Source organism: Arachis stenosperma, chromosome 3 (assembly GCF_014773155.1).
Source record: "Arachis stenosperma cultivar V10309 chromosome 3, arast.V10309.gnm1.PFL2, whole genome shotgun sequence".
NCBI lineage: Eukaryota > Viridiplantae > Streptophyta > Magnoliopsida > Fabales > Fabaceae > Arachis > Arachis stenosperma.
In genome coordinates, this window is record NC_080379.1 from 2,842,642 (window position 1) to 2,981,439 (window position 138,798).

The window sequence follows — 138,798 nt, forward strand, 5'->3', positions numbered from 1 at the left end:
AATTCAGTCAAAGTAGTCTTAACACGTTTGTGGGTTTAGCCGTCTCGAATATTATTGAATTTGAATCTGACTTAGTAGTTTGTGGCAAATGATGTTGTATGTTTAAAATGGAAACAAGAGCAACATAGGGTACTACTGTGCAGGCTGGTAGATGAGAAGAAGACTATATCTTTGCATAGTTTGTGTCAACATGCTACAATATAATTAATTAATTATTTAGTACAACATACAAATACAAATTAATTAATTCTTAAACATTCTACTAAACGTCTTCCACGTGGAAACTAATTAACTATGGACTAAAGCCCTCACTAGGCTAAGTTGGACATATCGAGAATTCATACAATGTCGATGCAAAATGGGGCTTCAATTCTCCTTCCAACCTTCAATAAGTGAATAAACAATAATATACTATTATTGTTACAGTATGCATGCATGCATTTATCGTAAAGTAAGGTTATGGTATATATATATATATATATATATATATATATATATATATATATATATACGGCCAACATCAGTGCTTCTGGTCAAGGACATAATATGTGTGTGTGAAAATAATTTTGCATTATTTTTTAATTTTTACGCATATCTCTTTTGTATTTTTTTATGGTATAAAATATTTTTTTGTTTTTTACGAATAAATTTTAATATCAAAAATAAAAATTACAATAAAAATATATAAAAAATAGTGTAAAATTACTATTATACTTGATAGAGAAAGGATAGAGGAATAATGTTTTTTTTGAATAATTTAAATAATAAATTAAAAAAAGAAAGTTAATTTTAATTTTAAAATTTAAATTTTAAATTAATTAAGTTTATTTATATTTAGTAGACCTAAAATGTAGTCTATTATTTATATTGTTTATAATTTTTATTGTCTACCTAGCGAGATTGTGATAGCTATCACATATCTTTAAGAAATATGAGATTTGAGATTTGTGATATATATTATTTAGATAAAACTTATTAAAACTATGTGAATGTTAAGATTTATATTTGATTTCATTATTGGCCACATACAAAAAAATAGATTTTTTTTTATTTCCATCTTAAAATTAAGCGTTTAACTTGGTAATATCATTATAGAAAATGATACTTGAGATTAGAATAAGTATAGAAAATTAATTTTTAATTAGTTAATATTAATTAATTTTTTATTATAAAATTATATTTTAAATTTTTTGAGGATTTAGAGTTAACTAATTTACTATTTATAATTGATAATTTATTATTTATAATTTAAAATTTAGAATTTAAATTTAAGTTTTAGAATTTAAAATTAAAAAAAATTACTAGTATTGATTGAAAAAAAATTAAAGGTCTAAACTCTAGTTAAACTCTTGATATTATTATACCAATCTTGTATTGGTTTTAAATATTGTATGTTAAGGTAAAAATCTATAAACAGTTGCTATGAAAATTGATAGTTAAAAATGATTAGATAATAATTTAATTAAATATATTAAATTATTACAACTTAATATGAATGTCTATTGTATATTAAATTCATTCGTTAATATTATTAGAAAAAGTTATAGGAAAATAATGAGTTTAGTGAACAATACAGTTATGTATATAATAACCTCTCTTTTTTATTTATGATTTTCATAGAAATATTAGGGTGTAGTATGTTTTTATCATATTGGACTAATTTTAAAGTTTATTATTTACATGGTTTACTAAAGTAATTGTCTACCTAACAAAATTGAAATAATAGTATATTAAAAATGTAATTTATGATATCCATTATCTATAAATAATACATTTTTTAACTTTATAAAAAGCAGAAAAGCTCTGTATACAAGCCATTAGGGCTTGTATATTTTACAAGTTCATTAAGCAATAAAACAAAAAAGTGCGCTGCTCCATATACGTTGTATACACGCGCTATATAAGATCCCGCGTATATCTAACTACCAAATTTAAAAGATTTGTTTCCTTCTTTGTTTTCGTTATTTTGAGATTTAGTTGTTCTTCTTCTCGCGCGTCTTCCCTCCTTCTTCTCCATCGTTCTTTTCCTCTCCTTTTCTCACTGGTATGTTCTTCGTTTACGTTACTTTCCTCTCTCTGTGCAACTCGAGCTTCGTTTTTTATTTTGATTTGTTGTTTTCTGAAATCAAAGTTTGATCTCGTTTTGAAGATAATGGATCATTCAACCTCGGATTGTCAGCTGAATCCAGGCGAGGTGGATTATGAATTTGAATCTAACGAAGTTCCCGAGGTTTGATTTACATAGGATTAGTATGAATTTTCTTGCAGTAATTTGTATAGCATTGTGTAGTTGAAAAATTGCTGAACATTAACTGTGAAACTAACACGTTAACATGAATCTGTCGATTCAATGTATTAGTTGTGATTAATTATCTGGAATTTATAGCAGACGCTCGGGTGTAGATCAGGTCTTTTTTGGGTGTATTTTTGCTAGAAGTGTAGGTGTATTTACACTTTACTGGTTTTTTGTTATTTTAATTGAGTTGTTGTTGTTCAGGTGTATTATATCAGACATGATTGGGTGTATTTTTGCTAGAAGTGTGGGTGTATTTACACTTTACTGGTTTTTTGTTATTTTAATTGAGTTGTTGTTCAGGTGTATTATATTAGACATGATTGGGTGTATTTTTTCTAGAAGTATGGGTGTATTTACACTTTACTGGTTTTTTGTTATTTTAATTGAGTTGTTGTTGTTCAGGTGTATTATATCAGACATGATTAGGTGTGTTTTTAGTTTTTGACATGGTGTATTCTGCAGCCTGTGTATTTACAGTTTATGGCTTTTATTGTCATTTTAGTTGAGTTGTTGCGGTTCGGGTGTATCATATTAGACATAATTGGGTGTATTTGAATCATATCTATGGGTGTATTCATAGTTTTTGACATGGTGTATTGTGCAGCCTCTCTCGGTTGTTGATGACGAGCTTGTTCCAAAGGTTGGAATGACCTTTACCACCCTTGAAGATGCTGGAAAATTTTACAGAAACTACGCCAAGGCTGCAGGTTTCTCTACAAGAGTTCGGTGCACAAATAGGAAGGGAAACGAGATTAAGAATCAACTGATTACATGTAGCAGAGAGGAAAAATGGAAATCTAAAATATCTCCGACCGAGAAGACCAATCCGACAGCCGGTCTAAACTGTCCTGCAAGAATTTATATACACACATTGAAGGATGTCGGTGCTTGGATCATTTCAAAGGTTGTGCTGGATCATTCACACCCCTACTGTCCAAGTAAAGCAGAGATGCTCAAACAGCATAGGAAACTAAGCATGTCCATTCGTCGTACAATAGAGAATAACGAGGAGGCCGGTATCAGACCAAGCAAAACCTACCAATCATTTGTTGCGGCTGCCGGGGGTCACCGCGAGTTAAAATTTATCGAAAAGAACGTGAGGAATTACATTACTAGGGAAGTGCGGAATGTTTCCGAACAAGAAGATGCAAAGGAATTCGGAAAATATTTGTTAAGGATGAAAGAGAAGAATCCGAATTTCTTTTTTGAGCTCGAACTCGAGGAGGATCAATTGATTAAGCTGGCTTTTTGGGCCGATGCAAGAAGCAGAGCTGCCTTTGAGTATTTTGGAGATGTCATTTCATTCGACACCACCTACAATACAAACAGGTAACAAACTGCCCCTGTTTATGATGCTAAATTAATGTATTTTTATGAATCCGCAGCAGAGGTGTATATTGGCTGTTTCTTTGGGTGTATATGAAGCTTTTGTTGGGGTGTACCTAATGAGTTTGCATACTGCACTATGGTAATTTGTTTCAGGTATAATTTGGTCTGTGGTTCTTTTGTCGGGGTGAATCACCACGGTCAGTCAACACTTCTCGGATGCTCTTTGATGAAGAACGAAGAAATTGAATCATTCAAATGGTTATTTCAATGCTGGCTTCGTTGCATGGGAGGAAACGCTCCGAAAGGGTTTCTCACCGATCAGTACGCATCAATGAAAAGGGCTTTAGAGGCCTGTATGCCAACAACAATTCACCGTTGGTGTATTTGGCACATCATGAAGAAGATTCCAAGCAAATTAAACGGGTACAAGGGACATGCCGATATGGAACAAGAAATGAGCCAAGTTGTTTGGAACTCTCATAGCAAAGACTCATTCGATAGGAATTGGAATGATTGTCTGCTGAATTTTGGTCTTGCGGACAACAAGTGGCTTTCAGGTAATGTTTGTTTAAAATCTGCAGCAGAGGTGTAAATTGCATGTGTTTATCGGGTGTATTCACAGTCTGTGTTTGGGTGTATTCCGCAGATCTGTATGAAGACCGTCATATATGGGTTCCTATCTATCTGGATCACCACTTTTGGGCAGGGATGAGAAGCACAAAAAGGAGCCAGAGTATGCATTCATTTTTTAACAAGTTTATCACCCGAAACAGCTCGCTTATTCAGTTCGTCAAACAATACGATAATTGCCTCGGAAGCAGGGAGCAAGCAGAGAGAGAATCAGATGCTGTAGATTTTCATACGGTCATACCGTGTGCAACCAAATCCTCCATTAAAGCTTAGTTTCAAGATGCGTACACTCATGCAAAGTTTAGGGAAGTCCAAGCGCAATTCAAAGGAAAGGCGAATTGCATCACCAGATTAAAGAATTCCGCTCTAGGCTATTCAGTATACGAAGTCGGAGAACAAGTTTCCAGCTCAATATTCAACAAGTTCATGGTTACTTACGATTCAGTTGCAGCCGAGGTAAAATGCCAATGCTTATTATTCGAGTCGAGAGGGATACTGTGCTATGACGCACTAAGCGTGTTAAGCTTCGAACAAGTAAGCCAAGTGTCACCTAGATATATACTAGAACGATGGAGTAAGAAGGTAAAGAGGCGACACACACACATCAAGAGCAGCCATGACGAGCCACTGATGGAGCCAAGAAGCAAGAGGTTCGACCAATTGATTTTTTGTTCGCAAAATATTTGCAAATTTGCATCCGAATTGGAGGAGCTGACTGCAATTATGCACCGTGCGTACGATAACGTCATGGCCGAGATGGAATCATTAAAAGCCAAAAGGAAGGAGACATCTTCTTTATCCCACGAAGACGCCAACTTGGAATCCGTTAACGAGCTTCAAAGCCCGCCAAGGATTCGAACAAGAGGACGTCCAAAAAATAGGCTAGGTTCAAAGTTGGACAAACAGATTGCAAATGCCACAAAGAAGAAGAAAACGAAAGTTTTAAGCGAGGTAAAAGTAATGTTCTTTAAATTTGTGGCGATTGAGTTTATTTTTCTCGTTAATAGTTTAGCTAATGTGTGAGTGTTATATTCAGATAAACCTGTTTGATGCTGCATCAGCGGTGCATTCAAATTCCACCAAATATCAAGGACACGTTATGAATAATCAGTTTAGGATACTAGCAGCAGGGGATAACTCTTTGGGTGTATAGTTTTATAGAATATGGGTGTAAAAGCACTGTTCTTTTGGGTGTATTTTTGTTAATTCACAATTTACATATAGATACATATATAGATACATATAGAACAAAAGCTGTAAAAATTCGCAGGTTATGGGTGTATATTTGATTTAATGTTTTTCTTCATATTTTAGTACTTGTAATTCATACATTTTGAATACAGCACAGACAGCTTGGGTGTATATTTTATGCAATCTTGGGTGTATTATTAGACTTGCGTTGGGTGTAACAGTTTATAATTTGCGTTTATATATGCCTTGATTTTTTCCTTCATATTTTACCACTTGTAATACAGCTTTTGAATACAGCCCAGACAGTTTAATAGCACAGATAATTTAACTATAAAAAAAATATACATGGAATAGAAGTTGTTGATAAATGGCAAATATTTACAGCATTTGTTCAATTTACAAACTACCCAACAGTTGGATTACGCAGTTTCTATATCAGCAGAATTTATCTGACAAAACGGACTCAATAATACAGAGGATGGCTTCGACAGCTTTATAGCATTACTCTCTCTAATTGCCTGATCTCTTTCTTTATTCATCTCACTCAATAGTATCCGTGAAGCATACTCCACTCTATAGTGGTCCACCTCCTCCTACAATTAAAAAGTATATTCTGTTTAAACAGCAATATTAATTCAGTAAAGTAGCACAGAGTTATATAGTTCTAAAGACAGTTACCTGTGGCCAATTATCCCATTCATACTTCCCCTTTTTAATGTTTTCCGGCTCAATTAACTCAAGCCACTTCATTACGTAGATAGCGCAGTCATAGTTGAAAACGAAGAAAATAAATTACAAATCTCATTTACGAAAGTTTAATGTTCAGAGTCACAAATTTATACCTTGTTTTTTGGCTTGATATTTTAACATATGATGCTTTAATTTCCTTCTCCTTCTCGCCTTTCTTCGGAGGTTCCCCGTCGGCATATGTTATCAATTTTGAAAATACATATCCCTTAAATACCAAAACAAATCAGTAATACACCCGAATGAATGCACAAGATACACCCAACTGAATGGACAATATACACCAAACACAACTAACGAAATAGACCTATCTATTAAAGTAATGAAGACAGAGGCAACTTACAGTGAATTTATTAAGCTGCTTTCTCTCTTCGCTTGGAGCTTTTTTATGTAGCGGGTCAAGCATATGACATCTCCGCTTCGTTGTATCTATTAGCCATAACCACCAATGGCCCGAGTAGCAAACAGGTGCAAAAATCTGAAGGATTGCCACATTTCAACAGTGTGTTATTTTATTTGGCATATAAGTAAAGAAGCGTACTAACAAATTTAGCAAATGAAAACTTACATATGGATGCGAAGTTAATTTTTTTGCATCTATGAAGGGAATAAAACTCGGGTAGTTTTCCACCCTGAATTCTTTATTTGTTTTCGGTGATATGAATTCCCCGTTTGGGTGATCTGAAAGGGCCATGTTCTGCAACAATTGCGAAACAAGAAATGAAATACTGAAAATACACCCAAGTGAATACTTTAAATACACCCAAATGACTACACAACTTACACCCAATCGAACGTAAAAAATACACCCAAGTCAATACAGAAAATACACCCAAAGTTCGTAGAAGTAACACTTACCACAATATCGGGGGGGAGACAGTATATTTATTCTTGAAACCTTTTTTCATTTTTCTGGTTGAGGATCAGGGAGATGACAGATACAATCTAGAAATATATGCCAAAATCAATTTTACATTAATAAATATTGCAGTTGACTTTGGTGTAAAAACATTAATGTTATTCTAATATTACCTCAGATTCTATATAACTTTCTGCCTGGAGGGATGCAAGGTGCATTCTAATCAAAATATATTTATGTTGGGCAATCAGAGTGCACATGTGCTCATACTCGTTAGTATTGCCACGTGCGTCTGTCTTCAGTCGCGTCCCCCAGATGTAGCACTTTTGTTTCATATCATCCGTAATCTGATTTATTCCCTCAGGAGTTTCAAACTTCCCAGAACTTTCTCCCCCAGTCTCCCTTTGAATTTGTGGACTTTCATTTTTTCCCTTCGCCGCACTGCTTGCTAATTTTTGGACCAAATTGTCTAATTGTTCTAGCAAATTTGCAATTTCTGGAGATTTTGCCCTTTCTGTCTCCTGCGTTGACGCTCCCTCCTGGCTTGAATCAGTCAACCCAAGGCTGAATGATGGCACTGGATCTGTTTTAGGAACATAGGATGCTGTCCGTGCCATCATCATAAGGGCAGCAACGTCTTCTGCGGCTGGATGACTGCGTCATCATGTATAACATATTATAAGAATAAGAATATACGGATGATAAGCAAAGATTGATTTTAGTCCGATGAACTTACATTTTAGTTGGAGCTGGGGGAAGCGTGGGTATGGTTTCTTGAAGTTGTTAGGGGGGGTTCAGGAGTGCTGTACAGTTACACAAAATTAATCACGGCGTAAAAAAAAATCAGGAACAATATACACCCAAACTGTTACCAACTATACACCCGAACTTTAACCCAATATACACCCAATACTATTTCTTACGTTTCTGTAGTTCCTTCTATCTGAGGCGGGGTTGGTTCAAAATCTGACTCAGGTGTTTCTTGAAGTTCTGGCACAGTGGTTGTTTGGGACGCCGGCACAAAAACTTGAATCGGGACTCTAAAGAAGAAGAAAAATGAAAGGTTAACAATGCCTTTGAAAATAATAAGGTTATAAGGTTGAAATATTCTTGAAAAACTCACATTGCAAGTGCATCCGACGGTGTTTGTTCCTTCACAACCATCATATTCGAATCAGCCGGACTCAACCTAAAATACACCCAAAGAAAGTCAAAAAATACACCCGAACAATTCAAAAAGAAGACAGGCTTTGTTTTTTGAGAACTTACATACTTGCAGTTTTTGCTTTTTTTTCTTGCCTTTTTTTTCTTGAATAAAATAATAAAGGGCTTTTTTTTCTAAAAAAAAATATATACAAAATTAGAAGTAGAAGGTAATAGAAGAACAAAAGTAACGGTTATTTGAAAGAGAAATTACATGCTCTCTAACGGCTGGTTTACACTACTCTGTTCTGTGCGTCCTTGAGAGGAAGGATCATCACTTCCCAAGTTCACAGTCGGTATTCTAAACAGATTTCATGTTATTCAGACAAAATAAGAGACAGGTATTAAATACACCCAAATGAATGAACAAGATACAACGAACTGAATGGACAATATACACCCAAGACAACAAACGAAATATCCCAACTTAATAAACAACATACACCCAACTTGATCAGCAAAATACACCCAAATGGTTCCACAAAATACACCCAAACCATGATAACAAGATTTTATTAAATAAAGCTTCTTACGTTTCAGAGGAGACATAGCGACCTTCTGTCGATCGCAGGTCAGCTTGGTTCTCCCTGTGAAACAAGAAAAAATTATTAGGAAAGAAAACACACCAAAATCTGAAATAGACAGCCCAGCAAGACATACCCCTCTACAGCAGATTTATCAACGTTTTCCCTTAGCAATTCATCTAGTTCTTCACTTGATATTTCATATCTCTCACTACATTCATAAAACAAGATTTTAACAAATATAATTACGATGATAGATGGTAATATAGCTTACGAGGTACTGTACCCATCAAAGTATTGATCTTCTTTAGGAAGTGAATCCTCCACAATAACTTTTTTTTTTTGGTTGTGTTCTGGGTGGAAAAAAAAGAGTACCAATTAGAAATAAAAAATTAATTTTATCACAGAATATTATCTAAAGAAGTGCTTACTTTTTTGGTGTTGTTTTTGTCTTTTTCTTTTTCTTTTTCTTCTCCACCGGTGATGATTCTTCGCTCCTATAAGTTAATAATAGACACTTCAGTTAATATACGAAATCTTTATAATGAAGCCAAAAGAAAGGAGTAATAATTTTAGGACATTACTCATCACTTGATTCAGATTCAGATTCTGAATCATAATCTGACTCCTCTTGACTCTTCTTTCTTTTTCTGGAGTCCATTCTGGAAGGCAAAAAAATCATTATTTAGAACATACTAAAAATACACCCAAATGAATGCACAAGATACACCCAACTGAATATACAATATACACCCAACGCAGCAAATGAAACACACCCAGCTTAATAAACTACATACACCCAACGTGATCAACAAAATACACCCAACTCGAAAAAGAAATTACACCCAAGTATGGTACTTACTTTTCCCCCTTTTTGCTGGGGTGTTTTCTTCCTGAATCCTCTGAGTCTTCTTGAGTCTCAGACTCAGAGGTAGTACTGTCACTGTCAGTAGTTGTTTCTGTCTCCGAAGACGATGTTGAACTCGCCTTCCTTTTTTTTGTTTTTTTGATTTCTTGTTTTTTTTTTCTTTTTTTCTTTTTTTTTTTCATTTTTTCTCTTGTCTCCGCCATCTTCACAATCCCCTGAAACATTAGATATTTTAGTTAGCAGCATTCAGGTAAATAAAATACATCCAACATATTATGTTTACTTACCAAAATTTCCTCTCTTTCTGCATTCATTCTTTCCACCAACTGCTCCTTACTCCAGTTGACAATCCATGGTTTTGGTGGTCTCTCATCCCTCTTCTTCCCTTTGTTTTTTGAAGATGAAAGTAAATTATCATCAGGGCAAAGAGGCAGCCATCAATTGCCTTATTCTTTTTCTCCTTGTAGTCTGTGATGCCTTTGACGATAAAGGTCAAAACATGCCCCCCCAGTTTCGCTCCGTGATGCTGTCCATCTGAAAAATTGGGGGCAGATGGACAGGCGAGATCTTGTTTATCGTCGTTGGCAAAAGGAACGCCATCTGTATATAGAGGATGAATATCCTCTTGAATATCAGGTGTTCCTCTCCGTTACCAATGCCGATTTCCATCATCTCATCGGTAAGACTTTTGAGGGTCTTACCCTGGAATCTTCTAAAAATTATTTTGTCATCCTCAGAAAGTTTCTTATATTCAACTTTCTCAGGAAATAGATCTCCTACAAAAAGGAAAACAACAAAGTATCAAAGTCAGTTCAAATACACCCAAGCATCAACTTAAATACACCCAAGCATCAACTTAATATACACCTATAATTTTGAGCTAGTTACCTGTTGCATTGATGCCAAGCGCATGACCTATCTTTCTTGGTGTTATTTTGAAAGAACCATATCCTGTTTCCAGTCTGTTCTTCCCAAGTTTAAAGTTGTTTGCCAGCTCCCTTAACAGTTGGTGATGCACCCTTAGTGGTGGGATGTGCATCAACCCACCGAATCCGAGATCCCTCACAATCGCCTTCTTCTCCTCACTCATGTTTCTGAATTTATCACTTAGGAGATGTGTGGCACACTTAAGGTCTTTTGTTTGGTTTCTTGCTGCCATTTTATCTGAAACGAAAAATACACCCAAAGATATCAGTAAGATACACCCATTAATAATAGTAAGATACACCCATATATATGAGTCAGATACACCCATTAATAACAGTAAGATACACCCATTGATAACAGTGAGATACACCCATAGATATGATTCAGATACATCCATATATATCAGTCAGATATCACTCAAACATGCTTCAATATCAAGCAACATTACAAGGTCAAGCAGTATACACCCCCCAATATACGGAATATACCCCCAATAATCAGTTACCAGAAGATCTAGAACAACAAGAATAACAGGAGAATTTAGAACAACAACGTAGAAGAACAGTGTAGCAAAGAAGCAAGAATAACAATAAACCCTAGAACAACGATGTAGAAGAAAAGTAAAACCTATTTCGTAATCTCGAAAATATACAGGAATCTTAATGAACTTAGCTTGAGTATTGTTGCTTTGTTTTCTCTTCAAATTTTTGACAGAGAGTTTGATGGTGTGTTGATGGAGGTTTCGAAGGTTAGTAATGACTTGTATATTTTGAACTTCGATTTTCGCTCGAAAATGGAAGGGTTGTTTTGTTTTCGAATCGCTTTGGGAAGTGGAAAAAGTGGAAGAGTCTGCCATTACTCGTAGAGTACGTAACCGTTTGAGTGGCGAGCGCGTGAAGTGACGCTCCATTCAATCTCTCTTCATGCGCGTGAGTTGTATTTGGGCTGGGCCAACTTGTAAACTTGTAAGCTTGTATGTGTAGCAGGCCCGTATAAAAAGGTGGGTCTCATCTTTCAACGCTCATATTTAGACAATTTAAGTAAAAAAAATATTGTAGGTATCCTACACTAAAAGCCTGAAAACTGAGTTTTTATTAAACATGTTAGTTCTTAATTTGAATGAATGTGTTGACTGAGTTTACAGTAATTCAATGCAAGGTTCCTTAAAATGGAGAAAGAAGACATAGTGGCACGTTTAGACAATAATCATTAGAAAGAGTCAAAGAGACAAGAGAAGAGTAATGATGCATCAACCTCAATGTGTAGTTGCTCTCCATACTCCATCACTCTCACTCTCACTCTCCAAACTCAGAACAACAACACCACATTCACATTCACATTCACATTCAAATTCGATCACCATGTTGCACGCGCCGCCGACACATCCCAAGTGGTCTCTCCAAGGAATGACAGCCCTTGTCACCGGTGGAACCCGCGGAATCGGGTACCTAATCAAAATCTCATCTTTCAAACTCCTCATTCATTCATTCATTCATCACAATGACCCCTTTACTTTCTCTGCAAAAAAAGGCACGCCATTGTGGAGGAACTGGTTGGGTTTGGAGCAAGAGTGCACACGTGTGCAAGGAACGAAGCTGAGCTCACCAAGTCTCTCATCCAATGGAATGATTCTGGTTTTGATGTTACTGGCTCTGTTTGCGATGTCTCCGTCCCTCATCAGAGGGAGAAGCTGATGGACTCTGTGTGTTCTCAATTCCAAGGGAAACTCAACATCCTTGTAAGCTCTCTTCTTTCTTTGCATATCATGTGTTTGATATTATTCCCCAACTAACACTGTTGTGTATGTTTTGAATTCACATTAACTGTTACTTTAATACCGGTATAGATAAACAATGTAGGGACAAACATTAGGAAACCAATGACAGAACTCACTACTGCAGAGATTTCCAGACTCATGGATACCAATTTAGGGTCCACCTTTCATATATGCCAACTTGCATATCCACTTCTGAAAGCATCTGGAATTGCAAGTGTTGTGTTTGTCTCGTCGGTTTCTGGTTTCGTCTCCCTGAAGTCCATGTCGGTTCAAGGAGCAACAAAAGGTAACTAATGCAGTAATGTCGATAAGTTAGTATAGAGTAATAAAATTTAAATGTCCGTCTCGTTTTCTGGTTTATAGGAGCAATTAATCAACTTACAAGGAATCTAGCTTGTGAGTGGGCAAAGGACAATATAAGGAGTAATGCAGTTGCACCCTGGTACATCAAAACCTCGATGGTTGAAAAAGTAATTGTCTTCCTCCTTATCCTGTAACCACAAATTAGGATGAGCTAAACTACCTATAACATTGATTTGAGCAAAAAGGGTTCACCGTGGCATGGTAACTTTTTTTAGGTGCTGAGCAACAAGGAGTATGTGGAAGAGGTGTACTCGAGAACCCCACTTGGGCGACTAGGAAATCCAGCAGAAGTGTCTTCTGTTGTTGCTTTTCTGTGCTTACCAGCATCATCATACATCACTGGCCAGATTATTTGTGTTGATGGAGGGATGACCGTAAATGGATTCTACCCAACTCATACATAGGAATGTGTCTTCTCTACCATTCATGGATTGCATTATTGTGCATAGACCCAAATGGCACATGTTCAAATTTTGTAATTATTAACAAATGGTTTTGGCCTGTCGTTTAGGTAAACGGGTCGAAATCTGTCGATTGACTCGGTTAACTTGCCATAAAAAAGGATTTGGATTAGAGTTTTGACTGTCATGTGCAAAAACCTTCTAATATGCGGGCTTATGTGGGACGGGCTTGCCCAGCAGATTTGTTTTTTTTTTTTAAGGTTTATGTAATGTTTGTTTGATTAAAAACTTAAATAATGTTTAATTAGATTTTTTGGACAATGTTATTTGGTTTTTTTGTTTTAAAAAATTTGATTAAAGATTATGTTTATTAAGAATTTAAATTATAAACCAAGTTGATTTGGTCTAGTGGTTAGCTCACTAGTCCGATTAACCAAGTGTCGGGGGTTCGAATCCCGCCTTGTGCATGCAGCAATCCATTGGCCAGCGGCGACGGATTAGTCCTTGACCTGTCGGGTTGGGAGATACCGTGGGAAACAAAAAAAAAAGTCTGTGAAGCATCAAGGATGAACTAGAGTCCCAAGTGTTGTTGGTGGCTAGGTCGCGTAAAGCCAGTAGGGGGTGATTTATCATCACAATATACGATATCATGATGAGTGTCCTTATGCGTTTTAGATATTTGTGTAGTGTAGCCACTTTGTTGTCTTATATGATTTAATTTGGATGGATGAAATTGATAATCACAATATACGATATCATGATGAGTGTCCTTATGCGTTTTAGATATTTGTGTAGTGTAGCCACTTTGTTGTCTTATATGATTTAATTTGGATGGATGAAATTGATAATCACAATATACGTTAGTAATTTTCCTAATAAGAAACAGTGTTAGTGTGTTATGATATGTAGTTTAGCTATGTATGAGCATTGGTTGTTAATACTTGACCCACCCAATGGTGAGCAGAAAAGCGTTTGAAACAAATAGTAATAGGCACTTTTGAAAGTTTTATCAAATGCCGTAGCGAAACCAAATTGAATTATCCAGTGTACTGAACCAAGTTACGCATGCAATTACGATATAGTATACGAATAGCATCTTTTTCTTCTCCACGTCTCAAAAGTAAAAGCAAAGTGCTGATTGAATTTAGTGTTAGTTAGAGTAAAACCGTTGGAGTAGCTTTGTTCTCTCCTCAAATTAAGTAATAATAATAATAATAACAATAATTAGGTGCTTGATGGAAAGTTTCCCAAGAAAAATATAAGTAAAAGCCGCTCCAAATATAACAAGTACATATAGGACAAGGTTATTTATTAGAATTTTCTTCACTGGCTAATCATAATTCATAAATTTAAGTGTCACATTCATGTAACTACTATATATACCCCATTCGGGAAGATGGAAGAAAAGGCTATTTTGTAATTAAAAAACAGAGAGAGAGAAATAATTAATTAAGGAGAGATGGCTGAAGCATCAAACATTGGTAGCAAAAGCAGTAGATGGTCCCTTCAAGGGTTGACAGCCCTCGTTACTGGTGGATCCAAAGGAATCGGGTTCCTCTCTAGTCCTCTCATCTTTCATTTTTTTCCCCTTCTTATTTATTGTTTAATAAGCTTATTAACATTGTGTGCAACAATGAACAAATATTAGGTATGCTATTGTGGAAGAGTTAGCAGGGCTAGGGGCCAGGGTACACACTTGTTCTAGGAACGAAGCTCAACTTAATGAGTCCTTACATGAATGGAGTGCAAAGGGATACCATGTCACAGGTTCTGTATGTGACATGGCGTCTCGTCCGCAGAGAGAAGACCTCATTGCTAAAGTCTCTGGTTTGTTTAACGGCAAACTTGACATCCTTGTGAACAATGTTGGAACCAACTTTCAAAAGGAGACCACTGAGATCACAGAGGAAGACTTCAGATTCCTTGTGAGCACGAATCTTGAATCTGCTTTCCACATAAGCCAGCTTGCATATCCACTCCTCAAATCATCAGAGGCTGCAAGCGTAGTCTTCATATCCTCCATTGCAGGCGTGGTCTCATTAGACATGAAAGGAACCATATACAGTGCAGCAAAAGGTAAATAACACACATATTTATACACAAATACTTAGTGACCGATTTGTTGTCTTTTGATTATGAAATTCTAAGAGGGATTAATAACTGGTTGCAGGAGCAATCAACCAACTGACAAGGAATTTGGCATGTGAATGGGCAAAACATAACATAAGGAGTAATTGCATTGCACCGGGGCCAATCAAAACCAGTCTGGCTGAAAGGGTATTAAACTTAGACGGAGAGGCGAAACTGGTGGATGCTTTTGTTTCGCGAACTCCTCTTGGACGGATGGGAGAGGCAGGGGAGGTGTCTTCCATTGTAGCATTTCTTTGCATGCCTTCGGCTTCTTACATAACTGGACAGACCATTTGTGTTGATGGCGGCTTAACTGTCAACGCTGTCTAAATAGCTTTGTATGATTTAATTGTTAGAAAATAAGGATCTATCATCATAGAACCATAGGCTGAATTTTGCATTAATAATATCATGTATGTGATGATTGTAGTGTTCAAATATATCCTTGTAATGTGTTAGAAAACATAATTTGATCATCCATGAATAATATGGGTTAAGTTTCATAATTTAATATAGGTACTTATTCAGTCCAAACCCTACAGGGATAACTGATTTATTCATATATAAATATAAATAGTTAAATACTAATACATGCAATATTAATATTGAGGAGTGAGTTCAGAGCTTGTCTTCATATTCAGAGAGAGGTGTGATCTGCTCCTTCAAGCCTTTTCTCTTACGAATATCAATAACAAGCTGAGAAGCTTGGGACCCAGGATCCAACGGATCGGAAGACATCATATCCCAATGATCAAACACGCACTGAGGGAATGCCTGACCGGAAGTGGCAGCTCTGAGAGTGCTCGAGAATCCAAAAGACTCAATCACCGGCAAATAAGCTTTGATATTATACAACGGTGTTCCGGGTCTCTGCATTTCCTCGAACACATGGCCTCTCTTCTGGTTCAGCACACTGTATATCCCACCCAGTGCATGTTCAGGTGCTTGGATTTCAACAAGGTAAACCGGTTCCAGAAGCCTCGGTTTCGCGGTTAACTGCGACGCGTAGAATACTCTCCTTGCGGTTGGAATGATCTGGCCACCACCTCTGTGGATTGCGTCGGCGTGGAGAACCACATCACAGACTTCAAAGCAGATTCCTCTCATGTTTTCTTCGGCGAGTGCTCCTTCCTTTGAAGCCCATTGGAATCCAGCCACAATGGAGTCTTTGATTTCGTTCAGGTACTGAACACCCTTACACATGTCAACCACAATGTTAGGCCCAATGGTTTCCGGTCCGAAGCACCAGATTTTCTTGGCCAGATCCTTGTCCCATCCGAATTCTTCTGAGAGGATCTTAGACCGGTTTTTGGGGTCGTCTTTTGGACCGATTCGGCCCTCGTCGATGGCCTCCGCGAGACCTTCCTCCATTGGCCTTGCTTCCATGTAGAGACGGTTATGTTTGTTGGGTGACTTGCTCATCACGGTACGGCAAGAACGTTCTAGAACAGTCTCGCGGAACGACACCACAGGGTCGGATTTTATTATCTCAGCTCCTCCCATGAAATCTTCCTGCAAGTCCTTCAGACAGATCTCAAGATGGAGCTCGCCGGCGCCGGCGATGATGTGCTCCCCTGACTCCTCTATGGTGCACATTACCATGGGATCCGATTTCGATAACCGTTTTAGGCCTTCAACAAGTTTGGGAAGGTCTGAAGCTACCTTGCACTGCACGGCAACTCGCACCACCGGCGAAACGGAGAACTTCATGGCGCGAATCGGGTGTGCGTCGGCCTCCTTCTCGTTTGTCAAGGTTGCATTCTTGGTAATGAATTGGTCCAACCCAACCATGGCTACTGTGTTACCACATGGAACATCCTCAACAGTTTCCTGCTTCTTCCCCATCCAAATCACAGTTCTCTGCACATTCTTCACATACAAGTCTTTCTTCTGTCCCGGAACATAATTCGGACCCATGATTCTTACTTTCAAACCGGTCGAGACCTTGCCGGAGAACACTCGGCCGAAGGCGAAAAACCTTCCCTTATCAGAAGCAGGAATCATTTTGGATACATATAGCATCAACGGTCCATCAGGATCGCAGTTTCTGATGGCGGTTGCGTAAGGATCATCGAGAGGACCCTCATAGAGATTCTCCACACGGTACCTTTGTGCCTTTGAAGGGGAAGGAAGATGGAACACCATCATTTCAAGAAGTGCACTACTTGCTGGAAGCCAATTCTGCATTACACGCTTCATCAATTGTTTCCCCATGAGTTCTTTCTCTTCCGATTTCATGGTGACACCAAGCTTCTGCAGCATAGGCCAGAGCTTGTCCTTCTCATCATTCATACAAGTTGCGATCATCTGTTTGATTGGCTCATAACAAAACTGAACAAAACCTCGCTTACAAGTTGGAGAGCCTGTGTTCTTGGTTGTCCATTTCTTAGTTGCTGGATCAAAGAAATTCTCACCCCACAGCCTCTCCATCATCTTGGACTCATCAACTCCAAACTTAGAAGCATACATTTTAGCAAAGTTGGTCAGAGTGAACGCCCAGCCGTGTAAACCGGCGGAGAACGCCACGGTCCCTTTCTCCGGGTAGACCTGAACATCACCAAGAAGGGGATCTTCATATGTAGCCATGATAACATTAGCATTCTCAATAACCTTTTGGAATGTCTGGTATGCTTCTTCTCCCTCCACTTGAAGCTCAAGGAAGCATCTGTCATCAACTATTCAATTAATCTAACTGAATTCTAACCAATTCACAAACTGAAAGCTAATAATAAGAATCCTGCTAGGTATAATGTGTCCAACGAGCTATTTATTTAACTCGATATAAGTTAAAAAATAAATATTCAGAGTAAAATATTATTAATTTCTCAAATACGATACACTCATATTATCCAGAATAACCATTCAGGTATTAGGATAATAAACATCTGATATCCTACTGAATCGAACATTCCTAAATTCCCGTTGTACGTACAGATACTCCATTGGCTCCCTATACTTTCTCATAATTGATACCTGTCCATCTTGTTAATGGTGAGAACAGGTCTGATCCTTTCGCCGAGGGCTTGCCGGAGAACAGTTTCGGTTTGGACACAGACACCTTCAATACAATCCACCACCACGAGTGCGCCGTCGGTGATGCGCAATGCGGCTGTAACCTCAGATGAGAAATCCACATGGCCAGGGGAATCAATGAGGTTGATGAGATACTCATTACCCTGCCTCTCTCCCTTGAAGTTCTTGAGAGCTTCATCAGTCATCTCATAATAGAGGGATATTCCGGTAGACTTGATTGTGATGCCGCGCTCTGCTTCGTCCTGCCGTGTGTCCGTCATCCGGACGTCCCCGGCGGCTTCCTTTGCAATGATACCAGCAGCAGCCACCAGAGAATCAGTGAGAGTGGATTTTCCTGCAACAGGGAACTATTAAACATCAACACAAGAATGTTATAGATTCACATTTGCAATTTGTTCTGCCACATCGATGCATACCGTGATCAACGTGTGCAATAACAGACATATTGCGAATGTTGTGCTTCAAGTTCATAATACGCCGAAGCTCTTCTGCTGTAAACTTCACCTGCAAAAATTAACAGAAATTCATAATTGTTGATAAAGATTCATCCAATAAAAATTCATAAATAACCTTAATTCATTAACTTACCATCTTGACTGAGTGTTATTTTCCACCGAAAGGACTTGAAATGATGTAAGACTGCCAGAGAAAAAATTGAGAAAGATTACAAGATCAATATAATCTTCTTGAATACAAGATACACCCTCATAAATAAGCAACAGAAAATAACTAGCTGCTAAATACAAACAAGGGGAAACATCTAAGCTTCTATATTGGCAGTGGTAGTAGTGCATGGATCTAGCAGCTTATGAAACTGGAATTAAAAAAAAAAACGAGCTTATTATGCAGAGTAAAGAACAAAGAAGAAAGGAAAAATATGATCAGATTCTGGCACTATAAGCAACCATCGATTCATACATGAAACAGCAAGAGGAAACAACATATATATGAAGAAAAAGCAATAGATCATCAAAAAGCTGTGAAGACACTACAAACCTGGTTGCACGAAGATGATGGAAGACATGCTGGATAATATTTTTTTCTTAACAAACAAAAAAACAAGAAACAACAAAAACGGTCATCAAATGTGTCAATAAGCAAGAAACTAGCATGTAATTAACATCTGACAACATGATTCATTGAAACATGAATTAGATGAAATTAAGAGTAACACAGAACAACTGTTGTGAAGTAAAAACGGACCTGGAAAGAGAGAAAGAGCGAGAAGTTACGTGCAGCCTCTTTACTTTTAATGTATGGTTGACTACTTGACTTATATAATGTGTTCGTTGATTAGTTCACTTAGTTGGATAGTGACTCAATTCTGATGAGTCATTAGCGCCAGAAGTTTCTGGTCTTGTTCAGTTATAACTTATAATAATAATGAGATTGGGCTTCACACTTTTCAAACCCTCTTTTACGACCAAAAAATAAGGTTGGCCCAAGAAAGATATTGTATCCATGCATTTGACATTGATATCGACATATTGATTTATTAAGCAGAAAGAGAAATTATGTTTTATTTGAAAATAGAAAAAGTCTAAGAGCCAGCAATTTTATCAAATTCTAGCCAGCATGTAACCATAAAAAAAGAATGAGCTATTGGATGAAATCTCACACCATTAAAAACTTTATTAATGACTATTTGATAACTATAAATCCCAAATATTGCTGTTCCTAACATTCCTCTTGAAAATATTAGGCTTGTGTGTTTAGTTTCAATTAATTTGCATTTCATTTGGTATGAAATATTATGATGAGCTTCAAATTGATTCATTTTTAAGTGGTTGAAAAGCCACATTTAGATCGACCAATCATTGGGAAATACCTCATGATTATTATTCAAGCGGTAATATTTTAGATAAATGGCTATTGATCTTGTTTCAACAGTACAGTAGAGTTAAGTAAATTAAACAACTAACTATACTACTTTTACATACAACTATTAGCCGCCGAATCATTTACTATTATAAAATATAAAAAAATTATTTACACATTAAAATTAATAATTAAAATTAATTATTATATATATTTTAATTTATTTTTAATATATATTTTATATTTTATTTTAAAAATTAATTTTAATATATATCTAATATAATTATATAAAATATATTTAAAATAAATAAAAAAATAAATTAAAAAAATATAAATACATAATAACTAATTTTTTATATAAAATGATATACATAATATATACTTATTAATAATTTAATATTAGTATATTTTATCATTCGCAATGAATTGAATTGAACGTTAAAAATATTTTAATATAATATATAATTATATTAAATATATATTAAAATTAATTACTAAAATTAATTATTAACATAAAATATATATTAAAAATAAATTAAATTATATATATTTTGGTGATTAATTTTAATAATTTATTTAATGTACAAATAGTATTTTTTGTATAATATATAGTATATGGAATGAAATCAGACCAATTATTATTTTTTTTTTTTTAAAGCTCTGTTTTTCCGCTCTATACATTCCTTGCAGTTTTTACTGTCAATCCCTCTTTCTCTCGCTGGGAGCTAAACGCTCGTTGGGGCTTCCGTCGGAACACTTCCAAACGACGTTTAGCCCCTTTCAATCCAAACACACGCCTTTAACTCTCCGCCGATGACGCTCACACACTTTTTGAGTTGATCTGATCGCTTCATACCTCTTCCTTCTCATATTTCCCCGGACACAATTCCCATTTTCCAATTCAGGCTTTCCACTTCTCCACAGATTCTAACATCATACTCTGGTAATGTTTTAAATTTTTCTTGTTTTCTCTATGCAAATTTGTTCTTATAACAACATCTTTTACTTTCTATGATTACATTTGTTTGTTCTGATTGATCACTCAAAAGACGTGTTTACATTTTTTAATGTGTGGAATTGGGGCTCTTAGCTTTGTCTCTTTCTCTGATTTTCTCAAATTCTCAACGACTCTCGAATTATAAACTTCTTTCTTCAATTTGAAGTTGTCAAATTAGTCATTAATCCTCATTAATAAGTATTACTACTCATATGTCATTTTTTTCTTCTTATTTTATGGCAATGACCTCTTCTTTCTTCCGTTTGAAGTTGTCAAATTGTTATTGATCCTCCACTAGTGCTAATAACTAGCATGTTTTTATTGTTCTTATTTTATGTTAATTACTGACCCTTAAAGTTGGAAATTGTCAAACTTTCTATGAACCCAACAAACACGGCCTTTACCCAATCTAAAGCTTTGTTTTTGACGGATGTTGATTTTAGCAATCATACAATATAAATGTGGTAAGTCCTGGGAGATGACTTTTGGTGACTGATTCATTTGTTTTGTTGGTAGAACCAGTTTGTTGAAGCGAATGGAGCTAGAAGAAGCTCCAGTCTTGGAAGAAGAGTCCAAGCTGGAAATTGAGATACACAGTGTCTCTAAGGAATCCGATGTTCCTCCAATAATTGTCAAGTCAGTATGCGATTCTGTTTGCCCTTTTTCCAGGGACGAGAACAGTTTGGTGGCGTCCAAGGAGTCATCGAAATCAGCAAAGAAACTCTGTGGACTCATAGCTTTTTATGCCATTGTTATGCTTGTGGAAGCATTTGGTGGAATAAAGGCCAACAGCCTAGCTGTTATCAGCGATGCGGCACACGTGCTTTCTGATATCGGAGGATTCTGCATCTCTCTCTTTGCAGTATGGGCTTCTGGCTGGGATGCAACACCGCATCAGTCTTTTGGATACAATAGACTTGAGGTTTTGGCTGCACTTTTATCTGTGCAGATAATTTGGGGGATATCTGGTTTTTTAGTATACGAAGCAATAGGTCGACTTGTGCATCGCAGCGCCAGGGTGAATGGAACGCTCATGTTTGCAATTGCAGCATTTGGTTTTGTGTTTAACTTTATCATGGTTGTGTGGCTTGGTCATGATCATAGTCATAGTCATGACCATCATCATGGTCACAATCATAGTCATCATCATCATCATCATGATTGTGGACACTCGGATCATGATCATGGGAAGGAGGAACTAGCTAAAGTAACTGATGAAGAGGACCTTAACCTGCTTTCAAGTAGTCAGAGAAATCTTAATGCCTTGAACATAAATCTGCAGGGTGCCTATTTGCATGTGATTACAGATATGATTCAATCTATCGGAGTGATGATTGCTGGAGCCATAATATGGGCTAAACCAGAATGGTTGGTGGTTGATCTTATATGTACACTCATATTCTCTGTTATATCTTTGGGAACTACCATGCCTATGCTTAGGAGTATTTGTGGCATTCTTATGGAAAGGACACCAAGTGAGATCAATGTCATGAAACTAGAAAATGACCTCAGAAGTTTGAGGGGGGTGCAAGGTATTCATGACCTGCACGTTTGGGCCATAACAGTTGGAAAAACTGTTCTTTCTTGTCATGTAGTAGCTGAGTCTGGCATAAATTCCATTGATTTACTTGGCAGGATTAGATATCATTGTGAGAAAACGTATAAAATACAACATGTAACCGTACAAATTGAGTGAGATTACATACTTTTTCCTCTGATTGTTTCTCCTTTAACGTATTTACATATGCATAGTTGTCAAGCTTCACAAGATGTGTCTTGTTCGTTTTACTTGCAGCCTTTTAAGTACACTAAAAAACAGAGACATCCTTTCCCTTTGATAAACAAGTGTAAGTGTATATAACCTCTGATAAATAATGCCGCGTTATTTGCTTCCTTAATATAAACATCAAAATGATTAGTGTATGTGCACAGAAGCTAGCCGATTCTAACTAATATACAAGGTTAGTTGGTTGGTTGCTATACTTTAGGCAAGTGAGTTGATCTATGGGGGGAAAAGGAGATTGAGAAAGACGGGATCATATATTCTATCAAGCAGGCTGGTCCAAAAGTAGCCTTCATAAAAACAACGAACTAACAAAAACCAAAGAAAGAACCAGCTAAGTATAATCTTACATGGCTTCTGAGATGTCACATTCTGATTGACCACGCTATATCATCAATATCTGTCAGTTCCAAATATTACATCGATTCATGAGAAACTATCAAATAACAGAGGAGATAATCCAAAGACACTATCGTTTATAGAATTTCACAAGCTTCCTCGTTGCAACTCAATGAAGTAAAATGTACTCTACATGTTTCTCTCTCACCCATAAAAGAAAGGGGAAAAAAAGGGGGCGCAAAAAACAGAATTGGAAGAGGGGGAAAAAATAATATCTGCCAGCAACGTTTCATCCTCAAATGTCACATTAGGTAGAACAGCAGCCTCTCTTTGTGTTCCCAGATGTATCAGCAACATTGATTGTGGTTCCTTGACCGGGAACTGTACTACCAGCAGCTTCCTGGGCTGCCAGTGCCTTTTTGCTTACAATATGATAAATCTCGGTCAAAATAGTTTGGAATGCCTTCTCAATGTTGGTAGCTTCCAGTGCGGATGTCTCGAGAAATGATAGACCTTCCTTCTCTGCCAACGATTGACCATCATCCCCTGAAACTGCCCTAAGATGGTTTAAATCAGATTTATTCCCAGCCATCATGATAACTATGTTAGAATCTGCATGGTCCCTCAATTCACGGAGCCACCTTTGCACATTGTCAAAGGTTTGCCTCTTAGTTATGTCATACACAAGGAGAGCACCAACGGCTCCTCTATAATAAGCACTGGTGATGGCTCGGTACCGCTCCTGACCTGCCGTGTCCCAGATTTGTGCCTTAACAGTCTTTCCCTCTACCTGTGGTGGTCGGACAAAAAATTGATCATTATCGGTAAATTCATAAATCATCTCCAGATAACATCATATTGAAAACAACTGTTTAGAATAAGAAAACAGTTTACTCTCAAGTCTCAACAATCAGCATGTAGTAACAAACATAAACGCTCCAGGACCAATACATTCATTGTCATTTAGTTACCGACTGAGTTCTTGTCCATGAACAGGACCAGACATAAACCTGGAGAATTTTTTCATAAAACCTGAAGCACCCAAGTTAGAAGCATAAGACCAATCACTGGTTTACAAAATCTTAATGGCCAATTAACAATTGGGAAAATGCATATAACTTGTATAAGAATTTTCTCGTACTATCATGAAAATATATAGTACGAGTGAAAAATATCCAATGTTTATGCTTGTTGAAGTATGGCACATCACATTATGATTTATATTGATCTACCAATACCACTTTATTTTATATTGAATCCCAGCTAATGAGACAAGGCTTAGTTGTATCTAACTTGAGCGCACCAATTCTATGCAAGAAATTTTCTTATAAATCATAGTTCTCTACTCCTCTCCACTTCATTCGGAGCACATAAAGCTAAAACCATTCCACCAAAACTATCTCAGAAGAGGATCTGCTTTAGAAATTCTTGAATCCTTAAGCAATCAGTGCTTTGGAGCAAAAACATTAAAATAAATTATCATACTCCAATGCTACAAATGCAAAATACCACGTAGAAATCCAATCAGAAGCAAAAATGGCAATATTAAATAAAAAATAAGCCATAAACATAAGAAAACAACAAAGGATCAAGAAAAAACAAACAACGGCATGCGAACGCATTTAGAATTTCACATAACACAAACAGATAGAAGCAGCAAAGAACTGCAGAAAAGAGAAAGTTAAGTACCTGAAGAGTTCTGGTGGCGAATTCAACGCCGATGGTGGATTTGGACTCCAAGCAAAACTCGTTGCGCGTGAACCTCGAGAGAATGTTGGATTTGCCAACGCCAGAGTCACCGATCAACACGATCTTGAAGAGGTAATCGTACTCGTGGTCCACCCTGTGAGCCATGAGATCCTTCTTCTCCTTCTCCGATCTCTCGAACCTAAAACCAGAAGATCAGATCCAGCGACGAAAAACAAAAAACAAAAAAACACGAAACCGAACGTTCATTCAGATCCAAAGTCGCACCACGGCGGCGCGTAGCTACACACTCAGAAAAACCGAAACAAAACAAAAAGCGAAGCCACGGATGAACAGATCTATGTATGAAATGAATTTGGAATAGAGAGAGAGAACTAACCGTCAGCGCAAAGCCGATTGATGGATGAGGGAAAAATGAGAATGAAATGCGTTTTGAAGTTTGAAGTGGTTAGTTGTTGAGCTCAGATAAGGAAGTTGAGAGTCGGAGACAGTGAGTAGGGTAAGGTAGAGTTCGGGTAATGGCACGAAGCGGAGGGAAATTGAGTGGAGAAGATGATGAAGGAGGTGCTTGTGGCCGAACTGGCCAATGGGGAACAAAACGGAATTATCGATGAGTGAGAAACCAATTCGAAACCCAAAATAAATAAATATAAATATAAGTTCCGTATTTCTCCTTTTTTTAAAATGATAATCGTTATTCGTTAATAATAATAATTGAGTAATGTTAGGGGCAGCAATTTTTGTGATTATTAATCATTAACTAGTCATCAATGATGATTTGATGGTGTGAGATTGGTGTGAGATTTCATCCAATGGCTCACCTTTCTCTGCTGATTACATGCTGGCCAAAATTCAATAGGATTATTGGCCCCTTAGACTTTCCCATAATAATTAGTGGTATTGTTGTTGATTATTTTTTATAGTGGACTCTAGAAATAGAAGAAGAAAATATTTATGATATATGATACTAATCTCCTTTATGAATATAATTGAGGGTACATAACATCCCATAAACTAAAAAATCTAATATATTAAATTTAATTTTAATGTAGTGATATTATAAAATATTTTATATAATTATACGGTTGAATTTGTTTTTTTATGATTATTTAATAGTTGTCTAAACTCTAAACTCTAACAACTAACAACTCAAACTGAATATAATTTATTGAGAATTGGGATATAAAAATTATTTTTTGTTACCCTTAATTTAAATTGTTGGAAGTATCATATATGTAAATCTTAGTATAAGGTAGAATGGGACAAAGTCCGTGTGCACGTAGGGCAGTGAGGTGGAAGTATAGGCTGTGGCAGGCTGGCTTCAGGGTGGACGACGTTGGCAGTTGCCACCACTGTTTTTCAATCTTTTTCTTTCTTGCATTGTTTTCTTCCTCTTTTTGGTTATATTGTATATAATGGATTTGATCTCATTACTGTAAACTATGATTAATCATTTTTAGCTGTGTGACTATGAATCCTCTAAATAGTTTAAAAGTAATTAATTCTTTGTTTTTTGTTTTACAAATTTATTTACTTCAGAAAATGTTAGTCACCTTATATCAATATCATTTTATTATTTGTGTGTGTGTCAGCTGCATATTATACATAGAGCGAGTAAAACAAAAATATAAGTTTCAATTCATAGTTGAATGTAAAATAACTCAGACCAGGTCAAAAAAAACCTCGAAGTCATGTTTTAATTTGGTCCATTAGAGACTTGGAGCAATTTATGTAAAATTTTTAAATAATTATTGAGCAAGAAGCAGCCAAACTTCAAGAGATTAACTATTGTATTGTAAACACAACAAAAACACCAACACTTTTTTCTCACCTTCGGGACAACCACTTCCAGCTAAAACAAATTATGTCGCTGGACTTGTGTTTTAATTTAGGAAAATAAATTATGCTGCGGAATCAAACTCGGGACATTATGCTATTTTTCTTTTTATATTAACAAGCCAAACATTCACCAGTTGTATCATCTGTCCTCACATGAACATATTATAATTTCACGGTTATATAATTATTAGTTAGTTAATTACACAATAACTCATCAACCTAGACTAAGTCTCAATTAAATATAGCAATTGTCTAAGTCTCAATTACGAACGATTCCTTTAATTTCTTTTGCATTGTCTGAATCATGCCAAGCAATTGGACTTTTATTTGGTTCTGGTGGGCAACATTATATTCAAGAATGACTGTGACTAGCCATAATTAATTTTCTTTATTTTTTTTTTGTTCAAATTTATGAAAAAAGACAAATGATGATAACATGCACAAACTTGGAGAAATAAAATTATGAAACTTAATCAAGACCCAGAGAAAATGGAAAAGAAATAACACTCTTAGAAAGATAGTTACCTAAAGAGAGAGACAAATGTTTTGGATGATTTTCTTCCCAAGTATGATTTGGATGCGAACCCGATCATATCTTTCTAATAATAATGTCAATAAAGCATGGACCAGAGTGGCGTTACCTCTAGATCTTAATTTGCAAGCCAAGTCACAATCTTAATAATTAACTTATACAAAATGATATGATGTTAATTAGTTTCATTCCTTAATTAATTATTTCAAAGCCTACTAGCTAATCTACATTGCTTTTTTTTTTTCATGACAGACTCGTGCATTGAAAATGGACACTCGTTGAAAATTAAAGGATGTTACGCAATTATACAAGCAAATTGCTGTGCAGTCACAACCACCATATCAAAGCCTTCCTCTACCCTTCACAGCTAAGGTTCGTAATTTTAAGTTATTCTTGTTCCAATTATTTTATTTTAAGTTATTCTATGCTAATAGGCTATCCAGTTTTGATTTGGTACAGAGAGATGGTATATATGTTATATAGTAGGTCTTTGTAGTTTATAGACCCTTCAATAATTGAAATCAAAGTTGTTTATTATTAGGTTTCTTTCATATCATGTATCCTTATGGACCTTATCTTATCTTAATTGCTTCTTTTTACACATTCTTTTTAGTTTGTTGCATGATTGTTATGCGCGCATTCAAAAAGGATGCATTGGTGTTTGTATTCACGGAGAGGATATTTTCTTAATTTATTTTTTTATTTAAACGTAAATCACAGTAAACTTCTCTTAAGAGTTGCCAATATAGTACATGTAGATTTTCTTAGATTTTCAACCCAGAGACAACAATTAAATCACTCCATGCAAAACCAAATCAGAAAAATTCAACGTTATTATTTCTTAATCGCTTTCCAACCATTGAAGAAATAATGAAGGGAACTTACCTTTCAATATATTGAATTGTAATGTTTCAAATTTTACTAATAAATGCATATACAAAAGCGAGGTATTTAAGTATTTGAGAGAATCTTTTTTTTTTTTTTTGGACGTGAAGTATTTGAGAGAATCTGACTCTCCTAATTGCTAAATTTGTAATGGGCTTGTAAATAACTAAATATGTAGCAGTGAGAATTTTTTTTTTCGGTCAAGGTGGGATGGTTATTTCTGGGTTTGGTCTTGCCTGTTATGGGCCTTGGCCCAAATGGCCAGGACAAGAAAAAGTAGACCCACCCCGCAGGCACTCACTCTCAATTTCTCCCGCTTTCGCGTGTGTCGCCTTCATTTTCTTTCATCTGTCAGAACGTCTCTGTCTCGCCTTCATTTTTTGAGTCTCTCTCAATCTCACTCCAGTCTCATCTCAGTCACACTCGCCGGCGTCTCGTGGTTCGTCTCGCCGACGTCTCGTCGTCACGCGGCCTTCCTCGTCATCTCACTCGAGTCTCGTCCCTGGGCTCCTCGTCGCCAGCGGCAGAGGCAACTCGTGGGGTCGTGGCTTGCTTCGTCGCTTTCCGTGGGGTCGTCGTCTTCTGGTTTCTTTTCGTCGTCTTCGCGTGGACCGTGGATCATTGGTGAGTCCCCTGTTTTCTCTTTTCCGGACTTTCCTTCTCCCTGTATGTTGAGATGTTGCTGAATTGCTAAAATCAATTCATTTGTCTTGTCGTTGATCTAAATGTTGCTGTAAATTATGACTGAACTAGGAATTATTGAATTTTCTGTGATAAGTTGAATTTGTTACTGAATTTGTTGTTGTTGGTTGAATTTGTTGCTGAAAATATCACTGGGCTAATTTTTTGGTTGATGAATATTATCTCTAAGTTGAATTTGTTGCTGATAATCACTGAATCTTGAATTTGTTATAGTCTTGCTGAAATAATCACTTGGCTAAATTTTTTGCTGCTGTAAATTATCTTTGGAGTTAAATTTTTTGTTGCTAGAAATTATCATAATTGAATTTTTTGCTGAAAATTATCAATGAGCTGATTTTTTTTGCTGGAAGAATAGATTTTATTCTTAGTATTGATTGAGTTGATTCTTAGTATTACATAGTTAGTGTTTAGTATAATTAGTTGAATTTAGTTTTTAATTAATTTATAATAATGTTATAAAAGATATAGATGCAAATCAAAATAAAGGTAATATTAGTCCAATTTTAAATTTGTTCAATAAAAATATAAATATTAATTTTAAAATTTTTTTTGGACTTAATTTACTTATTTTATTATATTTTGTTCTTTTTATCTAAATTAAAAAAATATTTTATATTAATAATTAATATATTTTTTATTTATACTTTTAAATTTTAAGATATTAATTATGTTTAAGAATTGATATTGGATTATTATTAATATGTTTGTGAATTCATATTTTTAAATTTTAAATTATATTTTTTATAATTTTATATTTTATTATGACCGGATTAATTACAATAATTTACGCAGTTGGACGAGTGATCCAGTTATGTATCTGGGTCGATTACGGGTTCAAATAAGTAATAACTATAATTCATGACGATGAAGTGAAGCGTGATACTGATCATGGCGTCTCGTCGTTGCTTCACAATGTTGAGACGGGCTCGTTTGGCTTCGGTATTCCTTCGACACTTCACCACAACTCCCAACACCATTACCCACCACTCTTCTTCTTCATTGTTGTTGCCACCATTACTGAGAGTCTTTGACTCTGCCAAAATGGCGTCGTGTTTCCGGCACTACCACGACGGAAGGCCCAGAGGCCCACTTTGGAGAGGAAAGAAGCTCATTGGCAAAGAGGCGCTCTTTGTCATTCAAGGTTTGAAGCGCTTCAAGGATGACCACGACAAACTTCACAAGTTCATCAAAAACCATGTCTTGAGGCTCTTGAAGCTCGACTTGATCGCTGTTCTCACTGAGCTTGAGCGCCAGGAAGAAGTTTCTCTCGCCCTCACGGTTTCTTTCTCATTCTCTATCTTCTCTTCTATTCACTCTTTCATTGTTTTGTTGGTTGCCCGTAACCTGTTTGTTAGAATGTCTGTTAAGTGATATTGCTACTAAGTACTAACATGCTTTGTTCTAAGGTTTGGTTGAAGGATACTATTTAGTTTAATCAACTCTCACTAATAGTGCCTCTAATGACATTTTAAGCTGAATAGTAAATCAAAGTTAATATCAAGAGAGTATTGATACAGTTATTGGATTTGGGGGCATGCCCTTTTTGCTGAAATTTATTTCTATATTGATACTTGTAAGTGGTGTTTGCTCTGTTGGTCTTACAAGTATGTTAGCGAATTTTCAGGTTTTTAAGGTGATGCAAAAGCAAGATTGGTACATTCCGGATAAATACTTGTATAAGGACTTGATTATTGCACTGGCAAGGGCTAAAAAGATGGACGAAGTAATGGAAATGTGGGAAAGCATGAAAAAGGAGAATCTCTACCCTGATTCTCAGACCTATACTGAGGTTATAAGAGGCTTCTTGAAGTATGGGTCTCCTGCAGATGCGATGAATGTGTATGAGGACATGAAGAATTCTCCAGATCCACCAGAGGAGCTACCATTCAGGATTCTGTTGAAAGGGCTCTTGCCTCATCCACTTCTGAGAAACAAAGTGAAACAAGATTTTGAGGAGATTTTTCCTGATTCAAGTATATATGATCCACCACAAGAGATATTTGGTGTACGCTGAGGTAGTTGCTTCCTTCTCACTCTGTTGTCTTATGTTCATAAGCTTGCATTCACATAAACTTTTTTCCTCTTGGTACCCGTGAACACATTTATGTTCAAAGTCTATCGTTAATGAACTTGATTTAGAGGTTTCTCAATAGCTATTGGGGATTGGTTTTGTATGCCAAATGCCTTTGGTAATTTTAGTATCCTATTAACGCCTTCCCTTTTTGATAGGAGCTCCAGGCCTTATGAAGCATTCTGGAAGGAGCTGAGTTGTGGAACAACCAGGGTAGGAGTTGAGGGCCAAGGCTGTTATGGATGGTGCTTCTTGTTTGAGCTTCATTTTGTAGGTTGAGGGTTTACATTTACTGATTAGTCTTTGTATATAGTGTTGAGGTGGATTGAACTTAGATCGGTTTGAAAGATGTTGATGCTCTTTTTCAATTTCATCGTCCATAACTCCGTATCAGCAATGTGCAATTTGTTATCAAAGAAAAATAAATTTTTAGTATTTGCTGAACAGCATGATGGATATTAAACTTTTAAGCAATGGGTAATTTTTCCTGTTTCAATATGTCCAACAATCCATCTCCCTCTTCTTTTATTTCTTTTATTTTATTTTTTTTTCACTACCTTTATACTATCAATTGATAATTTAGAGAACATCTTGAAGGCAGGAATAATGGAGTTTGATGAAAAATCTTGTTGAGTGGCACTACCATGTCTCCAATCTATATTCCAAACTGGTCTCAACTTAAAACATGTTAAGGGTAATAAGCAAGTGCTGATTCGGAGAGGTGGAAAACATAAGTTGCTAATTGGATAAGGAAAGAAGAATTTGTCTTAGAAGTGGTGAATCTGTGAATGTGACTTCTGGGAAAGGTGGAGATGAGACCAGAGGAATAACCTCTCTAGGAGACTCAGTGGTAAGCAAGATTTGCATAAATTTCACATGTTGAAACACCATAGGAGTAAGTAATTGCACATTATAATATTCAAAAAAGAAAAACCATAGTTTATTAAATTTGAGTGCTACACCATTACCGGGTCTCTTCTTTAAGCCTTTGTTTGACTCATATTATTCAAAATTCAAAACAATGTTCCTTCAATAAATAATAAGCTTAACTAACGAGTGAAGGCATAGAGCACGAGAGAAACATAGATGAGAAGCGCAGTGGGAACAAGAACAAGCAAAGGTGCCACAGCAGCAATACTGTAACGGCTACTTCCACAACCAAAAGTCCCCAACTTGATCTGCACCAAATCCACCAGAGCCATCACCAAGAACCCGCACCCGAATACCGACCCAAAAGCCGAAACAAGTGTCCCCACCCTCAATGACACCGCGTTAACCTCCCCGATGAAGCTAGCTGCAAAGTGCGCCACCTTGCCATTACTACCACCACCAAGAGCATCAATGTTATCCCCATCTTCAACGGTTTTTCTTATGTTGATGATGTTTTTGAGGGCCAACGCTATGAGGCTGGAGAAGAGGAAGCAGCTGAAGGAGTGCACGTGGCTTGATATGAGGCCTTCTGCCACCGAGGGCCCGGCAGCACAGGCGGTGTCTACGCCGCCACTACCACCAACAAGGGCAGTGTCAGGGCTGGTGATTGTGAGGCCAACGAAAAGCGCTAAGGTGAAGAGGGAATTCACGTTCACGATGCCATCTAAGGCCATAATGTGAATGCTGGTCGTGGAAGCTGACATTTCCTGCGCCGCTGCGTTGGAGGAACAAAGAGAAGAACCCAAAAGCATGATACTAAGCTTGAAGCTTTTGTAAAATGCATGATGTTATTAGGTAATGTAATTAATGCTTGTGGGATCTTTCGTTACTTGCAAGCAACCATTGTGTGTGTATGTAAAGGAGGGTGGCGTGGAAGCTTAAGTTTAGAACCCATGTTAGCTTGTTTCATTAGCCAAATCGGTAAGCATCAAAAAGTGAATATCAATTCGCCGTTTCCGGGAATCAAACCCGGGTCACCCGCGTGACAGGCGGGAATACTCACCACTATACTACAACGACTTGTTGATTTTAGGATCCTTTAAAATTTTACAACTATGATAAAATGATGTGATGCTCTTACTGATCTTCTGCAATATAAAGTTGGTAATCCCACTTTTGTCATAAGCATCCCTAAACGTAATTCCATACGAAATGTGTGAACAAAGCCAACATCGTCACAAGCTTGTAACATTGAATCATCTATGAGTCAAAGGAATAGAAAAATGTTATCAACAAAAAAGTTACTTTGCATATATGATGAACCCAGGGTCAGCGTGGATAGTGAGTGCTAAAGGTTCGCATTATCAGAATTTAAGTTTGTTAGTAGCTCATGAAAAAGACAAGACAATGGAGTTAAGCAAAAGGAATAGCTTATGAGCTGAGACAATTGAAAAAGCATTGAATACACAGGGTTATATGAAGCCTATTGAAAGAGAGGGTAGTAAGTAGTAACTAGTAACATGTAGGGTTGCTTGAGGAAGAGAAAAATTCAGTTCTCTTTTTGGATGGATTCATTGACAAGCATTGATGTATAAACAAGACAAGAGAATGTCCTAAAACCAAAAAGTTATAATAACTTTAATAAGGAGATAATTGAGAACTTTAGATCCTAAACAAATTCATGTGAATAGTAGTCACTTTATAATAATAAACTAAAGACATTGCACATCATTCTAGCAACAAAATTCTGGTTCCAAGAAGACACTGAATCATGTATGTCCAGTTCAGCACAAAGCTTATTTATTTATAGAAACTAAAAACACTATCAGCAGAGGACAACAGCATGATCAAGCAGTAGAAGGGGCAGAGTCTTTGACAATTGTTACAGGACAAGTTGCATTTGTAGTTACATAATTTGTAACACTCCCCAGTAATACCCTGCAATCAACATGTTTATCAGTAACTTATTCTCATTGAAAACAAAACAGTGTTAAGCATGAAGGTTTTCAATAAATAGTAAAGTTAGTACCTTTGAATGGCACCCAAGCCTCTGCTACCCATTACCAAAGAGTCAAGCTTCAAGTCCTCAACAGCTTCACAAACTTTATCTCTTGGATCACCCCAGTATATCTTTGCTACCACCTTCACCTACAAAGTAACAACACTAACCTTGAACAACCAAATCAAACTATAGAACAAAAACGTAGCTAATCCGAGAGATTAAAGAACCTGTTTCTGCCTAGTAGCAGTGTCAAGCATGTCCAAGACCTCAGGATCAGTTTGGACCTCATAGTTGTTCATGACCTCCTGCTCACGAAACTCCACCAAAGGGATCAGAGCTTCAAGCCCCAAATTCAAACACCATAATCAGAATCCATTCCAAATAAAACATGAGATGTATTGTCAAGTATCAAGGAACTTACGAGAACCAGTTGTAGACCACAGAAGATTCCTAGATTCACTAGATTGAGGGGGCTTGATGTGGATCACATAAAGGGTGTCTTCGTTTCGGATGAGATTCTCAATAGCCCATTTCAGAGCAAGTTTGCTTCCATGAGAGAAGTCCAAGGCCACCCCAATTGATCTACCACTCGACATATCTATCTTTCTGCTTCAATCTCAATTTGTGTCTGCTCTTCTTGTTCCTCAAATTCAACTATGCTAAGTGCGTAATCTTTGTTGTTTTAGATATTTTAACTTTAACATGCATACGTGTCCTCATATTATAAATTTTGGTACCTACCTTTTCTTTTTTCCTTTTTAATGTCAAGCTTTTTCTGACCGACAAATTTGTTGGGAAATTTACATTTGTGAATTTTAATTGGCAAGTGACAACGTTAGTCAAAATTATCCCTAGTTTGAATTTGTTTTTTGGTGTTAAATAATTCAATAATATCTCATTTCTCTGCATGAGTTAATGTGATGGAAAAATATAAATATACAAATTGGTTTATGATACAATTGTTGGTAATCATATTTAACTCTAAACCAGTTGTGGAAGTTTATAGCAGCAGCGGGAACTCATGAATCAATGATCTGATAATGGTGATTAGGATATACGCGTCAAAACTGAACAACTACCTGCTCTCTATCTTTTGGCATTTTCTTCAGCGGTTTTGTTTTGTTTTATCACACTATTCAATCACAAGAAATTTTTAGTTACTAGGAAAATAAGTCAATATTTTATTTCAATTAATTATTTGTTTTTTATTATTATTCTTAAAAATATTAATAAAATAAATAACAAAATAAAAGCATTCATTCATTCTCAGAGGCACACAAGAAATTTTGATTCAATCACTGCAAAAGCGAAATATAAGTGCTATTTTCACATTCATTAAATTTTGTTAGGAAATCCTTCTATAAAGACATGTAAAATGTGACGTATATATATCGTATTATTATTGGACGTATTAATAAAGTAGTTATTTTTTAATTTCATAATAAATTAGAATAAAATCGATTTTTTATAACAATAATAATAAATTTATTTTTTTTTGGTTAGAGATCTAATTGTATTTTTAAATTTTTAGGGATTTAAATATCTACAAAATAAAAATTCAAAGATATATTTATCTTTTTATCAAAAAATTAAAGATATTCGATTTAAATTGTGCAATTTGATCGGATCAAATCGGGTCTAATAATTATAATACAGAAAATTGAATTTATTATTACTACTATAATAAACTGATTTTATTCTGGTTTATTAAAAAATAAATTATTAATCGATTTAATGAAGATGTCCAATAATAATATGATACATATAAATATCTTTATAAAAAGATATTTTTAGTGTCTTTATTAAAGTGGTATTCATTTTGTTATGTGTTCATGGAAGAGGAAACCAGGATAAATATAAGGTACGTCAAAAATGTTATTGATGTACTAAAATTAGTCATTAAAATTAATTATCAATGTATTTATGTATAAATATATAATTTATTTTATTTTTTATATATATATTTATATTTAAATATATATTTTATACTAATAACTGATTTTGGTGAATTGATTTTAGTGTATATTTAACGTATTCGAAATTATCACATAAAAAAAAATATTCAAAATTACATTCACATAACTTCGCGTGGTACGGTCTTGTTTTATTCGATACATGATAAGTGGCAAAGGGTAGATAAATCCAACCTAATCTAATCATAAGCTTTAATAAGGCTCAGCTTGTAAACGCTAATGGTAGGACCCGACAAAATGCAAAATGTAATTGTGTTCAAACAAGATCATATGAATATGTCTCACTAGTGCAGTGAGTGTGACCCACGCGATTGCGTGTGGACTCGTGATTTCGCCATTCAAACAAGTTCTTTTCATGAAATGTGAACGGTTAGATTTCATGCTTTTCCAGCATTACATGCATGATTCAGTCTCTATTGCACATCTATTGTGTTTTGCTTCCAAACTAAACCAACCATAATTCGTGGCAAAAACATGCATCTGAATTATGCAAGTGTTTTACTAATTAGGAAGGTTTCAAGGAAATCATTGCATTAAAATAAAACTTTAAGTAAAATTTTAAAATCCTAAGAACTACCTTATAATAAGATCTTTGCAATCAAGGAGAAACAAGTTAAATAAATATTTAATAACCTACATGGCCTTTGGCATGGATTCATATTTTATATATGTGATTCATTAATATTATATGGATATTGTGTGTTAAAGGGATTCTCGCATGGTGTGGTTACAACTTCATCCAACAAATGGCAGGTGAGATGCACAGCTGGTTAAATGTACGGTCCAACTAACAAAGCTGACCCTTGAACTCCATCAAAACCCTTCATAACACTCCCTCATGGACCAACCCTTTCGCCATTATACATCTCTTATTTGAATTTCAATATTCCTACAATAAAAATATCAAAAATATCATAATTTATTATTTTTATCATTATTTAATCTACTTTTAAATATTAATAATTAACTAATAACTAAAAATAATAATAATAACTGTATGGCTATGGACCTCAAATTTTATATATTTGATGTTAGTTAGATTCCGTTTAATTTAATTAATCAACTAGGCATAAATTATTTTATTATATTTGTTATTGAGAGGCAATTATAAAACAAATAATAATAAAAAAAAGAAACAAATTGTTGGGCATTAACGTTGGTGTCCCTTTGTCTAGTTTGTGGGATAATGTGTGAGATATATATAGCATTACCAAGAAAGCAAATCTCTAAGCTAAGTCTCGGTAGTAATATTTGATTCCTTAAAACACACACACTCACTCTGTTTTCCATAAAACCCTTGCTCCTAAGCATTAGCAAAAGGGTATAATGATAATCCTGATTTGAAATTGATGATAACTACTTTAGTTAAAGATGGGCGTTGACCTACACACATCATCAGTATCATCATCATCATCATCACTGCTACCTTACCGGTTCCTTCCTGAAAAGCAGGGGAAGGGCAATGAACAACCTCTTACTCTCTCATCACGTGATCACCACTACTTCCATTCATCTCTACAAATACCCAAACAAGTCCCAATTCCTCTGCCTAACATGGCACACCCCATTGACTCTTGGATTCTCGATTCGGTATTATTCTTCTACTCTCTACTACTAAACTCTTGTTGATTTCTTCTTTTTTATGAATGCTGAATATTATTATTATTGCAGCAGCAGCAGATGTGGGACTTAATGGGTTCATCATCTTCTTTGGAGAGCCCTACAGCCTCCTCTGGTGGGATCAGCCATGATTCTTCTTCCTTCGAAACAACAACCTACGACGTTCTCTCAATTCCCGACAACACCATCAAACTCTACCACCATCCCACTCATCATGCTGGATTAATCCAGGAACAAATTCGAGCTATTCAGGTAATTATATTCTATTCCATTGCAATAAAAAATGATGCATGTACATACATCTATTATTACTAATGAAAAATATTAGGTAACATATTTATTTATTAAGTTATATGAATGGTTGGGTTGGTGCAGTTGGGATTTGGTGAAGAAAAGAAGAAAATGATGCAAAAAGAGAAGAAGGTAGGGGCTATCGGAGTTGAAATTGGTAACGGAGTTAGAACGCGTCTAACAGGGGCAGCTCCGGAGGTATCAACGTTTGGGTCTGTTTCCGGTTCAAGAGGAGGTGGTTCTTCAGGGACCGGTGTTTTCTTGCCACGTCCCGCAACTACTCATTTATCACGGACCACACCTGGTATATTCATCTAACTAACTCTCAGATTTTTTAGTACTACTATACCCTTTTTTTAGCATCTATCACATTTTAGTTTTTATTTTTTCACAATAATATCATGGGCTTCTGTGATCTCCTAACTTACACTTAACCCAAATGTCAACATTTAACAACATGAATGACACCAAAGGGAGATTGAATAAATTAGAGGCGAGTTCTACGGTGCCTTTGATATAATGCTTAAATTGTTTAACTTTTTTTTAAAGTAAAAAATAAAATATTTAAAATAAAAAATAAATTATGCAAAATTTATTAAATATTATTTATTTACATTTTTTAGTAACTTAAGATACAGAATGATAGGCATCATAGCATTCACCTATTAACACAACTTTTGTTTTTTATTCTAAAGGCATTTAAGTATTTGTATTTCCCATGTGATAGGCCGATTTCGGTTCCTTAAAGATTTGTTGGCAGTATTTTCCTGTTTTTGTTTTTGGTTTGGGATCTTTTCTTAATGTTGATCCAATAATATTCTAATATTCTGGACAATGGTTTAAATTTTAAGCTACATAATCTTCTCTAATCCTATTATTCTATATAAAGCATATATATTTGTGTATATTGGGTTACACATTCTTTAGTTAACAGGATAATCAAACTTAGACAAATAATCAAATTTCTCTATTATAATATAAAATATCAAACATAAATTTCTATAGGCAAGTGTAATTGATGACTAATTATGTTATATGATTGATTCTATAATAGCATTTCTTTAGGCTAAAGTAAAACAACAACATCAATTGAAAAAGGAGGGAAAAACAATGAATGTATGAGCAAATTTTGATATTATAGTATTATATACAGCATGACTTAATAAAAACAGGATTGTGATATTATTTTTGGTCAGGTAAAGGTTGCTCCAATATTCTTATACCAGCTAGAGTGGTACAAGCTTTGCAACATCACTTTGAACAAATGGCTGTCACCTCTGGACCTAAAGCAGCTGCTGGCTTCCCTCCCCTGCATGGTAACACTTTTCATATCAATTAAATTATGAGAATAATACTAAATGACAGACAATATCCAATGTAATTTGATTTTGTATGTGTTTGTACTTTGTAGATGTTTTGGTGAGTAACAGGGACGGCATGTACTCGCTGCAGAAGCGGCAATCACGGAAATCACAGCCAAATATGCAGCAGGGTGATATGATTCTGCCTCAAGAGTGGACCTATTGATATGATTCTGCATCCATTTCTCTCTGCTATGAGATTTTACATGTTCATAGTAATGATAATAATTATGATGGTGATCTTGGCGGTTTCTTGAAAAGGAATAAAGAACAAAATTATCTCCAGGGTCCCTACTATACCGATCTCATCACATGGAGAATAGTGAAGGATGATCAATACTAGTACTATCTAGCTAGCTAGCAATAATTATGGCTCAATTTGTTTTGGAATTAAGGGTGAATCAATAATAATATCTTGTATAATATGAGCCAGACGAGTCTCTTAGCTTATAGCTTAGAACTAAGCCTTAGCTTGATCAGAATTCAAAATTAATAATAAGGATGTTTTTTTATAATCCTTTGCAATAATAATTCAGCTCTAGTTATGCCTTAATTACTTTGCTCTCTCTTGTATGTATTTTATGTTCAACGAAATTGCTATATGTATATAAAAATTCAGACTTTAAATCTGTTATTGATATATGTAAGCATTCAATAATATTTTTATATTTCAAAATATATACAGGTAGAAGATTTAATGGTTAATGTTTAGCGTATAGGTAATAATATGGTTGTATTTACAATCAAATGCGTGTCTATGATAGAATGCAAGGCACGTCAACCAAAAATGACAAACTAACTTGTCTTTTGTTTGACTAACTCCATATAGGACAAGAGAAGAAACGATCTAATAGACTATTTGAGCATTAGTATAAGGATAACTGTAACAAGAACAATTTGCAGTGCAAGTCACGAGTTTTGTCCCGTAGTAAGAAGAAATGTAGAATATTTTGTAATGGATGGCTCTATTTACGTAGAAAATAAGTAGGATTCTTTGCTGTTTGTGGTACAAAATAAAAGGATTTAGATTCCCTGACTTTTTCTTTCAAGCTGCATCCATGGCGAAATAAAGTAAAGATCATCTCTTAGTCCAACTCTTGATATGTCTCTTCTGTTGTTTCACACTTTCTTTCCTTCCTTGGCAATCCTATCTTACTCCCACTCTAGGTACCTTTGCCATTAGCAAGTTATTAATTATATGCATATTTATAGAAGTCTCATGAGTATGTAACCAGCAACAAAAAAAAGTGAATAATCTCACACCATTAAAATTATCATTAATGGCTACTTGATGATTACAAATCACACAAGTTACTAACTCCCTAGCACTCCTCTTTATAAAATTCATGGCTAATAAATTTCACATTGTTCAGCAATATTATTATCTAGTTATACTTTTTCTTAGTATGGTATGCACTATACTCTAGACAGCCATTACTATATCCTCTTATGTGAATTTATTCTTTCAAAACCCACTTAGGTGTGTTTGTTTGGGGTAAAAATGAGAGGAAAGAAAAGGGAGGAAAATAGGAGAAAAATAGGAGAGTAAGAAAAATGGATGAAAGAATATTGATCGGACCGTGGGACTCGCCAATTTTTTTCCTCTGACAATGGAAAGAAAATGGAGAGAAAATTAATTTTCTCTCTACTTCCAATATTACTTATTTACTTTTTTTAATATATTTTATAATATAAAGATAAAATTATTTTTTTATAAAATTTTTTTCTTTCTTATTTTTTTTTATCCAAACACATCTAAAAAAAATAAAAATCCACTCAAATTTTTTACTTTTCTTTCTTTTCTTTCTATTTTTTTCTCTTTATTTATTTCTTTTCAACTAAATATAATCTTAAAAAAAAGCCCAAAAGAAGGCACTGAAAATACTCATCACATTTTTTGGTGGGCTTGTGAGCCCATATTCCATTAGCCCTGCCCAAAAAAATGTGCAGCACATGTGGAGGAGGGCATATAAAGTTATAAGTCAATGAAGGATAGGATGCGATTCTGATTTCTGAGTTCTGAGTTCTGACTTCTGAGCATATATTATTTCTTAGTATGTGAATCATATAATTAAAAGGCAACCCGGATATAAATTAATAGTAAAAATATGATTAACTATTATTATGGCATAGCTAGGGTTATCATTCTATGATTAAATAAAAGTGACCATAGTCATCACCCATCATCATCGATCATATGAAAGATGATGCCTTATTGGCCACCTCGTAGCTAGTCATGGAGAAGGTCTTGACCCGAATCATTGTGCAATATGCTCTCCATAATTGGAGTCGGGACATCTGAGGCTGCCGCTATTTATTAGCTAGTACACTATTACTTTTGTAATGTTTCCTGTCATATATATCTAATAGATTTTATAATAAAGAGAATCCACTAACTAATCTGTTCGCTCCTTTTTTTTTCTTTTTCTTAACCATAATTAAGATTATTGTCCATTATTAAGTTATTTTGTAATGTCATATATATCTAATGAATTTTATAATAAACACAATCTATAATCATTTTATTTGTTTCTTCCTTTTTTCTGAACTATAATTTAGATTAATAATTAAATTTATCTCTAAAAAATTACTTATTCTTTAAATTAATCCTTAAAAAATTAAATTAGTTATATTAGTCATTGAAAAATAAAATATAAGTTAAATTATTGAGGTATGTTACATATACACTAAAATTAGTTATCAAAGTCAGCTACTAGTATAAAATATATGTTCAAATACAAATACATATTGAAAATAAATTAAACGACATATATATTTATACACAAATACATTAGTGACTGATTTTAGTGGTTGATTTTAGTGTATAAATAACATTTTTGTAAAGGAAAAGTCTAGGGACCAGCACTTTTATAACAATCTGGCCAGTACTTAACCATCAAAAGAAAAGTGAATGATCTCTCACCATTGAATGTAATCTCATATCATTAAAAATATTATTAATGGCTAATTGATGATTACAAAATACAAAACTTGCTGTCCCTCCTCTTTTGTAAATTATTAGTTATTTCATTAGTTAAATGATGACATGTCACAAAATAATTGGCTCACCTATAAATACTAATCACTTTTTTTCCTTTTTACTAAAAATACTAATCAATTAAAAACACCTCTTGGCAGCTTTTGTTTAAGCAATTTGTAGAATATGGTCCATAAAAAAAGCAATGCAGAGAGAGCCAACAGGGTATACTGTGTAAATATTTTATTTTAGAAGGAAAAATACGAGGATGAAAACAAATCATTGCTGAAATACTTTTTGTACTGAAAATCGGTAAATCATTAGTTAGAGACCAAATATATGTTAGGATGAACGACCAAATTAAATAATGTATAGCTTGATGTGTTTATCATGTTTGGTGTATTAATACCTGTTTTTTTATCAATTAAAATGACATACAATGTTTCATCATTTGTTATTTTTGAAAATGTGAAGAAGATCGAACTTGTAATAATTATTTGATGAAGAAAAAAGAAAAGAAAAGAGCAGCATAGACCCTGACTAGTTAACAAGACATTGGAGGAAGATCATCATTTGGCGGTTTAGAAAAAGCCCTGCTACGGAACAAGAAGAAGCCAAGAGCGTGACCGAGCACAGCGACCAAGAACACACCACCATTAAAAGACATGAGCGCCAGCATAACAAGGTAGGCCAAACCAACTCTAAGGAGGTACAGCAAGGTCTGAACCAGACCAGCAACAATGTTTCTGGAACCGGGTTTGGTGAAGCGTGTGTGGGAGAGCCACTCGACGAGGAAGGACATGATGAAGACAAAGAGCAGAGCGAGTGTGTACATCCAATACTGGCTGTCTCCAGGCCATTGGGCGAACAGAACCTCGGACTTTGTCCCCCAGAAGAATGTCATGTGCATGAAATGCTGCCGCTTGCCATCATGCATTTCCTCATGATCCATGATTATTTTGGATATTGCAATTCATAAGAAGCATGTAAGGAATTAATTAAATGAACCCTTTTATGGTTTTAGATTTGCTTTATGGGAGATTTGAAGGGGTATGCTAAGTTTACACGTTTTTTTGTTATGTGACAAATTATGTATATATATAGTAGTAGTAGTAGTAGTACTGACCTACTAAGAAATTAGTTTTGTTACGCAATGCAAATTACTTGTTTCATCTTTGATTAAAACCATGCAACAAGTAATTTTATAGATAAGGGCCAAATATTAAGTAATTAATTGTGACCCCTTTTTCAATTCAGTTGGTTTTTATTAAATGGGAATATATATTATTGTGTGTTGCATTGCATGAAGCTCACCGTTTATCATGTCTTTTCAAGAAACCCAAAGGCTGATACAAAGGTAAAAAACTATGAAAGGAGAAAAATGATAATGTTAAGAAATTAGTGATAAAATAAATATTAATGGACCATTGTCAATCCAACAAAATACTTGACTTATTAAAGAGTGTAAGTAAAATACCCACACTATATTGGTCCTAGGATCACTCACTCATATAAATAACGCTATCATATTTTTCATCTCTCAACTTCACCAACACTCATATGAAATAATAGAACAAAGAAGGACTTCACATAATCATATCTTTTTTCATTTCATGGAACACACATACAATACACAAGGCATATGTGCCTTTATATAGGCAATGCTTCCTACTAAAATAATAATTTATGAATCACAAATCAATTTTGTAATGACTACCATTTCACGAGTTGGCTTCATTAATCATCTTTCAACTTGTATTAATGTAGTTTCTATAATCTTCTAATTTCAATTCAATTTGATTTTGAATTCTTCAATGTTGTAGAATGTTGTAGTTATACTACTCTATTGAATGTTCTTCAAAAATCTTCAAGCTTCCAACATTAGCTTCTAGTAATATCTAGCCAATTGATGATTATTGTATTCAACTCAAACTTTGCTTCTTCTTTGACCATTTTGACTTCAAAAACTCTTCATGAAAATTCTAGTGATGCAAGTTGATTTATAATGAATTAACATTGCCTCCCTTAAATCAAACTTGCAGAATTAATCATTCCAAGCATCTTCTTCAATTTGTAAAATAACTCTATCTTCAATGGCTTTGTAAAGATATCTGCAACTTGTTCTTCAGTTGGACAATACTCGATCACAACTTCTTTTTCATTCACCAACTCTCTGATTTTGTGAAATCGAATATTAATATGCTTCGATCTTCCATGGAATATTGGATTTTTGCAAAGTGCAATAGCTGACTTGTTATCGCAAAATATTGTTGTTGGAGTATTTTGTTTCTCGTTCAATTCCTCAAGAATTCTTCTTAGCCAAACTGCTTGTGTTGCACAACTTGCTGCTGCTATATATTCTGCTTCTGCTGTAGATAGTGTTACTACTGGTTGTTTCTTTGACGACCATGAAATTGCACCAGAACCAAGATGAAATACAAACCCTGAAGTATTTTTTCTTGTTTCTATATCTCCGGCCCAATCACTATCAGTGTAGCCAACAAGGTTTACTTCATTAGTATTCTCATAATAAATTCCATCATTTAAAGTACCTTTGATATATCGAAAAATTCTCTTTGCCGCTTGCAAATGGTTGATACAAGGCTCCTCCATAAATCTGCTAAGCAAACCAACTCCAAACACAATATCTGGTCTAGTCGCAGTCAAGTATCTCAGACTTCCAATCAAGCTTTTGTAGTATGTGGGATTTACTGCTCTTCCTTTATCTTCTCTCAGCAACTTGAACTTCTCTTCGACTGGAGTAGAAACTGGCTTTGAATGCTCCATCTGAAATTTCTTCAAAATATCATTTGCATATTTCTTCTGAGAAATGAAAATTCCATCATCTCTTTGAACCACTTCAATGCCAAGAAAGTAAGACATCAAGCCCATATCTGTCATTTCAAAGTGCTTTATCATAGCCTCCCTGAATTCTGCAATTACCTTCAAATTGTTCCCAGTAAAGATCAAATCATCAACATAAAGACACACGATCAAGATATCTCCAGGTTCAACGAACTTGATATAAAGAGTATGCTCAAACGGACATCTTCTAAAACCATTCTCAATGAAATAAGAATCAATCTTCTTGTACCATGCTCTTGGTGCTTGCTTTAAGCCGTACAAAGCTTTCTTCAATTTATAAACTTTATCTTCTTTTCCAAGTACTTCATATCCTGCAGGTTGCTCAACATACACTTCTTCTTCTAAAGTGCCATTTAGAAATGCAGACTTAACATCCATTTGATGTATCTTCCACTTATTTTGAGCCGAGAGTGAAATAATCATACGAATAGTGTCTAATCTAGCAACAAGAGCAAATACTTCAAAGTAGTCGATACCTGGTTTTTGTTTGTATCCCTTTGCAACTAATCTTGCTTTGAAACGATCAACTTCACCATTGGGTTTGTACTTAGTCTTGTAAACCCACTTTACTCCAATCGGCTTCTTATCTGTTGGTAAATCTGTCAGCTCCCATGTGTCATTCTTCTCAATGGCATGAATCTCCTCATCCATTGCTTTCTTCCAATTGTTGTCTTTAAAGGCTTCTTCAAAGTTCAACGGCTCACAATCTGAAAATAGAGCAAAATTTATGATTTCTTCATCTGACGGATCGTTGTCATTGCCAACTTCATAATCTGCTAATCTAGCAGGTAGTCTCCGCTCTCTTTGAGGTCTTCTAGATGATTTTAGTTGTTCGGTTGCGTCCGGTTGTCTTTCTTCTTCATCATCACATGTATTTGAAATTACAATCGGATGCTTTTCTGTCTTTGTGTTCCAATCCCATATGTCTTTCTCGTCAAACGTCACGTCTCTGCTGATGATCACTTTCTTTGATACTGGATTGTACAACTTGTATGCTTTTGAGTCTGTGCTATAGCCAATAAAGATACTCTTCTCGCCTTTGTCATCTAACTTCTTCCTTAATTGATCTGGTATGTGGGCATAAGCAATACACCAAAAGACTCTGAAATGATGAATGGAAGGCCGCTTTCCACTCCAAGCTTCCTCTGGTGTTTTATCACGAACACTCTTTGTTGGACATCTGTTTAAAATATGAACTGCTGTTGCAACTGCTTCTGCCCAAAACTCTTTAGGCATTTATTTTGACTTGAGCATGCATCTGACCATATCTATGATGGTTCTATTCTTTCTTTCAGCAACTTCATTTTGTTGAGGAGTATATCTAGTTGTTAGTTGGTGTTGAATTCCGTGTTGCTTAAAGTATTCTGAACACGCAAGATATTCTGTTCCTCTGTCTATTCTGAGAATTTTGATTTTACAGCCACTTTGTTTTTCGACAAACGCCTTGAATATCTTAAAGACATCACATGCTTATGATTTCTGCTTCAGAAAGTATACCCATGTATATCTACTAAAATCATCAATAAAAGTGATAAAGTACCTGCTACCACCATTACTTGGAACTTCTACAGAACAGAGATCTGAATGCACAATTTCAAGTAATCTTCCAGCTCTCCAAGACTTTCCTGTAGGGAATGGATCTCTGTGCTTCTTTCCCAGTTGACAAATCTCACAAATACAATTGGGAATATGAATCCGTGGTAGACCAGAAATAAGTCCTTTTCTTGATAGGTAGTTTAGGCCAGAAAAATGAAAGTGCCCAAACCGCATATGCCACAACCAGTTATCATCAAGTATCACAGAACTCATGCAAGAGGGATTAGCATGTTGAATTTTTAACGGAAACATTCTGTTTGAGGTCATCTTTGCTTTATCTATGAACCTTCCGTTGTTGTCAAATACAGTGCAATATCCATGATAAGTTATCATCTTATATCCCTTCTCAGATAATTGCCCCATACTCAGTAAATTGTAATCAAGTTCAGGAGCATAGAAAACATCAGAAATATAACTCAGAGAACTATCTTTCAATCTAATTGGTATGTGCCCTTTTCCTTCAATAGGGATCTTTGTACTATTACCAAACTTCAATAATAGTTTAACTGAATCATCTAATGAAAAAAATAACTCCTTTCTACCAGACATATGATTACTGCAAGCATTATCCAAGTACCATATATTTTCATCTTTGGCACATGAATTACTTGTAAAAAATAAAGTTTGAGTACCCGGATTATTATCAGTATTTTGATGCTGATTTTCTGCAACGTGTGCTTGATTATTATTCATCACTTTAAATCTGCAATCTGCTGCTTTATGTCCATACTTTTTACAATGAAAGCAATTGAAATTGGTTCTTTCTTGATAAAAATTGCCTCGACCTCTTCCTCGGTTGACAAGTCTGAAATTCGTTCAACCTCTTCCTTAATTAGGTGGTGTAAAATTATTGTAACTTCCTTGGTTGTAATTGCCACGACCTCTACCTCTAAAACTTCCTCTGCTTCTACTTTGAAAATTGAAACCACGACCTCGTCCTTCTTGTGTACGGTTTGATTCTGCAACGTTGTTGAAATTCACTCGGCTTTTCAGGGCTTCCTCGGTTGATTTTTCTGACTTCTCCAGTATTCTACTGATGTGGCTTTCCATAGTTTCTTGCAACTCTGCAATCGTCATAGTATCCATATCGTGGGACTCTAGTATCGTAGTCACCACATGGTCATACTTCATCGGCATGGTGCGAAGAATTTTCTCCACCACTTTGCTATCGGGCATATCTTCTCCATAGACTCTCATCTTATTGACTAGATCTGTAACACGAGTAAAATATTGCTCAACGATTTCTGAGCTAGACATCTCGTACCTTTCATATTCTCTTCTTAAAGACTGTAGCTTTGCTTTCTGAACTTTATCTACGCCTTTGTATGACAGCTTCAACGTGTTCCATGCTTCCTTTGCACTTTTGGCATTTGCTATTTTGCCAAACACCGTATAATCTACTCCTTGATGAATTTGAGATAGCGCCAATTGATCTCTCCTTTGTTGGACAGCATCTGCTCCTTCTTGCAAATCTGATTCAATGAAATTCCACAGGTTCTGGGCCTTCAAATGGGTGGACATCAAAGTCTCCCAATAACTATAATCAAGTTTCTCATCTAACTTGGGACCGGACCACACAATATTGAAAGTGTTTGCCATACTGACTCTATGAATAAACAACTATGTGAGAACTCTCTCACACCTCACAAACTCTCAAACACCAGGCGCTGGATTAACCAGCTCTGATACCAAATGTAAGTAAAATACCCACACTATATTGGCTCTAAGATCACTCACTCATATAAATGACGCTATCATATTTTTCATCTCTCAACTTCACCAACACTCATATGAAATAATAGAACAAAGAAGGACTTCACATAATCATATCTTTTTTCATTTCATGGAACACACATACAATACACAAGGCATATGTGCCTTTATATAGGCAATGCTTCCTACTAAAATAATAATTTATGAATCACAAATCAATTTTGTAATGACTACCATTTCATGAGTTGGCTTCATGAATCATCTTTCAACTTGTATTAATGTAGTTTCTATAATCTTCTAATTTCAATTCAATTTGATTTTGAATTCTTCAATGTTGTAGAATGTTGTAGTTATACTACTCTCTTGAATGTTCTTCAAAAATCTTCAAGCTTCCAACATTAGCTTCTAGCAATATCTAACCAATTGATGATTATTGTATTCAACTCAAACTTTGCTTCTTCTTTGACCATTTTGACTTCAAAAACTCTTTATGAAAATTCTAGTGATGCAAGTTGATTTATAATGAATTAACAAAGAGAAAATCGTAGAACAACGGTAGATTTTTGGCTAGGTGGGTTGAGCCCATTAGAGTTGAGCATGCAGTGTGCACATACAGTGAATGACATTTGAGGGAAATTTGTTTTAAGGACGATGGGTCCAAAGTCCAAACCGTAGACATTACATAACAATAAGAGTTTCTATCCATTATTACAACTATAAGACTGTACTATATGAGTGACCATGGGTAACCAAGTATACGTGAAATTTGATCTGGATCTGGATCTTAATCCCCACCTACAATTCCATCTACCCAACACACAATTAAAATCACAAAAATAGTTCCAAGTTAATAATAATAAATGCTCTAATTATAGTTATTTCAACTAGGGAAATAAAAAAAAAACTAGGAGAAAAAAAAAAGTAATCAACAAGACATTGGCGGAAGATCATCATATCTCTTATCACTGTGTGGTTTAGCGAAAGCCCTGCTACCAAAGAAGAAGAAGCCGAGAGCGTGACCCAACACAGCCATCAAGAAGACACCGGCGTTGAACGACATGAGAGCAAGCATAACGAGGTATGCCAAACCAACTCTAAGGAGGTGTAACACGGTCTGACACAAACCGGCGCTGAGCTTGTTGGAACCGGGTTTCATAAAGCGGGTGTGGGACAGCCACTCCACGAGGAAGGACATGACGAAAACAAAGAGCAGAGCGAGCGCGTACATGCCACGGCTGTCCCCGGGCCATTGGTCGAACAGAACCTCAGACTTTGTCCCCCAGAAGAATGTCATGTGCATGAAATGGCGGCGCTTCATCATCACCATGGTGGATGGCGGTGGTGCTGCCATGCCCATGTCATGATCCATGTCCATGTTGTGGGTGTGTTGGGTGCTGTGAAGGGTTTCTTAATAAGGTGGGGTGTAGTACAGTACTGTGTGGACCTATAAGGAAGGTGATTTGTTATATTGTACTGCGTTACCGTTACAATGATAAATGACACGATTTTAATTCAATTGGGCCAAGCTGCGGTCCAATACAATCAATTATTTATTCCCCAAAACGAACATATATGGAAAATGAATAATAAAGCAAGTCATAATTTGGTATAGCCACAAGCTCTAGTATTATTCATATTTGTATATACGTGTGAAGTTGGGATTTGATGCAACTAACAATGACAACAAAAAGCCACAATTGGAGCGAATCTGGCGTCATGGATATAATATAAATATATATGCATCAGCTATCTTTCCATATAGTATAAACTATAAATGCAGTTTTGATCTGGCGAGTAATTTTAGTAAGGATACATATGCCAATATGTAATAAGCTTTGCAATTTTGGCTTTTTATTCTATTTTCTCACTCTACCATTATTGCACTCTTATGTCATGGATTGATGGTTTTGCACTAGTATATATAGTACATGAGTATAGGATTTTTTATTTTAATAAATAAATTAATTATAATAATTATCGAAATAAATAATTTAAAATATATTTATCGAAATAAATATCTCTTATCAAGATAATTTTATGGGCAAATTGAATGATTTATAGGCAAATTGAATGATTCTACACCATTAAAAATATCATTGATAGTTAATTAATGACTAAAAACCACAAAATTTACTGGTTTTCTAAACTTTCTCAATAAATAAAACTAATTATTATATTTATTATTAATTAAATTGTTCTATTTTTAACTAATTTAGATTTAGTTCCATATATTTTTCTTTAATTTAAAGGATATATTAATATTAACGAATATATAATATATTTTTATCACAATAAATTATTTTTCCAGATGATATAGTCATTAGCCTACATGTTAATTTATCATTAAACAATATATGTATTAAATATTTAAATCAATACGTATTATTTATTAACGTATTATAGTAATTAGTATTTATTTTTTAGGATTAATATAGGTGTATACTAAAAGAAATTATCAGTATAAAATATATGTTGAAATATAAATACACATTAAAAATAAATTAAACCACATATATATTTATACATAGATACATTGGTGACAGATTTTAGTGGCTGATTTTAATGTACAAATAATATTTTTCCTATTTTTTTTAACTTATCGTAAGTTTGTAACAATCATTTTAAAAAGGTTATTTTAGGTGTACAATAAAATCAGTCAACAAAGTCAATTACAATATAAAATACATATTAAAATATAAATATACATTAAAAATAATTTAATTATACGCATATTTATAAATAAATACATTAATAATTAATTTTAGTGGCTAATTTTGATATCCATATAACATTTTTCTTTTATAAAAGACTTTGTTGTAAGAAATTTACATGTGCCAAACACATTCAAATAAACCCAAAACTACAGCGACCTCCGCCCTGACTTGTCCATTGATAGGCTCCCATAATAACAGCTTGCTAGCTTCCACGCTAACCATCAAACCACAGGAGCGCAAAGCTGATATTATAAACCTGGATTGCTGGGTGAAGACTGAAGAGAGCAACATGTCTAGTCTCCACAGTGTTCTACATAGAAAGACTTCCATATGAAAAACTACCCTGTCAATCTGAACCTAATGTTTATCTTATTAAAAAATCAAACTCTTAATAGACAAGGTAAGTGCAATGGCGCATTACTTTTTCTGTTCCCTCCTTTTGATGTGTAGCGCATTATTTTCTTCTTTTTAAGTCCTCCCATAGCGCCATCTCCTCTCATCCCATCACAGTCTCGAAACTCCTCCCTCTTCTCCGCCTCCGGACACCACCATCGCGGAGGCGCAGCCCTTTCCTCTCCCTCTACAGCAGCAAGCCATCTCCTCCACGCACAGCAGCAGCACGCACCAGACGCCTTCGTCCTCCACTCACAGCAAGACCTCCCTGCACTCAGCCACGCAGTGGCACAGCAGCAGGGTCGTCGTCCACGTATCAGCAGCCCCGTGTCGCCCTCCGTGCAGCGCAGTCCAGCCGCCGTGCCGTCCGCCACGCAGGTTTGTTCTTGATTTCCTTTCTTACTTTTCATTCTCTGTTCTTGTTATAAATTTGTTCTTGATTTTAATTATTGATTGTTGAACTTAATTTTAATTTTTTTTTCTTTGTTCACTGCTATTATTAATTTTTAATTTGTTCTTCATTGTTGATTTTAGGGTTCACTGCTGCTATTATTGATAATTTGATGACGTAATTCTGAATTGAATATCTCATATCATTATTTTTCGTGACGAATGTAGTATTTGAAATCTGGGTATTATTTAGGATAATGTTTATTTTAATCTTTTGGGAAATTCTATTCATATCAAAATGTAATTAACTTTTAATGTAGTACTGTTTTTGCATTTTCACCGGATCACTTGAGTTAAAGAAAGAGCCATTAATGTAGGTATTTGCACTCTGAAGTATGGTGTTAATAACAGATTTTGTTCTAAAGTGGGTAGTCAATTCATAATGTCAATGGAAGATATAAATGTATAAAGTTGATAAGTGTATAATTTGTGCACTGCTAGAATAAGAAATGTTTAAGTGTTTTTATTTGTCATAGTTTGTTGTTATGATTCTAATTTTTAAATTTTTTTGACCTTTCGGATCTAGAACTCTAATACCATGCCCACTCATCCCAAAAGCATAACCTTACAGGACAATGTAACACTAACGGTCATATCTCTAATACTTCCTAAACCTCCATTATACACATTGTACGCTTAGGCCATTTGCTCCCTATACTTTCTCTTTTTTAATTATGTTTTTAAATTCAGTTTATTGGTCACAATTTGTTGTCTTAATTCTGATTTTAATCGTCACCAAAAAAAAAATTCTGATTTTAATCTGATTATTTGTTATTGCTGATTTTTGTTAGGATTATTTGCTCTTGGCTAGGGTTGTTTAATTTCATTGTTTTTGTTCTTGCTGACTTTTAATCTGATTATTTATTCCGTGCTTAGTTATTGTTATGATTTTTTGTTCTTGCTTCTGTTTTTTCAATCTGATTTATATTTTTTCAACTAACTAACTAAAAATAATTGAACATAATCTGTTTATATTTATGAGTTTCACTTATTTGAAAGCAGCAAAACTCTGGATTGTGGTTTTTTCTGTCTCACACTTTGTTATTTTAGGTGGTCAATATTATTGTCCTTCATCTCTTTTTGACCCTGATCTTGGAGAATTGAAAGTTTTTGTCCTTGTCTCAAAGATTCCAAATTTATTTTTGGGTGTAGTTGAAGTGGAAAGAAGAATTAAAAGGTAATATATCTGTTGGGGGTCTCATTTCTCACCAGTCGTTACGTTGAAGTAAAATATCTTATTAGAATTTTAATTATTCTTCATTTAAACATTAGTATATTTCCTTTCCTCAATTACAAATATTATAATGTTTGTTCTCTTTGCTTAATAAGCATAACGATCAAGTGCATCAGCAATGAGTTTTAATAACAATCATTGAATACCATGCTTTGTAATTGTCTTTTTTGGTGATGCTTGATTCACTCACAGGTGAGAGTTTGACGAATCCAATGGATAGCAATAGTATAAACAGTGAAGATCTGACAGAAATTGAGAATTCCAACAGAGAGGACCCTGAACAGCCTCAGATTGAGGGTGAGGAGCTGAATAGGATAGCTCCATGGGAAAAGCAAATCACAGTCCGGGGAATAATAGCTAGCTTACTGATCAAAACAATTTACAGTGTCATAGCGATGAAGCTGGGTCTTACAACTGGTCTAGTACCTAATCTCAACTAGGGAAATAAAAGACTCCAAAAAAAGCCTAAGAATAAAAAGTAATCAACAAGACATTGGCGGAAGATCATCATATCTCTTATCGTTGTGTGGTTTAGCGAAAGCCCTGCTACCAAAGAAGAAGAAGCCGAGAGCGTGACCCAACACAGCCATCAAGAAGACACCGGCGTTGAACGACATGAGAGCAAGCATAACGAGGTATGCCAAACCAACTCTAAGGAGGTGTAACACGGTCTGACACAAACCGGCGCTGAGCTTGTTGGAACCGGGTTTCATAAAGCGGGTGTGGGACAGCCACTCCACGAGGAAGGACATGACGAAAACAAAGAGCAGAGCGAGCGCGTACATGCCACGGCTGTCCCCGGGCCATTGGTCGAACAGAACCTCAGACTTTGTTCCCCAGAAGAATGTCATGTGCATGAAATGGCGGCGCTTCATCATCACCATGGTGGATGGCGGTGGTGCTGCCATGCCCATGTCATGATCCATGTTGTGGATGTGTTGGGTGCTGTGAAGGGTTTCTTTGTTGTAATAAGGTGGGGTGGCGTGGGGTGTAGTACAGTACTGTGTGGACCTATAATGAAGGTGATTTGTTACTATTGTACTGAACAGGATAGCTCCATGGGAAAAGCAAATCACAGTTCGGGAATAATAGCTAGCTTACTGATCGAAACAATTTACAGTGTCATAGCGATGAAGCTGGGTCTTACAACTGGTCTAGTACCTAATCTCAATGTGTGCGCTGCACTTCTTGCCTTTGTGTTCATTAGGACTTGAACTAAGCTCCTTTCCAAAGCTAATATTGCTTCAATACCGTTCCTTTGGCAAGAGAATACCGTAAACTATACTTGTGCAGTGGCTTGCTGAGAATGGCCATGTTTCTATAAATGAGGGCATATGGAGCCTTGTAATTACCATCTGGGTTCCCAACCTCAAAGGCCTCGTAGAAAAGGAAGAATGTGAAAGGAGCCACAACACAGCCTATCCCTGTGGCGATTGCTTGGCTTAGAAGCATGGAACACGAGAGGATGTGAAAGTGAGATGGCCGGTCTTGAAATTATGCATCAAATCAGAAGAAATAGAAACAATTAATTTGATCAAGCCACACCCCACAAGTCCTGCAACTATACCGTCAGTTTTTCTGGCCAAGGATGCAAGTACAAAGAGACACGAGGTTTAATCAATGACAATGAACAAGTACTCCATGGTTGATGCTTGATGAAGAGACACGAGGCTTTCCAGGCTTTCAATCCAAAAGTTGGAAACTGAACAAACCCACACTGATCTCCACCTGTATAGCCATTGAAAGAATGCCCAAAGGAAACTGAATGAGAAGTACTTCATGAAACCATGAACCTGCTTCCTGCAAAAGCAGTTGAGTTAGTTTTACCTTTCATACATAAATATTTACTTTGTTGGACAAAATAAGATAAACCAGAAATCAACAAAAAACAAAACAGATTTGTACTTGGTCATGGCGTCTCCTTTAGGAGTATGGAATCCATTAATAAGAACTGCAGTAGCTGTTCCACTGGGCTAAGTCGATTTGTAGTCTGTTTCACAGCAATTAATATCTATGCAAGCATGCAAAAGAAGAATCCTAATACATGTAATCATTCTAGTCCCCGTGTCTCTTTGCATAGAGCTATTTTTTGGTGAATTTGTCTATGATCTCAGCCATTTTCATATTTCTTTGTCACTGCAGATTTAGAGAACCAGAGGCAGCTGTCTCACGAAGAATTTAGACGGAATGAAGTGTTTTTAAAAGATAGCATTCCGTTATGGTTGGCGGTTGCAGCGTACATATTGTTCTTCCCATCATTGTGATACCTTTGATGTTCCCCCAAGTGAAGTGGTTTTGTGGTGATTGCCTATATTCTTGCATTCTCACTTGGATTTTGCAATGCTTACGATTAACTGACATAAACATGGCTTATAACTACGTCAAAGTGACTCTCATTGTACATTTGTACTTGCATCCTTTCCAGAAAAACTGGGGGTGTAGTTGAAGGACTTGTGAGATGTGGCTTGATCAAATCAATTGTTTCCATTTCTTCTGATTTAATGCATGATTTTAAGACCGGCCATCTCACTTTCACATCCCCTCGTTCAATGCTTCTAAGCCAAGCAATCGCCACAGGGATAAACTGTGTTGTGGCTCCTCTCACATTCTTCCTATTCTACAAGGCCTTTGAGGTTGGGAACCCATATGGTAATTTCAAGGCACCATATGCCCTCATTTATAGATACATGGCCATTCTTAGAAAGCCACTGCACAAATATGGATTACGGTATTCTCTTGCCAACTGAATGGTATTGAAGCAATATTGGCTTTGGAAAGGAGCTTAGTCCAAGTCCTAATGAACACAAAGGCAAGAAGTGCAGCCGATATATTGAGATTAGATACTAGACCAGTTGCAAGGCCCGGCTTCATCGCTATGACACTGTAAATTGTTTCAATCAGTAAGCTAGCAATTATTCCCCGGACTGTGATTTGTTTTTCCCATGGAGCTATCCTATTCAGCTCCTCACCCTCAATCTGAGGCTGTTCAGGGTCCTCTCTGTTGGAATTCTCAATTTCTGTCAGATCTTCACTGTTTATACTATTGCTATCCATTGGATTCATCAAATTCTCACCTGTGAGTGAATCAAGCTTCACCAAAAAAGACAATTATGAAGCATAGTATTCAATGATTGTTATTAAAACTCGTTGCTGATGCCCTTGATCGTTATACTTATTAAGCAAAGAGAACAAACATCATAGTATTTGTAATTGAGGAAAGGAAATACACTAATATTTAAATGAATAATAATTAAAATTCTAAATTGTGAAATCTTTTTTATGTGATTCAACAAAAACGGATTTATATATCCATGTACCATTTTACAAAGCAGATATGTTATATGATCAACATACATTTTGTTTATATTTATTTTGTCTTTGAATTAATAATAAACTTTTTTTCTTCACTAAAAATATTGGTCTTTTAGCATTCTCATTTGCAAAAAAAACTTTAAAAATGCCTTGTCCAGTTGTCCTATCTCCGGAGAATTCACTGTACGAGAGGTTTGCAATTTTGGAAAAGTTCAAAACAAATTAAATAGAATTGGAAAAATAATTCTCTTCGCAGATCTTGCATAGTTGCATATTGTGTGCTTTGTATAGTCAATCAAAGACAGTCTTTCACCTGTTCAAGAATACATCTAATTAATTACACATGTCTTTATGTATATAGATGACAGCTAAATATTATTAAATAATATTAAATCATATAACATTTTTAATTTTTTATTGTCAACTTATCATAAATTCACTTTTTATTTCTAACGTCTCTCTTTATCCAAAGTCTTATGTAATTTTTTTTATAGACTTTTTCTTATTTTTTATTTGCTTTATATTAAAATTGTTTCTTTTAAATTTATCAAAAATTAAATTTTAGACTTTAAATTATAAAATTTTAATATTATACCTTAAAACAACATTTCTCAAAAACTTAACTTAATAAAAAAAGACATAAATAAACATATCTCTAACTATTATTTTTATGTGAATGGTGTTGAACAAATTATACTTGAAATTGTAACATAAAAATCCATGAATCAAAACCAGTTCATATGCATTATAATTGGTTACAGAAATTTTGCGAGTCACGAAATGAGTTGAATTAAATTAAGGTGCCGTAATGATGATAATAATACATGCATATGATACATGATGTATCGAAAGTGAAGTCAGGTGTACGTCTATTCCTAATTACTGTCTCTAATATTTAAACCATGGTTTCTGCAGATTGTTGTAAGTAATGGAAGAGACATTTTGAAACTTATCTACATCATTTGGGTTCCTTTCATTATCTCCCTCCTCATTTTCCATTGACTAATTAATTGCCTTTCTTAATTGATTGGTTCATACTTATCACGGATGATGATGTTACAATTGCATAGTCCTAGCAATACAATGCTGGCCCATTAGCATAACTGGCTTATTACACTGCCATTTTTCATGATACATTGTACAAGCATGCCGGTGATCCATGATACGAATATTCCACCTTCTAACCACATATATATTGACTTCATTATTCTTTTCCTAATTGTCATTAATTAGGTTTAGCTAAATCATACCAGTTCTCTAAAAATACTGTTTTGATTAACAGCTAAGGTTATTGATCGTTAAACACTTATAAAAAATGATATAGTAATGCATGAATCTTGATCCAACACAGAATAATACGACACAAGATAAATGAATACATAAATTTTAAATTTTTATAAGTATTTTTTAAATGAAAAAATACTTTATATTTTAAATAAATTATAATGATATTTTATAATTACAAGATAATATTTTTTTATTACAAAATATTTAAAATATTTTTTATTTTATTTAAAAATAATATATACTGAAAAAAAAATTTTTTTTATTAAGGCACAGAAAATACACGTGTCAGATAAATGACAATATCTAATACGATAACTCGGTGAAATATTCGTGCTTTATAGGTAGTGTAATTAATTTCTTTTAAAAAATTCTATTTATATACCAAATCAGTAACTATATATTTATATATAAATATATACATTATTTAGTTCATTTTTAATGTATATTTATATTTAAATATATTTTATAAAATAAATAATTTAATAATTATTTTTTATATACATATAACATTATTATTGATAACAGTACAAAAAATAACATAAGAATAATAATTTCTTTTTGTTTTCCTATTCTTTGGATGTTCTATTGATCTATACAATACTTTTATGATAAACTTATAATAAAAACACTGAGAAATATAATTATTTATATTCCTCTTCTTATCCACTTAAGTTAGTGGAAGTCTCAGACAATTAAAATCTTTTCTTGAAATATGCTTTCATTTTTATGACAATTGCGTCAACATTTTTTAGACTTGGTCGTAACTCAGCTCGTAACCTTCTAAGTTGTATAGAACCTTAGTTTTATTTATTTTAATTTGCCTGCTTATTAGGTAGTTAGGTTTACAAAATAAAACTTAAAATTGTGATTGTTAGGATGCCTAAAGTCCTAAAAGCATTTATTTTTCGTGCCGACCAAAATAAAACCCTTTTCGTATTGCAGTATGAAAAAAAATAAAGAAAGAAAATTTCAACCCTGCGCATAGTAGCAAAACTGAAATCAAAGTGCCCTAGTTGAGTTCGGTCTTGGCTGTCTCATATATATGTCTTGGCCTTCACAGGGAATCAGCTCGTCGAATTAAAATATACAATATAGGAACGTATTGTCGCACTCTCATAATTTTAAAAAAATATCACAAAATTCAATAACGGAGGGTTATATTAAAATCTTTTTTATATTAAAAAAAATGAACTATAACACATGACACACAATATGTCATATATTGCTAATTTAAAAGGTTAACCAATCATTTTATAATACATAATATTATTTATAATTAATATCATTATGATATATAATATTTAATGTAATATATTATTATTTAATTAACAAAAAATTAATTTAATTTATATTTTATATTATAAGATTAATATAATTAATTTAATTTATCAAAAATCAATTTAAAAATAATAAATCTTTAAGAACGAGAATTATTTGACGATTAATTATTATTATTATTATTATTATTATTATTATTATTATGTGTACGTGTATGTGTTATGTTATGTGCAAATTGAATAGAAAATCAATTATTTGAGATAAGATCGGAAAGAGATTGATGGGCAAAACAATGAAAATTTTATGAAAGTGAGTGATGATTATATAATTGTTTAGGAAGCACTTTAAGTGCAATGAGAGTATCAGTACATCAATTATTTTAACCGTTGATCTAAATCATAAAAAATATATATAATATATATTAATTAAAATCAACGGTTAAAATAATTAGTACACCAATACTCTCAGTGTACTTAAAATGTTTCCAATTGTTTATAGATGGAGGAAAATTTTGGGTCTCTAACTTGATATGACTATTAATTAATAAATCTTTTGATGAATAGCCATCACAGTTCACAACAATCGCGATAAGTAAAAGCATGAAAGGCAAATTTTTTTTTTTTTTTTTAGGTTTTAAGGCAAGAAAAATCAGCCAGAAAAATCTATTATTTTAATAAATTTATTTTGATAAAAAATAGAATAATATTTTTATATTCATTAAATTAATTTTATTTATTTAAAAATATTAATTATTTGTAATTGAAATTATCATAGAATAAAAAATATTTGACACCACTCTCTTAAATTTAGTCCCGTCTTTTATTTTTTTTCTTTTTAAATAAAAGTGGAGATATTAAATTTATTTATTTTTCCAAAAAAAAAAGAAAAAGAAGAAAATTGGTTTAAGTCTCTCAATTTTTTCTCTTTTTTTTTAGCCTCATATCCCTATTATTTATCTCATTCTCTTTGATATTATACTTTATTTGATAGGAACATGATTTTGAATTATTTATATCTTAATCGGATTATTTAACCATTTTTGTTCCAATAAAAATTATATTCATATATTTGAAATCAGTTTTACATTTGATTTTAATTTACTTATAAATTTTAATTATAAAAAGTTAATTTGCGATAACATATCTTAAGAATAAAATAATTATAAATATTTTTATAATCTGATAACAAAATTCAACTCAACTACATACTTCAAATTTTTTGAGATACAAATAATAATTATATTATATTTAATATAAATTTTATTATTATTTTTTATTGTATTTCTTAATCTAACATATTAAAAACTAATCTGTTTCATATTTGAGAATAATTTGTATAGAATATGACACTAAATATTTTTATAAACATAATGTTAATTATGTTAAATAGTAACCATATGAGAATTATTTTTCAAAAAAAATGGAGACTTTCAATCAGCTTACAATTTTTGAATTTGACAAAAAAGTGGTACTTACAAGGAACCCAAACATTTAAATCAATCAAAATTTAAAATGCATATGATTAAGATAAGGTAATATATCTCAGTAGAATAGAAGTTCCACTTAATATTTGGTGAAAGATATCTTATAATTCAATAATGCTCTCAGAAAAAATGTGATTAGTCTGACGAATTGTAGTACTTGAGACTCAATTGGAAGCAATGAATGTCCGAACCGTAACAAAAAAAAAAAAAATGAATTGATGATGAATTTTACTAAACTTGAATAAAAGACTAAAATTATTAGTGTATCATGTTAATTAAACGATGAATTCAATGCACTCTAACTTATGAGCGCTGTAAATTATTGACTATATGATGATGAGTCCAATAATGTCAAAGGCACATGCCTTATGCCTAGCATCTTGGGATTAACAAAGATGAGACTTCTTTTTAAGGAGACTCTAGAAATTAACAACAAAAAAAATAAAACCACGTCAATCTCAAAGAAAAAAGCTATAATGGCATCAAAGCACCCCTTATAAGTTTTGCACATACCTTATGCCTTATGCCTTGTGCTTACTGAATTTCTTTGAATGAATCTTCACTTCAATATAATTTCCACTACAACCTTATACATCTATATAATCTCCACTACAACCTTATACATCTGTCAATTAAAGATTCATGATAATGGCATCAAATCATCGCTTAATTATTATTTTACCACCTCTTCAAGGCCACATGACACCTATGCTTCAATTAGCCACTATTCTTTATTCCAAAGGCTTCTCCATCACTGTACTACACACCAAATTCAATTCTCCTGACCCAACTAACCATCCTGATTTTATTTTTGTACCCTTTCATGACGGTTTATCCGATTCATACACTGTTTCTTCCAAGAACTTTATTCATATTTCTTCACACCTCAATACCAATTGTGTCACACCGCTTAAGAAGGTTTTGGTTAAGATCATCAAGGAAGAGAAGATTTCATGTGTTATCTATGATGGTTTAATGCACTTTATTGATTCTGTGGCTAGAGAACTCAACCTTCCTACCATACTCTTCAGAACCACATGTGCTACTAATTATCTCTCTTATCATTGGTTATCTATGCTACAAAGAAACGGATATCTTCCCTTACAAGGTATGCAATTTATATATTATGTGCATGCATGCTTCAATGATAATTAAATTAAAGCTAGAGTTTGTTTATATGTGTTCTATATAATTAATTGTGTTAAGAGTATATATCATCTTAATTAGCTCTTTGCTCTAACGAAAAATTCTTTCAAATTTTTGGAGTAAATTTAATGAGTGTTTTAAAGCTATTAATTCTTATTTTCAATAGTTGAAAATTAATTATATATATCAAACAAAGATGAATAATTGTGTTATTTAATATTTTACATGTTCTAACATACGAAATAAAGACATATTTTACATGTTAATTCAAACTTAAATAAAGGCTATGTCATAGTATTGTTTTATGAGTTTTGCTATATTGTTTATTTAATATATGAATATTTTATTCAAAATTAAAAAATTAAAAATTTTATTTCAATTAACTTCAACAATAATTCTATTTAAGTGGACAATAAAAAAGTAGCAAATTTAATATAAAGCTTGAAATTGTAATTTTTTAAATTTTAAATATGTAAAGTTGTTAGTTTATTTTTGTTGTGCTTTTTAGCAAAATTGAATACTAATAAGCTATATGGCAAAGTCAATATTGTACAACCGAAAGTAGAAAGTATGAGATTACAGCTATTCACACAAAGTGATAGTTATCGAAAAGAAAAACAAAATAAAAACATGTATCTATTTTTAGAGTAATAATATGTGCATAATTTTAGAAATATATAATATAATTGCTTCTTTAATATAGTTTTTAAATAATAAAATATAATCACTTGTAAATATTTTTGAAATATGTATTAGGAATGAAATTATAAGCAACTAGTAATAAGTGTATATTTATGAATTAAACATGTTTATATAAATGTGTTGATTTCAAGTTGAACAAAAAATTTTAACTGGTTAGAAATTTTATTGGCAGATTCTAACTATAGGTGCATGGAGATGGTGGAAGGACTTGAACCTCTACGATTCAAAGATCTACCAATTTTTAATTTGGGAGAATCTGCAACGGATATCATGGTGAAACAAGCAACTGAATCACTCTTAGTGAAACCATCATTAGGTGTCATCTTTAATACCATTGAATTCCTCGAATCTTCATCCCTCCAAAAACTCCGAAAACTCTACAAAGTTGGTGTGTTTCCCATAGGACCCTTACATATGTGCATGGCGTCATCAGAAACACAAGAGAAGAATAATAATTGTTCAACAAGCCTCATGAAAGCAGACTATAGCTGCATAACATGGCTGAACGAACAAGAGCCATGTTCAGTTCTGTATGTGAGTTTAGGAAGCATAGCGAGTTGGGAAGAAAAGGAACTAATTGAAGTGGCGTACGGCTTAAGAAACAGCGAACAAAGATTTCTATGGGTGATAAGACCAGAAACGATAGAGTCAATTCCGGAAGAAGTGAAAAGTGCGACAAGAAAGAAGGGTAGAATAGTAACATGGGCACCGCAGAGAGAAGTTCTGGCACATAGAGCAGTGGGAGGGTTCTGGAGCCACTGTGGATGGAATTCTACGCTGGAGAGCGTGTGCTTCGGAGTTCCGATGATGTGTCAGCCGTGCTTCGGAGACCAGAGGGTGAACGCAAGGTTGGTGAGTAATGTGTGGAAGGTGGGAATAGAATGCTCGGAGATGAGAATAAGGAGGGATGAGGTGGAAGGTGCGGTGAGGAGAATGATGGTGAGTGAGGAAGGAAAGTTGATGAGGGAGAGAGCGGTGTTGATGAAGAATAAGATTAAAATAGGTGTTAGAGATAATGATGTTTTAAATGGAATTGTTCATGCTATCGTCATGTCTTCTTCTAATTCTTCTGCACCACGTAATAATCATAACTCGTCATAGTCATGGCCTCACTCTACAGTACACTATCTCTTCTTTTCCACGGTGTAGCTCATGATAATGTATAACATTGTTTTGCATACTAGAATGTTCTTTTGTTGGTTCTTTGGACACAGTCGTGTTTTTAACGTTTTAAAAAAGGAAAAGTATAGGTGAATAATGAAAATATTAAACAATGTAAATAATAGATATATCGAATGTTCATTTTACTAGTATACGAATAGATATTTTAATATTAAAATTTAGAAGATTAATTTAGAGATATAATGTATTTTTATTTGATTGGTGATTATTCATATTGTTCAATAAAATCATTATCCCCTAACATTCTCCATTAAAAAAACATATTTCTTGTACAAACTTTTGGGTCTATAGCCACGGTTTTTTTTGTCACGGTAAAAAACCGTGACCATAGACCCAAAGAAAAAAAACTATGGTCATGATTTTTATAAAAAGGGTGACCATAAGGTACCTATGGTCACGGTTTTCTAAAAAATGGTGGCCTAAAAGGGTCTATAGTCACGGTTTTGGGGAGTGACCTAAAGGGGTTTATGGTCACGGTTTTTTACAGTGACAAAAAAGGGTCTATGGTCACGGTTTTTACAAAAAGGGTGACCATAGGGTACCTATGGTCACGGTTTTGGGGGGTGACCTAAAGTGGTCTATGGCCACGGTTTTAGGGGTGACCTAAAGGGGTCTATGGCCACGGTTTTTTACGGTGACCAAAAAGGGGTCTATGGTCACGATTTTTCAAAAAAAGGTGACCTAAAAGGGTCTATGGCCACGGTTTTGGGGGGTGACCTAAAGTGGTCTATAGTCACGATTTTGGTGGATGGCCTAAAAGGGTCTATGGTCACGGTTTTAGGAGTGACCTAAAGGGGTCTATAGTCACGATTTTTTACAGTGACCAAAAAAGGTCTATAGTCACAGTTTTTCGAAAGGGTGACCTAAAAGGGTCTATGGTCACGGTTTTAGAAGGTTACCATAGATACTCTATGGTCACGGTTTTTAGGGGTGGCCTAAAGTGGTCTATAATCAAGATTTTTTTTTAAATTCATTTTTTTTATTTTTTTAATTATCCCTCCCCTTAAACGCTGTCGTCCCCCCCCCCCCCCCCCCCCCCCCCCCCCTTCTCTCTTCCAAATCCCAAAATTTCCCCCTCTCTCCTAGCAAAATCCCCATTCCCTCCTAACTTAGAACAAAAAAAACCCCAATCACTTTGCGTCACAGCCCCATTCTCACCCCAATCACTTCGAGCTCCTCCCAACCCCCTCCATAGTACGTCATTTCCCTTCCTCCCAGCCCCTACCATTGTCGTTCACCTTCCTCCCAGCCCCTACTTCGTCACAGCCCCCAAGATCGACGAAGGCAGAAACCCTAGCGTCGCCGAGCTCCTCTGTCGCGTCTCACCGCGAGCTTCCTGTCACCGCGAGGAAGAAGAGTAGGCATCGCGCTCCTCCGCTATCCAGCCACCGTCGAACTTCGAAGAGAGAGAGAAAGCTCATGAAGATGAGAGAGAGAGGGGTCAAAAGCTGAGCTGGTGTCTGTCACCGCCTCCACTGCCTTCACCGCCGCTGTTGAAGCTCTGCTGCTGCCGTCTGAGCTGCCGCCAGGGGAAGCTGCTGCCGCCGTTACCACCACAGCACAAGAGAATCCACCACAGCAAGGAAAGGAACGTGAGTTAATCTTTCTTTTCTTTTTCTCTCTTCTATTGATTCCTTTTGCTATTTATTTATGATTATTTTGTGGTGAATTGGTGATCTTAATATATAAGAACACTTTTTTAGGCCTGAACCAAAATCAGACGAAATTTAGGTTAAAATGGCCTAATTTTTCATATTTTGTTAGGTGGAGGTTAATTAACGGTTTCTGTAAAATATGTGTGCTTGTTTGGGTAAAGAATAAGCTGAGTGTTAGGTTAAATGGAAAACTTTTTGTACTGATTCATGGTTTCATGAATTTGTTACTCTGTTTTATGTGGGATGGATTCAATGTTGTATTTTTTGAGTAATGTGGTTTACATAATATAGCTTCAGTGATGAGCATGGTGTGTTTATCTGTTGCAGGTGTTTTGTATTCCACTGATGAGCAAAGTTTGAGGGAGGTTTTTGGGAAATATGGTGATGTTGTTGATGGTAAATAGTTGGATTCTCTTATTGCTATTTTTTTTGTTGGTTTGGGATTAGTTTCAAGTTAGTGATTCAATGTTAATTTCTGTTTTATCTTGTGATTTTTGTAGCAAGGATAATTGTGTACCGTGATTTTGGCAGATCCAGAGGATTTGGGTTTATTACTTACAGTTCAGTGAAAGAGGCGTCAAGTGCCCTTCAGGCCTTAGATGGGCAGGTATGCAGATTTGCTGCTTCTATGGTGTTAGTAATCATGTCAATTGATACATTTCTGGAGCTACATAGTTTCATGTTTAAATCTGTTGAAGTATGGATGCTATACTTGTCAAGCAAATTTTGTGTAATTATATGTAGGTAATTTTTTTAAACATTATTTTTTGAATTTGTGCCATAGATATTTCATGTGATCTTCAATTAAATGTTTCCCTTTCAGGAATGTAGAACACTTCTACTTCTTGTGTTTTATGTGTAAATTTCTCAACTTATCTTTGATCCTAGCAAGACATCTTCCAAGTGAAGAAACAGACATGATCCAAGTGAGAAAGAGAGTAAAAACCACAAATTGTTCCCTAAACTTTTTTTTTCCCAGTGGCAACTTTATTCTTTGGTTTTGGTTTATTAGCTTTTAGTTCCTAGATGTTCACATTGTGAGACAGATGAGTACTATTTTGTAAAATTTGATTGGGGACTAAAATTTCCCTTTTGCATGTTTAATTGCTAATCTTTATAATAATTTGAAATTTAGGGAATAATGGTTGAAAAACAACAATGAAAGACTAAAGTCGCCACTCAGAAAACGTTTCTAAACCAATTGGGGGTTTTACTCGGTGAATAGACTAGTGTATGAATTATTTAATTAGTGTATCATCTTGGTGAATTTTCTTAACTGTTATTGTGATTAGTTTATCAACTGTTGTGATTTTTCCTTATTGCTATGTTTATATGGTTTTTCAATGTAAACAAAGGAACCTTGTTCATTAGCTTAATCCGATAAAGACCAAGGTCATTAAGTATTGAAGTGGATGTCATTACTCATAATAATTTATTTGTGTGTTGTTTTCTGATGAATCAATATAATAATATTAACTTATGTACCATAGAAGTTTTAAATTAACCTTAATCAACAACAAATTCTTTATTCAATAGCATGATAACAACAAAGAACCGAGAATTATTTAAAAAACTCTAAATTAAAGAGTAATCAATAATGGTATTTGATCTTGTTGAGCCTGAAATTTGTCTTGATCACTTTCACAGCGGTAACATAAGATAGTACTCCATATATGAGTTATTTTTCTAGTCTTTAGTTTAAATTTAAAATCTGATATTAGAAAGTCAATTTTGGATTTTCATATTTGTGTTTTTTATTACTCATGAAGCTCTTTTGAATCTATCCTTTATGAATTTGTTGTATTTTATTTTTTTTAATAATTGTTTCTAAGCTTGTGATTGTATTTGATTTTTTTTATAATTGATTCTAAGCTTATGATTGTTTTACATGTAGACAGTAGACACTTGTTCCATGTTATTTTTCTAAGAGATTTTTTAGTTGGTCATAATAGGGTCAATATACTCTATAATATTGTTTTTTTAATGCTAAAAAGTTTTATATATGGCTGAAGTGAATTCTTCTGATTAATCTATGAGGAGAAAATTTCAGGAAGAAGTAGATAGATAAATTGATATGCTTCCAGTAACATTCATTTTTTAACTCTTATAGCTTCTTGTTGTGCTATTGATCCATCTTAAGAACACTGTCAGCCGGCTCTAATGCTGTTCTCTCTATCTCTCTCTCTCTTGTAGAAATTTTTGCATATCGTGTTGTATCTTTGTTTTTTACTCGTGATGTCTCAATTGTTTGTCACTTGGTATTTTTTTTTGAGAACTTAATTGTCGGTTATTATAACAACTCTCTATATATGAATATTTGCCAAGGTTTACTTGTTGGTGATTTGTAACGTTATTTAAAAATAATCCCACCTTTAATGTGCCAACTAATTATTAAAATAATAGTATTTAGTGAATAATGGTTGTGAATAATTCTTGAGTGTTGCTGTGGATGAATGTTTCTCTTCTTTTGCTGTATATGTATTGCATCATCAAAAGTATTTTTGCAAGATATCTAACATGTTTGTTTCTTTTACGTGCAGGAAGACATGATGTGATGAAGAAAATATGTTCCATACAAATATCACATGGGATGGGTCTTACAATGACCTTAGTTATGTAAATGTAATATTTTGATATGTTATGTACTTTTTGAGGTATTACATGTAATTGGAAAAATTTCACTCTTTTTAATTTGTGTTGTTTAGACTAAAAATTAAACATATATATCTTATAATGAAACTTTTATGATTTAGATTTCTTGAATTTCTTATTTTTAGATTTATTTTGTGATTATTATCATTTTGGGATGTGATTATAATTTAAAGAAATTGAATCTCATAAACAACAACAGGCTATAGTCACCATTTTAAAAAACCGTAACCATAGATAGGGTTATGGTCACGGTTTTAAGGAGGGGTGAGCATAGAGATTATGGTCACGGTGAAAAACCGTGACCATAGATAAGGCTATGGTCACAGTTTTAAGGAGGGGTTACCATAGAGTCTATGGCCACGGTAAAAAACCGGGATCATAGATAGGCTATGGTCACGGTTTTAAGGAGGGTGACTATAGAGTCTATGGCCACGGTGAAAAAACCGTGACCATAGATAGGGCTATGGTCACGGTTTTAAGGAAGGGTGACCATAGAGGCTATGGCCACGGTGTAAAATCGTGACCATAGATAGGCTATGGTCACGGTTTTAGGTGGGGGTGACCATAGAGTCTATGGCCACGGTGAAAACGGTGACCATAGATAGGGCTATGGTCACGGTTTTAAGGAGGGGTGACCATAGAGGCTATGGCCACGGTAAAAACCGTGACCATAGCCTTATCTATAGTCACGGTTTTAAAGAGGGGTGACCATAGAGGCTATGGTCACGGTGAAAACTGTGACCATAGATAAGGCTATGGTCACGGTAAAAAAACGTGGCCTAAAGTGTTAGATTTTGAAAATTGAAACCGTGACCATAGATCAAAAAACCGTGACCATAGACCTATGACCACGAGAGAATAGGCCACGGTAAAAAACCGTGATCATAGATCCAAAACCGTGACCATAGATCTATGATCACCCTTTTTACTAGCTATGGTCACGGTTTTTTATCGTGACCATAGGCCTTTTTTTTTTGTAGTAATACTTATCTTTATGTAAAGTTACAAGCTTCAAATAAATGCATGGTTTATTATCAAGGCTTACTTCTTAAATATTTTTTGCATTGATAATAAAACAGTGCAAGACTTTTTCATTATGAAAAACTTTTCTTCATTAGTAATATATATATGTGCGTGTTTTTATATTTTAAATTAATTAAACACGTTTCATGATTCAAAAATGGTAAAAACTCACGTATAGTCAACTTCATGTGAAATTAATATCTGAGAGCCGTTAGCTAATTTGACTAATTTGACTAAATTTTTATTTAAAAGCTCTTAGATATCAACTTCACATGAAGTCGATTTCACGTGAGTTTTTACTTTAAAAAATATGTAATTCGATATCATGTAGAAGTTTATAACCGATTTTTTTCCTCACCCAATGTAATTAAGACATTTCTTGTGTTTATTATATGCAATGGACTAGCGGACTAAGATTACGAGAATCGTAATGATATGATTTCCTAATTCCTAAACATTGTATGATATGCCTATTTGTGATTTCCTAATTCCTAATTCCTATTTAATTTGACCAAACGTATATGAGAAAATAGTGTAACATTAATAATGGGCACGGCCCACCTATACCATAGCATGTGTAAGTAAAGTATATAGGGGTAGGCAGATTCATTCGAATTATGTTGTTCCAGATATAATCATTTGTGTGTAATTTTTTTTTCATTTATATTTAAATTCTAATATTATATTATAAAATCACTAATTTAAAAAAATTTAACTGATAGAATGAGACAACATAAGTAGTTAGAACTTCCTTTTCCTTCTTCCCTCACCTCACTAGATATGTAGCTACTTCACCGTCCTCCAAGTCTGATCTCCACTATATCCTTTAATTTGACACACTTTTTCCACTGGTAGGTTCAATGAAGTTCTAGTTTTGTGGTTTTTTTTTAATCTAATGTTGTAAAGTCTTGGTTGATTATTGAAATTATTGTTAGTTGTTTGAATGATACTTGGTACAAAAACAACGTAACAAAACTAGCCCAACAACTCAACAAGTTGCCATATAGTTTACTTGAAATGTATAGGAAGCAGTTAAATACTCAATTGTTGCATGCTGAGAGCACTGGCGAACTTGTATAACACAATTAATAGGGTTGAAAACGTTGAAGGAATCGCTACATTCATTCTTCCCAACAAGAACGGCAGGCGATGGAGCTGTTAGGAACTATTTCTCTAGGCCAGGAACAAGGCTCAAATACTCCCAAAGATTCGGATTCATGGTTAAGAAGAATTATTTCAGATTCTAAGGGTAATAATAATTAGTTGACCTTATGAGTTTAGTTGCTTTTAATAACCAATCATTTTCCTCTTAATGTTACAATATCTACTATAAATAACCGTAAGGAGATCAAACCCAAAATCTCATAATTCACTCATACCCTAATATATAACCTCTAATAAGCTAATACCTCTTGCAACTCACTGAATAGTAACTAACTGGTAAACACTAACATTTCATACATACATTAGTTAAACCGCACACATATGGTATACATTCTTAACATACAGTGATAACACGACCATTGCATTAGTGAAACAGAGACAATATAGTAATAGGGTAAGCAAGCAAACAGGGAATCAATCAGAGCCTTCAATCTCAACGACCCTAATGTTGGAGGCTTGTTGATACTTGGGAACAGTGATAAGCAGAACCCCGTTGTGCATTTTGGCCTTGAGTTGCTCAAGGTTAGCGTCATCAGGTACCTTGAATCTGCTCATGAACTTGCCGCTCTCCACGCTCACCTGAAGCACCCTCTCGTCTTGGAGCTCAACCAGAACGTCCTCATCGGTGAATCCAGGTAGCACCACCTTCCACACGTGTGCCTTGGAATTCTCCCTCCAGTCCAAGCGGGTGTTCACCGATGACCCCAATCCCAAACCCGACAACATGTTGGAGAACGGGGCGGGCATGAAGTGGAAGGGGTCCCACAGCTCCATACGGGAACCCAAGAATGCATCAACCAAAGAGTTAGACCCCTCGCCCTCACCATCCTGCTTCATTGGCACTATCGACATCCTCAACCCACTCTGTTAACTCATCACTCTTCACACTTTCACAGCCTTTAATCTCTCCTCACTCACCGACTCAGAATGTTCCAGAATGCACCCCCTTTACCATTGGATACGGAAGGGCAATTTTGTCATTTCATGGATCTAGAACCTACTGCTGCTTCATTTTTTTATTTGCTTTGTTGGATTAGGCCCATTGGAACATTTGGTTTTTTACTCAAGTGCACCTTGTTGGGCTTGTGAGCCCATATTCTATTAACCCTGTCCAAAAAGAAAAAATAATTATGACGGGAGAATAATGCAGCACATGTGGAGGAGGGCAATAAGTCAATGAAGGGTAGGATGCGATTCTGATTTCTGAGTTCTGAGCATATATTATTTCTTAGTATGTGAATCATATAATTAAAAGGCAACCCGGATATAAATTAATAGTAAAAATATGATTAACTATTATTATGGCATAGCTAGGGTTATCATTCTATGATTAAATAAAAGTGACCATAGTCATCACTCATCATCATCGATCATATGAAAGATGATGCCTTATTGGCCACCTCGTAGCTAGTCATGGAGAAGTTCTTGACCTGAATCATTGTGCAATATGCTCTCAATAATTGGAGTCCAGACCAGACATCTGAGGCTGCCGCTACCCACTGGCTAGTACACTTTTATTATGTCATATCTATTAGATTTTATAGTAAAGTAGAATCTACTAGCCATTATTATATTTACCTGTTCTTTTTTTTCTTTTTTCATTTTCTTAACTATAATTCAGATTAATTTGGATTTTTCAAAGTGAAAAAATAGTAGAGTATAATTATCATTAATTTTATAATTTTTATAAAATATATATTCTATTATCTTAATTTAAGAGTGATTAATTTTTCGTTTTAGAGAATATTGATCTATTCAAAGATTATTATTCATTATTATGTTACTTAACTCCTTTTAGAAGATCTTAATTCGTTCAGATTATTGTCTATTATTTTGCTACTTAACAACTTTTTTTTTCGAATAATATAGAGGTTTGGTGTACAGCATGCATGTGCCACAGACAAGGAGTCAAATTTCAGACATTGTTAACTCTTGTTAATATGGTAATGACAACTGTCAACAAAGAAATTAATAATTAGAATTAGGGATTAAGGATAACAATTAGCATTACCTTGTGTCTTGAATTAAATACAAATACATCTTTGATCTGGAGACGAGTCACTACCACAAAAACGGAGTCTAGCCACTAAATTTTAACCACGAACACTGAAACGTGATAAAAATAAATGAATGTGTCTTGTATTTAGCACAAAACATTGTCACAGTGGCTAAAATTTAATATTTTGCCACAAACAATATTTATCATAGCCTTTTAATTTAAAGTTTATACTCCTTATTATTTTAGTAAAAGTATTTTTTCTCTTCTCCTAAAAATAAAAATCAAATTATAACTTCTTCCCTTACTTCTTTCTGTTTGTTTTTCATGATCATCCTATCTTAAATGAATGTAATTATGTTAAAATTATGCCTTAATATCAGTATTACTATTATGCACATCTCCCATGTTCAAATTTCAGTAACCTTTTATTGCCAAACATTCCATGTATAATTGTATGAGCCAAAGAGGGACGAATTTGTATTAGTTAGACAAAAATAATTAATATGTTATAATATGCGAAGAGTTGGTGAGAAGCATGGTCACAACAATTGGCATCAAAAGTGGCTGATTAAGCAAGTGCAAGTACCATCATTACAGCGTTTGGATCTTATTGGTAATAATGATGTCCGGCTTTAAACCCTCACCTTTTATTCATCGTATAATTAAACCCTTCAATAATCTTATCATCCATTGCTTTTCTTTAAGTATCTCCTCTGTTTCATATGGCCCTAGCTATATGTATATATGTTATACTCTTATTCACTTTCGGTTTCGATTTTGTGCTCCTTAGTAGCATAATAATGACAACATTGATCTCAATTGTCAAGCGCTCCCTCGATAGGCGAATATACTTTTCTTCCCTTTAATTATTTAATTAACAGTACTTTAGATGATTTTACTTCGCAGCAACAAAAGTGCAAGTTTGGTCCTATTCTATATTTTTACTTACTTACTTACTTTCCATTATCTAATATATATTTTTACTTAGTAGGTTTGAGCTAAGTGTTCAGGAGATAGCGACATTAAGACTATTTGTTAGTTTGTGTTTTTAGGGTTTTATTAACTAGAATAATATTATATATTCAAATCTTTTTATTAACTAATTTTAGCTAAGTTGATTTAATATAATAAAAATCAGTTATAATTAATATTATTCCAAATTTTATTATTTAATTTGGTTGAACTTGATTCATAAAAAATTTTTAATATATAATATTACTAATATAAAATTAAAATATATTTGTCCTATACTAAGAAATACGTATAAAAACACTAAATAGTCAATCATAAAATTATATAATTATTATTTAATATCTATTAACACTTCATAAAGGTGCAATATCATTACGAGGATAAAGATGTCTTCATAATGGTATATTAGTATTTTTTTTTAGTGACTCGGTATATTAGCATATTATTGTTATTTAAGTGAATTTTAATTGTTGATCTTAATTATATATTTTTTATGATTAAAATTAACAGTTAAAAATTACTAAAATACTAATGTATCACTACAATTAAAAGTTTTTTCTATCCTATAAATAAAGAATAAATTTTCAATTATTATAATAAAATAATATTTTACTCATTGAATCATCAGAATGTTTTTATTGATATCAACTCTAGTTCATTCATTTAGAAAAAATGAGATTTCGAATTACTTACTTAGTAAGTTTGCTAAATATACGAACAATATCTTATTTTTTTTTATTGTTTTAGTAAATTCTAAGATTAAAAATATAAAAATAAAAAATATTTTATTAAATAAAACAAATTCTAATTAAATTTAACACGGTTTATGACGATTATACAGCATGGAAGAACCTCGTAATATGCTAAAACATAAGTAGTACACATCACAAGTGAATAGTTTTGTGTCGTGTTTCTCTTCGGATAATATATATTTTTAGAATTATTAAACTCAATTGGGAGTTGTGTACCTACAAATAAAAAATAGAAAAGATAATAGAGGTTATTTACGTCCAAATATGAAAATGGAAGCCAGCACCACCTCTGCCATTGCCTATGCCGAACGTCAAAGAACAGAAGAATCCAAATCGGAAGGAAGAAAAGGCAAATACGAAATTATCAAAACCGGAGAAAAAATGAAAATGGAAAATAAAGAGATAAAAAGGAACATAATTGAATTGAATAATTCATCTGAATAAGGACACTTATAAACGACGATTTATCCCTTGTGGGCCAACTGCAGTCCAATCGAACGGCCCATACATAGGATGGAATACTTAAGTGGGTCCCATTTAAGCCCATCTTTGGCAGAACGGGCCCACCATTATTTTAAATACCACTTTCCACAAAGGCAACCCAATAAAATGTGGGTTCAAGTGGGGCCCGAAGTACATACTCTCTCTCTTTCTCTCTGTTTACTCTCGGCGCCTGTCTCTCTCATCTCCATCACCGTATGAGTTCCGAAATGAATTTTCTGATTTTGTTTTGTCAATTATTTAGTAAAATATGTTTTTTTAACTTATATTTTTTAGATGGGATAAAAAATATGAAAAAATAGTAAATAATAAAAAATCATACTGTAAAAATTTTCACTTTTTTTACATAAAGAAATAAGAATTAAACATAAAAATTTATGTTTGAATAAAATATCTAAAAAAATTAAGATATAATGTAATAAATTTGTGCTTTAAACACAACAAATTTAGATTGTCTTAAATGAAAAATTTAAGAAAATGATAAAGTAATAATTTATTTATTATTAAATTTGTAATTTTTATAAAATATGTATTTATTATTTTAATTTAAAAATAATTAACTTTTTATTTTATTATTGTATAATTTTTTATTTTAAATAATCTTAGTCCACAAGTAGCGTGGATTCTAATTTTAAGATATTTTATTTCTTATCTCACATGTATCATTGATATTAACAAAGTAAATATATTTTGGGATATTGAGACATAAATATAAAAATACAGATATAAATTTTTATATCTTTTATTTGAAATGACAAAATTTTGTAGATTTATGTGTTTAAAACAGAATCAATTATTTGTATTTTATCCTTATTCAAAATATCCTTTTTTTCAGTTTTTTATTTATTTTTCTATTTCTATTAGAAAAAAGAAACTGAAAAAACCCTTTGAGTTTATCTTTACGTTATATATTTTGTATTTATAACTAACAAAAATTATTATTTAAAATAAAAGCATAAATCAAAGATATGTTTTTGAAAAATTCTAGAAAATGAATTATAATAAATCAATTCAGTTAATTTTTTTATTTTAATTTTAAAATATTAAAAAATAGGAATAGTGGAAAGTTTTATTCTTTTTTATGTAACTAGCATATTTTTTTATTAGTTAGTTATAATTGACTATACTCTAAGTTAATTTTCTAACGGAATCTTATATTTTTTTTTATTATGTATTATGTATAAATTATATGAATTATTTTACATCTTTTTATATAATTAACTGATTTTTAATATATATGTAATGTAATGGTGTATTTTTAAAATATTGGTAAAAGCTAGTAAAAAGAAAAACAAAAATAAAAAAAAATATTGACCATTAATTTCACAAAGGTACGTAAATAAATTAAAAAACAGAAACAATAAATGTAATTTAGAAAGCAAACCACCCTTTTGTTTCAACCTTGGGATTGATCTGAAGCCATCTGACCCCACTTCCCTCTTCTCAGTCTCACACATGTTACATTACAGGCTTACAGCTACTTCTCTAGTACATTTTCAGTGCATTTGTATTACCAGATACACACTCACATGTTCATTGCTTCTTTCTTTTTCTTCTATGGACTTAAAAGACAAATAAAAATAGCAAAAACACTTCTCTGTCTTCTCTCTCATTGTTTATTTATGATGAGTGTGTGAACGCGTCTGAAAGCTCAGTGTCTTGTAGCAAGTGATATTCTCTGAAAGCCCCCTTTTTTGTGGTCTATAAACTTAACACTCTGAACCCTCTGAGTGAGTGTGAAGAAGAAGAAGAAGGAAAAAAGAGAAAAGGGTTGAGTCCTTTCACTTTGGTATATGCATTCTCATTATTAGCATTCTCTATTATTACTCTTTTGTTGGATGCTATGTCCTTTTGCAACACCGACACTACTCCTTCCTTCTCCTCCAAAGCTCTCACCTTCTCTCCATTCTCCATACTCACTCCCTCTCTGGTACGCATTCTCTCCTTCAAAATCTCAACTTGCTTCTTTTCTATGTTCCTATGCCTTCAAAAGAAAGGCACCGTTTTTTGTTCTTATTTTTTATTGTTGTTAGTATTAGTTAGTTTATTATTAGTAGTATTGTGGAAATGTTTTTATGGGCATGTGCAATTCTGTCCTTTGAGAATAATGAGGGCCTAGTAGTGTTGTGTAATATGATTTTGAACTTTGAAGTGTGTAATAGCTAGCTCTAGCTGTGGATCTTTGTCTCTTGCAGAGTTGTGGCAGGGGAATTTGATTTGGATCAAGACGGGTCCTTTTGCCTTATCTCTGATTTTTCTTTATATTTTCAACATTGTGATTTGCCTTGTTTGATTTATATGGACCACTTCTCTTACCACTTGGTTGTGGCTTTGTGATTTCACTTTCCTCCATACCATACTTAAACTTACCTATTATCTTAGTGCAATTCATTTCTTTTACTCTTGCATCTGGCTTTTCTCTCATCTTAAGCTATGTTAAGTCCACTTCAGTCACGTGTTATCATATTATCATCATCAATTCAAAGACCAAAGACTTATGTAGTGTATGCATCAATTCAGTGCAGATGGCTATAGTTGAGACATTATCTTTACTCCTTGGTTTCAACAGTTGTCAGGAAAAGGATTTTTCTTGGACATTTATTATGCTTTCTTAGCTCATAGATTCTCTGTCTCAGGCATTGTGCTTTCATGTTTTAGATCTACTTTAATGCCATGAATCTAAGTTGATGCTGTTATGACAAATGGCATTAATTATTGGTTTTGCTCTTGGTTCATGTTAGAGTTAGACACTCTTGATGTATTGTTCCCATTCTTAGCATGCAATAATTGAGTTAGCTTGATATATTTGTTACTATTAGAAGTTTGATTCTTCAAGTATAATACAGTTGTGATGCAGAGTGTTCAGCTGATGGATTGTTGTCAAATCTGAAGACAAATTTCAGAAACTATCTACTACAGCCATGAGTAGAAAGCTTTTTGACCAGTTGAAGTCAGAGGAGTCTCGATATCATCCTCGTCATGAAGTTATCAGAAATGAGGAAGACAGCACATGGAGTCACCTCAAGCATGGGAACTGTGGAAGGGAAAGCGATGATGATGAGCTGGTTAAGTACATGTCGAATTTGCCAGGTTATCTGGAGAGGGGGAAGAAGAATAGGGAGAAAGTGTTGAATGTTGGCGTTCTTGATTGGACCCGTCTAGAACAATGGCAGTACAGCCATAAATATGTGTCTCATAAAAGTGGCAGCAGAACTTCTACATCTAGTAATGCATCCTCTTCTGTTTCGACAGATCGGTTATCTTGTTCTTCTAACAGAGGTAACAGTCATTGTGCTTCTGGTCAAAGAAAAAACAACCCTTCACTACAAGCTCATTTCATGGCATCTCCAATGCAAAGCCACTCTGAAGCCATCAAATCCTCTAGACAAAGTGTCGGAAAACGTCAGAATTTTACAGGTTGCCATGGCAATCCAGATGCACAGAGCAGATATGTTAACACAGATGGTTATCTTGCTTGGAACAAGCCTAGTAACAGACTGAAAGGTTGTGACAGGAAATACTTGGGTCAGTTTGTTAGTAAAGAAAGTGACATCTTTCCGAATGATCGAATGTATGAGGCAGCATTGTGTGGGGGTAGGATGGGAGTAAGCATTCAAGATGGTGGATTGGAGAAAAGATCAGAAACTTTGAGAAGACCAAACATTGATGCTGTTGTACAAGGTGCACTCAGGAAAAGTGAGCCAGTTCCTCATTTTCCTAGAGAAGTTGCTCGAAAGAGTCATTGTGCTGTCCCTGATATGCATACATCCTTGTCTGAAAAGTTTAGTCGAATGAGCTTTTCAGAAAAGCCTAGGGAATTTTACCACAAAGAATTTGATTATGATGTTCCGCACTCCTGTCCTTTACCAGATGAACTTAGCTATGACAATAATTCTCAGTATCAAGGATCAGGTTTCAGTTCGACAGATCTGGAAAGTATCAAAGTTCCTGCTTCAACTTTCTCATCACCCTTATCTACTTTCTCATCACCCATGTCGGTCAAGATGAGCATAAGTCCATCCAGAGTTAGTAAGACCGAAGAAAAGAAGCCAACCATAGGCTCCACTTCATCTGCAAATGAGCCTTGCCAGGGATCAGACCCGAAAGTAATGCCTGAAAAGTCGAGAAGCTCTTCACCTTTTCGTCGATTAAGCCTCAACATTGGCCATACAAGCAAAGGTTCTACCTCTAAAGAGGCTGGGCACATGTCGCATTTGAGCTCCACACCAGCTCTTAAATCAAACATGCAAAATGTGAGGGGCTATGTTAGATCAAACACTTTAGGCGATGATAAAGGTTCTGATGCAGGCAGAAGAAAATCAAGCCCATTGAGGAGGTTACTGGATCCATTGCTGAAACCAAAGACAGCTAAAAGCCGTCCTTCGATGGATTTAGCTCAGAAGGATTCGGTATCAATGAACAAGAATTATATCTCGGTTAATGGGAATCTTTCCAGTCAAAAGGCAGACAAAGCATTAGACAGGGATTATAGCTCAGCTAATGCCATTGATTCCTCAAAGGACAAGCATCACGTCGCATCAGCAACTCAAGCTTTTCTTAGAATTGCTGTGAGGAATGGCATGCCTCTTTTCACATTTGGTGTGGACAACACTGACAGAAACATTCTTGCAGCGACAGTGAAGAACTTAAGCTCCTCAGGAGAAGATGAATGCAACTGTATCTATACTTTTTACACCTTTAGGGAGGCTAAGAAGAAGAATGGAAGTTGGATGATTCAAGCAGGAAAAAACAAAGGCTCTGACTACATTTCTCATGCTGTTGCCCAAATGAAGGTATCTGACAAACATGGAGACAATTTGGACTCCTATAACATGAAAGAGTTTGTTCTGGTTTCAGTGAAGTTAGTGCAGGGAGATGATCAAGTCACCGATTATCAGCCGAATGACGAGCTTGCTGCCATTGTTCTCAAAACACCTAAATCTATCAGTTTCATCAATGATGCACATCAGGATCCTGTCCATGCAACAGTTTTGCTTCCAAGTGGGGTTCATAGTCTTCCTAGTAAAGGTGGGCCTTCATCTTTGATCGAGCGCTGGAGATCAGGCGGATCATGTGACTGTGGTGGCTGGGATTTGGCCTGCCAACTTAAAATCCTTTCTAATGAAAATCAAGCCAGAAAAAAACCAAGATCATCCAAGGCTTATTTTGCAGATAAACTTGAACTCTTCCTCCAGGTACTTAATAAGCTTATCAAATTCTCAAGTTCACTTGTTATGAGTTAAGTTGAGTTTATGAGCTAAGCTTTATGATTTAAGTTTGTCTTTCTACAACGTTTTCAATGTCTTTTTCTTGCTAACCACAGGGGAATGAACAAGAGCACCGGTCTGCATTCAGTTTGACCCCCTTGAAGCATGGAATGTATTCAGTGGCATTTGATTCATCACTCTCACTTTTGCAAGCATTCTCCATCTGCATAGCATTGATGAAGAGTAAGATGCCAGTGCCATATGAGCTTTCAGGATCAAGAAGCTCCATTGAAGGTAAAATTCCAAGGGAAACAACACTATTGGTGCAAAATGAGGAACTTAAGGCTTTTGGTAAATTGGAGGACATTCCTGCAAGTTATGTCTCTTATCCACCACACTCCCCTGTTGGTAGGGTCTAAAATTAGCATGAAGCATAGCAATCTCTCCCTTGTAGGAATCCCCTTAATAAGTTTTCATAAGATTATCATTGCAAGGTAGAGTTATAACTTATAAATTATAATAGTCTTATAGATATTATGAGATTGAAGCAGCATCATAGTAATTTTTATGCTTTTTTTGTATTTACTATTTAGAATGTACCAGTTACCATGTGAGTTAGAAAATATCAATCAATTGAAGTGTGAATAGTATGAGTAAATTGGTTTTTGTTTTATGGTGAAAGGTTACATATTTCATTATTTTGTTGTCTTGTTATCTTTAAAGTCAAATACGGTTTGCAAGTAAATCTGGATTCTTTTGATTAAAAGTGTAACTTGCATTTTCTGTATCTTTTCTTTTGTCAGCAATGTCATAAATGATAAATGTGACAAATTCAAATCAAACGTACTCTAAGATACGTGACATGAAATTTTAAATTTGCGATTAATGATTTGGTTGAAGCATGGCTTAAAACGTGAGCAACTGACAATAATGTTGAATGCAAACAGGTTAAGTATCAATGAGAGCTACCAAACAATAATCTCCAGCTAAATGACCAACAAGACAAAGGGACAAACGCATAATCTACACTTGTGTCTCGTGTACCAAATTGTCCAAATTGCCCTTGTGTTTGTTCACAGTTATTTTTAGTTCAGTTAGAATAGATCAATAAAATATATAACAAATTGATCCTGATTTTTTTATTCACATTTAAGTCTTTGAGAATTTGACCATTTTAAAATTTGGACACATTTATTTCTGAGTCTAATTTATTCTATTCAAAAATTTTTGTACGTGTGTATCTATATCAACCAAGTCAGTACAATAAAAGTCACGTTTGATTTTTTTGTTAGGTTTGACAGACCTAAATGAATATGAGAATTCAAAGTGTCCAAATTAAAAAAAAAAAAAAAAACCAAAAACTTAAATATATCTTCAAATTTTTTAGAACTTAAATGTTTATCAACCAAAAGTGAAAGACCTATTTGACATTTTCTCCTATTTTTATTAGTAACAATATTTTTGGGTTAAGTTTGCGGTTGTGGCATGAAATTTGGTTTTGGGCTTGTAACTTGAAAATTTTGGTTTAGGTCAATAATGTACTACTCCATTAAGGAATTGGTTATTAGTCATTTACTATTAAAAAGAAAAATTTTGTTAAGAAGTGTCTTTCCATTCTGGTGAATACATGAGCTCACCATGAAAAAAGGCTTTCAAGAGAGGGAGAGAGAGACTAAAACCAAAATCTAAAAAATAAAAACTAGTTAGGTAATATATCAAATCAATCCTAAAAGAATTGTTAGTTACACAATTTAATTATTAAATTAATTTTTTATTCTATTAGATATATTAATTTTTATATCAAATTTTGATTTAAAAAAATAGACAAATCCATGTCTATTATTATTTAATAAAAAAATTAATAATCTTTAGGACAACATCTTTATCTGTGGGTATTTAATCCGGTCAAATAGGATTACCAATCTAATTCGTTGCGAACTAAAAATCTTTCGTTCATATAAAAAGTCTTTAACTATTAAATTAAAATATTCAGTTGCAGATTTAACATTTTTGTTTATATAAAAGTCAAATCTGTTTAGTAATATATAAATACCAAATTATAACTCTAAGATTTTATCATATTATTAAATATTACATTTTTTATGATCTGCAAATAAGGTTGGATACCCACAAATTGAGGATACATAGAGTTAGGATTGAATTTTAGTGAAAAAATAAACCCACGGATAAGATTATAGTTAGATCGAAATTTTATCCTATCCTACTAATTGTCATCTCTAATAATCCTTAAAAATTTTGTAAATTTTTATATCAATTTTTTATATAAATAAACAATTTAATGTGAAAAATAATTTGACTAACAAAATAAAAATTTAAAGACTGATTTGCCTTTTAAAATTTATTAAGGAAAAAAGTATTGGACTTAAAATGTTATTTCTCAAACTAGTTTAACAATTATTATTCTTATCTGATGTCCACGCCCGGGTACTTCTGCAAAAGTCTTATTACTTTTTAGTTTCGGAAAGCTTTTCCCCCTCTCCTTCCATTAAAAATCTCTTCATGTTGTGTAGCTCTAGGCCTGCTAGGATGGGGAAGCATGCATGCTATTGGAAATAATTGTTGTCACATCACATGACTTTCTCTATGATCTCAATTTTTTTTTTACAAGTAATATTATCAAATATTATTTTTTATTATATACTTTTTAAATGAGATTAAGAAAAAGTTATATGTAAAAAGATGTTATATAATTAAAAATTATACTTAATAATATTATTGAAAAAAAATAAAACAAAATCATTTTCAATACACCTAACAAATATTCAATCAATTAATTAAATGAAGTTTTGACCTAAAATTTTAAGACAATAATTTATAAATTATTTTATAATATATATTTTATTTAATCAATTTTCACCAGATAGAAATTAATTTGATATGTTTTTATTAAGGCATTGATGCTACTATCTTCAAAAGGCACTGCTGTTTTGCCCTTTTTTTCTATTATTCATAAACATGACATTTCCTCTGTTTACTTTCAATTCCATGCAAAACTCAAAAAGGCACCGAAAAGGATTATCACACATGCGTGTGCGCCTTTCTTTTCAGACGCTGTTTCGCTAAACCCAATACATATCTAAAAATTATTGCTTCCTTCTACAGCAAATCAAAATGAAAAGTATTTTTTAAAGAGGAAATTATATTTTTTAATATTTAATTATTTATCATGTTTTAAAATATTTTTATTAAAACAATTTACATAAATAAAATGCGTGAAAAAAATCTTTATGCAAATACAATATTGAAAAATTGCAAATAAAAATGCAACAATCTCAATTATATGTAATCCATGATTCGTGACACTTTAAAGCAGATTCTAAATACACGTAATCTGCTACACTCTATTGCGGATTACGCTGAGAACCTGACATCACATAAACCGCTACACTGGTTTATGACTAAATATGTAGAAAGCATAATCTGCTACACCCTGTAGCGAATTATGAGGAGAGTGACTCACTATAAAAAAAAAACAGGAATACCTTTGTGATAATAACCACACATGATGCAAAATGCACGAATTGATACAAAATGTAATCGTCATAAGCAATAAGTCGTACAAAAATAATAGTCACCGGGCATTAACACTAACACAAAATAAGTTAACTACATAAATCATACAAAGATAACTATCACAAGTCGTTAAAACTAACAGAAAATAAATAAGCCATAATTGATACAATGATAACAGTCGGAACTAACACAATAGGCGCTACTGCTGGTCACCATCATCATCATGGTCGGCCTCGAATGGAGCAAGTAGGTGCGAGCCTGTGCCACATCGAGTCGGACACCTCACTCTGGTCGCTCGCCGATCTCCGGGTGGAGCATTCTGTAACCCAACTCCAAATGCAGATGGCGGCATCCCCCCATGCCGAACCAAGGGTCGTACGGGCTGCCTGCGGGCTCATTCAGGTCGACCGGGAGCTGGGACTCAGGAACCTGGGACGGCACATCTGCTGGCTGTGGCCTGGAATCGGACTCTGGTACTGATGAACGTTGTCACCTCGTATGATCTCTGGCGAAATCCATATAGAACTGTGGTCCAGCCAGCTGATCATCCAAATAACTCCTGGAAGCTCACCAAATAACTCCTGGAACCACTCCCATGCTGGTCTCCTCGATGTGCAGGTGGAAGTCAGTCATGCACCCAGAAACAGCCTAGCCATCCATGGGTAGCCCCAGCTGATATGCCACATCCTGGAGCGTGATAGTACACTCTCCAAATGGCATATGAAAAATGTGGGTCTCAAGCCGCCACCTCTCGATAAATGCACTGACCAGAGGCTCATCCAACCAGAACCAATGCGTGTTCAACCTAGCCAGGTGGTACAACCCAGCCCTCTCCAAGTAAAGTATGATCCTATCATGTAACGGCATATTCTATTGTCCACGGACACTATAAATACATCAGGTTGGCTGCATATTCATAAATAAAGAACATCGGCTTAATTTCTAACAATGACATCACCAAACCATAACTTATGTTTCAAGTCTTAAACTACCTAGGTTTTAAAATTACTAATTTACCATCCACAACTTAAATTCCAAATTCTCTACATTTAATTTTAAATTTTAAATTTCAAATTTTAATTTTTAAACCCAAACTTAAACTAAGTCTCTATCTTTCTAATTAATAAATAACTTCCTTAATATTAAATAAAACATACATTTATTATCTAATTGAAAGAAAATAAAGAGACTTACCTCTTCATTGATGGTTCCGGCTACGTGAGCAACGCTGTCGAACTGGTACAACTGCCGTTCATCTTCCATTGTTCCACTGCTCTAATAATATCCTCTCCCTTTTCTCTATTGTCTCTCTCTAAGTTTCTTTCCCACTATGCTCAAATGAAATCCACTACAGCCTCACGCAGTTTTTATAGTGAGTCACTCTCCGCATAATCCACTACAAGGTGTAGTGGATTATGCTTTCTGCACATTTGGTCATAAACTGTGATGTCAGGTTCTCAGCGTAATCCGCGACAGGGTTTAGCGAATTACGTGTATTTGGAATTCGCGTTAGGGTGTTGCGGATTATATATAATCGGAATTATTGCATTTTCGTCTGCAGTTTCTCAATATTGTATTTGCATAAAGGTTTTTTTTCATTCATTTTATTTATGTAAATTGCCATTTTATTATTAAAAATTTTTAAAAGTAATTTTGTCAATTATTTGATAATTTAGACTGCCTTTATTTATAATAACAAAATATTTAATCAGGCAGAGACACAAAATTATATTTAATAAATGAACATAAATAAAAATATTATATTTTAAAATATTGAATTAATATATTTTATATTGTCGGAACATTGAGTAGAGATATAATTTTTTTTATTTTCTTTTATTATCACTATTAATCTTTTATCATTTAATTTTTTTATTTTGTATGAAAAAATAAAATAAATTTAAACTTTTTATTGTGTGTTTTATTTTATATTATAAAAACTCATATAGAATTATTTTTATATGAAATTGATACTTGAAAATCATTAGATGATAATTAAATCAAATATACTAAATTATTTAATAATTTTTAACTTTCAATTTATATAACATGCGAATTTTTCTCATCTTATATTCAGTTTATTATTAAATAAAATATAAAAATACTAATTTTGTATTTCTATCTTTTATATTCTATTCTCAATTTTTCAGTATCTTATCTTATTCTATTATCAAAATTAAACACAATCTCACAAGTCACGTACATTTTTGGTCATTTCTTTCCCTTTTAAACAGGAAATGCTATTAGTCACGGAAAAAAATGCTATTATCTTTAATATATAGTGACAAAATTTAGTAATTTTATTTCAAATAGTAATTGATAACTTTAATTTAATTTTTTTTCAAGGATGTATGCATTTATACTTTTTAGTGTGTGTACACTGTACAGTACTGTCTATTGAATTTAATATCTATACTTTTTATGCTCGATTTGATCCAATTTGTATATTACAGATCGAATTAGATATCAAATATGTCTTCAAAATAAAAAATATATTAAAAATATTATTTCTAAAAAAAAAGTCAATAAAATCTTATTTTCACTCTCATAAAACTTTTTTTCACTTTTTTAAACTTTTAAAATATTATTAAACTAATTTCTTTTAAATAATATAATAAAATAAAATAATATATATAAATAATAATTATTAATTTAAATAAAATATAAATACAATATATATTATTTATTTATTTATTATTTGTTATAAATATGTGGATATACAGATTAAATTTACAAATACAAATATTCGGATCATCTTACGAATCAGACTAAATTATAAATTAAATACAAATAAATATAGCGGTATATATGATCCGATTCACATCTATATCGAAGTATTGCGGATAGCATCAGTGATGGAAAAAGTGCAACAAGTGAATCTAATATGATATTCTACATACTTAAAAAGGAACTTGTATATATGTTTTTGTAAAAAGTTATTGGATTTTATATATAAATAATATATTAATGAATATAGAATACCTAACTATATTTTAGTGTATTACCAATTCTTTTTTGTACAATTATGAAATATCTATTCATGCATTGCCAAATTAGCAAATGCATTAGACTCTTGCGTTATCATTATCCCGAAAATGGCATATATAATTAGAATATAAAACTAAAAAAGTTATCTATTATTTTGTAATAGGCAATGCTTTGAATATATATATACACGAACATGTCTAAAAGTGCAAGTTGATTAGCTAGCACTAATAATATATTTCAAATTATTACTATCATAAAATGGATTCTCTGTTTATTAATCCCCCAAAGAACCCCCAACCTCTCTGTTATTGATTTTTGTGTATTATAATGTTATTAAGATACAAAATTTTATAATTGCGAAACTCGTACTTTGTTAATTATGAGAAAGAAAAGAGAGGGTCCCTTGTTTCTAATGTATACCCGAAATCAAAAAAATTTGTTGAGTGTGATGTTGGAGATTTCCGTAGCAGATCCCCGAGGGCATCCTCAATGTCTGCTAAAATCTTGGGAAAATTTATATTACCACTATATAAATCATCCAACCTTGTCCATTGTCATAACTCGCAAGGTGCATTAGACTATTAATGCATGCATTCTGATAATTAAATTAAAGGAGAAGAAAGAACTGTGTATATGTATGGAAGATATAGTTCTTATTTATACGTGGAAACAGTGAATGGCAAATAGGGCCACTAAGGAAAAACAGTGAGCAACTGAGAGTCTCAGAGCTGGAAAGTTATGAGTATGATCATCAAGAAAAATAAATAAATGAATAAGAGAAATAAATAAAACACTTTACAAAAAGATTAGTTCCTTAACCAAAGAGGGCATGTATCTCCCGGTGATCTCTATTATTATTTTTATGGTCACACTCAAATAAAAAAATCTGAAACGTCTTTTTTTTAAATATTTTTTATTAATTAAAATTTAACACATAAAATCGATTAAATTGTGTGTTATTTTTATTAAAATTAACTCAGATAAATTAATTTGACCAGAAAAATAGTGAATCAAATTTTGAACGGTCTAAATTAATATTATTTTTTATAAAAGATAACTACAATATCCTTATAAAAAATGACTAAAATATTCCTATTATATATATATATATATATATATATATATATATATATATATAGAAGTAAAAGATTAGAATTTGAGATTATTAAAATTAATATATATAATAGGAATATTTTAGTTATTTTCTATAGTAATAATATTATAATCATTTTTTATGAAAAATAATATTAATTTAAACTAGTTTAAGATTTGATTTATTATTTTTTTGGTCAAATTAATTTGTCTGGCCTAATTATAACAAAAATAGCACCATCTAATCAATTATATGTATTAAATTTTAATTATTAAAAAATATTTTTTAAAAAAATATTTTTTTAACAATAAAGCTCGACACAATAAGTGGAGCAAAGAACAACAACAAGCAAATAGAAAAGTTAAAAAAGAAAAAAAAATTGCAAAGAAACTCATCAACTATTTTTTGTGCTCCTCCTTCTTATAGTGTACTCCTAATTTTGTACTCTGTGAAAACATCTTCAATCACTCTAATCTTATTAAAATTCTGTCAATCCAACTGTAAAATCGCTAATCGAAAGTCTATCAATTGCATATCTTCTTTTATCAATTCTTACTAAAATTCTGTTAATCTGACAGTATCTTTCCTCCCTTCCACCTGCACAATCTCTCCCACGCAATAAATTTCTCTTCTCTTGTATGAACTTCATACACCACAGAAAACATAATTGAAATTATTTTTAGTAAGACCTCTAATGACTCATTTTAAACATTATTTCATCCCAAATTAATAGTAAACCCCTTGAGGTACCCTCCGACTCAATATATTCTCATCTCGCAACGTCACTCTCCCGAATTCTTATTACATCAAATTTCGTCACTATCCGCCACTTAATCTCAAATAAGCCCAAAGTATTCAACTTAATTTTTTCTTGAGATTTTTGACCATACTCAATTTTCTTCACCCATTAACCCCCTATTATTTCAAGAATAAATTATTTTAATAAATTATTACACACATTTTTTTTATTTTTGGGTCTGCAGCGTCTTGCTTTCTCTTTCTATTTTGTCAATCTTCTTTTTTGAGCAATTTCTTTCTTTATTCTGTGCTTGGAGAATAGCCATAATATCATCTTTTTCATTGTATAAAATTGCACCTGATTCCAACGCTAGGTCCAAAATTTTTCTATTTTCAAGCATCTGCTCCTCCAAAATATTATTTCTGTTTCCTGACTACCTTCATTCTTGTCCGAACCACCATCATCAACCATCCTCTTCCCAACAACTTTTTCATCATAGCTCTCCCTATCTCTTTGTCAATGTTGTTCCTTTTGTGCCGAAACCCATACCACTATTATTCACAATGTCATCCCTATCACGCGTTTCTTCGTCAACGTCTTCTGCACCATCATCATCAACATACACACCCAACTCACCAGTCCCTCCATTCAATGTTACCGCCAGGAGAGTAGTGGCTTGGTTCTCCGCCACCGACTCTTCCTCGATCTCATGACCCAACATAGGTGGCGTCAGGGTTATGCATTTTTCTTGCCACATTGAACCTCCTTTGCCGTGGCCAGTTTTTAGCTTTCCTCCTTCAACACTGATTCGGTCTCCTTCGATCTAATCCACGCCGGTTTCTAGCACAAATTTTGCGGATGCAGCTTCCTGCACACTTGTCGTATACCCTTTTCTAGCGTGCCCATCCCTATCGTAAAAACCATGCTCTATTTCCATCAAACCTGACTCAGATTCTAGACCCAACCAAATATCACCGAACCGGTTGATTGAAGAAGTCGAGTCCAAAGATCATTTTCTATCTTTTTTGGACATCTTTAAATTATTGGACCTAGTACCAAGCCTACAAAAAACCTTCTTTTTCTTATTCCTTTTGCCCCTCATTTCTAATCTATTAAAGTTACCTTCATAAATCCATGTTACTGTATCTTTAAAATTAGCTTCATAATTAATATGATCACATCTCATACAATCCGCTCTCCCTTCAAAAACTCACAAAAAAAGAAGTCCAGGTGTCTTTATAGTTCCTATTTATTTATTAGTGTTAAAAGAAGAAAATAAACTTTTAGATTATATTTGTTTATAACTATAAATCCCTGATATATATAATAATTTGGTATTTACCTGATTTTAAAGATTTGTTGGCCAATAAATTACTGTATATATACTACAAAATTTAATTTTTTATATTGATATTTGTTTAAGTGAATTGAGTCTAATCCAATTTTGTTTACCAATTTTATCCTCATTTAATATAATATCATTTTCATGGTGATACCACTCCTAATTCAGCCTTCTCCTTCCATCATCAATACACTGCAACCACCACCCCCATCCATCGGCATCACCATCATGATTTTTTTATTCTTCTAATCACCATTACTGACGTTGATCAAAATCACGCAACCCAAAATTGGGCAACTCAAGCTCGCACCTTGAAGCACGTTGAGGCTCCCGCGTTTCCTTCTATCGAAAACCAAACTCGAATTGAGGTCGCAGGAGGTACTGCCGGAGGCTGAGGTGGCACCGGGAGACTGTAATCCCCGTGGAGCTAGTCAACAATGGAGAAATCATGGTGTAAGGAAGAAGACAAGGTAAAGTATAGTATGAAAGTGATGAGCGTGAGCCATTAAAAAGGAGCTAAACTCATCACAAATGTACTCATTTTATGGATCAACTGAATTGTCTAGGGTTTTTGTGAAATTGGTTTCCATTTGGTGAATTCAATTGAGGAATCAGAAGAAAGAAAACAGTGTATGTGTCTCTGTATATTAGGGATGGGAAGGTTTAATTGGTGGTGGTGATAATGGTAATGGTGATTAAAAGAAGAAAAAAATAATGATGGTGGTGCTGGTGGCTGGCAGTCGTGGCTGTAGTGTTGATGATCACGGAAGGAGAAGGTGGTGTAATCATGAAGACGATATTATGTTATATAGGAATAAAATTGGTAAAATAGTTCACTATTGTAAAATTAATATTAGGAATAAAATTAAAATTTACTTTAAATATTGTGTGGCAGAGATGAAGATGTTGAGATGGATGAGTGAACATACGCAATTGTATAAAATAAGGAACGAATATATAAGAGAAAGAGTTGGAGTAGCACCAATTGTGGAAAAGATGGTTGAATCAAGTCTCAAGTGGTTTGGATAGGTAAAAAGAAAACCGAAAGAATATCTAATCAGAGCGTGTATGAGATGAAAGATGAACAAGAGATGAAAGGCAGAGAAAGACCTAAGAAAACCATTCATGAGATGACTAAACGAGATTTATATATAAACGGTTAGACATGATACATGATAGAATACAATGACATCGTTTGATTTATGTAGCCGATCCTACCTAATGGGACAAGACTTTGTTGTTGTTGTAAACTAAATTAAACGTTAAAAATATTAGACACAAGAAATATTTTATTTGAGTTTTGTTATTATGTCTCAAAAAGTATAAATTAACCATATTATAAAAGAAATATTTTAATGTTATTTATTATTTTTATACATTAAAAATATAAAAGAATTTATTTTTATAATAAATAATATTATTTTTTTATAATATATTTAACCTATACTTTTTGAACTACAACATAGAATAGCAAAACTCATTTTATCCTAATATTTTTAACAAGGTGACAAATGTTAATACCGGGGAAAAAAATCTTTAGGTACTTGTAGTAGTATCTCAGGGAAAGGTACTACCTATTTATTAACGCAGTCACTCAAAAATTCATCTCTGCACTAAATTTGATCATAGCATAGTACTTAATAACATGTAACGGGTATTGCTTCTTAAATTTTGCCCCATTTTTACTAATGCTTACCTTTAATATCATTAGCGATAGTGATTTTTATTTTGGGCAGTACAATTGACAGCGATTTTTGTACTATGTATCCCTTGCTCTATCAAATGTTGTAAATTGACAAAACTAAATTATTGAATATTAATATTATGGCTGTACAACCAACAATCCTCAATTATTCTTTGGGAAAAAAAAAATGACAGAGAGGGACAACAGGTGGCAAAAGTCATACGAGGGAAAAGGAAAAGCATGGCATGTCTCGGTAAATTATGGAACCCAAAACACAAGGCATTTCTTTATAACTAAAATATTGGACCATAAAGTAAAATAAACTAAAATGGTTAGTTTATTATATACGCTTTTTGTTACACAACAATTGAATAATATATTTTTATTGATAAATGGATTTTGTTAATGATCATTCTAATAAACATTTTTTAAAAGTATTTAAAAATAAAAAATTTATTTCTTTTATGTACCTAATGTTATTAAGACAGGTTTGGACGTAGACTCATGATATATGCCATAATAAAGTACGTATTAATTTAATGATAAATTTAGTAATCTTTTTACAGAAAAAAAAATAAAAATTATTTTGAATGAATACAAATAAATAATACTATGTTTGAATTTTGTTTGGCCAATTGTTAGAAGAAAAAGTTGATTTTCTAATTATACGATGTTGCCTATAATTACTTGTTAGAAATATTTAAGAATTAACTTCTTCCGACCAATAAATTATCAACTTTTTCGTAGCAAAGAAAGATTATATTTGAATATTTTATTAATTTATTGTTGGGAATTGATTTCTCAACCAATAAATATTGTATTTTTTTTTTCTTTCTCTATTGTCTTATAGTATTAGTGTGGAAATTTCCTTTGCGAAGGCTACAGAGTCATTTTTGGTTTTTTAATTTTACACGTTGTAACCTTTTTTTTTTTTGTGAAAAGAAGTAAAATCCTTGTTTTGCTTTTGAAGTTAAAAATTATTGTTAATGGCTAAAGTAATAATAAGTGATGGCATATGCAAAGTTTACCTTGATTAATTATAATTATCAAACATGTAATTTGGATAATTAGATAGTCAAATTGTAATTTTTAATTTGGTCAAAATTAGATAAATTAATTTAGTTATAATTTTTGACTTAGTCAAATAATAAGTAGTAGTTATCTAATTATGTATTGAAAACAAATAGTACCTAATGATAAGATTAAGTTTATATTTAATTATTTATGAATTTGTCATATAATTTGATAAAGTTGATAAAATTGAACAAGATCACAATTTAATAAAATTAAATTGATCAATTTAATACCATAACAACTTTAAATGGTGCGTTGTTCCTCTCGTATGTTAAGTTTTGTAAGAAATTAAATAGTGAGTGAAAATTAAGAAAGAAAACAGTAAAGTTTTTATATGTCTAATATCTTTATATGAGTGTTATTTTCATAATATATGAGAATTAAGCTATTTATCTGGAAAGTTCTTCATGGTCGGCTCCCGGTGCTTGCTTAGATTCATCACCGCATCCCATCTATATCACCAGCCAATATGCCTCTGCTGTCATGAAGCCACCGAAACAGTCACTCATTGTTTGATCGATTGCTCTAGAATTAAAAATGTATGCTCTCAGAGTTATCTTCGTGACTGTCTTCCCCCTCAGAGTCCTAACGACTTTTGGACATGGTGGATTGCATCAACAGAGATGTTTAACTTGTTGAAGAATGATGACCGTAATCCTCAATTGCTTGCCATCATTTGCTGGAACTGCTGGAAAGCTTGCAACCAGTTGATTTTTGAAGGTTCTACTTCAATGCCGTCTGCCATTCTAGCAAGCTCTATCAAGTTGCTCCGTAAAATCCAAAGAACTCCCAGTTTAGGTCGTCATCTCCATGAGGCAAACTCTTAGTTGCATTCAATTTGATTTATCATTCTTTCTTCTTTAAGATTTTTTTCGTTTTTCGATCTTGCACACCGTTGGATGAATACCTTCAGTGTAGTGTTTTTGGGAAATCCCCACCTTTCATTATGCTGTCCTGCTTTTGGACATCTTTGTATTTCATTTTTCAATAATTAATGAAATATAACTTACTATCTTTGAAAAAAAAAAGAGAATATTATATATTTTTTTAATATATTTTGAGAAATTATAATTTTAATATTAGTTATATTATTTTTATTATTATTTAATTCTTTTTAGTTATATTAATTTTTTGTTCACAAATTTTAATTGAGTTATTTGATCTTATTAACTTTGATACCTAACATATTTTTCATTAATTTATCATATATAAAAATTCATATAAAATTCAGATAATATGTTTGTTTATTTATAAAGAGGTGCAAATTGGGCTATTATAAAATTCAGATATTTGTAAATGTGTAATATAAGCTTTCAATTTTTACATTAATAGCAATAAGAATATACCATTGAAGAAGGTCAGTTGAGTGTAGTAATTGATGCTCATACAGAGAATATATTGCAGGTAATTAGTGATGATAATTATTGAGAGTTAGTGATTATAATTACTTAATTAGTAAAGAGAATGATGGTAATCATAGTTATTTCCAAAAGCATTATGAACATAATTAGTATGATAATATTAAAGACATAAAAAAATATAATGAAAATCTATCTTATTTAATATTTATTAATTGTTATAGATAAATTTTAATTATTTTTGACTTTTTTTTTCCTTCAAACATTTTTTATTGATATCTATACAAGAATGCTTTGAGCTTATATAGTAAAATTATAACAATAATATTTTAGGCTGCGTTTATTTATGAAAAGAAGATAAAATAAGACATTAAAAATAAAATATAAAAGATAAAGACATAAAATTTTGTGTTTTTGTATAAATTAAAATAAATTATAAAAATTTAATTTATTTTTATTTTTTATTTAAAAATTTTTAAAAAATATATAATTATAAAAAATTAACAAAAACAATAAAAAAAAAATAAAAAATAAATTGTGTCTCTTGTTAATGTCTCATTATCCTGTCCCGACTCGTCCCTGAAAACAAATGCAGATTAGAGACAATGAAAAATGTGAATGTACATTACCGAATTGTAAAATATAGTTTATCAATTGCTGGTTTTTTTTGGCAATATTAATATTAATTGTTATATAATATAAAGATTTAAAATGATTTTCTTTTTACTTAAACTTAAAAGGCATAAATCAAAATGAGTATTTTAAAAGAGAAAGCAAAGAGTGCAGAGTGCAGTAGTGTGTAGTGTCTGAGCAAAAGTGTAGAAGAGAAGGAAAAAGAAGGAATGATGAAGAGCAGAAGTGACTGATATCATTCGTTCGAAGCTAACACCAAAAAAAACCAAGCTTTCCCTTTGGATCCCAAAAAAGTAATCCTTTTTCCCACACCCCACTTTCTCTCTTCCCAAACACACCCCATTTTCATTTCATTTTCTTTTTTTTCTTTTTGCCCCCCTCTCTACTCTCTCTACCCCTTCATAAAACGTGACAAGCACAAAACACACAGAGAGGAACCACTGCTTCAGAGAAAGAGATAGCTCCTCACATTTTCTTTTCTTCTTCTGCTGCTTCTTTTGTTTTTTTTTTTTTTTTTTTTTCTAAGCAGCATTGTGTTTTTTTGTTTTTTCACCAATGGGAGCTCGTTGCTCTAAATTCTCTCTCTGTTGGTGGCCTTCACACATCAAATCAAACCTTCACGACTTATCTGATAATGGTGACCCTTTTCATTTTCATTTTATTTTTATGTAACTTTAGTTGTCACTTTCTACGATCACAAGTAGAATAAGAAAAGAAGCTAATTTGAGCTTAAAGTTGAGGTTTTTAATATGGATTCATATCTCTCTGTGTGTGTGTGTGTATGCAGATGACGGGGGCAAGAATGAGAAGGATCAATGGGTTGGATTCAATGAGTACACGTGGGATCAGCTTAAGGTTGCAACTTCAGGTTTCTCACCAGAGAACATTGTCTCAGAACATGGAGAGAAAGCTCCCAATGTTGTTTACAAAGGAAGGCTTGAAGATGATAGGTTGGTTGCTGTGAAGCGCTTCAACAAATCAGCTTGGCCTGATTCAAGACAGTTTCTAGTTAGTGTCTTGCTTCTTCTTTTGATTTTGACTTTTTGGAATGTGTTGAGTTTGTGTGTGTAGCTTTAGTGAGTGGAAGTTCATATCTGTGATGTTATGTTTCTTTGTTTATTTGGAGTGGTTTTTAGGAGGAAGCAAGAGCAGTGGGGCAGTTAAGGAATGAAAGATTAGCTAACTTGGTTGGATGCTGCTGTGAAGGAGAAGAGAGGTTGCTTGTTGCAGAGTTCATGCCACATGAAACTCTCTCCAAACATCTCTTCCACTGTGAGTTTCCATTTGTTGGTTTATGTGTCTTGCTATCAAAAGGAGTAAAGATCTAATTTTGTTGTCATTATAGATTGAACTGTATTTTGCCCTGTCTTTATCGTGTTCATTTTACTTATTTATTTGTGAAGTATTTGTTCCCTTTATGTGATCCGTTGATTGTGGGATATGTGTGAACTTCTCTGGCAGGGGAGACACAGCCCATGAAATGGGCAATGAGGTTGAGAGTGGCATTGTATTTGGCACAAGCATTGGATTACTGCAGCAGTAGAGGAAGAGCATTGTATCATGATCTTAATGCTTATAGAATCTTGTTTGATGAGGTACTTTAGCTTTTAAAGCCATGTTTTGTGCTTCCTTTTGTTTGGTTTTGTGGACCATATCTTATATTGTTGCAATGGTGGACAGGATGCCAACCCCAGGCTCTCTTGTTTTGGACTCATGAAAAACAGTAGAGACGGCCGAAGCTATAGCACAAATTTAGCCTTCACTCCTCCGGAGTACTTGAGGACCGGTAATAAATAACTAATTCAACAACAAAAATCTTAGCCTTCAATTTGATATAGAACTGTTTTAGTAGTTAAAAGCATTACCACTTATTTCAATTTCTTCTACTGATCCAAAGCATGTTTGAAATTCGGCAGGAAGAATCACCCCTGAAAGTGTAGTATACAGTTTTGGCACACTTTTGCTTGATCTTCTGAGTGGAAAGCATATTCCACCCAGTCATGTAAACTCCCTCCTTGAACATTTATTCTCTTCTTTATAATTTAAGGTTGTATTTGTTCAGTGAGCCTTTGGCCTGTACAAACTGAACAAATGCTTGCACCTTAAAACATAAATGATGGTTTGGCTTAACATGATCAAATCATTGCTATATAACTCAGATTCAATAGGTAACATAATGCTTTTTATGTGCAGGCACTTGACCTTATACGCGGCAAAAATTTTTCCTTGCTGATGGACTCTTGTTTAGAAGGTCATTTTTCGAATGATGATGGAACTGAGATAGTGAGATTGGCTTCGCGTTGTCTACAATATGAACCTCGGGAGAGACCAAATGCAAAGTCACTTGTGACCGCTCTAACTCCTCTTCAGAAAGAAACTTCAGTATGCAATATCTTTCACTCATTGACTTTCTTCATTGAAGACAGTTGGAAGCACCGAAACATATTTAGTATTTTGTTTATGGCTGTGGTATTTTGCAGGTACTGTCGTATGTTTTGATGGGCATACCAGATGGGAATGTATCATCAAAGGAAACAGTTTCTTTGACACCTTTTGGTGAAGCTTGTTCAAGAAGAGATCTCACTGCTATACATGAAATTTTGGATAAGGTGGGGTACAAGGATGATGAAGATGTTGCGAACGAGGTATCCTATTGTTCTCTAGATTTCCTTCTGATTTGGACCTTTCTTAAGAGAATTCTGTTATAGGCTACACTTAATTTTTTTGTCTATGGAGAATTTTAGATTCTGCTTGTATGCTGGATGCCAAATGAGCTAGGACTAGCTTTTTTACCACTCAATTTTCCAATATTTCCAAGTGTAGACCTTTTGAGTTTCTCTCTTAAAAGTTTTTGGTTGAATTTTATGACAAGATATTCCGATAACCTTCCGTAACCTTGTGTTAAATTGGTATCTGTGCAACTTTATATTTTATTGCAGCTTTCCTTCCAAATGTGGACAAATCAAATACAGGAAACTCTGAATTCTAAGAAGCTTGGAGATACTGCTTTTCGTGCTAGAGACTTCTCCACAGCCATTGACTACTACACACAAGTAAGTTAGCTTCAAATTCTTGGGAGAGAAGTCCATTGTAAATCACCAAAACAACATTCATACATTAACAAAACAAAAAAAACAAAAAAAAGAGAAAGAAGGTGAAGTTTAAAGTTTAACGCTTTGGTATTACCTATAATCCTATGAAATTTTTAAGTTGATGGACAGTTGAATATATTCATGTTTTGCAAGTTGCAATTAGAGGATTGAGTTTCCAGAATAAGTCAATTATTCACAATGCATTATGTAACTATAGTACTATACTTTCTTTGGCCAGATATATGATTATGATTTCTTTATGCTTATTTTATGTGTAGTTCATTGATGTTGGGACCATGGTATCGCCAACCGTGTATGCCAGGCGTTGCTTATGCTATCTTATGAATGACATGCCACAAGAGGCACTCGGAGATGCTATGCAAGCTCAATCAGTATCTCCCACATGGCCGACGGCATTCTATCTTCAAGCTGCTGCACTCTTCAGCCTTGGCATGGACAACGATGCACAGGAAAGTCTTAAAGACGGCACAATACTGGAAACCAGGAAGCATAGAAATTGAAACTGTATAGTCCTTTTTTTCCCTTGCTTTGATTTCCCTTCATTTTATCATAGTTACTAGTGTAGTTACTCGTGTGACGCAAGAGATACTTAACAAGATCTGCATGCTAGGAAGTTTATATGACTAAAATATATGGTACATAAAGTGTATCTTTCCCTTAGCAGCTCCCTTAGGCTGAAAGACACTTGATTGCTATGGCTATGGCCTACATATGCTTGTTCTTTTTGGTCCAATCTTGTGAATCACAAATTGTTCAAGCTTCTTCATTCTTATAGATGTTAATTTTTTCAGTCAGCCTCCTGTACCGTTATTTATAATCATATTCACTTAACAAACTGGTTGGTATTTTTTACCTCTTAATCTTTTTGAATTATTATTGGTTAATAATCAAAGGTAAGAAACACTTTGTTACAAAGAACCTGAGACAATAAAACCTTAACCATCAACACCTTGATATTATCAATGTCATTGTGCTGTACATTTGTACTCACTATTTAGCTTTTTCAATAGGTCTATGGCTTAGTTTTGATTGGGTTTTGGAAAAAATGACAAATTAAGCTTCTTTATATGTGTCATCAACAAAAAATGACAAACCATACTACAAGTAGAAGACACTCCCCCTGTCATTTCTTCCAACATTGCATGTTCCATGGAATCTTTCATTTTCACAATGTTCATCTAATCATTACTATTGTAAGATTGAGTGGTTACCATTACATCCAAAGGTATATACATTAACTAAGAATCAACTCTTAATTATTTAAGCTCACTGGCTATTATAAAGCTCTATAATCTGATTGTGACTCTAATCCCGCTTAAGGATGCTGATTCATAGCCAGCAATTATTTGTCAAACAATCAAACCAAGCACAATTTGGTAGAAGCCTGTGAAAGTGGGGTCAAATAAATGAAGCTATGCCTTTGAATATGATTATGGTCATATGGTGACTAATACTCTCACTTCCTAAGGATCTTCCAAGGTCCTGATCCTGTTCCAATCCTGCATAAACATAATTCATTGATTGATTACCTTGAATTCAACATAGTAAGAACTAAAAATGCCTTGGAAAAGTGATCGTTTAGGAAAAATCCAACTGAATTTTTTACCTCAAGAAGCCAGCAAATGCTCTAAGACCCATATAGATGGTCAAAGCAACCCAAATTCCTATGAATGATGCTGATAAAAATAGTAGGCAAATGATGCTGACAACTGCCACTATAAGCTGAGAATGAAGATAATGATTAAGTAAATCAATTTCTATCAAGAAAAGACAATCTTTAGCAAAGTTTGGATGCTAACTTTGCATCATTTATAACTACTTAAGATTCATAAAATATGCAGTATATAATCCCTTATAGCACGAAGACATGGAAGAAAATACACACCAAAGAGAATGCTGAATATGCAAAGTCAGATGCACCAAAGTTAATACCATCAAATACAAATGCCAAAGCATTGATGGGTTGGGTGGCTGCAACAAACTGATAGAAACAATCAAACATAAATATAAGTCTCACAAATTTAGGGTGCTGAAAAGATTAAATACCAATGTACACAAAATAGACTTACAGGTATTCCAATTTTTATGAGGTGGAGGACATCAACATCTCTTGTAAATAGTTTAGCTCCAAAAGGAAGTCCTGCACCAAGAATGAATGCAAGAGCCAATCCCAGAACCAAACCCATCTGCAATATAATAGTTTGTTAGTCTTGCAGCTAATTTAATTGAGCAAAGATTAGGATCTTTTTTTTTTTGTTTTTTTTGGTAAATAGCAATGTAAAGAACCTGTAATACTCGAGCCGCAGTCTCAGTGGCCTTGTCATAGTCCTTGGCAGCAAATGCGCCTGCAAGAATTGCCTGCAATCAACTTGATATTCTCAATAGAAGTTATGAACAAGAATAGATTGAAAGTAGGATGAAGTAAAAAAAAGTGCATTATGTAAACAGAGAGGTATCAACCTGCCCAGCAACTGCAAGACCATCGGCAAGAAGAGATACTGCCAGCCAAATCTGCAGGCAGACTTGAAATGCAGCCATAGATTTTGATCCCTGGCGTGCAGCTAGTGAGGCGGCCAAAGTGACACAGAATGTTACAGCAGTTACTCTCATTAACAACAGAAAACCTGGATGACAAGAATGAAACAAAAAATAATCTCAATGCTGAAATGCTAGTTAACCTATTTGGCTATTTCCCAGGGATAATCAACTTGAAATGCTAGTTAACCTTACCATTTTTGAGAAATCGATCGAACTGCAGATGCTTGATGCTGGGAGGCATAAGATCAACTTTTTGCATCAATTTCCACAGGAGTATTACAGAAATTAGGTACCTGCATTCACAGTTAATTTGAAAATAAGAGATGACTAAGAGGGAAAGAAGCAAAAGAAAAATAAGAGTTAACATTAGAGTATAGTTAGAGTGTTCTAACTCCAATGATATAATACTTACTGAGATATAACATGAGCAATGGCTGCACCACTAACACCTAAGCGGAATACAAACATGAACAAAGGATCCAGTGCTATGTTGGTCAAATCTCCTGCCACTGGATCACATAAGGGAAAGGGTCATCAGAATTAGATGATATTAGGATGTTGCAACACACAATTGATAAAATTTTAAGGCATACAAGTTGCATATAGAGGTGTTTTAGTGTCTTTAAATCCTCGGAAGACTCCCTGCATTGCTAACGAGAGAAGAACAGCCGGCGCGCCAAGAGATCTCAATGTCAGGTAGTTCTGTGCAGGTTTCAGCATGGGGGAGTCCTTCATGAAAAATATTGTGTACAATAAATATGTTAAACAAAATGCTAAAGCGCTGAAACTAAAATGATCATTCTGCAAATGTTTATAAGAAACCACTTACATAATTTACTCCCATGAAGTGCAATAAAGGTTTTGCTGCAAATATGAGGAATATTGCCTGGACAAGGCCAAGAATACCACCAATTACCAATGCAGATGATGCAGAAGGGATATGCCTTCTCTTATTCTCAACCTTAACTACATTTGAGTCCATATGGATCAAATCTGGTTTCTGAACATCTCCATCTGTTATAACCAAAAAAAGTGTCTCAATGCCTTGTTGTGCAAACTATGAAGCACGGACACACCAAGTGACGTGTCACGTGTCCATGTTTTAAGAATTTTTGGCAGAACATAGACAGTAGAAATATTCGAAGAAAACATGACTAAAAACCAAACCACCATGATTTAGATAAGAATGGGAGAATGTTACCTTTATCTGGTATAAGTTCATTGATTTCAGCTTTCAGAATGGAACCTTCTTCCAAGGATTCACTATCCTCTACCAGAGGGCTGGCTGCTGTAAGGGCATCTTCCTCAGCCACAAAAGAAGTAGTCACACTGACGAGTGGGAAAATTGCAATCCTTGATATTTGATTGAAGAGAGCTATGGATACTCCTACAGCAGCAAGCTCCACTGCACCTGTATGCATAAACCAACGATATTTAACAGTGGACACGTTATACAACATTCAAGTATATATCACTTAGCCCTTAGACTTCATTTGGTAACTGTCTTAGGACAGAAATACAAAAATATTGACAGACACAAACTTGTTTGGAGAAAGAGACAGATACATGGATATAAATAGAGACATGACCATTTTGTCTTATCTCTATCTCCTTTTTTATATTTTCTGTTACGAGACACTTAGCAAACTTGGAGTTAATGGTGGAACATATACCTATTCGGCCAATGAATGCTGTGTCAACCAGTGAAGCAATAGGATCAGCTGTCAAAGCCATAGCAGAAGGCACTGCAATTGACAATATTTCCCAACCAAGTTTGTCTGCTTTGAAAACAAGTCTGCAGTAAGAAGAAAAAAAAAAAGTCAAGAATTACACCTGTTGAAGAGAAACAATGAAGTAGCAATGAAAATAAGTACCTGGTATCCCTAAATAAACTGCAAATTGGAATTCTGCTCCCATCTTGTATTGAAATGAGTTTGTCAGCCATATCAAGGAAGCCAAATTAAGTTTTCTACTTATGAAACCAACATGAAGAGTTGTCGTTAATAGGGCCACTAAAATGATACTAGATACCAGAATTCAGACGCCAAAAATTTCTATGTTCTCCATATATATATGATTTAATACTGGCCTAAAAATCAAAGCATAGTATCAATGATCAAGGAACAGTTATGACAAGTTGATAGAGCAGGTGGAGGCGCTTAGAAATTAATATAAGAGTGCCAAACGGTAAAAGAAAGAAAAAGAGGACAGTTTCCTATGACACTTTCAGAGGAAGTTCACCAGAAATTTCCCTTTAGAGTGGCATTTAACTAAGGAGATAGAAGATTTTGAATGAAAAGAAAGAAAGAGACCCACCAAACTCTGATTCCAAATAAGACAAAGAAACTGCCTTGCAGATTCTTCTTCCTGAGTGAATTAAACAGCATTTTGCGGCACATGTTATGTCAACATGTCATATAAATGCAAAGTGTTTTAGGTTTGGAAACTATGTAGAGCACATTCAGTGCCACCTTGAAATAATATCACTACACATTATTAATGTGAAACAACTCCAAATGCAATTTTCTTCCCTCTCATCATATGATAATAATTACATTGGTTTTATTAAACTTGCACCATTGTGAACAACCATAGTATTAGGCCTAGTGGTAAGTGTTTGATCCAAGTATCCAACACATGGACTTGAACATGAATGGAAACATTTTGGAGTAAATGTATGTTAAGCAATTTGGGCTATCGTATACATATACAAATAGATTTATGCATGTGACATGTGTGAGACTAAAATTAAAATCATTAACTATTGGATGCACTAAAAATATGTTTGTGTCACACTCAAGTTGCGTGCAAGATTCAAGAGAACAAGTGAACAACCTAAGTTACATCGTAGCTGAGACTTTAGTTCAAGTGGTAATTCATATGCCTCTTAATATGATTGTGAGTTATCCAATTCATCTCGCAAAAAAAAAAAAAAAAAAAAACCTTAGTTTCATCGAAAAAATTCACTTGCTGCTTCGTCCTCACTAGCCGCTCCCATGATCCGGGGTGGCATTTGGCTTACGTTTGTATCTTAATATTTTATTCTTAATAACAATCTTGTCTCTTATACGAAAAAAATGTTGGTATTTGTTACACTTCTTGGTACGGTGATTAAGACTGAATCCCAAACTTTATCTAAATAAATGAATAACATTACTTTTCTAGTTACGTACTTCAATGTTGCAACAAAAATCCTTGTCTAATTTATGTTTTGTACATAGATACATACTTTGTTTTAAACAAGGTACAAGAATTTCTTTTCTTCCGTGAATTTTACATGTGAATGTGATTAAAAGGTGAAAAAGGTAAAACGTATAGATAAAGTGTCGTAAACTCTCACGTATCAGTGTATTTGGAATTTGGTCCTTAAGATCAAACCAAGTGATTAGTGATTTACTAAAACAGAGCTCTCTTTCGAATTCCAATAATGAACGAATCTATGCCGAGAGAATTTCGAATCGGGAACGGATTCTCTCTGCTGCTTTAAAAACTGGACATGGTCAATGGTATCATCTAAACCATTAAAAATTATTAAAATTAATGGTAATGATCAAAATTAATTTTGAATTCCACACAATAAAATTTAATCGAATAATAATTTCCGTGGGGCCTTTTAAATATTAAATATGTTTAGCCATTATAACATCAATTACTGAAATTTTATATTTTCCTGTGTAATTTTGAATTCAGAATGTGTTATTGTATGTCAAGATGTTAACAATTCAGCATAAGAAAATGGAATTATTTTAGACTCCTAACTATTCAGCAAAACTTGAAGCAGCAAGGCATACAACTACAATATTAACCTGATTCCTGAATAGCAGGAAGTCCTTACATTTCAAAAATCATATAAAATGTTCTACCCCAGATCTAAAATGACCAGCTGTAATTTTTCCCACCTAAGTCTCCATCAAAACCTCCCGATAATTATTTCTTGGAGAATCGCAAAAAGGTTAGCAGTATGCTTCGACTGCTGATTACAACGAGATGTGCAAAAATCTTGAAAAGTTAAAATCGTGTGTGGGCAAAACTCTTTAACAGGCTCCCATTTACCACAAGCCAATGGCTTTCCACCAAACTCCTCCAAGTCCAAGCCAGATTACAATGTTAACAATACTGATGAGGAATCCGTAGCCCCACCATTTGGCGAGTGGAACATAGTTGGCGCCGTAAAATACAGGGGCTGATCCAATCCCATAATGAGTAAGGCCGCCCATGAGGTTGGAGAGGAAGGAAAGCACCATGGCTCCAAAGAACGGTGGAGTTCCCAGAGCAGTGGCGACAGACAAGAAAGCAGTGAACATGGCACCTATATGAGCAGCTCCACTTGCAAAGAAGTAGTGAGAGTAGAAGTAGAGGAGGACAAGGATTCCAAAAGATAGTTGCCAAGAGAGACCCAATCCACCAACAAACTGCATGAAACAACATTAACAAATCATTTCATTAGAAGAATCAAGGAATGTGATAAGAATTAAAGGCAGTATTGTTGACTAACAGAGCAGAGGCATGAAACACGAAGCCTAATTATTCCAAGATGAATATTTCAAATAATTATATTATGGACTTTGTTAGGTAGACAATGCCTTTTGTGAACAATATGAACAATAGGCTCTAAGATTAGCCCAATAAGGTAAAAACATACTACACCCCCAAATTACCCACCCAAATCTTAATATTAGAATAACCATCCGCACACCTAGTGAATTGAACATCCGACATATCCATTGTTCATATTGTTTAGTATTTTCATTATCTACCTATACTTTTTCTTATATTATACACAGTTGGTTGATAGCTATTAGCATCTACATTATTCAAAATATGAAATGATCAATGAAGATTAACCATCGGCCAGGCAGAATAACATACCTTGACCACAGTTTGACTGAACCAAGAAATGAGACCATATTTGTTCAAATATCCAGCCATGGCAATGAGGGCAGCAAACCATGTGAGAGTATCCCAGGCAACTCCCTCAGCCAAGCACTCCTTCCATGTTACGACCCCAGTGACAAGGAGTACAGATAATCCAAGAATGGCAGCAGTGACAGCATCAATATTAAGAACCCCTCCAAAAACCCAAAGTCCTACCTGTTACAACAGAGCAAGAGAGTGAATACAATACCCAGGGGATAGAAGATTTCATGGTATACGGCAACATAACTACTGTACCATCAATTTCTCATACCAGTAAATTAGTTATAAATAACCAGAGGATTCAAAAATCAATTAAGCAAACCAGTGGTGTGCTAGTCATAACCAATGCCCTAAACTTACTATAGTTACATCGCCCAATAGTAAAGCCACAATGCCAGGATGCACGTCTATCCTGATGTGTATATCCAATTAACAATACTCTAAACACAAAATCCAATAGCGAACTACACACCAATTCAAACTCTTGCATGCAGCTAACAATAGATTCAAACACGGTCAACATTGAAGAAGCACAAATTCCTAAGTTTGTCGTTGAACAAGTTCCTATCTATCAACTCTGCATTTACAAATTTGAAACTCCAATCCTTGTGTAATCAATTGACAAGCTAACACTGTCAACAAATCAACTCAACAACCAAACAAGTTATTGTCAAATTGAATACCAAAATTATGAATTCCCTACCAAGCCATCCACAAGCATAGCTCCAAAAAACAAATATGGGAAACACTTCACCGCACAATTGCTCATTTTCTCTACATAGAACGCAAAAACCAACTAACAGAAACAAAATTTATCTAAATTCAGCAACTTGAATTCATTCTATGATTACCGTAAGAAGCAGTGTCAATGTCATGATCTTCTCATGCGAAGTCATAGGTCCCATCTTCTGCAACCTCTCCCTCGCAAGCTTCGGCGCGTCGGGGCTACTCTTCATCCCGGGCGGGTAGATAACATACAGTATCAACGGCACCAACACCAATGAAACCAGGCCCGGAACGATCCCAGCCTTAGCCCAATCCACCCACCCAATAGTCTTGTTAATCGCATTCTGAGTCAGAGTTGCACATAGCGGGTTCGCCGCCATCGCCGTCAGGAACATCGCCGACGAGATCACGGACGTCTGAAAACACGTCAGCATGAGCCACGACCCCAAGCGATTCTCCGTCCCGTCGCCAGCGTTGCTTCCGCATGCAACGCAGAGAGCCTTCACAAGTGGCAGGAAAATTCCACCGGCGCGCGCTGAAACCGAGGGAATCGCTGGCGCGAGAAGCGCTTCGCTGAAGACCAAGCTGTACCCTAACCCTAGCGAGGAGCTTCCGAAGAGTGAGACGAACTGGTACGCGACGCGGTTACCGAGGCCGGTCTTGATGAATCCCTTGGCGAAGAAGAAGGCGAGGCAGATGAGCCACGGGATCGGGTCGCCAAAGCCTGAGAACGCCGCGGGGAATGGAAGGGTTTTAGTGAGGACAGAGACGCCGAGTCCGAGGAGGGCGACGGCACCGAGAGGTAGCGGCTGCGTGATGATCCCGACGATGGTGCCGAGGAAGATCGCGAGGAGCTGCCATGCGTTACGAGAGACGCCGGCGGGGACGGGAGAGTACCAGACGAGGACGCCGATGGCTATGGAGGCGAGTAAGGGCTTCATGGAGGCCCCTTGCCATGGCTGAGGAGGTGGAGGTGGCGGAGATGCTGACGTAATGGAAGCTGTACCAGCGACGGAGGCTACGACGGTAGAATGTGCTCGATTAGATTTGAAAGGAGCATTGGAAATGGAGGTGATGAGATTGAAAGAGCGTGGTTTAAGAGTGAGGGGTTTGAAGGTGGTGGAAGTGGTGGGAAGGGAATGGAGGAGTGGTTTGGGTTTGGGGGAGAGGGAGCGGAGGCGTAGGGAGGGGAGAGTGGTGGCGGAGAGGGCTATGGAGGCCATGTTAGGGGCTGGGATCCGATGTGGTGTGTGTGTGTGTATTGTTGCTTAATAGAGGTGCAGCGCCATGGTGCGCTGAAGTGATGAGAGATACAATTTGGAGCGTCGGATGCGTAGGTAGGAATATGCAGATTTGTTGGCTTGCCCCTTGTGAATGGCGTCTGTCACAGTTGGAGCTATTGGAATCTCCGAACTTGAAACATAACGAGACAAGTGAAGTCGGGTCAGTTATGTGGTGTGTGGACAGCGAGCAGCATGGGAAAGTCACCATGGACTACGTGTCTAATTGTCCAATGCGTAATAGTGGCGCTATGGGCTTTAATCAAAGACCTTTTTGGGCCACAAGGCCCAGCTATAACATACAAAATTATATGCGAAATAAGAAAAAAGAAATGGTGCCGTACCGTAAGGAAGAGAGTAGCAGCCATGATGTTTTCGTTGAGAGTCATAGGTCCCATAAGTTGCAACTTGTCCCTAGCAACCCTTGGAGCATCAGGGCTATTCTTTACGCCCGGCGGGTAAATCACGTACAAGATCAACGGCACAACAACCAATGACACCGCACCCGGCACAGCCGCCGCAACGGCCCAATCGCTCCATCCAATCCCCCTCCCTATGGCCCCACGCGCCAGCGTCCCGCACAGAGGGTTGGCGGCCATGGCAGTCAGGAACATGGCAGAAGAGATCACGGAGGTTTGGAAGCAGGTTAGAGTGAGCCATGAGCCTAGCTTGCTCTCGGTTCCATCGCCAACGTTGCTGCCACATGCTTCGCTCAGAGACTTCACTAATGGGAGTATGATCCCACCTGCTCTTGCTGAAACTGAAGGTATGGCTGGTGCAAGCAATGCTTCGCTCAACACCAAGCTGTATCCTAATCCTGATCACATAATATAAATCTGCTTCTTAGCATGCATTTAACTAACTTTTGTCACCAAATTCCATAACTACTACTTACCAAGGGAGGAGCTTCCGGCGAGTGACACCACGTGGTACGCGATTCTCGTTCCTAACCCGGTTTTGATGAACCCTTTGGCGAAGAAGAAAGCCAGCGCCACCAGCCAAGGTATCTGGTCACCAAAGGCCGAGAATGCCGCGGCGTATGTTAGCGTTTTGGTGAGCACGGCGGTGCATAAACCCATGATAGCAACAGCCCCCAGCGGAAGCGGCTGCGTGATGATGCCGACGATAGTCGCCATGAAAATGGAGAGAAGCTGCCACGCGTTTCTGGGTACTCCAGAAGGCGAAGGGAGGAGCCAGAGGATGAGACCTGTTGCGACGGAAGCCAGTAATGGCTTCAGCTTCGCACCTTGCCATGGTTGTGGAGGAGGGAGTGTTGTGGTAGTAGACGCAGCGGCGGCAGCGTAGGGTTTATTAATAAGTTTTGTTGTGAATTGGAAGGGTTTGAGTTTGATCGAAGGGAATGAGAGTGGTGTTGTGGTTTGAAGGGGTTTGAATTTGATGGAAGAGAGGTTTGAAGTGAATGGCAGTGTGGTTGGTTTCGGAAGAGGGTATCTGATTATTAGAGATGTGGAAGCCATGGATGAAGAGTGTTATCACCTTGTTGAGAATGAAAAAAGAAGCTGAATATAATTTGAGATAGATTGATATATTGAACATCATATAAAGTCAGCAGAATCCACATGTCATGGTTTTGCAGATTGCATGCAGCAACTGCTAGCTAGCTATCTCTACCTCTGTTTTTGGTTTCTATATATTTATTGTTTCTTTTAGTTGGTTAAATTATTAGGCTTATTATTGTTAGCAGTGTCATCAATAGTCATCATATTATTCTTGTTAGTTATTTCGGTATGCCTAGTGAAGCTGCCTAGTAAAGTGTTTTGTATTTATTCTAAGTATGCGGTGTGATGAGGAGGATTTGTGTAAAGCATTAAGGAGTAAGGACCTTTGAGTATACTAAGGAAAGATACATAGTAAAATGTTAAATTTGGTGAAGCAATGCAAGGTAAAAGTTTTAGACCTTTGTATTACTTTTTATTGGGTATGTTTCATACAAAATGTTAAATTTATTTTGTTTTCCCCTCATTTTGTGTGCACCATTTTTAATATCATAAGTAAAAGATACACATAAATAATGTACACAACTATAATATATATAATATTTTAAAATTTTAACGAGTATAATTCTCAAAAAATTTATAAGTACTAACAGAATCGAAATAATAAAAACATAATATCTTATAATAAATATTTAGATATATTAAATAAATTTAATCAATGTTAATTAATTGTAATATATTTTCATATCCTTCCTCAAACTCAAATGACAGTCACTTGAGTTTAAAATTTATTGAAAACAACAAAACAGAGAAAAAATGTATAAAATAATAGAACGGAGGCGGATAGAATGCTAAAAAGAAAAGTGCAAACAGAGCTGTCGGAAGAAAGCGCAGATGAAAATGCCACAAGAAAATACAGATGGAACTGCCATAAAAATACGATAATTTTATTAGAAAAAAAAATAATTTATCCTCTTTAAGGAGGATATCATGACTCTGATATCATGTTAGAAAAGGTAAGAGAGAGCAGTAGAAATTTGTGTATATTCAAGTAGTTATAGAATGATATTTATAGATATTAAGAAAATCAAAATAATAAAGACGTAATATTCTATAATAAATATTCAGATATATTAAATCATTCTAATCAATGCTAATTAATCCTAATATATTCTAACAAAATTAATATGTTTTTGAATGATTTGTTAGGTATATAGAAAAATTATATTCACAATTTTATGTTTGTTAGAATCTAATATCTATTTAACGATTTATCGTTGGTCGATTGGTTGCTGCATGCAGCAGAATTTGAATTCTCCACATTTATTTAAATCGATGAGTGAGTTAATTACTCGACCAATGATGGATTTTGTGAATAATGTGAACAATAGGTCAAAGACAGAACACTAAATGTGCAGAAAAAATAGAAATAGCAAAAGACAATGATCAATGAGTGAAAAGAATGTAATATTCTTCTTGTATTGCAAATGAGAATGGTGGATATATATATACACACAATAGGACTAAAATTACAGCTCATTATTGAATGGTGAAACTTGGGTAATTCTATGATTGCCAACATCTTTTCTGTACAGCAAGGCAAAAAAGATGTTTCTGGAGTTATGATGGTACAGTTCCTGATAAGGATGGAATTGTGCTACTGGGTTGTAGGTTGGTTTTGGGTGATTCTTTCTTTTTGTCTTGTATTGGTTTTATGGTGTGGTTTGTTAGTCCCCCGCAACCTGGAGATTGAAAGATGTCTTTCAATCCCAGCTTGGATATGTTGACAGTGAAAAGGCGTGGTGGCAATGCTTTGGTGAAGACATCCGCAAGTTGGTTGGAGGAGAAAACTGGAAGGAGGTGCAAAAGTCCAGCTTGAGCTTTTTCGCGAACTAAGTGGCAATCCACTTCGAGATATTTAGTTCTCTCATAGAAGACAGGGTTGGCAGTGATGTGGAGGGCGCTTTGATTATCACAGTATAGCGTGGGTGGGCGGATGCAGTTGATGTTGAGAGCCTGAAACAAGTTGAATAGCCATAGTAATTCTTTGGTAGTTGTAGAGAGAGTTCGATACTCCGCTTCGGCTGAGGAACAAGATGTTGTGTCCTATTTATTGGTTTTCCAAGATATGAGAGATTTTCCAAAGAAGAAGTAATATCTAGTGGTAGATCGGCAAGTGTCGGGGCAGCGTTTCCAATCGGCATGACTAAAACTGGAGATTTGGAGGGGGAGTCCCTTGGAAAGAAGATGCCTTTTCCTGACGATCCTTTTAAGTATTTGAGAATACGGAGGGTATTAAAGTGAATTTTGCTTGGGTTATGGACAATTTGGCTCAATTGTTAAGTAGCAAAGGTAATGCCAGGCCTGGTTATGGTGAGGTAAATGAGGCGGCCAATGAGCCGTCAATAGACAGTGATATCATCAAGGGGTTCTCCAGTGTTTTGGCTGAGGCGAATGGAGTCATCCATTGGGGTAGATGAGGGTTTGGTAGCGGTAAGGCCAGCATCAATGATAATGTCTAAACAGTATTTTTGTTGGCAAAGGTAGAGGCCAGCAGCAGAATGCGCTACCTCAATGCCAAGATCCTTAACTTTGAACTTAGAGTCTAAGGCATCCTTAATAGATTCAATCTCAGAAACAGAGCTACCAGTGACAACTATATCGTTGGCATAGACAATGAGGGCAGTAAATACTTTACCAGATACTTTGAAGAACAGGTTGTAATCTGTTAGGGTCTGCTGGTATCCACACGAGAGTAAAAAGGAGCTGAGCTTCTCATACCATTGTCTTCCTGATTGTCTAAGGCCATACAAAGACTTCCTTAAACGACAACACTGACCAGGCTTTTGAGGAAGATTTGGGATCGGACGACAGTGAAGCTGTCGTCTAGGCTTTTGAGGAACCGAATGATGAAGTTTTGGTCGTGGTAAGATTGTGCCAGGCATATGCAGGGTTTGACGGGACGGTAAGTGTCGTGCTCTTCCAATAGTGCTCGGAGGGTGGTGTGGTATTGAGTGATGGAGAGAGATCCGTGCTTGAGGTCATAAATCTGTTCTTGTAGCTCAGCAACACGGAACAAATCTCCTTGTGAGAATCTGTTGCGGAGATCTTCTCAGATTGCTTCTGCATAGTCAAAATAAATGACGCTCTGAGTAATGGGCGCTGAGAGGGAATTGAAAATCTAGGAGGAGACCAATGTGTTGCATCTACGCCAGAAAGGGAAGAGGGGGTCGTCGGTGGCTGGAGTTGGGATGGTTCCATCCAGGAAACCTATCTTGTTCTTTGAGATAAGTGCAATGGAGAAAGCACGAGATCATTGATGGTAGTTGTCGTCGGTGAATGGCGGAGAGACGAGGACGGTAAAAGGTGTTTCACTTGGGTGAATATAGTATGGACTGAATGGTGATTGGGTGACATCAATTTTTCTTGGTTGTTTTGAGACATGGTGTGGATGTGCAGCAGGCCCCTATTGGAGCTCTGATACAATCAAAGACAGAACACTAAATGTGCAGAAAAAATAAAGAGAGCAAAAGACAATGATCAATGAGTAAAAAGAATGTAATATTCTTCTTGTATTGCAAATGAGAATGGTATATATATATATATATATATATGAAATTACAGCTCATTATTGAATGGTGAAACTTGGATAATTCTATGATTGGCAATATCTTTTCTGTACAGCAAGGCAAAAAAGATGTTTCTAGAATTATGATGGTACATTTTCTGATAAAGATGGAATTGTGCTACTGAGTTGTAGGTTGGTTTTGGGTGATTCTTTCTTTTTGTCTTGTACTGGCTTTGTGGTGTGGTTTGTTAATAGGCTCTAAAATTGGTCCAATAAAATAAAAACACACTACACCTTCCAGATTATCCATCTAAATCTTAATATTAGGATAATTATCCGCACACCTAGTAAATTGAACATTCAATATATCAATTATTTACATTGTTTAATATTTTAATTGTCCACCTATAATTTTTCATAAATTATTTCCTAATATTAATGCTTTATTATTTTTGGGTTTCTCGAACAACGATAAACAAATTATTGCCTGCCACACAGTAATGGGCTATCATCAAACCCAAAAATATCATTCATAATGGCCCCCATTGATACCCAAAAGGACATTGCACTTTTTTTTTTCCATTTCATTCTTCAAATTATTTCAAGACCAAAAAGAAAATTATTCAAATAATTTCTTCAATAATTCTATCATCATTTATGGATATTACATTATGCATTATGATTGAACGATGAATAATTTCTACCTGCATACGACACATTCTTTACAAATTTGCAATAAGTTTTTTAACACAAGAAGACAACAGCTAGCAACCATGATAGGAATGCAATTGGAAAATGGAATCAAATGTATATATATAAGCCAAGCATAATAAATTGGTTAAATACAAAATGAACTGAGCTGCTATTGCCAACTGGGAGAACAATCAAGGTATTTCCTATATGTTTCTAAAATGAGTTAAATTATTTATTTTTAAGAATTATGATCAAATATAAAGAAATTTACAGTGATCAAAATACTTTTATATAATTATAATATCAAATTAAAATCAACTTCTACTGCAATAGTTAAAAGGGACGATTCAAATAAAAATGTCTATTTTATTTTTTTATTAAAGATGTTTTTGTGTTGTATTTTAATTAATTTTTGTATAATTTATTCGATACTTCTCGTCACATATTATTAAATCTCTTAAAAGATTTTCTTTCCAAAAACAATAAAAATCATTTAGATTGGACTAAAACTAAAAAAATAATAAATTAACTATTAGATTTTTTTCTAAAATTATTTATATAAAATAATATATTAACTATTATATATATATGTGTGTGTCTAAAATTTTTTTAAACTAAAATTTATCATATGAATTATATTGATAACAAAACTCAAGCCTTCATAAAACTTTTACAAATAAAAAAATAATTAATTTATATTCGTTCAATATATAAAATAATTACTATATATTACATTATAGATTAAATCCAAATTTAAATTTATTTTTATTTTTAATATAAGCATTAAAAATAAATAAAATTTTTTAATTAGAATTAATGTAACAAAATATATATAATATTAATTATTTTTTTAAGATTAAAAAAATAAATTTTTTCATTTTAGTCAAATAACTATTTATTAAAATGAACAAATTAATTAATTTCTTCTCATATACAGTTTTTTTTAAAGACAATAAAAGTAATTAATTGAAACATTGGTTGAGATAATTAAAGTTACTATTTCATTAAAATTTTAATTTAAAGAGAACTCTTAGTTAATTTTGGTATAGAAATGTTGAATTTGAAAGCATTGATAAAAACTATGTCGAATTTTGATTTATTTTATTTTTATTTAAATTAATTACTACATAAGTTAAAGTTCTCTTTTAAAATTATATTCGAGCTTTAATCTAATTTTTAAAATTTTAATTTACTCAATTTAATTTTTTAATTTGATATCCGTGACTCGTATTAGGGTTTTAAGTGTTTTGTTAGAAAAAAATAAGGTAAAAAAATTTTAATTGTCACATCAAATAGTCGCTAGAAAGTACATCATAGTAGTCGTCAATCCATCTCAACATGCTGTTAACGATTCCGTGAGACTGTGACAAAAATAAAACCAGGAACCATTGTGAGTCATAACTACTAAATTGGGAGACTAAATTGAATAAATCAAAACTTTCAAAACTAGATTGAAACACAAACATAACTTCAGAGACCAATATAAGTATTATCTCTTTGTTGACAATTAAATTGTTTTAATACTAATTAAGATCTAATAATGATTTATAATAAAAAAGTAGCATATTTTTGCAGCAACGAACCTATAGCAGTAATTAGAGATGTTCATAGATTCGATCCACAAATTTACAGTGTTTATCCGTATCTAAAACGTAATTTATGGATATAATCCAATCTGTAATAAGATGATCGGATTAGATCGAGTTTGATTCACTCTAATCGGATAGGAATAAATATGTTTAAAAGAGTAAAAAAAATTATTAACTTTTTTATAGAAATAAATTTTTTTATATTTTTTATTTTATGGATATATTTAATATCCGATCCAAACATAAAAAGTGTAGATATCGAATCTGATACGATGAATTTCGTGCAGATTAGATCGAAATTTTGACCATATCCGATTTGCGAACATTCCTAACAATGTAATTAAAAAATTTATAATGATTATACTTTTAATTAAGAGGAAGTCTCCCAAAAAAAAAAGTACTAAATACAACAATAAGTTAATAAAATATTAGAAGAAAATTGTACTTTAAATCAGTTGAACTTTTTTTGCCATATATATATAAAATTTAATAATAATAATAATATATAGTAATTATTTCATATGTCACACAAATATAAATATATTTTTTTGTGGACTTAAGAAAGGTTTTATAAGTCCTTAGTTGTTATCAATTTCTTTGGTATTAACCTTCTTATTATCGATTTAATTCATATATAATTCAGATGATAAATTATTTAGTGACATATTTCTTTTTTTTAGTGTGACATGCTTTTTTTGTATAAATAATGTTAAAAAAACCCTAATAATTAAGGTCTTTTAGTTTGTGTTAGCCCAATTCAGTTTTTTTTTTAAAAAATTATTTTAAAAAATTTAATAATATGTGAGAAAGAACATTAAATAAGTCATAAAAAAACCAATTAAAAATTTAAAATATAACACAAAAACATCTTTAACAAAAAATAAAATAAGCATTTTAACCGAATAGTTTCCTAGTTAAAATTAACATATTAATATATGACAACAATTCATAATAATTAAATTCTTTATCTATCAGAAATCATGCATAAAAGTTGATGCTACCAGCAATTATTTCAAGAAAAAAAAAATTCACTTTCCCACTTTAGCTATTTCAATTGTCAAGGCATAATCTATTACAAAGAAAGTTAATTTAAGAATGTGTCTTAGCCAATAACTGTCGCTTTGGCCGAGTGGTTAAGGCGTGTGCCTGCTAAGTACATGGGGTTTCCCCGCGAGAGTTCGAATCTCTCAGGCGGCGATTTCTCTGTTTTTACCCTTTAATTTTTTGGTGATATTACTTTGATTTCTTTGTGGCTATAATGTGTTTGGTTTGAAGTTCTTGGCTTTTTGTACATATAATGATACTCATCCACTGATGCTGTTGTGAACTTTTGCTATCTAAATACACGTAATAGATCCAGGTTTTATTCAACTTCAGAAAGGGAGATCGTGGTTCATCATCATTGTGAATCTTTGCACTAATAGAAATTGTACCAAGTTGCCTGAAAACAATGTCACTATATATACCAATTGCGCAATTATGGAAAAAGGATCATGATTATGCTGCTTAATGAGTGCTTACAGCACAATACACATTACCATTCTTCTCCATTATTCTTGCACAAAGGAATCATGCAACCGGTGAATGTCTCTGATTTCCGTTCATTTATCTCATCATTACAAAGGAATTGAAGTATGAACAACGTGAGTGTGAATTATTGTAAATAATGATAACTATAAATAAATAAAGATTTAATTATTCCGTTAAACTTTGTAATTTTATCAAATTTGTAATTAGATTTTTATATTTTTTTTTCTTTCAATTTGATTCTTATACTACTTTTAATTTTGTAATTAGATCTTTATTAGTATAAGAAATATTAGAGTTAACGAAATATTTTTTCGTAAATTAAAGGTACTTATAATTAAGAATCTAATTAGATATTTGATTATATATTTTTTTAGAGGAATATTTTATTAATTTTAATATTTTTAACACAAAAAATTTAATTATAAATTAAAAATAATATAAAATCTAATTAAAAAATATGAAAATTTAATTGCAAAAAGGAGATAACATGTTAGGGTGATAGAGTCTCACTAAATAAAGGTATATACCCAAAATGAAACTTAAGCATAAATTAAGTCTCGGCATAATAAGAAAGACAGATCTAATCTAATAATAACTTCCTCTAAAATAGGTTTCAATCACAATCACAAGCAAAATCATGTCAGCATGCACCATCATCAACTATTGCATATTTTATCGCTACTACTATATTTTAAAAAAACATAACAAATTTTCAAATACACTCCATCCCCATTTTCTCTAAATTCTACTATTATTTATAGTCTATTATTAAGATCTTAAAATACTTTGTCCCATGAAAAAAACTTACCCCTTAATAATAATTAATAACAAAGATGTGTTTGATACTTTGACATAAGAGTAGATTATTGGATAGTTAAGTTGCATGGGGGTTAGGACATCGTACCCTTTCTTTCTCGTTCGATGACAAGTTCAAAATAACCAAATGCTAAAAAATCAGGGAAGTGAAAAAATCTTCAAAGATTGAGAAATCTCTTACACTCCTTTGTTATTATTATTGTTATTTATACTATTATCAAATGTGCATTATTCTAAAAGTTATGAAATGAAGCTAATTATTTATACAAGCCCTGTTAAGTGTTAACTTTTGATTATCATTATTATTATAGCATATAAATTAAAGTGAGTCAAAAGTAAATTATTAGGTAAAGATAAGTAAAAGTTATAATCACTAGGTTCTAGTAGCTACTTTATTTTTTATTTTTATTTTTTTTTACTTTAAATAGCACATGACCCTCACTATTTCTCTTCTCTTTTAATTCTAAATTACCTGGCCTCTTTCTTTATAATTAAGTTTCAAAAAATAATCAAATTGTATAAATGGAAAAAATTGTCCCTAAAATGAATATGAAAACTAATAGTTAATAAATCATAATACTTAAAATAAAACCAGTATTTACAAATAATTAGTGCTATAGAAAATATTCAAAGTTGACAAAAATATTCTAAACTTCAAAATCCTTCACATTTAATAAATATATTACATTGAGACTTTGTTTGCATGTAAAAGAGTGAAAAATTTATACCCTAATGATGGAAATTTAGGAGAATATATATATTAGTCAACCTGGTTCTTCATAGGATAATATATATATATAGATTTGTACTTTGTTTCTAGATCACAATTACTTTTCTATTGTTGGATGGAATCTTATTATATATTTTATTATAAATGAGTACTAATTATAATAAAATGAATTTTAATATGCTTAAGTTTATAATAGTTATGGTAATTATATAAATACTGTTAAAATTAAAATTATATTTTTTTATATTTTAATTTTTTAGCAATATCTTTTAAAAAAATTTACTAAAAAATAAAAAATATTATTTTAATTTTAATATTATTTTTTAAAATACTAAAACTATCATAATAATCATTATAACATAGACATCTTATAATAACACACAACTGTTAATAAAGATCAGTGTCTAAAATTTAGTCATTCTTGTGTATTATCTGTCATGATTGATGGGGTTGCTAGGTTAAAGTAATTCACAAAGACATAAACACGTGTTAATTATGGCATGGCACGTTAATTTTCCAATGGAAAATGATACCTTAAACCACTCTCTGATCCTTTTTTCTTGTCTCCGTCCATAAGCACATACAACTTGTCATCTCAAATTAAGTTGCTTTAAATTCACTTCATGATAACTATCCATCCGGAAGTAGACTTATATTGCTAATTTAACGTTAGCACTCATGATTTGTCAATATTATCATATTTATCTATCTTTTATTTAGAATTTGAAAAACCAAGATGAAGTAATAATTACTCTTGTTGGAATTCAACCGTGTTAACCTAAACTAACTTTGATATAATAATATGATTAATGCCAAAGATAATAGTCCGGTTGAAATAATTAAGTAAGTAACACTGATTAATTAAAGTAATTCATCAAGTTTATACACATACACAACCATGACGCAAATCTGATGGTTGCTTCAAAAAGAGATTAAAGGGGTGGTTAGTGGGAAGAGAGTTGTTACTACAAACAAATAATAAAGTAACTAATGAATAACAAACTTATCGCTAATGCATGATGAACCATTTTAATTTGTACACATACATACATCTAGAAATATATATTACAATGACTCACAAAATATTCTTGTAATTCACTACTACGTACTCTTCTATTTCATAATAATATGACAAATTTTTCAATACTCAAATATACATGATACTCTTTTTTTATTTGCTGCCTTGGCTTATCTTTTTAATGTGTGAATAATTTGCTCATCATCATATATATCAGGTATAGTAATAATAATCACAAACCTACAAATATTACAAGGATTGATGATTGTGCCTAGCTATATTAGTAAGATGAAACAATAATGATGATTTGGATCAATTTGAAAAATCAGCAAGAAAGGGAAAAGATGTAACATCTTTCATGAATTCTTCCAAGTCCCACTCTCCCAAGGTCAACTCTTCATGAAACAAATTCTCCACCACCCCACCCTTCATGATCTTGTTGTTTATGTCATCAAAGTAATTAGTATTGTTATTAATGCATGCACTCTCCAACACTTTTAGGTTATTATCATGGTCAGAAAAAGTGTTAGTATTAGTATATGTATTATCCCCTACTACTACTTCTTCAGCACCAAGATTATTAATATTATTATTATTATTATCTACACCCCCAATCACACCATTTTCCAAATCATAAAAGCCTTTGTTGTTGAATCCATTAGCTGGTGGAATGTTAAGACCATGATCTAGCATAGGCAACCTGTCAATTAGGGTGTTGAGAACTGTGTTTTGCATTGAGGATGATGATGATGAAGAAGAAGAATTGAACACTAGTGGCATAAAATGAAGATGGTGTTGATGAAATTGTTGTGTAGTAGAATTACTATTAAGCCCTTCTCCTCCTCCTACAATGTTGTTAGGGTCATAAGAGGAATAATCATGATCATCGCTTGCATTTGGTGAATTAGTTGATTGCTGCTGCTGCTGCTTGAGTCTTTTCTTGATTGTTGAATTCCAAAAGTTCTTAATTTCATTGTCGGTTCTTCCAGGTAAACGCGCAGCTATTTGTGACCATCTTTAACAGTAGTCATCAAACATGCATGTTTAAATGTCAGTAATATTAATAGAGTATAATAATTTACATAACATAAGATATTATTAAGGTAGACCATGATATAATATAAGAGGAGTGATAGGAATAAGTGGATATTGTAAATTGTAATTATTAATTAATTATTATTAGTATTTTTATTAATGTGAGATTATATTTAATGATATAAGATTATTTAATTTTTTTAATTAAATGTTAGACAAATTTAATAAAAATGAGAATCTTTTAAATTTTTTTATAATATAATATAATAACTAACTCATTATATTATCATTTTTATGCAGTTGTTTTTTGTTTAAAATTATTAATTAAAAATAATTAGATAATAATTTAATTAAATATATTAAATTATCTAATATTCTTAACTAATAATTTTATTTTAAAATAATTGCAAGTGAGTTTTATCTTATTTATTTATGTTTAATGATACAGAGCTGGAGTATCTTTAACTCGAAGTCAAGAGGCAGAAAGAACCATAACGCGAATAAAATTTTATTTATTTATTCATTATTGGGTATGTTCTACATGTACACTACAAGCTAGAAGGAGAAGGAGCCGCCCTAATTTAATGCATGTTGTGCATGTATTTATATTGTTCAACTTTGACATTTGTGGCGTTTCTTGGATTAATATATACACAGAATCATATATTTTGACATCCGAAGACTACTTGTCTTATCGTATATATATTTTTTCTTATTTAATTTTATCTTTCAACTAAAGCATTTTATAAGATTGAGGTCACATTTGTAAAAATTTAGGATGTGTTTGATTTTTATTTTTAAAATTTTATTATATTTATTGTTTTTTAATAAAATTATAAAATACAAAATATTAAAAATAAAAATGTAAATTAAATGTATATTTAATTTTTAAAAATAGTTTAAAAATATTAAATAATTATGTTTGATAAATTCAAATAAAAATAAGTTTTAATAAACATGCTACAAAAAAAATGTATTTGATAAATTTATTTTAATATTTAAAATAATTTTAATGGATATAAATATAATAAAAAATAAAAATAAAAATAAATATTCTTTAATATATAAAATTATATTAAATTTTTTACTTTAGACGTACAAATAAGTTTTAAAAGCACACTTAACATTTTAAAATTAAAAGTACAAAGCACATGATTTTTTTTAAACATGAAATAAAAAGCATAACTACCTTTTGAAAAAATTTTATTAGGCTCCTCTTGAGTAAGGTTACCACATAATTAAAAGTGATATTATCGTTTGTCTCTATAAGATATACATATAAAATATAGTTGACATTATCATAATAATTTAAAAGGACAGAAAACTAATGATCGATATATATACTTATACAGAGATAATATTTCGTATCTACTACTCTTTAATCTCTTAGTTTCCTATTTAATTTCAGAGTAGGTAGCGGCTAAATTTCACACAGACACATTTGAAGGATTTCTTCAAAAAAAAAAAAAATGGTGGCATGCTACACTAATTAAAGACCAAAATATTTAAGTGTTTTTTTTTCCTACCCAAAAAATTAAGCATTTTCACCTTTAGATGGTTAATCATATGAAATGCAGAAATTTATATGAAGTTATCATAAGTACTAAGAAAGAAACTCAGGAGCATGAACCCTATACTATTCAATTCTTGTATTATTTTCAAATATTAATAATACAAATAATTAAAAATAATGTTATTAATTAGAGTCATATTATATATACGTATACATGAGAACCCTTATTAGGTTGTTATATATGTATATATATGGTAGTGTGTTTTACATACAGTAATTTTTTAACTATCAACTTTACGTGAAAATCGAAAAGTAGATACCTGTTTCCAAGAAGGGAGTGAAAATGGATGATGAGTTGTTGTTCATGGGGAGAGAAAGCACCACGTTTAAGGTCAGGTCTGAGATAATTGATCCATCGAAGGCGACAACTCTTACCACACCTTTGGAGGCCCGCATTCCTAGCAACATCACTCCAACAACCTTGTCCATTGTTCATCATGTAGTTCATCAACTTGTCATCTTCCTCCGGTGACCACAACCCTTTTCTCAACTTATTGTTGTTTTTCGATGATGATGATTGCTCACTAGGCTTCCTCATTCTTCTTTCCTTCCTTCCTTGGCTATTGTAGATAAGAGAAGAGATGATTTATAGAGAGATCATAAGAAGAAGAAGAAGCTTCATAGTGATGGGCATAATGATGATGGTGATGGTTGTGGGGTTTGCTTACAAAATAGGGAATGAAAGAAAGAAAGAGAAGAGAGGGGTTGGTTGGTTGATGAGTCAGTAGAAAACGGTTTCGAGAGCGACTTCATAAGAAACATTGGTGTCGTCTTGTCTTTGACTCCATGCTCTTATTATTCTCTATTTTTTTCTTCACTCACAAGGTAATCATCATACGCTGCCACACACTCTTTTTTTATACTATTTTTGTGTGTGAATATATATACAAATATACATACATATACATATATGATATATATCAGTTTGTTTTACAACCAAGCCAAGTTATTTGCTTCCATTTTACATAATCTACCCTGCCTACACGTGTGATTTAAGATATTCAACATATATTTATATATCTATATTATTATCATATAGAAAAAAAGAAATCAATTAACGTAACCCATGTTTATTTTTTAGGTTTAATTACTCTATTGATCCTATAATTTTGTGAAATTTTTAATTAAATTTCTATACTTTTTTTTAATTAAGTTTTTACATTAATTTTTTTTAATTAAGTCCTTCTTAGTAATTGGTTTAATTTTTATAGGGATACAATTAAAAAAGAATTGGTATAAAAACCTAAATAAAAGAAAAAAAAATGTAGAGACCCAATTAAAAAAAATTGGTGTAAAAACTCAATTAAAAAAAAAGTATAGAGACCTAATTGAAAATTTTGCGAAATTATAAAGACCAACAGAATAATTAAACCTATTTTTTATTCATAAAATGTCTTCAATTTCAATCCTCTATATGTTTAATTTTGAAAGAATTATTATGTGCTTAATTAAAAAAAAATCAACTATTTTTCAGCTGATCTAAATCCTATATTTTAAGCTTTAAATTATAAAATAACTGAAATTAAAAAAATATTTTTATAATAAAAAATTAATTAATATTAACTACTTAAAAAGTTAGTTTTATGTACTTTATCTATTTTTATTATAAAAAATATAACAATTAGTCTATTATGAGATAAATCACAATTATCCTATAAGCCTCTTGACTCTTGTATACAAACAATCAAAATGCAGAAAAAGTAATACAGACTCAAAATAAAAATGTGTATGTGAACATGAAATAATATATTCTATATATACACCCCTTTTGTTCACTCATTTGTGAAAAGTGACAAAGAAAAAAACAATTTTGGAGGTTTCTTCCGTCCTATACTTTAATTTTAGCATACATATTATATAGGTCGTCTTAGATCAGCAAATCTCTTATAAAATACACTGAATCCAAAATTCCATAATCATCAGCTGGTGGGAGTCATCATAAGAAGAATTTTGAAAGCAATCACAGCCGTTTAGTTCGATGATATATTATAAGAGAGAAGTCACTTCTATATATATATGTTGATTGGTTGTTAAGTCAAGAAGAGGCACTATTATCAATTTATCATTATTATTGATTATTAATATCAATGTATATATATCTTGTACACTAAATAAATATACAATAATGTTAAGAAAACAAAAAAAGATTTATTTAATTTAATATTTATTAATTATTGTAATAATTAATATATATTAAATAAGACAAATTTTTATTATTTTTGATTAATTTTTTTGGTTATTTAAATATTTATTTATAATATATAACAGTTAATATAAATTCTCTCCACAATGAATTTAAGCCATCTTTTTTTTGCTAATGATGCCATATCAACAATTCTAATGACTTGGCAAAAGATGAAAATCAACCAATCACTATTTAGTAAAATGTTTTAAAAAATTAAAATAAAAAATTCTTATCTATTATTATTCAATTGAAACATCGAGTACTAATTAAATGTAATAAACATACATTAAAAGTGTCATAATAATAATAATTATAAAAAATTTCAGTTACAAATATTTAAATTCTACCACTTATACATATTAAGATTCTTACTACTCTTTATTTCTTAATCTCTCATACTAATTGTCAAAATTTTCTTAAATTTAATATAACATTTTTATATGTTTTTTATTCTCATTCATTTATTTTTTTAATTATTTACAAACAAAAAACTCCAAAAAAAAGACAAAGTGTAGCCATTAATGTAAATAAAAAATATAAAAAAATAAAAGTGTAGTTTTGTATAACTCTAATATAAATAATCTATGTCTTTTCTGAAAATAAATAAATTTAAAATTTATTTATAATATATTCTCTAAAATATTTTTAATATAACATTTATTACTATATAGTATAAATAATCTACCTCTCTGCGCATTGCGCAAGTCTTACTCTAATTTTTAATAAGTATAACTATAACGACTTTATCTTATTAAGCTAGCCAATTCAATGTATATATATATATATATATATATATATATGTGTGTGTGTGTGTTACATTTTCACCTACCAAAAATAAATTAAATTATATAAATAGCAACATATTATTCGTAGGATAATTAAAGTCTCATTTTGGCTGCGGATATAATAAATGGGTGAGTAACACATTTAACATACATATATATTTATATATGGAAGGTGTGATTCTGCAGAAGAGAGAATGCAAGTTTTCATAAACAGTAAACTAATAAAGAGAAAAAGATGAGTAAATTGTGATTGAAGGAAGATGATTATGTTCATTTTGGGTTTTGTCATAAAAAGCTTATTTTGGTTTTGTCATGAATATTCTCTTTTTTTTTTTAAACAAAGGTGATGAATTGAATCATTTGAGGAAAAAGAAGAAAGAAATGGTGCAACAACAAGATCATTAACTTTTTTGACTTTATCTTTTTAAAGCAATATTTAAGGTACAAATATTTATACATGAAAAAATAATGCAGACTGAATTTTCTTTATGATACAATAATCAGCATTATAATACCTCCTGCAACACAAAGTTGAATTAATTTTTTAAGAGTGTGGGTCATATTATTGTGGTTATTATTTTTTTATTTATTTTAAAATAAGCTTCTGAAAAATCTTCTATGTTTATAATAGATGATTTGTGATAATTAAAGGTGTGGGGTTTAAAACCTCACTTCATAACACTTATCAAAATGGCACTGGATGAATTTGAAGAACAGTAAAAAGATCCTCTACTGCTATGCATAGCTGGTACAAGCTCTAATAATTTAATTTGGATTATTAACACATAATTTTTATTATTATTTTTTAAATATCTTCACTCCTAAAATTGGACAAAAAAAGAGATTTTTTTATTATTAAAATAATTTTACATTATTATTCATACCCTGACCTAATGATAAGGCTCACATCCAATAGTACGTAAAGGCTCAATCCACAAGATTGGCCTTCCCCTGCAACTCGGGTTTGACACAGGTTCTGCCACAAAGAAGTCGGGAACGAAGATTAGTTGACAAATAACACTTATTCAAATAAGTAACTACTTTTAAAATCTCTCAACTCACTTCCAGGAGCCAAATCCCAACCTCTCTAAGATAAAGGATGGTTATCTTCCTTAAAAGGTGGAACCACTCCAACGGTGGTTATGGGTTCACCACTATAAATACATTAACAACTCTCAACCTTTGCTGACTTAGGCATCGGAGTGTCTTTGCAGGTACCACCCCCTTTTTCTTCCTTCAAATACAAGTCGGACGAAGGTATACGCGGGATCAAGCCTGAAGGCCTTCTTCTCAAGACGATTGGGCCAATCTCGCGAGTCCAGTCCATCAATCTCCGTTTACCCAACATAACAATTATTATTTTTAAAAATTTAAATTTTTAATACAATCAATTAGTAAGTAAGACTTAAATTTAAATCTGATTTTAAAATAATGTGAAAAATGTGTCTTCCCTTTATCAGAATGATTTATCTGGATAAGATATTTATTATGATTGTTCTTTTTCATTGCAACCAACCATCTTAATTGTACTGGATTCTACAGGCTCAGAAAGGATAGAAGAATTGTCAAAAAAGTTGCCACGATAATACAAGAAAAAGTGATGAAATCAATCAATTGCGTTTATCAAAACAGCAACACTTCCCAGAGGGTCCAAGTGAAAGAATTTGGATGATATTATTCAGTCACAAAATCATGAAGTTCTGGAAACTACACATTGAAATGTGGCACTTCATGATTTGCTTTAATTTTTGGTGTCAATTATGGAATTGACACTATGGCAAGGCGATATATATAGTTGCTTCCAAGGTAGAAAAATAAATAACTTTGTTGAATTACTATGAATAATTAATGTAAAATATGTGGAAATGAAAAATTTATTGGTTGTTTATTAAAAAAAAAAAACAATAATGCATGAAAATTAAAATAAAAAGCTTAAGGAAGGAAAATGAAAAAAAAATGTCCAGCTCAGTTTCAATCTATGTCGTTAGCACAACATCATATTGCTTTGACTTCAAATAATATAATGATTGGTCACATTTTTGGCAGATACTATAGGCTCTACAGAAAGATGTAAAAGGATTCATGTCCACTATCCTAAAAAACATCACGTATATTCACATAAGAATTATTGACCCTTGTTTTAAGTTGCTTCAAAATGCATCCATTATCAATAAAATTAGTATCTAATTTGTAGAAAGGTATAATCAAGGTATGCATATATAACACTATATACAAACTTGAACATGTAATAACTTAACCTCGTTTGAATTTGATGATGCCACATATATACGTACAACTTTGTTGGAGATTAGTAGCTAGCTAAATTATTAGTCACAAAACTCCAAAATTTCAAAGGCTTCTTCATTACACGCTTTCTTAAGCACCTTTTTAATGTTCCATTGGCAAAACTTTAGGCCTTATTGTTCAAGTTGATTACCTCATAAATAAGCAAGCATGACTTTAGTTAGATGAGAGTGGGTCCTACTAACAACAACTTACCATTACAAACCTAGTAATAAAGTAAGAAAAGTGCAACCACCAGAGTTAACGGATTGTCTCTAATATTAGTGGTGGTTATATGTGCATATAGAAGGAACCCGTTTTCTTAGTTTATTATCATATCATGTCAAATGAAATTAGTCATAGAAATGACAGATTAAATTATTCTAAAGTGGGGTGCTTAGTAAAGTAAAAAAATATAGTCTACTTACTCTCAAATTAAAGAATTAATTTTTTATAAAGTGAATAAATTAATATAATAAAAAATAAAACTTAATCACTTTTAAGTTAAGATAGAAAAACTCACATATAATAAAAATTATAAATTCAATAATAATCAACTCTTTATTTTATTATTTTACAATTTTCTGTATTTTAAAATATATATATCTAAAATTTTGTTAAGATAACAGAATTTCCTAGCAATTGAGCCACATACATGATTCGTTAAGTTGTTTTAAAATGGAGAAGTGATTTTTTGTTTTTATAAACTGCGGGGCCTCAAACAAATTTGTTACCCAATAAACTAAATATAAAACTAGACCCAAGACTAAAATAAAGCTAAAGCCCAAACCCAAAGCCGAAGAGTGTAATAGTGAGAGGGTATTATCCAGTAATAAAATATTTGTTAATATTTTTCACTTTGGTTGGTCGAGTGGTTACTCGTCTGCTTAAGCAAGTGTCAGGGTTCGAATCCCGCTTTATATATGCAACAACTTATTGGCCAATGACACACTCTTAAATAGAGCTCGGATTTGCAAAGATTCGCAACGGATTAGTCCTTAACCCGTCAGGTCGAAGGATATCGTGGGAAACTAAAAAAAGTATATTATAAAGCATAAAGTATAGTATAATTTCCTATTGTATCCAAACACTTCTTTCCTCTTATAATCGATCGGTACTATATTTTCATACAGTTGTAGGAACTTCGATCACACAAGCTTGGAACAAGTTCAGACCAAAACAAAGCTGAATGCTGAAACAATACTGATTTACTTTTGAGTTACATGACGACACGTATTTAGAAACTCAACTATCTTCATTCGTTCAAATAATGATATTGTACGGTCTCCAAAATTTGACAAAACATACAACTATGAATAAAGCAAGCTGTGCAACAAACAGACACGGTGAAAATTCTAAAATAAAAATGAAGCAGAGGTATATAAGAAAATTTTGGCACCATTGCCATACTTTAAAATGTAACACAGTATCGCTAATATTGTGCCATATTTGTCATGATATTATGACTTACTCAGGATTGAAATCTTTTATTGGAGTTGATCCTCTCAGAGAATTGCTGATTCCCTTTTGTTTTGTTGAACAAAGAATTATTGACGCTGCCAGTGAAATTGAAAAGGAGAGATCAAAAAGACTCAGAACTTCTATCAAGATTGCCCAATACGTGCAAGCTGAAATCTATCAAGACTATTGAAAGCTCCAAAATGATGGAAAGTGTGCCTGAAATGTGGATGATACTAATTATTTACAGTGATCAGGATGTTTCTGTAATCCTTAGGCATATTCAATCATCAACAAATACATTGTAAAATTTTTTATACATAAAAAATATGTTCTTCAATTACTAATTATTCAATATTTTTCATGCTGAACATGCATTTACTGATGGTTAAGCAAATTAATTGTGACCTTTATACAGTGACTTAGCCAATCACCATCAGCAAGTACAACACAGTAAACATCAGAACTTACAATTCTGACCGCATTAACTGTCTAAGGGAAGTAGGTATGGTATGAGGATTTCATTTACATCTTAAATGCTCTTTATTATGGACAGGTGTGTGATGGGTTTGGTTGGAGTTGAGAGTACTGGTTTATCTAGTGGTACTGAGATTGAAGTACAAAACCAAGGGTTTTAAACTTTTAATTAAGTTAATGCACTTCCCACATTCGAGATAGTTTTCCCAATTCTACACATCTCTTCATTTAAGTTATCCTCTCCCCATTTGCACCTAACCTCTTTATTTCGCACCATCTTATCCATGACTCTGGTTAAAGCCTTTAAAGGCATTTGATGCTCAGTGCACAAACCATTGCAGACATGGCCAATTATTTTCTAGTCAACTATGACATAGTATTACTATTTACGCCATCTTCCATTTTCAGTAACATATAAATTTATTCCTCATCTCTATACTCTATAGTCTATAGCATCCCAAACAAACATGCTGTTTTGTTGCTCATCACTCTTTTCATGTGCGCACTTTACTTAGTTAGGAATTTCTAAAACAAAAAAATGGTAGAAAACACATGCTAAACTTGTGCCTCATCATGCAATTCTGTTGCTCATTCTTTGTTTTAGATCAATAATTATCAACTAACATCATTAAAACAAAGTGAATTCTTTCAATATTAATATTCTCTAGTAACAAAAAATAAGACTGTTCAAAAAAGTTGACTAGACAGTTTCAAGCAGTACTTTGGTAAGTATAACGAGAGGCTACTTTGTGTCAATTCATTAATTCTTCAACATACATAAATAATGTCCAATATACATGCCCATAACTTTAATTTCTACCTTGCTGTAAAATTTATTGTACAACTACTTTTGTACTATTAATCCAGCCTAAGTTACCTAACTACCAAATAGATCACCACGTGTCATGTGCTTATATATATATATAACAATAATAATTAAAAAAAAAGGTAATGCAGTCAATGGCATGTAATGTTATTTTATTACAAGGCCTTAACTTCTATCACACCTTTTCCTGTAAAACATGTGATAATATATGCAGGAGTGTTTAACAAGATAAAATATTTTATGGCTAACAAATGAACACATAAAAATTTATATTTTAATATAATAAAAAGGACATGTTTCCTTTAATGTGAGACAGTAATGTTACTAAAGGTAGATAGAGGATCTGAAGATGCATTCAAAAGACACATTAATTAGAGAGTTTGCAGATATTATAACTTATAATAAGTGCATTATTAGAAAACAAATTGAATAGCTATTTTTTGTGATCTAATGCTTTATGATTTGGTATACTAACATGCATAATAAGAGATTTTCTGCATGATTGAAATTAAACAATTTTCAATAAGGTATACTATATCCACATGTAGAATCTAATCGTCGGTGTTATACACTCTATGTAGCATTACAGTACAAATCAAATTGGAATTTTCATAGTCATAATAACAAAAATATGACGTGTAACCACTTTAGCGTGCTTCCTAGATAAAATCAAATCCTTTACATCGTAAAATTTTGGCGTGTAGTATATTCCAATAAATAATAATAAATGCAAATGGTTGAGGGAATTGAAAATTAATACTAGCCTCTTAGATTAACCTTTTATTCATGAAAAATAAAATTAATATATTATATTATATTATATAGTATAGTTATATAAATGAGATAACGTGCGTGTTTAATGTTTAATTATAATAATTAGATATAATCCTTGAATCCTTGATTGTCTTCTGGGTTGATGGTTATGAAGGTCTACTCTGACCACCTAGCTACCACACAAGTAGCACAAAGACATGTGTAAATTACCATATAATCTCCACACCACAGTCACCATAACAAATATAAATACTACTAGAGGTGTAAGCAGAGGGATCATCACAAAGAAACAATGGAGACTTTTGAGAAAGAAATGAATGATATGAAGGAGTATTATGGGAGTGGAGAGACAAAGAAAGTGTCATGGAGAGAATCACAACTCAAAGGGTTGCGTCGTTTCCTCATTGAAAAAGAAGAAGATATTTTGAAGGCCTTAATGCTTGACTTAGGAAAGCATCATGTTGAAGCTTTTAGAGATGAGGTTATGCCTTTATTTAATTTGTTTATAATTACACTTGAAAATGGTTTGTTTCTGTTCAAAAAAGTGTGTCATCATATATACTAGTTACCACTTCTAAGTTTAATGAAAATATTTAACATTATTATTATTGCCTTTCTATTAATTTAATCTTTAATCACTATAGTTCCTTCCTAATTTAAGCTTTCTTTTAAATTCATGCATTATGCATGCATTGAGTAGTAATAATAGTAACATTAAAAAAAAAAGAAAACTATTTCTCAGTTCTAGTTGCTAATTAACGAATTGGCCCTTTTAAGCAGATAGGAACTTTGATGAAGTCCTTGAATTTTGCATTGAATAACTTAAAATATTGGATATCAGGCAAAAAGGTGAGATCAGTGCCAATTTTCTTAATTCCTTTTTTTTTTAATTTCAAAGATAAACATTCAAGACTAATGGATTCAAATTTGTTTTTTGATAGGCTAAATTGCCACAAATAGCACTGCTTAGTAGTGCAGAAATTGTTCCTGAACCTCTGGGCCTAGTCCTCATTATTTCATCTTGGAATTTCCCCTTTGGTGAGTCATGCTTTTTGAACCATTTTCCTTATGTTGATCAAGTATTTGTATAGCAAATTAATAGAGGGAGTTACAATTTAATTAATGACAGGTTTATCCTTGGAGCCACTAATAGGAGCAGTAGCAGCTGGAAACACAGTGGTCTTAAAGCCTTCAGAATTGTCACCAGCATGTTCTTCCATACTTGCCCTTGGACTTCCCAATTTCTTGGACAAGAAAGCCATTAAGGTTGTACAAGGTGGACCCCATGAATCTCAGCACCTTCTCCAGCATAAATGGGACAAAATCTTCTTCACAGGTACACTACTACACAAAACACAAATCACTACACTCTTCTTCATATGGTTTTGTGAATGTAAAACAACACTAATACTATATAGGAAGTGCACGTGTGGGGAAGATTGTGATGTCAGCAGCAGCCAAGCATTTGACTCCTGTGACTTTGGAGTTGGGTGGAAAATGTCCTGCAGTTGTTGATTCACTTTCATCTTCTTGGGATTTGGAGGTGACTTCAGATAATCTTTTCATGTTTAGATTATGTCGGATCGAAATAATGGAATCAGTAGTGCTACAATGCTAGTAAATTTTATCATAAGTCCAGAAAAAATTCAAATGCAACAGAATGTTAAAGGCCAAATGCTGGCTACAATTTGTTGAAAAACACTGACTTTTGAGATTTTCTGATAATCGAATAAGATGAGTTTTTGTCACTGTCTTACTGTTCTCAAAATATGTTAAACTCATGAAGAGATTATATTGTTTATGTTGATTAACAAAGTAAGTTTTCCATTGAATCAAAAGGTAACGGTGAAGCGGATTCTAGTGGGAAAATATGGGGCATGTGGTGGTCAAGCATGCATAGCAATTGACTATGTCCTCGTGGAAAATCAATACTATCCAAAACTGGTACATTATTTCTCATTCATTCATGTGTCTTCATATGCTGTCTATATTTGATGGAGTGTGTGATTAGTTAAGTTAGTTGCTCTTGATTTTTTTCAGGTAGAGTTGATGAAACTATGGATCAAGAAAATGTTTGGGGAGAACCCAAAAGACTCCAAGACCATTGCGAGGATAGTTAATAAACAACATTTGTCTAGATTGAAAAATCTTTTGGCTGATCCAGAGATCAAGAAATCTGTGGTTTATGGAGGCTCTATGGACGAAAGAAACTTGTAAGTTTTAACACTATACTTTTTCACTTGTTTGTTAATTACTTGGAGACACATTATTTTTCATCATATCTATATCAAAATGTAATATAAATTTATGTGCAGATTTATTGAGCCAACAATCTTGTTGAATCCCCCACTTGAATCAGCAATCATGACAGAGGAAATTTTTGGCCCATTGCTTCCAATTATTACTGTAAGATTCGGTGAAAATCATGCTATATATAGAATTGACGTTTTTCTTAATGTTGCCTTCAATAATTTCAGGTGGACAAAATTGAAGACAGTATCAAATTCATAAGCTCTAGGCCTAAGCCTCTTGCACTCTATGTCTTTTCCAAAGATAAGACACTGCAGAATAGAATGATATCTGAAACATCTTCTGGCAGTTTAACTTTCAATGATGCAATTCTACAAGTATTTTTCTATCTACTCTTGATCTTTAATTTTCACATGCTTCAAAAATGTTATATATGAACATTGATTTAGAATAATGTGCAGTATGCAGCGGATTCTCTACCATTTGGTGGAGTTGGAGAAAGTGGATTTGGAATGTACCATGGGAAGTTCTCTTTTGACACATTCAGCAGCCAAAAGGCAGTAGTTAGAAGAAGCTTCCTCACTGATTTCTGGTATAGGTATCCACCATGGACATTGAACAAGTTTCAGCTTCTTGAGGTCTCTTACAACTATGATTATCTGGGGTTGCTCCTTGTCTTGCTTGGCCTAAAGACACCATCAAAACGCAGATCATATTTCGCTAACCCTGATTACTTTCACCATCGCTAGTATTATTATTTATTTATTTAAGTGTTTATAGCTTCCTTTCTTTTTCTGATTAAGTGATTATGTGGTTGCTGGACTGGAGAATTATGAGTTGCAATATCATCAGCCAGATATTTATAAATAAAATAAATTGTAACAAATCAAATCAGAGCATAAATGTCCGACGGCAAAACATAGATGTCTTTGTTGTGATACATGAAGTGTAGTTAGTTGCAGACTCCTATCAACGGAGTTAATGAGAATTAGGGCTATATTCTTGTCAGATTAATTCAATGATTAGTTATAGATAACAATGCTGAATCAACAAAAAGCAATATAGTGTAATAAAAACAAAAAACAGTAGTCATATTCAATGATGTATTATAGAACAAAATTACACTAGTTGCATTATGATGAAACAGAATATTCTAAGTTCTACACCTCATCAATCTAACTATTTCATGCTCTTCTCACTCAACTAATGATAAATATAAAACTGCTATAGTGAATTCTAGAACTACTAATTTTACAAAAACTGAAAGTAAAATGCATGTTCGGATTATCCGCTTGTTTGACATTTACATGTTCAATAACACAAATACATGCTAAGCTTGTTGTACGAATGGCGAGGTTTTTTGCCACAGATGACGTCCTAAAATGGCACTTCCATGTACTGAGAGATATGCAGCATTTAACCTGTCAAAACAATTAAAAAATCCATCATAATTATTCATATATATAATACACTATCAACCAAAAATGTTTATGGTTTTAGCTTTTAAATGGGAATAAGAATAGCTTACTTATCTACATCAGGCATTGCAAGAGGATCATACAACTCCTCTGAAGGAACAGACATAACTGACATGTCTTGAGCCCCTTCAACCTGAAAATAAAGACGAGCAATTCATTTGCATGAGTAGTGTGATGAAAAATCGTTTTCTGCCACAAGAGCCAGTATGTATACTAAATTTTAGGTACTAACCTGTTGGGGGTATTGCGCATAACCAGCATATGCACCATATGCATACAATGAAGGATCTTGAGTAGCTCCATAAGCATAGGCTTCATAACCCTGGCCGTACCCATAGTAGGCACTCCATTGATTTGGATCCATCTGTTGCCCCCAGCTACCAGGATCCTGGAATGGTTTCAATAAAAAAAATTGTTAGTGCTAATATAATTCTGCACCAAAAAACAAGAAATGTGAACCCTACATACCAGCAATTCAATGAGAACAAACTCATTCGTACGTGTGAATCTAGAATTCTAACGACGTTTATGTTATAAAGGAGAAACACAGGAAAGTCCTGAATGCTGAGAATTAAACATCAAAAGGAATGAATCTTATATTATTGTAGCATGGTAGTACATTTGCTACTGGCCATCCTCATCATTGGAGAATTAATAAATCAATATCTTTCAACAAATATAACTTATTGAATTTTCACATGCGGGAAAAAGGGGAAATACATGTAATAAAACACACCTACTTCACTGTTTTTTCACAAAACTAAGTTCTCATTTATACCGTGTCACAATAAAATTTATCTACTCAGTATTGACGAATGTTTTCATTTATCATCCGGAATGAAAGGGTGGGGGTGGGAAAGTTGTACCACTCCAAGGTTATGATAAGCCAGAAAATGCAGCAAGGGATCATAAAAAGCTAATTAAAATCTTGCAACAAAAATTGAGCCTAAAACCTTTCTACTGACCATTTAAAGCCTTAAGGATTTAATGTAAATAAGTAACTATGATTTGGTAGTGAACTTTGTTTTCTTGTTACTCTTATGCTACTTAGCTCGGGCTATATGTTACATAATCAGTCCCAAGCCCGGACGGGGAAGGTTGTGTTAGGGTTGCAATATCCCGTGTATAACCTTGTCGCATCCCTATGCATGGCCACGACACAATGACATCTTTGGATCCATGTGTGTTAGGCCCGAGACAGCCCATGAAAAACTTTGACCGGTCGCAATGCATAGACACGATGCAATGATGTCTTTGGATCCATGTAGCCAACCCCATCTATTGGGAAAAAGGCTTTGTTTAGGTTCAGGTTAAGGTTACTCTTTGCTACTTGTTGGAATGGCTTGTAAATTTGTGATGATCATAGTATCAAGTAGTTGAGCCTAAACTTATATTCAAAACATGCACTTCCTACCGAATCACTAAACATGGCAACACATAATCCTAAAATTATCCTAGAACCAAGATGTTTTGATACACAATGTAGCAGCTCCTAAAATTAAAATGCATGACATACTACAAGACTACACACATGCACAGGTCACAGCATGACAAACTAAAATTCACTTGGTCAAAAAGTTAAAGGTAAAATCACCTGTCTAGTTGTACTAGCCCAAGAAAGTTGAACCACTTGTTGACCTACCACCTTCCCCTGCATCTTCTGAATGGCTTCTTCAGCAGAAGCTCTACATACACAAGTGGTCAGAGAGTTTAAAAGACCGCATAACAGGAGAAAGAAAAAAGAAATAGGAAAAACACCCTAAAAGAGGGATTGTTTAAAGACCTCACAAGATGCAGTGTAACATCAGGCCACATGAAACTTACTGCCTTGGAAAGCGGAGGGTAGATACAAACAATCAAAATAATATCATTACCTCTTTAGTTTCAAAATACTAGAGTGTAATCACATAAAATATTCAAATGTTAGAAAAGACTAAGGGAAAGGAAAGGAAAACCTAGTCCCAAATTGAACAAAACCAAATCCTTTGCCAGCATGAACTTTGATAGACACAATATCCCCAAATTGCATAAAGGCTTGCTTCAGCTCCTCCTCCGTGACATTAAGATCCAAATTACCAACATAAACCTTGCAAAACACAGCAATGTTAGACAATATTACAAATTAAAAAACAAAATAAAATAAAATGAAAACCATAAAAATTGCATCTATATGATCATTACTCACCGTGGTATTATTCATATCATATTCCGGCGGAACTGGAGCAGTATACGCTGGGACTGGATACATTGCTGCCACAAACATCCATTGACATATAAGTCTCTCTTTCACGTTATGCTCAGATGAAATAGCACAATAGTAAAAGCAAACATACACAAACTAGTCTAATTGACAGAACAAACCTCATAACACAGACCAGTCTAATCAACATTTAAGTTATGTATGCATTGAAACAACACATTGCCTTCCCTAACTGGATTTCAATTATATTAACAATAACTACTACTTAACCCTGCGTTTAACATAGAATAAAAAATAAAGTTGAACAAATTCAATAAGTGAATTTGAGTTGAGTTATCTAACAACATTTACCTTTAGCTGGAGCATACTGCTGCTGAAAGGCGGTGGTTTTCTTGGGTGTAGCAGCGCTAATACGCATGGGCCGGGTGGAGCAATAAACTCCATTCATCTCCGACATGGCGCGGTTCCTCTCGTTCTCATCGGCGAATTTAACGAAACCATAGCCCTTGGATCGACCAGTGTTAGGGTCCGTAACGACCTTGGCGCCTCTAACGGAAGGGTAATTGGCGCGAAAAGTCTCCTGGAGGAGGTAATCAGTGACGTCAGGGGCGAGGTCGCCGACGAAGATGGAGTGGTCGGGGCCGGCGTCGGGCCTGCGGTCGCCGACGCCGAAGGAGGCCCAATTGAGGCGGAAGTTGTGGTCGGTGCCGGGCATGGGAGTGCCGTTGTAGGAGTGGAGAACGCGCTCGGCGGCGGCGTGGGAGAGGAACTCAACAAAGCCGTAGCCTTCGGGGTGGCCGGTGAGCTTGTTGCGGATGATCTTAATGGAAACAACTTCGCCAGTGTGTGCGAAGCACTGAGTGAGGTATGATTCGTCGACCCAGTACTGAAGGTCTCCAATCCATAGCGTTCGCACTTCCTCCAGAGTCGTTGGTACCCCTGCCATACTCAACTGCCCTCAATCTCACTCACGTTCTAGCGGCGCCACCCCTAACCCTTTCTTTCTTTTCTTTTCTTTTCTTTCTTTTCTTTCTTTCTTTTTTTGGGCCTAAACTTATAATGTATTTAAAGCAGACAACGAACAAAAAATATATAAACTTAGGCCCAAAACAATTCACGATAAAAAAAAAATCAGCTCTATGTAGATTTATGATCTGAATCCTCTAAAATTTGAATTTCACTTTAGAGAATAAAGTGTGATTTTTTACTATTAATTTTATAGGTAAAACCAAAAATAAATATAAAAAAAGATTATTTAAGAGTAAAAGATCCTACTTTACTCTCTAAAATAAAATTTAAACTTTAAATGATTCAAATCCGTAAGTTTAGATATACTTATTATTAAGAGCAAATATCTTTACGTGATCTTTCACAATTCAAAAGTCTTTAATCAATTCTTAACTATTTAATTAATTAATCTAATTGATTCATCATTATTCAAATAATTAAACTAAACAGTCTCTATAAAGAATGACCAACTGATGTGTCAAAAATCGTTTAGATTAATTATTTAAATTGTTAGAAATCGGATTAAAATTTTTAAATTATAAAAAATTATTTTGTTTTTCAGATAAATAATTTTAGACCAATTATTTTGTCTTTTTGCATATATAATTTTAATATTATGTCATAAAATTATTTTTTTTTTAAAATTTAAGTGATAAAAAAATAATATAAATAATTATATCTCTAATTATTCATTTTAAAATGTGTACACATCGATAAAGAATAATATTAATATCATTTCTCTGGAATTAAACGAGACCTATTGGATAACCATAACTCAACTGTTAACTTTTTAAGTTGTTTTATATATATGTTGGAGGCCCCTTTTATTTCTCAGTTAATAATTTTACTGAAACATCAATTATAAATATAGATGGATAAAAAAGTGGAATATTTAACTTGAAATGCCTCCTTTACGTAAGGTGTTTGCGAGCTAATTATTAGTTAATTTCGCAGAATTTTCTGGATTTATTATATATTTAAAAACAGTATTTGTAATATGATTATCAGATAAAGCTTTTTCAGAAAGTAAATATTTGATCATTAATAGGTAAAAAAATTATTATCCTGTAGTGCAGATATTATTTATATTAAACAGTACGTTATACTTTTTTATTTTTTTTTCAAATTAATGTTTGCCATGATAGCGCGCGTAAGTGTCTTCAACGTTCATTTTATTTTCTCTTTCGAAGCGTGCGTCAGCCAAACTAGAAGGATCCAGCTTTTGCTGCTTGCATTGTTTGTAAAAATATTAAGTGAAATAAATTTGCATTTTTTTAAAATTTATCCTTAGGTTATTATCATCATAATGTTGTTATCAAACTAAACTTTGGTTTCACAAGTTCGTGAATTTCACTGATGAGATCTTATCATCATATGCAAATAATGAAATAGAATTCTAACCACACTGCGTTAGGATTTCATGAAAATATGATAATCAATTGAAAAATAAAGATACATTCATATATAATAATGACTAGGTTTCTACTTGCCTTATATGGCGTAGAACCTTTTATTAATGACCGCTTAAAATAAATACGTAGAGAAACCATAATAATGTTGAACATAATATTATTGAAAGAATTCAAATTAAAGCACTTTTCATGCAAGCTTAATACTTGGGAGGCGGAGGTGAAGTGTAGAGATAGGCTTGCTTTGGTGGAGGTGGTGAAGATTTGTAAATGTAAGGAGGAGGAGGTGAAGGTGAAGGTGGTGGTGGAGACTTGTAGATATATGGTGGAGGAGGTGATGGAGAAGGTGGAGGTGGTGACTTGTAAACATATGGCGGTGGAGGTGAAGGAGATGGTGGCGGTGGAGACTTATAGACATAGGGTGGAGGCGGTGAAGGAGATGGTGGGGGAGGAGACTTGTAAACATATGGTGGAGGTGGTGATGGAGATGGTGGTGGAGGCGACTTGTACACATAAGGAGGAGGTGGTGATGGAGATGGTGGTGGAGGAGACTTGTACACGTATGGAGGTGGTGGCGAAGGCGATGGTGGAGGAGGGGACTTGTAAACATATGGTGGAGGTGGTGAAGGTGATGGTGGGGGTGGAGACTTATAGAGATAGGGAGGAGGTGGAGAGGGAGAAGGAGGAGGAGGAGACTTGTATACATATGGAGGAGGTGGTGATGGAGATGGAGGTGGTGGTGACTTATAAATATATGGAGGAGGTGGTGATGGAGAAGGAGGAGGAGGAGACTTGTACATATATGGTGGTGGTGGTGATGGGGATGGAGGTGGTGGAGACTTATAGAGATAGGGAGGAGGTGGAGAGGGAGAAGGAGGAGGAGGAGACTTGTAGACATATGGAGGAGGTGGTGATGGAGATGGTGGTGGTGGAGACTTGTAAACATATGGTGGAGGTGGTGATGGAGAAGGAGGAGGAGGAGACTTGTACATATATGGTGGTGGTGGTGATGGGGATGGAGGTGGTGGTGACTTATAGATATAGGGAGGTGGTGGTGATGGCGATGGTGGAGGAGGAGACTTATAGATATATGGAGGTGGTGGTGAAGGTGATGGTGGAGGAGGAGATTTGTAAACATATGGTGGTGGTGGTGATGGGGATGGAGGTGGTGGCGACTTATAGACATAGGGAGGTGGTGGTGATGGTGATGGTGGGGGTGGAGATTTATAGACATATGGAGGTGGTGGTGATGGGGATGGAGGTGGTGGTGACTTGTAAATATATGGAGGAGGTGGAGATGGAGAAGGTGGAG

General features: G+C 33.5%; 25 protein-coding genes, 2 long non-coding RNA genes, 1 other non-coding gene and 1 pseudogene across 36 annotated transcripts in view; 13 read left to right on the forward strand and 16 right to left on the reverse strand.

Moving 5' to 3' along the window:
- The first annotated feature begins 11,784 nt into the window (after positions 1–11,784).
- Positions 11,785–13,146, forward strand: LOC130969187 (tropinone reductase homolog At5g06060-like). Its single transcript, XM_057894815.1, has 5 exons — positions 11,785–12,018; positions 12,105–12,312; positions 12,421–12,637; positions 12,715–12,821; positions 12,930–13,146. The coding sequence occupies exons 1-5, from the start codon at positions 11,816–11,818 to the stop codon at positions 13,116–13,118; spliced, it is 924 nt and encodes a 307-aa protein (XP_057750798.1). The 5' UTR covers positions 11,785–11,815; the 3' UTR covers positions 13,119–13,146.
- LOC130969189 (uncharacterized) lies at positions 12,220–12,936 on the reverse strand. Its single transcript, XR_009081812.1, has 3 exons — positions 12,734–12,936; positions 12,468–12,641; positions 12,220–12,368 (listed from the first exon to the last, which is right to left on the reverse strand). It is a non-coding gene; the product is annotated as an uncharacterized LOC130969189 (long non-coding RNA).
- A 1,278-nt stretch (positions 13,147–14,424) lies between the features above and the next one.
- On the forward strand, positions 14,425–15,756 carry LOC130969188 (tropinone reductase homolog At5g06060-like). The gene is made up of 3 exons (XM_057894816.1): positions 14,425–14,666; positions 14,764–15,191; positions 15,286–15,756. The coding sequence occupies exons 1-3, from the start codon at positions 14,575–14,577 to the stop codon at positions 15,573–15,575; spliced, it is 810 nt and encodes a 269-aa protein (XP_057750799.1). The 5' UTR covers positions 14,425–14,574; the 3' UTR covers positions 15,576–15,756.
- LOC130969186 (elongation factor 2-like) lies at positions 15,699–19,535 on the reverse strand. Of its 3 annotated transcripts, XM_057894813.1 has the most exons (6): positions 19,482–19,535; positions 19,275–19,320; positions 18,867–18,917; positions 18,695–18,782; positions 18,219–18,612; positions 15,699–17,910 (listed from the first exon to the last, which is right to left on the reverse strand). In XM_057894813.1, exons 3-6 carry the CDS (start codon positions 18,867–18,869, stop codon positions 15,864–15,866), a joined length of 2,532 nt encoding a protein of 843 aa, XP_057750796.1. In that variant the 5' UTR covers positions 18,870–18,917; positions 19,275–19,320; positions 19,482–19,535; the 3' UTR covers positions 15,699–15,863. The 3 variants fall into 3 exon arrangements, with proteins under 3 accessions (XP_057750796.1, XP_057750797.1, XP_057750795.1); XM_057894814.1 differs by lacking the exon at positions 19,275–19,320 and having other exon boundaries at positions 19,482–19,517; XM_057894812.1 differs by having other exon boundaries at positions 19,275–19,511.
- Positions 19,536–20,774: 1,239 nt separating this feature from the next.
- LOC130968276 (metal tolerance protein B) lies at positions 20,775–22,808 on the forward strand. 2 transcript variants are annotated; one of them, XM_057893463.1, is made up of 2 exons: positions 20,775–21,039; positions 21,610–22,808. In XM_057893463.1, exon 2 carries the CDS (start codon positions 21,629–21,631, stop codon positions 22,787–22,789), a length of 1,161 nt encoding a protein of 386 aa, XP_057749446.1. In that variant the 5' UTR covers positions 20,775–21,039; positions 21,610–21,628; the 3' UTR covers positions 22,790–22,808. The 2 variants fall into 2 exon arrangements, with proteins under 2 accessions (XP_057749446.1, XP_057749447.1); XM_057893464.1 differs by having other exon boundaries at positions 21,616–22,808.
- Positions 22,809–23,217: 409 nt separating this feature from the next.
- LOC130968278 (ras-related protein Rab11C) lies at positions 23,218–25,554 on the reverse strand. The gene is made up of 3 exons (XM_057893467.1): positions 25,302–25,554; positions 24,905–25,103; positions 23,218–24,005 (listed from the first exon to the last, which is right to left on the reverse strand). The coding sequence occupies exons 2-3, from the start codon at positions 25,067–25,069 to the stop codon at positions 23,523–23,525; spliced, it is 648 nt and encodes a 215-aa protein (XP_057749450.1). The 5' UTR covers positions 25,070–25,103; positions 25,302–25,554; the 3' UTR covers positions 23,218–23,522.
- Positions 25,555–28,513: 2,959 nt separating this feature from the next.
- LOC130968277 (protein THYLAKOID ASSEMBLY 8-like, chloroplastic) lies at positions 28,514–31,423 on the forward strand. 2 transcript variants are annotated; one of them, XM_057893465.1, is made up of 4 exons: positions 28,514–28,802; positions 29,673–30,158; positions 30,505–30,895; positions 31,110–31,423. In XM_057893465.1, the coding sequence occupies exons 2-3, from the start codon at positions 29,769–29,771 to the stop codon at positions 30,892–30,894; spliced, it is 780 nt and encodes a 259-aa protein (XP_057749448.1). In that variant the 5' UTR covers positions 28,514–28,802; positions 29,673–29,768; the 3' UTR covers position 30,895; positions 31,110–31,423. The 2 variants fall into 2 exon arrangements, with proteins under 2 accessions (XP_057749448.1, XP_057749449.1); XM_057893466.1 differs by having other exon boundaries at positions 31,119–31,423.
- Positions 31,424–31,884: 461 nt separating this feature from the next.
- On the reverse strand, positions 31,885–33,245 carry LOC130968279 (uncharacterized). Its single transcript, XM_057893468.1, has one exon. It carries the CDS (start codon positions 32,631–32,633, stop codon positions 32,001–32,003), a length of 633 nt encoding a protein of 210 aa, XP_057749451.1. The 5' UTR covers positions 32,634–33,245; the 3' UTR covers positions 31,885–32,000.
- Positions 33,246–33,435: 190 nt separating this feature from the next.
- On the reverse strand, positions 33,436–34,538 carry LOC130968280 (universal stress protein PHOS32-like). Its single transcript, XM_057893469.1, has 4 exons — positions 34,245–34,538; positions 34,051–34,160; positions 33,851–33,969; positions 33,436–33,759 (listed from the first exon to the last, which is right to left on the reverse strand). Exons 1-4 carry the CDS (start codon positions 34,417–34,419, stop codon positions 33,669–33,671), a joined length of 495 nt encoding a protein of 164 aa, XP_057749452.1. The 5' UTR covers positions 34,420–34,538; the 3' UTR covers positions 33,436–33,668.
- Positions 34,539–37,006: 2,468 nt separating this feature from the next.
- Positions 37,007–39,672, forward strand: LOC130967752 (uncharacterized). 2 transcript variants are annotated; one of them, XM_057892749.1, is made up of 5 exons: positions 37,007–37,386; positions 37,471–37,668; positions 37,792–38,011; positions 38,904–39,023; positions 39,119–39,672. In XM_057892749.1, the coding sequence occupies exons 1-5, from the start codon at positions 37,168–37,170 to the stop codon at positions 39,232–39,234; spliced, it is 873 nt and encodes a 290-aa protein (XP_057748732.1). In that variant the 5' UTR covers positions 37,007–37,167; the 3' UTR covers positions 39,235–39,672. The 2 variants fall into 2 exon arrangements, with proteins under 2 accessions (XP_057748732.1, XP_057748730.1); XM_057892747.1 differs by having other exon boundaries at positions 37,009–37,386; positions 37,468–37,668; positions 39,119–39,671.
- Positions 39,673–42,064: 2,392 nt separating this feature from the next.
- Positions 42,065–43,642, reverse strand: LOC130970529 (copper transporter 1-like). Its single transcript, XM_057896641.1, has one exon. It carries the CDS (start codon positions 42,995–42,997, stop codon positions 42,590–42,592), a length of 408 nt encoding a protein of 135 aa, XP_057752624.1. The 5' UTR covers positions 42,998–43,642; the 3' UTR covers positions 42,065–42,589.
- A 3,692-nt stretch (positions 43,643–47,334) lies between these two features.
- Positions 47,335–48,105, reverse strand: LOC130969654 (uncharacterized). The gene has a single exon (XM_057895485.1). The coding sequence runs from the start codon at positions 48,103–48,105 to the stop codon at positions 47,335–47,337; it is 771 nt and encodes a 256-aa protein (XP_057751468.1).
- Positions 48,106–48,508: 403 nt separating this feature from the next.
- LOC130970528 (copper transporter 2-like) lies at positions 48,509–49,728 on the reverse strand. The gene has a single exon (XM_057896640.1). It carries the CDS (start codon positions 49,592–49,594, stop codon positions 49,145–49,147), a length of 450 nt encoding a protein of 149 aa, XP_057752623.1. The 5' UTR covers positions 49,595–49,728; the 3' UTR covers positions 48,509–49,144.
- Positions 49,729–51,072: 1,344 nt separating this feature from the next.
- Positions 51,073–55,310, forward strand: LOC130969497 (probable metal-nicotianamine transporter YSL14). 3 transcript variants are annotated; one of them, XM_057895244.1, is made up of 5 exons: positions 51,073–51,333; positions 51,444–51,704; positions 52,827–52,953; positions 53,203–55,056; positions 55,153–55,310. In XM_057895244.1, the coding sequence occupies exons 1-4, from the start codon at positions 51,264–51,266 to the stop codon at positions 53,204–53,206; spliced, it is 462 nt and encodes a 153-aa protein (XP_057751227.1). In that variant the 5' UTR covers positions 51,073–51,263; the 3' UTR covers positions 53,207–55,056; positions 55,153–55,310. The 3 variants fall into 3 exon arrangements, with proteins under 3 accessions (XP_057751227.1, XP_057751225.1, XP_057751226.1); XM_057895242.1 differs by lacking the exon at positions 52,827–52,953; XM_057895243.1 differs by lacking the exon at positions 52,827–52,953 and having other exon boundaries at positions 53,203–54,821.
- Positions 53,493–53,931, reverse strand: LOC130969499 (copper transporter 1-like). Its single transcript, XM_057895245.1, has one exon. It carries the CDS (start codon positions 53,922–53,924, stop codon positions 53,493–53,495), a length of 432 nt encoding a protein of 143 aa, XP_057751228.1. The 5' UTR covers positions 53,925–53,931.
- Positions 54,942–56,273, forward strand: LOC130969673 (metal-nicotianamine transporter YSL3-like; annotated as a pseudogene).
- Positions 56,274–60,826: 4,553 nt separating this feature from the next.
- On the forward strand, positions 60,827–64,350 carry LOC130969760 (UDP-glucose iridoid glucosyltransferase-like). Its single transcript, XM_057895642.1, has 2 exons — positions 60,827–61,478; positions 62,391–64,350. Exons 1-2 carry the CDS (start codon positions 61,013–61,015, stop codon positions 63,317–63,319), a joined length of 1,395 nt encoding a protein of 464 aa, XP_057751625.1. The 5' UTR covers positions 60,827–61,012; the 3' UTR covers positions 63,320–64,350.
- Positions 64,351–64,448: 98 nt separating this feature from the next.
- On the forward strand, positions 64,449–67,806 carry LOC130967728 (uncharacterized). Its single transcript, XR_009081422.1, has 4 exons — positions 64,449–64,992; positions 65,383–65,451; positions 65,556–65,662; positions 67,596–67,806. It is a non-coding gene; the product is annotated as an uncharacterized LOC130967728 (long non-coding RNA).
- A 2,351-nt stretch (positions 67,807–70,157) lies between these two features.
- On the reverse strand, positions 70,158–70,819 carry LOC130969368 (18.2 kDa class I heat shock protein-like). Its single transcript, XM_057895048.1, has one exon. It carries the CDS (start codon positions 70,744–70,746, stop codon positions 70,309–70,311), a length of 438 nt encoding a protein of 145 aa, XP_057751031.1. The 5' UTR covers positions 70,747–70,819; the 3' UTR covers positions 70,158–70,308.
- A 4,819-nt stretch (positions 70,820–75,638) lies between these two features.
- On the forward strand, positions 75,639–80,023 carry LOC130970795 (uncharacterized). Its single transcript, XM_057896984.1, has 3 exons — positions 75,639–76,048; positions 76,965–79,313; positions 79,442–80,023. The coding sequence occupies exons 2-3, from the start codon at positions 77,040–77,042 to the stop codon at positions 79,742–79,744; spliced, it is 2,577 nt and encodes an 858-aa protein (XP_057752967.1). The 5' UTR covers positions 75,639–76,048; positions 76,965–77,039; the 3' UTR covers positions 79,745–80,023.
- A 13,930-nt stretch (positions 80,024–93,953) lies between these two features.
- Positions 93,954–97,679, forward strand: LOC130969400 (serine/threonine-protein kinase BSK5-like). The gene is made up of 10 exons (XM_057895094.1): positions 93,954–94,407; positions 94,558–94,778; positions 94,907–95,042; positions 95,232–95,365; positions 95,451–95,556; positions 95,687–95,772; positions 95,964–96,152; positions 96,251–96,415; positions 96,710–96,823; positions 97,141–97,679. Exons 1-10 carry the CDS (start codon positions 94,326–94,328, stop codon positions 97,381–97,383), a joined length of 1,476 nt encoding a protein of 491 aa, XP_057751077.1. The 5' UTR covers positions 93,954–94,325; the 3' UTR covers positions 97,384–97,679.
- A 272-nt stretch (positions 97,680–97,951) lies between these two features.
- Positions 97,952–101,552, reverse strand: LOC130969753 (protein DETOXIFICATION 42-like). 2 transcript variants are annotated; one of them, XM_057895624.1, is made up of 13 exons: positions 101,296–101,552; positions 101,095–101,216; positions 100,623–100,832; positions 100,251–100,435; positions 100,015–100,150; positions 99,834–99,930; positions 99,614–99,714; positions 99,344–99,507; positions 99,170–99,241; positions 98,953–99,069; positions 98,816–98,864; positions 98,490–98,605; positions 97,952–98,382 (listed from the first exon to the last, which is right to left on the reverse strand). In XM_057895624.1, exons 1-12 carry the CDS (start codon positions 101,364–101,366, stop codon positions 98,511–98,513), a joined length of 1,419 nt encoding a protein of 472 aa, XP_057751607.1. In that variant the 5' UTR covers positions 101,367–101,552; the 3' UTR covers positions 97,952–98,382; positions 98,490–98,510. The 2 variants fall into 2 exon arrangements, with proteins under 2 accessions (XP_057751607.1, XP_057751606.1); XM_057895623.1 differs by having other exon boundaries at positions 98,769–98,864.
- Positions 101,553–103,100: 1,548 nt separating this feature from the next.
- Positions 103,101–106,470, reverse strand: LOC130969856 (dicarboxylate transporter 1, chloroplastic-like). Its single transcript, XM_057895758.1, has 3 exons — positions 105,190–106,470; positions 104,291–104,512; positions 103,101–103,833 (listed from the first exon to the last, which is right to left on the reverse strand). Exons 1-3 carry the CDS (start codon positions 106,285–106,287, stop codon positions 103,471–103,473), a joined length of 1,683 nt encoding a protein of 560 aa, XP_057751741.1. The 5' UTR covers positions 106,288–106,470; the 3' UTR covers positions 103,101–103,470.
- A 136-nt stretch (positions 106,471–106,606) lies between these two features.
- LOC130969690 (dicarboxylate transporter 1, chloroplastic-like) lies at positions 106,607–107,822 on the reverse strand. Its single transcript, XM_057895535.1, has 3 exons — positions 107,240–107,822; positions 106,689–107,161; positions 106,607–106,636 (listed from the first exon to the last, which is right to left on the reverse strand). Exons 1-3 carry the CDS (start codon positions 107,820–107,822, stop codon positions 106,607–106,609), a joined length of 1,086 nt encoding a protein of 361 aa, XP_057751518.1.
- A 6,944-nt stretch (positions 107,823–114,766) lies between these two features.
- TRNAS-GCU (transfer RNA serine (anticodon GCU)) lies at positions 114,767–114,848 on the forward strand. The gene has a single exon. It is a non-coding gene; the product is annotated as a tRNA-Ser (tRNA).
- A 2,872-nt stretch (positions 114,849–117,720) lies between these two features.
- Positions 117,721–120,904, reverse strand: LOC130969928 (transcription factor MYB83-like). The gene is made up of 2 exons (XM_057895851.1): positions 120,614–120,904; positions 117,721–118,760 (listed from the first exon to the last, which is right to left on the reverse strand). The coding sequence occupies exons 1-2, from the start codon at positions 120,889–120,891 to the stop codon at positions 118,058–118,060; spliced, it is 981 nt and encodes a 326-aa protein (XP_057751834.1). The 5' UTR covers positions 120,892–120,904; the 3' UTR covers positions 117,721–118,057.
- Positions 120,905–129,234: 8,330 nt separating this feature from the next.
- LOC130969244 (aldehyde dehydrogenase family 3 member F1-like) lies at positions 129,235–132,466 on the forward strand. The gene is made up of 10 exons (XM_057894887.1): positions 129,235–129,622; positions 129,922–129,990; positions 130,083–130,179; positions 130,271–130,477; positions 130,560–130,684; positions 130,981–131,085; positions 131,182–131,354; positions 131,457–131,547; positions 131,619–131,768; positions 131,853–132,466. Exons 1-10 carry the CDS (start codon positions 129,434–129,436, stop codon positions 132,138–132,140), a joined length of 1,494 nt encoding a protein of 497 aa, XP_057750870.1. The 5' UTR covers positions 129,235–129,433; the 3' UTR covers positions 132,141–132,466.
- LOC130969245 (polyadenylate-binding protein RBP47B') lies at positions 132,438–136,081 on the reverse strand. The gene is made up of 7 exons (XM_057894888.1): positions 135,421–136,081; positions 135,055–135,119; positions 134,825–134,955; positions 134,464–134,554; positions 133,102–133,257; positions 132,920–133,002; positions 132,438–132,812 (listed from the first exon to the last, which is right to left on the reverse strand). The coding sequence occupies exons 1-7, from the start codon at positions 136,013–136,015 to the stop codon at positions 132,722–132,724; spliced, it is 1,212 nt and encodes a 403-aa protein (XP_057750871.1). The 5' UTR covers positions 136,016–136,081; the 3' UTR covers positions 132,438–132,721.
- Positions 136,082–137,493: 1,412 nt separating this feature from the next.
- LOC130969324 (extensin-2-like) overlaps positions 137,494–138,798 on the reverse strand; it is a 1,752-nt gene continuing 447 nt past the window's right edge. The window contains exon 1 of the mRNA XM_057894996.1: positions 137,494–138,798. This exon is cut by the window's right edge and continues 447 nt beyond it. Within this exon, the coding sequence (XP_057750979.1) occupies positions 137,687–138,798 (1,112 nt within the window). The 3' untranslated portion in view covers positions 137,494–137,686.

Bases quoted from the DNA above. Each gene is read 5' to 3' on its own strand.
- LOC130969187 (XM_057894815.1), top strand. From the start codon at position 11,816: ATGATGCATCAACCTCAATGTGTAGTTGCTCTCCATACTCCATCACTC. The intron at 12,638-12,714 runs GTAACTAATGCA...TCTGGTTTATAG, and splicing joins GGTTCAAGGAGCAACAAAAG to GAGCAATTAATCAACTTACA. The intron at 12,822-12,929 runs GTAATTGTCTTC...AACTTTTTTTAG, and splicing joins AAACCTCGATGGTTGAAAAA to GTGCTGAGCAACAAGGAGTA.
- LOC130969497 (XM_057895242.1), top strand. From the start codon at position 51,264: ATGAAAAACTACCCTGTCAATCTGAACCTAATGTTTATCTTATTAAAA. The intron at 51,334-51,443 runs GTAAGTGCAATG...ATCCCATCACAG, and splicing joins TCAAACTCTTAATAGACAAG to TCTCGAAACTCCTCCCTCTT. The intron at 51,705-53,202 runs GTTTGTTCTTGA...ATTCACTCACAG, and splicing joins CCGTGCCGTCCGCCACGCAG to GTGAGAGTTTGACGAATCCA.
- LOC130969856 (XM_057895758.1), bottom strand. From the start codon at position 106,287: ATGGCCTCCATAGCCCTCTCCGCCACCACTCTCCCCTCCCTACGCCTC. The intron at 104,513-105,189 runs GTAATCATAGAA...CTGTTGTAACAG, and splicing joins CATTGACACTGCTTCTTACG to GTAGGACTTTGGGTTTTTGG. The intron at 103,834-104,290 runs GTATGTTATTCT...TGTTTCATGCAG, and splicing joins TCAGTCAAACTGTGGTCAAG to TTTGTTGGTGGATTGGGTCT.
- LOC130969400 (XM_057895094.1), top strand. From the start codon at position 94,326: ATGGGAGCTCGTTGCTCTAAATTCTCTCTCTGTTGGTGGCCTTCACAC. The intron at 95,366-95,450 runs GTACTTTAGCTT...AATGGTGGACAG, and splicing joins ATAGAATCTTGTTTGATGAG to GATGCCAACCCCAGGCTCTC. The intron at 96,153-96,250 runs GTATGCAATATC...GGTATTTTGCAG, and splicing joins CTCTTCAGAAAGAAACTTCA to GTACTGTCGTATGTTTTGAT.
- LOC130969928 (XM_057895851.1), bottom strand. From the start codon at position 120,891: ATGAGGAAGCCTAGTGAGCAATCATCATCATCGAAAAACAACAATAAG. The intron at 118,761-120,613 runs GTATCTACTTTT...CTACTGTTAAAG, and splicing joins CACTCCCTTCTTGGAAACAG to ATGGTCACAAATAGCTGCGC.
- LOC130969245 (XM_057894888.1), bottom strand. From the start codon at position 136,015: ATGGCAGGGGTACCAACGACTCTGGAGGAAGTGCGAACGCTATGGATT. The intron at 134,555-134,824 runs GTTTTCCTTTCC...TTGTGTATGTAG, and splicing joins TTTGTTCAATTTGGGACTAG to AGCTTCTGCTGAAGAAGCCA. The intron at 133,003-133,101 runs GTTAGTACCTAA...CTTTATTTTCAG, and splicing joins ATGCGCAATACCCCCAACAG to GTTGAAGGGGCTCAAGACAT.
- LOC130969188 (XM_057894816.1), top strand. From the start codon at position 14,575: ATGGCTGAAGCATCAAACATTGGTAGCAAAAGCAGTAGATGGTCCCTT. The intron at 14,667-14,763 runs GTTCCTCTCTAG...AACAAATATTAG, and splicing joins GGTGGATCCAAAGGAATCGG to GTATGCTATTGTGGAAGAGT. The intron at 15,192-15,285 runs GTAAATAACACA...AACTGGTTGCAG, and splicing joins CATATACAGTGCAGCAAAAG to GAGCAATCAACCAACTGACA.
- LOC130969499 (XM_057895245.1), bottom strand. From the start codon at position 53,924: ATGGGCATGGCAGCACCACCGCCATCCACCATGGTGATGATGAAGCGC.
- LOC130968276 (XM_057893463.1), top strand. From the start codon at position 21,629: ATGGAGCTAGAAGAAGCTCCAGTCTTGGAAGAAGAGTCCAAGCTGGAA.
- LOC130968279 (XM_057893468.1), bottom strand. From the start codon at position 32,633: ATGCTTTTGGGTTCTTCTCTTTGTTCCTCCAACGCAGCGGCGCAGGAA.
- LOC130969753 (XM_057895623.1), bottom strand. From the start codon at position 101,366: ATGGCTGACAAACTCATTTCAATACAAGATGGGAGCAGAATTCCAATT. The intron at 100,833-101,094 runs GTATATGTTCCA...TTATGCATACAG, and splicing joins AGCATTCATTGGCCGAATAG to GTGCAGTGGAGCTTGCTGCT. The intron at 99,931-100,014 runs GTATGCCTTAAA...TATGTGATCCAG, and splicing joins AACACCTCTATATGCAACTT to TGGCAGGAGATTTGACCAAC.
- LOC130968280 (XM_057893469.1), bottom strand. From the start codon at position 34,419: ATGTCGAGTGGTAGATCAATTGGGGTGGCCTTGGACTTCTCTCATGGA. The intron at 34,161-34,244 runs GTAAGTTCCTTG...TGGGGCTTGAAG, and splicing joins GTGGTCTACAACTGGTTCTC to CTCTGATCCCTTTGGTGGAG. The intron at 33,760-33,850 runs GTACTAACTTTA...TGTTGATTGCAG, and splicing joins GGCTTGGGTGCCATTCAAAG to GGTATTACTGGGGAGTGTTA.
- LOC130968277 (XM_057893465.1), top strand. From the start codon at position 29,769: ATGGCGTCTCGTCGTTGCTTCACAATGTTGAGACGGGCTCGTTTGGCT. The intron at 30,159-30,504 runs GTTTCTTTCTCA...GCGAATTTTCAG, and splicing joins AAGTTTCTCTCGCCCTCACG to GTTTTTAAGGTGATGCAAAA.
- LOC130970529 (XM_057896641.1), bottom strand. From the start codon at position 42,997: ATGGATCATGAGGAAATGCATGATGGCAAGCGGCAGCATTTCATGCAC.
- LOC130968278 (XM_057893467.1), bottom strand. From the start codon at position 25,069: ATGGCTCACAGGGTGGACCACGAGTACGATTACCTCTTCAAGATCGTG. The intron at 24,006-24,904 runs GTACTTAACTTT...CGACCACCACAG, and splicing joins TCGCCACCAGAACTCTTCAG to GTAGAGGGAAAGACTGTTAA.
- LOC130969760 (XM_057895642.1), top strand. From the start codon at position 61,013: ATGATAATGGCATCAAATCATCGCTTAATTATTATTTTACCACCTCTT. The intron at 61,479-62,390 runs GTATGCAATTTA...TTTTATTGGCAG, and splicing joins CGGATATCTTCCCTTACAAG to ATTCTAACTATAGGTGCATG.
- LOC130967752 (XM_057892747.1), top strand. From the start codon at position 37,168: ATGGGCGTTGACCTACACACATCATCAGTATCATCATCATCATCATCA. The intron at 37,387-37,467 runs GTATTATTCTTC...TTATTATTGCAG, and splicing joins ACTCTTGGATTCTCGATTCG to CAGCAGCAGATGTGGGACTT. The intron at 37,669-37,791 runs GTAATTATATTC...GGGTTGGTGCAG, and splicing joins AACAAATTCGAGCTATTCAG to TTGGGATTTGGTGAAGAAAA.
- LOC130970795 (XM_057896984.1), top strand. From the start codon at position 77,040: ATGAGTAGAAAGCTTTTTGACCAGTTGAAGTCAGAGGAGTCTCGATAT. The intron at 79,314-79,441 runs GTACTTAATAAG...TGCTAACCACAG, and splicing joins AACTTGAACTCTTCCTCCAG to GGGAATGAACAAGAGCACCG.
- LOC130969690 (XM_057895535.1), bottom strand. From the start codon at position 107,822: ATGGCTTCCACATCTCTAATAATCAGATACCCTCTTCCGAAACCAACC. The intron at 107,162-107,239 runs GTAAGTAGTAGT...TTATGTGATCAG, and splicing joins CGCCGGAAGCTCCTCCCTTG to GATTAGGATACAGCTTGGTG. The intron at 106,637-106,688 runs GTACGGCACCAT...TGTATGTTATAG, and splicing joins CTGCTACTCTCTTCCTTACG to CTGGGCCTTGTGGCCCAAAA.
- LOC130969654 (XM_057895485.1), bottom strand. From the start codon at position 48,105: ATGGCAAACACTTTCAATATTGTGTGGTCCGGTCCCAAGTTAGATGAG.
- LOC130969368 (XM_057895048.1), bottom strand. From the start codon at position 70,746: ATGTCGATAGTGCCAATGAAGCAGGATGGTGAGGGCGAGGGGTCTAAC.
- LOC130969244 (XM_057894887.1), top strand. From the start codon at position 129,434: ATGGAGACTTTTGAGAAAGAAATGAATGATATGAAGGAGTATTATGGG. The intron at 129,991-130,082 runs GTGAGATCAGTG...GTTTTTTGATAG, and splicing joins ATTGGATATCAGGCAAAAAG to GCTAAATTGCCACAAATAGC. The intron at 130,478-130,559 runs GTACACTACTAC...AATACTATATAG, and splicing joins GGACAAAATCTTCTTCACAG to GAAGTGCACGTGTGGGGAAG.
- LOC130970528 (XM_057896640.1), bottom strand. From the start codon at position 49,594: ATGGACATGGATCATGACATGGGCATGGCAGCACCACCGCCATCCACC.
- LOC130969186 (XM_057894813.1), bottom strand. The intron at 18,613-18,694 runs GTATGCATCGAT...TCCCTGTTGCAG, and splicing joins TATTGCACACGTTGATCACG to GAAAATCCACTCTCACTGAT. The intron at 17,911-18,218 runs GTATCAATTATG...AGTTGATGACAG, and splicing joins ACCATTAACAAGATGGACAG to ATGCTTCCTTGAGCTTCAAG.